Source organism: Papio anubis, unplaced genomic scaffold, assembly GCF_008728515.1.
Source record: "Papio anubis isolate 15944 unplaced genomic scaffold, Panubis1.0 scaffold81, whole genome shotgun sequence".
In the NCBI taxonomy this organism is placed as follows: Eukaryota; Metazoa; Chordata; class Mammalia; order Primates; family Cercopithecidae; genus Papio; species Papio anubis.
The window spans coordinates 155999-300177 of NW_022168322.1; the positions used below are offsets into that span (position 1 = coordinate 155999).

The following is a 144179-nucleotide window of genomic DNA, read 5'->3' on the forward strand; positions in this document are numbered from 1 at the left end:
TATTATGAATAATGCAATGAACACTCATTTACTAGCTTTAGTGTGAACATATATTTTCTGTTTTGCCTGTTTTTTTGTTTGTTTGTTTTTGCAGTTGCAAGATTTAATAGAGTGAAAACAGAGCTCCCATACAAAGGGAAGGGACCCAAAGAGGATAGCCGTTGCCAGCTCGAATGCCTGGATTTATATCCTGATCATTGTCCCTCCCACTGTGCTCTCAGGCGATAGATGATTGGCTATTTGTTTTCCTCCTGTTTTTGCCTAATTAGCATTTTAGTGAGCTCTTTTTACTACCTGATTGGTCTGGTGTGAGCTAAGTTGGAAGCCCCATGCTTAAAGGTAGATGTGGTCACCTTCCCAGCTAGGCTTAGGGATTCTTAGTCGGCCTAGGAAATCCAGCTAGTCCTGTCTCAGTTCCCCTCTCAACAGGAAAACCCAAGTGCTGCTGGGGAGGTTGGCTGACGACCGCTCTAACTGCTTCCTGCCGAATTGGAGCATAGTAGGGGTTGTGCAGTTGAGATTTCCTCAGTAGGGGTGACTCTGATGTCATTAACATCGGAGCATGGGCTAGCAGGCCGGTCCAGGGGTCCGCAGTAGATCTTAGTCATGGACTGCATCTGGGTATCCATTTGAAGAACCATTTGTAGCTTTACAGCTTCGATTCTGGAAGAGAAGAACTGAACAAGAAGGTTAAAGATACAGGGTCCAAAGAGGAGAAACAATATTATAGCCGCTAGAGGTCCTAAGAAGGGGAGAATCCAGGGTATCCATTGGCTGAGGAGGCCCCAGGGTCTGGTGTTTTAAAGCTCCTCTGCTCTACGTTGTATTCAGTCTTGAATCTCTTTAACTTTCTTGGTGACAATTCTGGATTGATTAACGTAATAACAGCATTCTTCCCCTAAAAACAAACAGGTTCCCACTCTTTCGGCAGTTAGTAAAGTCTAAAGCTCTTCGATTTTGAAGGACTACTGCTGCAAGGGAATCAAGTTGATCTTGCAAGGTGACCAGGGAGTTGGCGACCCGTTCCATGTCACCATTTAGTTCTTGAGATAGTTTGTAGTAGAACTGAGCAGAGGTTGTGATACCGCCAATGCCAGTACCTAGTCCGCCTAGCACTCCTGCTCTGATAACAAAAGGAAGAATGGGTACTCTTTTGTTGCAGGGCTCAGGTATGACATAATTGTATAAATCTTGTTCAGTGTAGATAGTCATGGGGGCACTAAGAATGAGAGGAAGCACATAAATTCTGAAGAGCCATTCAAACAATGATAGGCTGAGGTACCACAGACAAAAAATATTCCTGAGGGTAGGCAGACTATTCGTGTGGGAGGAGTTACCCACCTGATGCATTGGGAGTTGGTTGTGTCTATAGTATTGCTAAATTTTACACAGGTGAGGTTTGAGGTATGGGTTATTTCCAGATTGGAAACAAGAGGTCCTACTAAAACGGAAGTGGAGTTTATTTCTGTGCTGAAGTTGTTCCATTGTTCAGGTACAGGGATTGAAATGTATGGCCTGAAGTGCAGGGGGAGGCACATCCAACAGTTAGTAGGGTTTTGGGCTGAGACCTCATGAAGCCCAGTGAGGGTGGTATTAAATAGGCTTATCAGGCGAGTATGGGTACGGAGGGTTTCATGTAGTTTTGAGAGATCTAGTCCTTTGTAGGGGCTAGGCATGCTATGTACCCAGGTCAGTTGGGAGATTACTTCCTTTACGTGTGTTCTTTCTTGCCTGATCTTGAACTCCACCCCCCTCAGACATACCGGTATGGGTGAAGTAAGCCCAACAGACAGTGGCTCCAAGTCCTCCAGGACAACTAGGATTAATCATTTTCCCTGTCCAATAATGAGTATTTGCATGCATGCAAAGAGTGGCAGAGTTACAGCAGTTGCAGGGCATATGGGTGTGGGCGGTGAAGGTGAGGTTTCCCTTAGATAAACTCCTATACGATGGAGCATCAATATTTCCGGGAAACCACATTCTCCATAGAAACTCTTGGTAAGGGGAGCTACTGGTCATACAGCGGCATGGGGGGGTGGTGCAGTGAGAGTGAAAGGGGGTAAGAGAACAGTAAAGAGAAAAATATAAGGGAGGGCCATGGGGATTTGCGATTTTAGTTACTTTCCTCATGCTTGTTGCTTGAAGAGCAGGCGCAGATCCTCTAAAGGTTCACAGGAATAGCTAGTGTTGTCTCCTGGATTTTCAGGTTCCTTTGGCAGTATCCAGGGTTTGACTCAAGTGTGACGTATCCAAGACCCCACTCCAACCAGTTTAACCGCAGTTGGGGTAGATAAAATGACTGGGTACGGTCCTTCCCAGGATGTATCTAGGGATGGGGAATTAGAGGGAGGGGACTTGACTAATACCATGTCACCAGGGTGGAATAATTCTTTTCCCTCCTCTTGGGGACAGGCTCCTTGTAATGTTTTAAGAACTTGATATTTGGCTAAGGAGGTGATGTCTGCAACTAAGTTGGCCGTCTCTCGGTCAAGCACAAAGTCATCGGTTAGGAAGGGCCGTCCACACAGCATTTCGTATGGACTAAGTCCTGCTTTTTGGGGAGAGTTTTGGATTCTTAGTAAGGCTATAAGCAACAGAGCAGGCTATGCAAGGTGGATTTCCTGGGTTAGCTTTTTAGCTTTTTTTAGATGTCGTTTGAGTGTTTCGTTCATCTTCTCAACCTTCCCTGAGGATTGTGACCTCCAGGCGCAGTGTAAGTGATATTGTATACCTAACGCCTGGGATACTCCCTGGGTTACTGTAGCCTTGAAAGCGGAACCATTGCCACTCCGTAAGCCTCGGGGAAGTCCAAATCTGGGAATTATTTCATGAACTAGTGCCTTTATTACCTCTTGGGACTTTTCTGTCCTACAGGGGAAGGCCTCTGCCCAACCAGTGAAAGTATCTACCCAGACTAGTAGATACTGAAATCCCTGAGATTTGGGCATGTGGGTAAAATCTAGTTGCCAGTCTTCTCCTGGGTAATGACCTATTCGTTGTTCTCCTGAAGGAGCTTGGCGATAAGGCAGGGGATTATTTCTTTGGCACACTTCACCGGCCCTGACTATCTGCTTAATAGTTTTGAAAAGGCCTGGTCCAGTAAATAATGATTTGGCCACCTGATGGGTGCTATTGATGCCTAAGTGAAAGGTTTGGTGAAGAGTTTTAAGTAATTTCCATTGGTTAGCTGCAGGTAAAAGTATTTTTCCTTCTTTGGTGGCTAGCCATCCTGAGGGGAGGAAACTATGTCCTCGTGAGCTTCCCCATTCTATTTCTTCTACTGAGTACTGGGGCTTGGTTTCCCAGAGAGGATTACCCCGTACTAGGGGTCCTTCTGTAAGTATTTCTAATGGTCCTTCTGTAAGCATTTCTTTTTTTTTTTTTTTTTTTTTTTTTTTTTTTGAGACGGAGTCTGGCTCTGTCACCCAGGCTGGAGTGCAGTGGCGCAATCTTGGCTCACTGCAAGCTCCGCCTCCCGGGTTCACGCCATTCTCCTGCCTCAGCCTCCCGAGTAGCTGGGACTACAGGCGCCCGCCACTGTGCCCGGCTAATTTTTTCTATTTTTAGTAGAGACGGGGTTTCACCATGGTCTCGATCTCCTGACCTTGTGATCCGCCCGCCTCGGCCTCCCAAAGTGCTGGGATTACAGGCGTGAGCCACCGCGCCCGGCGTAAGCATTTCTAATGGAGGGTCCTGCCTTGCGGCTCTTTTGGCTTCAATATCCGCTTGGCAGTTCCCTTCTATTTCCCTTTCCTTTCTTTTTTGATGACCCAGCAGTGTAAGACTGCCACCTCTTTAGGTTTCTGGACAGCCAATAATAATCCCCTAATGGCTTCCTGATATTTGACAGGTGTTCCCTCGGAAGTTAGGAATTCCCTTTCTCTCCATATTGCCTCATGGGCATGGGGGTAAGCGTACTTATGTACACTTACCTAGTCTGTATATATATTTATTAACCCTTTTTCCTTCTCCTAATTCTAGTGCCCCAGCGAGGGCTATTAGTTCTGCCAGCTGAGCACTAGTTCTTGGAGTGAGGGGATTACTTTCAAGTATTCCATTATCACTGACCACTGCATACCCCACTTTTCAAAGTCCTTTTTCTACAAAGGAACTTACATCAATATATAAGTTGAGGACGGGATCAGTCAAGGGAACCTGTAAAAGGTCCTCCTCAAGTGGCGTAGGTTTGAGCAATTACTTGTTAACAATTATGTTCTATCTTTTCTTCATTGTCTGGAAGAAATGTGGCTGGGTTGTGTTGCAGCACTGGCCCTTCAAGTAATAGAGCCTGATATTTAAGTAAACGGCTGTCTGACAGCCACAAGTCTCCTTTAGCAGTGAGTATACCGGTCACATCATGAGATGTCCACATAGTAAGATCTCTTCCCTGTATCATTTTAACTGCTTCAGATACTAAGACTGCCACTGCCGCCACTACCTGTAAACAATGAGGTCAACCCTTTGCCACTACATCAGTTTCCTTATTCAGGTATGCCACGGGTTGCAAGCTCATCCCTTGGACCTGTGTAAGGACTCCTAGAGCCATTCCTGTTTTTTCTGTGACATATAAAGAAAAGTGTTGCCCCATTGGCAAGCTTAACACTGGGGCTTGGGTTAGGGCCTTCTTTAGGACCTGGAAAGCCGCTTCTGCTTCAGGTGTCCATCTTACTAGATGGGTATTGGCTTTCTGAGTTTCCTTAGTGTATATAATGGTCTGGCTATTTTGCTGTACCTGGGAATCCATATTCAGCAGAAGCCTGTTATGCCAAGGAACCCTCTTAGTTGCTTTAGGGTTTTGGGATGAAGATAAGCCAGTACAGGCTGGATACGTTCCTCACTGACGGCCCTAGTGCCTTTGGATAATTTTAGCCCTAAGTATTTAACATGCTGTGAGCAGAGCTGAGCCTTTGGTTTGGAAACCTTGTAGCCACAGGTGGCGAGGAAATTTAAGAGCCCTTGGGCGGCTTGATGGCACAAGGTTTCTGAACGGGTGGCTAAAAGTAAATCATCCATGTACCGAAGGACAAGAGTGTCCAGGTATGAGAACTGGCTCAAGTCTTGGGCTAATGTCTGGCCAAATAGATGGGGGCTAACCCTGAACCCTTGGCGTAAAACAGTCCAGGTGAGTTGAGACATTGGGTTCAAAGGATCTTCAAAGGCAAACAAGAATTGAGAGTCAGATGTAAAGGGATGCAGAAAAAGGCATCCTTAAGGTCCAGGACTGGAAACCACTCTGCTTCCTCTGGTATTTGGGAAAGCAGAGTATAAGGGTTAGGTACAGCTGGGTATAGAGGGACGATGGCCTCATTGATAATCCTGAGATCTTGCACTAACCTCCACTGTCTGTTGGGTTTCTGTACTCCTAAAATTGGAGTACTGCAGGGGTTATTGCATGGTTTTACTAGGACTTGGGCTTTTAGGTCCTTAACAATTTTTTGGAGTCCTTGTTGGGCCTTGGGTCTAAGGGGTTACTTCCTTTGGTAGGAAAAGGAGGCGGAATCCTTTAGTTTAACTTGAACAGGATGCGCATTCTTTGCTCGTCCATATTGTCCTTCTGTTGCCCAGACTTCAAGCAGGGGACAACAAACGGGTGTTCCTTCTCCTATGTTCAGGTGTATAATGGCCACTGCTTTTGCTAGAATGTCTCTCCCTAACAAGGGAGTGGGGCTTTCAGGCATAATTAGAAAAGTATGTGAAAAGAATAAAGTTCCCCAGTCACAACTTAGTGCCTGGGAGAAGTATCTAGTGACTGGCTGTCCTAGGACCCCTCGGATAGTGACAGATCTGGAGGACAGTTGTCTGGGACAGGACAGTAAGACTGAGAAGACTGCGCCAGTGTCCAGGAGACAGTTAACCTCCTGGCCCTCAATGGTCAAGCATACCTGGGGCTCTGTGAGGGTGATGGCACAGGCTGGCACTTGCTCCGGGCACCCTCAGTCCTGCTGCTGGATCATCTGGTTAATGATTTCTGACTCAGAGGACCTTCATCCCCTGGGGCAGTGAGCCTTCCAGTGATTCCCTTCACATAAGGGTATGGACGAGGGGGCAGCTTATTTCTACTTGGACAATCTTTTTTTAAGTGTCCTTGCAGACCACACTGGAAGCAAGCCCTATTAGGCATTCGATTTGCCCAGCTTTTCCCTTTTCCAGAGCCTCCAAAGTCCGCTTGCCTGAGGGCCATGACTAAAGTGGTGACCTTTTTTTTTAATCCCATTTGTCCCATTCCACCTGCTCCTCCTGTCTCTATTATAAAAAACTGAGGTTGCCAATTTCTGGGCCTAAGGCGACTTTTGAAGTTTTTTTCTAATGTCTGCAGCTGACTGAGTGATAAACCTATCCTTTAAGATTAGTTGACTTTCAATAGAGTCAGGTGACAGAGAGGTATGCTTCCTCAATGCCTCCCTTAGTCTCTCCAGAAAGGCGGTAGAAAACCTCTCCAGAAAACCTTTCCCTGTGTTATAGTGGACATCACTGAATAATTCATAGGCTTCTTCCTAGTTTTCCTGAGTCCTAGCACGCAAGCTAGCAAATGTCTGTGGCACCAATCTCCATGTTCTGAGGCCGTGTCCCAGTGAGGGTCTACACTGGGAACTGCCTGCTGGCCTGTGGGGAATCGTTCTCTTTCCTCTGTTGTCATCCTGTCATTGACCTGACTGAGATACCAGAGATCGCCAAACTCTCGGACAGCAGTTATGGCGGCACTTCTCTCATTTGGGGTTAGTGTCTGATTTAGCAGTAACATTATATCTCTCCATGTCAGATCAAAGGATTGTCCTAACCCTTGTAAAACATCAATAGAGCCATCAGGGTTATCTGCGAATTTACCTAGGTCTATTTTAATTTGCTTTCAGTCTGAGAGAGAAAAAGGTGCATGCACTCTGGATGGGCCGATTTCTCCTCCTCCCACTGCTTGGAGGGGAGCATAATCGGGGAATACTGGCACTCTTTGGTTCACTGTTTACCCCTTTGTCTATCTCCTTTTGGACAGTTTGGGTTGAAGGGGGGTCCTTATTAGTTGGGGAAGGAGTCGGGGGACCCTGGGGCAGGGAGATAGATTCTGAAGGCTTCCTGTAGGGCATAAACCACACTTTTTACATAATTGCGAGTTGTCTCTTAATGAAAATAAAGTTTGTACATGTGGCACTTCACTCCATTTGCCTTCTTTTCTACAAAAGAGGTCTAGCTGTAAGATGGTGTCGTAATGTATACTTCCCTCAGGAGGCCAGGTTTCTCCCCCTTGAAGAGGATATTGTGGCCAGGTGGTACTGCAGAAGAATGTAAGTCGTTTCTTTCTTAAGTGTCTGAGAGTCAAACTGGTCCCAATTCTCCAGAATACATCTTAGGGGCATTTTTGCTTTGGCGGGAACGTTTCCCATCACTTTGGAGGTCCCTTCGTGGTCGCCAAATGTTACCCAGGGTCCTTACTCCCAGAGCTCCCAAGATGGTGGCCGGCCGCTTCTAAGATGGTGGCAAGCCTCATGTTCTCTGACCTGGGGTTCTTGGCTTCACGGATTCCAAGGAATGGAATCTTGGGCCATGCAGTGAGTGTTATAGCTCTATTAGAAGCCATGGAGTCCGGAAGAGAACCGTGGAACCCAGTGACTGGTGTTTAGCTCAATTAGGACGAACCCAGACACTTAGCCGTGCAGGAATAATGGCAAGCCTTTAGCCTGATCGGGAGTGGCAATCGGCGCCTCACTGGATCAGGAGCACAGCGGACACCCTGCCGGATCCGAAGGGATGGAAGTCAGCGGCAGGTCTGCAACGGCAGTAAACAACAGGGGTGGACGGCGAGCCAAAGCTCAGCTCCAGCCGTAACAAACATGGACCAGAAGAATTCAGTTCCAAGATGTAACAGAGTGAAAACAGGGCTCCCATACAAAGGGAGGGGACCCAAAGTGGGTAGCCCTGAACATATATTTTCAATTATCTTGGGCATATGCCTGTAAGGGGAATTGCTAGGCCATATAGTAACTCTACATTTAACCATCTGAAGAACTGCCAAACTTTCCTAAAGTGACTGCACCTTTTAACTTTCCCACCAGTAGTGTATGAAGGTTCCAATTGTTCCACATCCTCACCAGCACTTGTCATTTTCCATCTTTTTGATTGCAGTCATCCTAGTGAACATGAAATGGTAACTCAGTGTGGTTTTGATTTCAATGAATGCAGTATCTTCACTGGAAGAAAAAAAAACTCAGCCTCTGGCACTCGGTATATAACAACTAAAATGGCATCCTTTTCAAAAGGAGGATCAAAAGCAGTTTAGTTTAACTTGATGTGTTAGGATTATTCCTTGAATGTAGTAACATTATATATTCCTGTCACGTGACATGACTTTGCATCCTATGGGAAGAGTCCACGTTCCTTGCCTTGATGACTTTAGGCTTGAGCGTGCGACATGCTGTAAGCCAAAATATTGGAAGATGTGATAATTTGCCACAATTGAGCAGAAACTTACAACTACTCTCAATCTCTCTCTCTCCTACACCCTGTCATAGCCCTGACAGAGGCTGCTCCTTGAGCCTCGGTCCCAGAATGAGAAGACACAAAGAACAGAATTCCAGTCTAGAGCCAAGCAAAGCCAAACCTGTTACCCAGCAGACACTTGGCATTTAAATTAAAATTTTTAGAACTACTTTTAAGTGCATAGGAAAAAATCTTGCCAAGCACAGTGACTGGCACCTAGAATCCTAGTGCTTTGGGAGGCCAAGGCAAGAAGATTGCTTGAGTCCAGGAGATTGAGACCGGACTAGGCAACAGAGTGAGACCCCCTTTCTACAAAGATTTGTTTTAAGTGGGCCAGACGTAGTTGTGCACAACTGTAGTCCTAGCTACTGTAGAAGATGAGACGAGAGGAATCACTTGAGCCCCGGAGTTCAAGGTTATAGCGAGCAATGATGATACTACACTCAAGCCTGGGTGACAGAGCGAGACGCTATCTCTTTAAAAACAAAAAACAAAAAGAAAACCTCAAAAGTTCACCCTAAATTGTTAAAGGTACTGAATAAATCAATTTATACATCAATCATTTTCACTTTTCACTTTGTTAATTTTGTATTATTAGAATGCTTTAAGGAACATATACTACTTTTGTAATTTCTTCACTTTCTTTTTTAAAAAATTACCTATGCTAGGCCAGGCGCAGTGGCTCATGCTTGTAATCCCAGCACTTTGGGAGGCCAAGGTGGGTGGATCATTTCGGATCAGGAGTTCAAGACCAGCCTGGCCAATAGGGTGAAACCCAATCTCTACTAAAAATACAAAAATTAGCTGGGTGTGGTGGCAGGTGCCTGTAATCCCAGCTGCTCAGGAGGCTGAGGCAGGAGAATCGCTTAAACCTGGGTGGGGCAGGTTGCAGGGAGCCAAGATCGTGCCATTGCATTCCAACCTGAGCATCACAGCGAGACTCCATCCCCAAAAAAAAAAAAATTACCTATGCTGGTCTCCACTTAACATAGCTGAGATTAACTTATAATGAATTTTAGAAATTCTTAAATCTTAGGATTAAAAGTAAATTCTTGGCCGGGTGCGGTGGCTCAAGCCTGTAATCCCAGCACTTTGGGAGGCCGAGACGGGCAGATCACGAGGTCAGGAGATCGAGACCATCCTGGCTAACACGATGAAACCCCATCTCTACTAAAAAAATACAAAAAACTAGCCGGGCAAGGTGGCGGGCGCCTGTAGTCCCAGCTACTCCGGAGGCTGAGGCAGGAGAATGGCATAAACCCGGGAGGCAGAACTTGCAGTGAGCCAAGATCTGGCCACTGCACTCCAGCATGGGCAACAGAGTGAGACTCCGTCTCAAAAAAAAAAAAAAAAAAAAAAAGTAAATTCTTACACATCTTAAGAAAAAGAACATCAATAATAATAAAAACATGTTCATTTAGATAAAGAACTTTGTATATATGTGATTACATTTATAGATCTCATTGAAAATACAAGCTTAATAGAAGCATTCTCTTTGAAAACCGGCACAAGGTTGCCCTCTCTCACCACTCATATTCAACATAGTAATGGGAAGTACTCGCCAGGGCAATCAGACGAGAAGGAAATAAAGGGTATTCAAATAGGAAAAGAGGAAGTCAAATTGTCCTGTTTGCAGATGACATGATTGTGTATTTAGAAAACCCCATTGTCTCAGCCCAAAAACTCCTTAAGCTGATAAGCAACTTCAGCAAAGTCTCAGGATACAAAATTAATGTGCAAAACAAGCATTCCTATACACCAATAATAGACAAACAGAGAGCCAAATCATGAGGGAACTCCCATTCACAATTGCTACAAAGAAATTAAAATACCTAGGAATACAACTCACAAGGGACACGAAGGACCTCTTCAAGGAGAACTGCAAACCACTGCTCAAGGAAATAAGAGAGGACACAAATGGAAAAATATTCCATGCTCTTGGATAGGAAGAATCAATATCATGAAAATGGCCATACAACCCAAAGTAATTTATAGATTCATTGCTATTACCATCAAGCTACCATTGACTTTCTTCACAGAATTAGAAAAACTACTTCAAATTTCGTATGGAACCAAAAAAGAACCCACATAGCCAAGACAATCCTAAGGAAAAAGAACAAAGCTGGAGGCATCAAGCTACCTGACTTCAAACTATACAAAAATGCTACGGTAACCAAAACGCCATGGTACTGGTACCAAAACAGATATATAGACCAATGGAACAGAACAGAGACCTCAGAAATAACACCACACATCTACAACCATCTGATCTTCAACAAACCTGACAAAAACAAGCAACGGGGAAAGGATTCCCTATTTAATAAATGGTGCTGGGAAAACTGGCTAGCCATATTGAGAAAACAGAAACTGGACCCCTTCCTTACACCTTATATAAAAATTAACTCAAGATGGACTAATGACTTCAATTGAAAACCTAAAACTGAGAGAAGAGAGACAGACCCTCTCATATTGTTTTATATTGTTTCATACTCAGAAAAGGGGAAAAAAAAGGCAAAACAAAAGGCAGGTAGCCCGGGGCCTAGGAACCAGACCTGAAACCAAGCCTGGGCCTGCCTGACCTAAGCCTGGTAGTTAAAATTCCACCCCTGACCTAGCAACTGATGTTATCTATATATTCCAGACATTGGATGGAAGGACATTGTTCTGTTTCACTCTCACCACCAGTTCTTGCAGCCCCTGTCACATACCCCCTGGCTTGTTCAATCGATCACGACCCTTTCATGCGGACCCCCTTAGAGTTGTGAGCCCTTAAAAGGGACAGAAGTTGGGCACCTGACAAGCTCAGATTTTAAGACGCCAGTCTGCCAACGTTTCCAGCTGATAAAAGCCACTCCCTTCACTATCTCGGTGTGTGAGAGGTTTTGTCTGCGGCTCATCCTGCTACAAAACCATAAAATCTCTAGAAGAAAACCTAGGCAATACCATTCAGCACATAGGCACGGGCAAAGACTTCATGACTAGGTCACCAAAAAGCAATTCCAACAAAAGCCAAAATCGACAAATGGGATCTAATTAAAGAGCTTCTGCACAGCAAAAGAAACGATATATCAACAGAGTGAACAGGCAACCTACAAAATGGGAGAAAATTTTTGCAATGTATCCATCTGACAAAGGGCTAATCTCTGGAATCTATAAGGAACTTAAACAAATTTACAAGAAAAAACCAAACAACCCCATCAAAAAGTGGTGAAGGATATGAATAGACACTTCTTAAAAGAAGATATTTACGCAGCCAACAAACATATGAAAAAATGCTCATCATCACTTGTCATTAGAAAAACGTAAATCAAAACTACAATGTGATACTATCTCATGCCAATTAGAATGGTGCTCATTAAAAAGTCAGGAAACAACAGATCCTGGCAACGCTGTGGAGAAACAGGAACGCTTTTATACTGTTGGTGGGAGTGTAAATTAATTCAACCATTATGGAAGACAGTGTGGCGATTCCTCAAGGATCTAGAACCAGAAATGCCATTTGACCCAGCAATCCCATTACTGGGTATATACCCAAAGGATTATAAATCATTCTACTATAGACACATCCTCGGCCGGGCACAGTGACTAACACCTGTAATCCCAGCACTTTGGGAGGCTGAGGGGGGTGGATCACGAGGTCAGGAGATCGAGACCATCCTGGCTAACATGGTGAAACCCCGTCTCTACTAAAAATACAAAAAAAAAAAAAAAGTTAGCCAAGCATGGTGGCAGGTGCCTGTAGTCCCAGCTACTCGGAAGGCTGAGGCAGGAGAATGGTGTGAACCCGGGAGGCGGGCCTTGCAGTGAGCCGAGACTGTGCCACTGCACTCTAGCCTGGGCAACAGAGCAAGACTCCATCTAAAAAAAAAAAAGACACATGCACACATATGTTTATTGCAGCACTGTTCAAAATAGCAAAGACTTGGAACCAACCCAAATGTACATCAGTGATAGACTGGATAAAGAAAATATGAGACATATATACCACGGAATACTATGCAGTCATAAAAAATTAGTTCGGCTGGGTGTAGTGGCTCATGCCTGTAATTCCAGCACTTTAGAAGGCCAAGGCGGGCAGATCACGAGGTCAAGAGATTGAAACCATCCTGGCCAAAATGGCGAAACCCTGTCTCTACTAAAAATACAAAAATTAGCTGGGCGTGGTGGTGCACTCCCATAGTCCCAGCTACTCAGGAGGCTGAGGCAGTAGAATTGCTTGAACTTCGGAGGTGGAGGTTGCAGTGAGCCAAGATCGCACCATTGCACTCCAGCCTGGGCGACAGAGCCAGACTCCATCTCCAAAAAAAAAAAAGAAAAAAAAAAATGAGTTGATGTGCTTTGTAGGGACATGGATGAAGCTGAAAGCCATCATTCTCAGCAAACTAACACAGGAACAGAAAACCAAACACCACATGTTCTCACTCATAAGTGGAAGTTGAACAACAAGAACACATGGACACAGGGAGGGGAACATCACACATCAGGGCCTGTCTGGGGGTGGGGGACAAGAGGAGGGAGAACATTAGAACAAATACCTAATGCATGTGGGGCTTAAAACCTAGATGACGGGTTGACAGGTGCAGCAAACCACCATGGCACATGTATATCTACATAACAAACCTGTACGTTCAGCACATGTATCCCAGAACTTAAATTAAAAAAAAAAAAAAAGAAAATACAAACTTAAGATTAGGTTAAAAAGTAATACCAATTCTTAGCAACTTCAAAAAACTTTTTAACTATATGAATAACAGCTTCATAACAAACTATTCCCTTAACACCATTATTAATGCAAATTTGCTTAGTGGATTAAACAAACATCTGTGTCACACCTGCCATCCTCTCAAACAGCATCTACCTTCTCTAAAACCCCAATTTGATCTAAGCCATCCCAATTCTCAACTACTCCTCCACACCGCCTGAGATGAAAAACGGCTGGGATTGAATGACTGCCGAAATATATTAAACCAATCTAATTGCAGGGTAACTGCAGGGCTTTCTGTCTGAGGTAGTTTAACTTGGTTCACATATCTACAAATACTATTGTAAACACCCTCCCCAATTATTTTATACACACTGAAGCTGGCACCCCATGATATTACATATGCTAAATTCCTAGAAAAACAAACCTCAAGTAGAAAATATTTCTAAAACATTCACTTTTGTTTAAAAGGAAATTACTTTTCTGTCCTGGTAAAAAGACATAAAATGACAAAAATACAGTAAACATTAAGTGTTAGGTTAAAAAATCATTATCCATGATTTATTTTTAAATACATCTATGTTTTTGCTAAAGTTAAAATAATTACAATGGAACTTTAAGCAATTATTACGGTTCAACTTCATGAAGTATTTGTTTTCTTTTTGTTGAGATGGAGTCTCGCTCAGTCGCCCAGGCTGGAGTGCAGCAGCGTGATCTCAACTCAGCGCCACCTCTGTCTCCCAGGTTCAAGTGATTCTCCTGCCTCAGCCTCCCGAGTAGCTGGGATTACAGGTGCAGACTACCAAGCCCGGCTGATTTTTGTATTTTTAGTAGAGACAGGGTTTCACCATGTTGGTCAGGCAGGTCTCGAACTCCTGACCTCATGATCCACCCGCCTCGGCCTCCCAAAGTGCTGGGATTACAGGAGTGAGCCACCGCGCCTGGCCTAACTCAATGTAGTATTAACTTTTCTTCTCTTCTGATTCTTGTACCAACTGCACCTTTAATTCTTTCTGATCTTTGGCATACTGTTCAAATACTGGTTGAAAAACATATACTCCTCCAGCAATTCCAAGGATAGTGGTAAAAAGCAGGTGTGAAAGTGTCAATCTCCTAAACATTGTTGCAACAAATACAGCACAAGGAAAAGGTGGTTTTGGAAGCCACACTCCAGGTCCAGGAAATCTCTTCAAATCTGTGTACAAAAATGGAAAGCAAAGCCATCACTTAGCACAATGTCCTTTTAAAAGATTTTACGTCACTACTTTGCACTGGAGTGAACAATATTTTTATGTTACTAATTGAAACAAGAATATAAATACATAAAGAGTACAGGAAATGAATTAGGGAAGGGTATAAGACAAAGCTAAAACCTCTTCTATTACATAATGTTCTCAATGGTTTTAAATGCATATATATATTTATTTATTTATTTATTTATTTATTTTTATTTTTTGAGACGGAGTCTCCCTCTGTCGCCCAGGCTGTAGTACAGTGGCGCGATCTCGGCTCACTGCAAGCTCTGCCTCCCGGGTTCACGCCATTCTTCTGCCTCAGCCTCCCGAGTACCTGGGACTACAGGCGCCCGCCACCACACCCAGCTAATTTTTTGTATTTTTAGTAGAGACAGGGTTTCATCGTGTTAGCCAGGATGGTCTCAATCTCCTGACCTCGTGATCCATTCGCCTTGGCCTCCCAAAGTGCTGGGAATACAGGCGAAAGCCACCGCGCCCGGCCTGGTTTTACTTTTAACTAGAGGACAAAAAACAAAAAGAAACTAACAACAACAAAAAAAACAAAAACACAGGAACCACTGAGCACGTTTCCACATCTATACAAGAAGCTAAATCATCCCTACCCTGTCCACCTCGTTCAACGGGCATTTTTTCTGAGAGCAACGAACTTAAAATGTTACACCAACACTGACGTTTACGATTATCATTACTTTTTTTTTCTTTTTCAGTCAGGATAGCCTCGATCTCCTGACCCCGTGATCCGCCCGCCTCGGCCTCCCAAAGTCCTGGGATTACAGGCGTGAGCCACGGCGCCCGGCCTATCATTACCATTTTTAATAACCACTCAGGCACCCCCGACTGTTCTGCGCCCGCTCCACGTCGCTAAACTCGCTACCGCCTGCTCCCCTCCAGAGATGAGACCGGGCTCCTTCTGGCAGTTTTCGGACCCCCAAGCACAGAGACCGCCAAGCCAAAGGCGAGTAGTAATACCTCGGTTCGGAAACAGCGAAAGAAAACCGCACGCGAGGCACCTCTTGGGGTGGTAGAGACAAAGTTGCCAATTCCCAGTTACTTCCGGGCTTGCGAGCGACGGCTGCTCGCAAAAGCCAAACTTAGTGGATGGACTAGCAGCACGCTCCTGCAGCTTTCTTCCGCCTCAGGAAGGTGGCGGCTGGGGATGAGGAGGCCTTCTAAGCAAGTGCGGAATGGAGCGGGGACGCGAAGATGCCAGCCTCACTTTGCGTGGTCTCCAGAACCGCTCCCACGAGAAGATAAAGCTGCGAAAGAGAAAGTCTACCCTGTACTTCAGCACCCAGGAAAAGAACGCCAGGCGCCGCGGGGGTGAGTGAGGGGGTGCTGTCTGGAGAGCTCCTGCCCCATCTGAAAGGAGCCCCCGTATATTTCACTACCAGCCGGTTGCCCGTTGAGCTCTGTGTTGCCAGATCTTAACGAGTTTTGAAATGCTGGAAACACAGATTTTAATATAAATTCTGATTTCTAAATGTTGGCAACTAAATTCAAATTTTAAAAGAATATTCTGTATTTGGCCGACAGACTGTCCATTGTGGTCAAGAGCAGGACTTTGGAGACAGCAGACAGATCCGGGTTTGAATCCTGATAAGTAATTTACAGCTTTATTTGGACGAGGCAGTTTAATTTCTGGGCCTCAATTTGCTTGTCTGTAAAATGGGGCTAATAATACCTATCCCATAGTACTGTGTGGAGGATTAAGTGAGATGCATGTAAAGAAATTAACACAGCGCCTGGCATATATAATAGTAAGCATCAATATATTTTAAAATGTACAGAGGACCATTTTATATTGCACATATACAAAGGGTTGCTTCCCAAATTAGTAATTTATTAGCTGTTTTTTATTAGATACACACGTAGTATGACCTAATTAATTAGCCTAAGGCCTTAGTTAACCCACTCTTTAATATTTTAATTAATATTTTAATATTTAATATTATATTATTTAATATTTAATATTTTAAATATTTATATTATTTTAATATTTTAATATTATCTTTATACAATAAGTTACAAGAAAAGTTGGCTAAGCTAAAAGAGGGACAGTCACCCAGTGATGAGGCTGTGGTCCTTGTATAACCTTCCCTAGGTTGGCTTTGAGAATGGTGTGGAGGGGCCAGAGGTCGCTACTGTGCCTTACAAGGGGCCAACCAGAGCAGCAGATTTTAGGTTCTGCAAGTGGAACTGCCTAACTTTTGTGCCACTACTACCTGTTTTGTTCTGTTTTTCAGATCTTCTTGGAGAGAATATTCATCTGGTCTTGTTCACCATAGCTTTACGAATATTAAACTGTTTTTTAGTGCAAACAAGCTTTGTTCCAGATGAATACTGGCAGTCTCTTGAAGTTGCACATCACATGGTTTTCAAATATCCTTTGTGGTTTCTTGTGTATTCATCTTGGAAATTGTGTTCATTTTCTTTTAGAGTAGTCCCCCCTGCTCTCTTGTCTTCAGGAGATAGTTTCCAAGATCCCTAGTGGATGCCTGAAACTGTAGACAGTACCAAACTCTGTATATATTGTTTTTATGTATGTAAAAAAAATACACACACTTATAAAGTTTATATAAATTAGGTACAGTAAGAGATTAACAGTATTAAAATATAATAAGTTTAACACAATACTATAATAAAAGTTATGTGAACATGGTCTCTCTCTCAAAATATCTTCATATTTTCTGACAGTGGTTGACTGTGGGCAACTGAAACCATGGAAAGTGAAACCACAGATAAGGGGGGACTACTATACATATTTTCAGTTTTCTGTATTTTCCCCAAATAATTTTAACTCATCAAAGTACACCATTACTTTATACTAATCTTTCTCCTGTATCTTTCCTTTATGTTAATATACTTGACACAGCCATTAGCATACATTCCCATAGTTCTTAGCACTTGGAGGATACCGAGAAAGTAAAAAACACATTACTGCCTTGAAGAAGTTAAGAGTTTAGTTGGCCAGTTGAATTTGTAATGCAAATATCCAGTATAAAATGCTGTTTTAAGACTGCCACAAAATAAAATATTGGTTTATAAATGGAAATGAAAATAGATTTGCCAAGTGAAGTTGGGTGCACCTGTAGAGGTCCTCCTGCCTCTACAGGTGCACCCAACTTGAGCCTAAGTTTGAGACCAGCCTGGGCAAGACAGTGAGACCCCATCTTAAAAAAAAAAAAAAAAAAGGAAATAGGTTTCAATATTATTTGACATTTACTCCTTAATGTTACTAATTATGGTTATTTGACTTGGGAATGGACAGAGAGATTGAGGAGTTACACTTATCCCTTAATCTTTGCAAGCATTTACAAGATTCTTCATCTTTTAGGGAAAGATAGTGTTCAGTTGCTGGTAAGTTCAAATAAAAGTAACCAAAATACTTATTAAAAGTAGATCTATTCTACCTTTTTCAAAGCTTAATGTGTATTAACTAAATGCCGTTGGGGCCATGGAATTTGTTTTTAAAAGGCTACTGTTGCTAAAGTCCAGCCATATCTGGGAAGCCCATGATACTACAGACATACTGTGATGTGTAACTCTTTAGTTTGCGCTGAAATACAAAACTGAGCATGAAAATGTCCTGATGTGAGGAATCCTGTTATGATGTGCAGATTTTCAAAATGACTATATTATGTATTATTCGGACATTAGAAGTATACTTCTTTCTTTTTCTGATGGGGGATGGAGTTTCGTTCTTGTTACCCAGGCTGGAGTGCAATGGCGTGATCTTGGCTCACCGCAACCTCCACCTCCCGGGTTCAGGTGAGTCTCCTGCCTCAGCCTCCCGAGTAGCTGGGATAATAGGTGTGTGCCACCACACCCGGCTAATTTTGTATTTTTAGTAGAGACGGGGTTTCTCTGTGTTGGTCAGGCTGGTCTCGAACTCCCGACCTGAGGTGATCTGCCCATGTGTTGGCTCATGCCTGTAATCCCAGCACTTTGGGAGGCCAACGTGGGCAGATCACCTGAGGTTGGGAGTTGGAGACCAGCCTGACCAACACCCAGAAACCCCTTCTCTACTAAAAATACACAATTAACTGGGTGTGGTGGCACGCATGCCTGTAATCCCAGCTACTCCAGAGGCTGAGGCAGGAGAATGGCTTGAACCTGGGAGGCAGAGGTTGCGGTGAGCTGAGATTGCACCATTGCACTCCAGCCTGGGCAACAAAAGCGAAACTCCATCCCCACCCCACCCGCCCAAAAAAAGTATCACTGGAGAGCAGCGTTGTATTTTGTGTTTTTTACCTTGTAAGTGGAAGACCATGTTATATGATTTTATGAAGTCTGTATACATACAAACCCACTCAGGATTTAGTGTTGAAATTAAAACTTTAAAAAATTTAATTTGAGAAAAATTTAGTGATATGCATAATCATTGTGCTATATAATAACTAGGATCAACAGTAAGTAGGATTGTAATTCCTAGGTTATTAATTGCTGGGGTCAGTTGCCAGGAGAGGGTACAAGGGCAGGACTAATGGTGCAAAAGTTTCTCTAGCCTCACTCCCGTGATCTTTTAAGCTATCATCAGATGAGACTCAGAGTTTGGGGTCTCCCCGATTTCTGTCAGTGGGGGTTAATGGCTCAGCATTCCAAAGGCAGTCCAAATCCTGAGGTGTTTTGTGTAGCTTAGAAAGACACAGGTTCTGGGGTATTTGTTTTAAGGTAGGGTTGTACTCTCCCAGTTGCAATACTTGCTTCCCCATTATTGAGAAATTAGGGAAATTAAACCACTGAAACTGATGCTTCAAATGGGAAGATGATAGGGAAGGAGAATTCAGAGTGGTAGCAGAGTTTCTTCCATTAACACAGGTAGAATTTAGGAGCTGCGGCCTGACTTTTCTCCTCTTACAGTTATCTGCTAGTTTATAGATTATGCAAGGTATCCATAAAGTCTGGAATCACAAGAAAATATACATAATCTCATCAATGACATTTTATGTCCCAGGAAGTAGGTCAGATTACGAATGAAGAAGTCTTCAAGATAGAAAAATTCCCTGCTCCTCCAAGACCTATCCACTGCACTCCATCTGTAGCTGACCCACCAGGTCATTTTGTGGTGTAAAGGAAGCCTCCCCTGTCCCGCTCCAGCCCCCCTAAAAGGAACTCATTGTCATATCTAGAACTTGACCATGCAAAGAGATTCGTTAGGATATGATCAGTCATTATTATTTTAAGCAAATTATATACATAATTTTGAAGCTGGAAGAGGTCAGAGAAGTAAAGTAAATAGACCAAGGTCACAGCGTGTTAAAAGCAGAACTAGAGCTAAATCCTAGGTCTATTACTCACAGCCCAGTACTCTTCCCAGATAGCTCCTCTACAAACTGCATAAGGCTTATGCACAGCTGGGCATGGTGGCTCACACTTGTAATCTCAGCACTTTGGGAGGCTGAGGTGGGAGGATTGCTTGAGGCCAGGCGTTTGAGACCAGCCTGGGCAACATAGCAAAACTCTGTTTCTACAAAAAAAATTTTTTAAAGGAGACATGGCTTAGAGCTGCACTGTCCACCATGGTAGCCAGTAGTTTTATGTGGCTGTTGAAGACTTCAAATGTGGCTAGTCCAATTTGAGAAGTGCTAGAAATGTAAAATATGTACTGAATGTCAAAGGCCTAGTACAAAAAATAATAATATTTTTATAATTTTTTAATTGATTAAATGTTCAAATGATAATGCCTTAGATACACTGGGTTAGACAAGATGAAATTAATTTTACCTGTTTTGGGTTTTGGGGTCATTTCTGTTTTTGCTTTTTAATTTGCCAGCTATAGAATTTAAAATTACACATGTGGCTCATGTTATATGTCTTTTGGCCTGTGATGGCTTAGAACATGTGAAAGGAAAGAGGAAGAGGAGGGGAAACCTGAATGGGGAACCACAGTAAGGTTCGTTGGTTTTTGGATTTTTTGAGATGGAGTCTCACACTGTCGCCCAGGCTGGAGTGCAGTGGCACGATCTTGGCTCACTGTAACCGCCACCTCCTGGCTTCAAGTGATTCTCCTGCCTCAGCCTCCCGAGTAGCTGGGATTACAGGTGCCTGCCACCACACCTGGTTAATTTTTGTATTTTTAGTAGAGGTGGGGTTTCACTGTGGCCAGGCTGGACTCAAATGATCCACCTGCCTCTGCCTTCCAAAGTGTTGGAATTACAGGCATGAGCCATCAAGCTTGGCCAACAGTAAGGTCTTTGAATAGTCAGAAGACAACACAAGGGTATTTGGCTCCTGTAGCTTAGGGGAGGAGTCAGGAGCTTCAAGAACAGAAGTATGGAATGAGGAGCTGCCAACATAGGCCTAGTGTTCAAGTTACGCCTGGCATGTTTCTTCTCTTTACCTCACTCCACTGCTTTATTTTACTCTTTAGCAGGTCCTTACTGTAACATGGAAAATTATGGTATCAAAATCTGGAGAGACTGCTAATGACTGGGAGTTCAGAACTCCGCTTATTTTTATGCTAAAGTCTACTTTGTTTTAAATTCAAGATTTCTACTTCTACTTAACCACCCTAGAAAAACTTCTCTTTATTCAGGGTAAAAGTCTCTAGCTCTTAACCTCATAATCATAGATAGTATCCTGTAGATACTTTGTAATTTATTAATATTCATCTTAAAATGTGGATCTCCAAACTGACACAATACTGAAGGCAGAGTAACTAGTTCAGAATATGGTGGGTTCATTAACTTACATTTCTCAGAGCGCAGGAATTCTTTTAGCTGTTTAATAGCTACCTCACACTGTTGGCTCATATTAAGTTTGTAGCCAAATTGACTTTTCATATGAACTGCTTTCAGGGGGCCTGGGAAGTAAGGATGAAGCTTATAGCTCCCTATGCAGAGTAAAAAGAAGGTATGTACATGAGTGCCTTTTCCTGTATTTTACAGGGCACAGTTTATGTGGAACTAAGTACCGTGTACCTTTAACTTTCCAATTTTAGCATTTATTTACACACTGTGGACAAAAAGAACATAAAGCTAAAGTGCTAAAAGCCACTGACAACTCAAAGTAAAGCAGCTCCTATAATGTGGAGTTAATGAAGTTTGATTCAACAAAAATATGAATTAACAGCCGGCGCAGTGGATCACACCTGTAATTCCAGCACTTTTGGAGAGTGAGGTGGGTGGATCACCTGAGGTCAGGAGTTCGAGACTAGCTGGCCAACATGGTGAAACCCCATCTCTACTAAAAATACAAAAATTATCCAGGCGTGGTGGCGGGCACGTGTAATCCCAGCTACTTGGGAGGCTGAGGCAAGAGAATCACTTGAACTCGGGAGGTAGAGGTTGCCATAAGCCAAGATTGCACCATTGCACTCCAGCCTGGGTGACAGAGTGAGACTCTGTCTCACACACACACACACACAAACACACACATACACACAAATACAAATTCACATACAAATTTTTAGAAACACATCTTTTGAACAAACCAAGATTAAATTGTGCTCTACCATCGTGTTATTTTGTTAGTGTTAACTATGACACCTTTTTTTTTTGGAACTCTGAGAGATGCTAGTGCATAGCATTAGCATTTCTAACTTTAGTTGTAATACATTTATTCTTTATTTCAATTTTACACTTAAATTTACTCTTTAATGTCATCTGAATACCATGTTCATATAATTGCAGAATATTTGTGCTTTTTTAAAAGGTAATTTGTTGGTTGGGTGCAATGGCTCATGCCTGTAATCCTAGCACTTTGGGAGGCTGAGGCGGGCAGATCACGAGGTCAGGAGACCAGCCTGTGCAACGTGGTGAAACCTTGTCTCTATTAAAATACAAAAAATTAGCTGGGTGTGTGCCTATAGTCCCAGCTACTCTGGAGGCAGAGGCAGGAGGAGGTGGGAGGTGGAGCTTGCAGTGAATGGAGATCACACCACTGCATTCCACCCTGGGCGACAGAAAAAAATGTAATTTGTTATTCTCTATATTGCAGGATAGAGAAGCCGTGTAACTTAGTAATTAAAGTCAGGCCCACCTGGGTTTATAATGCTGGATTTCATACTAACTAGCTGTGCAGCCTTGTGAAAATTACTTAACCTCTCTGTGCCTCAGTTTCCTCATCTATAAAACAATCCTTTACTCAGAAGATTGTTAGGACTAAATGAGTTGGTACATATAAAGTACTTAGCATGATACATAGTACACAGTGCTGCAAATACTTGAATTTTTAAAAACCTGTTGTTGCTAATGAATATAAATATATTTTTAAAATAGAAACTTAACACAGTGAAATGATTGGCTATTAATATTTACATTAAAATTAGGGCCAGGCACAGTGGCTCATGCTTGTAATCCCAACACTTTGGGAGGCCAAGGTGGGAGTATCACTTGAGGCAAGATTAGCTGAGTGTGGCAGTGCATGTCTGAAGTCCTAGCTGCTCAGTAGACTGAGGCAGGAAAATTGCTTCACCCCAGGATTCAAGGCTGCAGCCTGGGTGACAGAGTGAGACCCTGTCAATCAATCAATCAATGTAATAAAAAATAATTTAAAAATATATGTATAATATATATGTGTGTATATATGTGTATATATGTCATATATACACACAGAATGAGACTGGTAAATATTTTATATTTTATATTTTATATTTATATATAATATATAGTTATATTTATAATATATTTTATATTTATATATAATATGTTTGTCTATATATGTCATATATACACATACAGAGAATGAGACTGGTAAATATTTTATATTTTATATTTATATATAATATATAGTAATATTTATAATATATTTTATATTTATATATAATATGTTTGTCTATATATGTGTATATATGTCATATATACACACATACAGAGAATGAGACTGGTAAATATTTTATATTTTATATTTATATACAATATAGTTATATTTATAATATATTTTATATTTATATATAATATATGTGTGTGTATATATGTCATATATACACACACATGTCATATATACACACACATACAGAGAATGAGATGTAAATATTTTATATTTATATATAATATATAGTTATATTTATAATATATTTTATATTTATATATAATATATGTGTGTCTATATATGTGTATATATGTCATATATACACACACATACAGAGAATGAGACTGGTAAAACTTAAAACTACATTGATTATTTTAATGAGAATATAATTTTTACAGAAAAAGGGATGTAGTTTTGCAAAAGAATAGAAAAATATATTGTCTATTTTTGTACTAATAATGGCTTCCCATAGATAGTTGGATCAGCTTGTTGACTTTTATCATAATTCAGTGTGAACCAACAGATGTTTTTAACATCCTGTTCTTCTTTTTAACTGATGAAGATTTGGATTCCTAGACTTGCCCAAGCACTTCTGTCTGCTGTAGCAGACGTGAGACTTTACTCATTAATGAAGCAACTAGAAAATCAGGAAGTGGCAAGATGGGTGGTAAGTCCTAAATACTTTAGAAGCTGTATGCCAGTTATTTCATTCCTATAGGTATAAAGCACATGGAAACACTGATTCCCAGAACAATTTTAGAAGGTAATTCATACAACTTTATAGAGGTACGTCCATAATTAAGAACAGTAACATGCAAGTGGGGCACCTGCCATAGCTTTCCTTCTGATTAAGCCCTGGACAGGGATGCCCTCAAACCCTTTTAGAGTCTAAACCCTGGGAGACAGCCTTTGGAAGCCCCTTCACTCCTCAAAACTATCCTTGCCTCTCTTTCCATAGAATTGAGTAAGGATAGTTCTAAATTACCAACTACTTCACAAAGCATCTTAACTATGTACAACCCTTGTTCTGTTCCTCTAGCCAGCCTCTGTCTGAGGTGCAGCCCAAGAAATCTTTTTGCACTGAAACTCTTTCACTTCCGAATGAGATGTTGGAAGTATTAGGTTGGTGCAAAAGTAATTGTGGTTTGTGCCACAACAATATTAGGTTGGTGCAATTACTGGACTCATGTAAGGAAGAGAGTATGGTATAGAAGACTATCTTTTGTCATTTAACTTATTTCAAGGTGGAGAGATAGATTCCTGACATCTCCCACTCAGATCTTGAATGGATTTTTCCCATTTAAACAATATCCTGATGAGGGATTGGATTCTGTAGTACTGTTGTTAATTCACTTGGCTCTTTGTAAAGTTAATAAGCTTATATGAACCTGTTTGAAAGTCTTACTACCTTTTTTTATATTGTTTCTATTGGAAAATACATTCTAAATTCCAAGTAACCAATTTAGCAACATATCTCTGAAATATAATTTACTAATAAATTAGAAAGGGAACATTTCTGCAGGTATTCTATTCTTTTGCATTAAAAAGAAAGATTGGTTTAGCAACTAAGTCCTTGCTAATTGATTCAGCGATATGGTTAGCCTCATTATTTTGTGCTTATATTTTATGTGCATTGCTGAAAACTCAACATAAAATGGTAGGCAAAAGTCATGATGGCTTTGAAGTCCTTCCCCCAAAGATACAGCACTAGGGCCGGGCGTGGTGGCTGACGCCTATAATCCCAGCACTTTGGGAGGCCGAGGTGGGCAGATCACAAGGTCAGGAGTTCGAGACCAGCCTGGCCAACATAGTGAAACCCCGTCTCTACTAAAAATACAAAAATTACCCAGGGGTGGTGGTGGACACCTGTAATCCCAGCTGCTCGGGAGGCTGAGGCAGAATTGCTTGAACCCGGGAGGCAGAGGTTGCAGTGAGCCGATATCATGCCACTGCACTCTAGCCTGGGTGACAGAGCAAGATTCCGTCGTGGGAAAAAAAAAAGAAAGAGAAAGATAAAGCACTAGGTTCTTCTAGTTTAGGAAAAACTTTTACTTTCATGAAAATTAGGAACATTTTTTAAAGGCTATGTTTGACCAGATGGGAAGCTAGTGCCACATGCTTAACAATTGCCTCAATAAGTTTCTTTTAACACATTTGTTTTGTAGACTTAATGGTGCTCTGTGTGCATGTTCTTCCAAAAACTGATTCATTAATTTAGTCAATTTCCAAATTAAAATTTAATAATGTCTCCAGATTTTTTTTCCCTGTTTCCTGTTTTGTCTTAATTTTTCATCAGCATTTCAAAACAGGGAAACATTCCAAACAAGTGCAACATTCCAAACAAGGTCAATTTAAAAAGTCACAATACTTGTGTCAGCACTATAAGACAGTTTGAGAAATATTGATTGGAAGAATCTAGTTATGAATTTCAATCTTCTTAAACTCTACCAGAAAAGAATCTGTTTTTTATGTGTTTCATTAATGGAAAGTGGGATTGATTTTAAATCAAATGGAGTGCCATAAAAATGCACCTGAAAGTATAAACTTCTTAACATGAACAAATACAGATCTGCTATTATTTTAAACCTGTGTTTGATACAGGTTTCTAAAAACAATGTTTGGGCATGCCTACTTACTTTTAATATCATCTACCTTTTGATGTCCTTTTCACAATATTTAGACTTGCTTGCTATTTAGAAGATAATATGTACTAAGGTTTTCCATTTCCAACTTCATACATGTTTGCTCTATACTTTTTCTTAGTTTTTTTGCCAGTTGTGCTCCTGGTTCACATGGTATTGCTGTACCAGAACACTTACAAACACCATGGAAACTGTTCTCACTATAATTGCTCTTTTCTACTATCCTTTGGAAGGTTCAAAGTCTATGAACAGGTAAGAAAAATTATTGTTAATAATTATGTACAAAACTCTACTTTTGAAAAATCTTAAATATCAACATATTGTAATGTCTAGTAGACCCCCTAATTTTCATGAGTCATGAGAACCACAATAATATGTTCAGTTGATACATTATAGCAGAGAACAGATAATACTCAAACGGAATAATTAAGGAGAGTTTAACAATAGGAATATTTGCGAAGGTGTAGACAATATTTAGGAAAGCCAATAAGGAAACACCATCGTACCGCCAGCCTAGTTATAGCAGGAAGTCTGTAGTATCTCTAGGCCCCAAAGAGCAAGGAGAAGAAATGGTTACTGGAATTTGTAAAGAGCTATAATTATAAGAGAGGGCCCCAGCAGGGGACAGGCACAACCAGTCTTTAGCAATAATGAGGACACAGCCAGGGGAATAAATAATCCTGACCCAACTCTTCTGCCTCTCAGCCAAAAACAGTCAGAAACCAGAAAGCAAGGTAGCCACTGATGCTGTCCATTCAGGTCAGCTTTCCTGCATGCAGACTAGATAAAGGCTGGAGGAGAAAAGATTTGGAAGGGCAAATAGGAAATACTTGGACTTTATTTGGCTTCCTTTAAACTGGGGAAACAAATACCAAGCAATGGGAACATGAGTGAAGGCACATAACTGTCAGTGGGCTTCATTTACAGTTACAGTATATTCAGGGCAGATTATCCAGAGTAGTTGTAGAGTGTGGTAGGATGCATGTAAGAGGAGAAGAATAAGAGATGAGGCTGGAATGGGACTTTGAATTTGGATTTTATTCTGTAGGTAATAGAGAGCCATTTGAGGCGTTTGAGCAGCATGACATAATCAAATCTGATTTTGAAAAACTTTTGTAGTAACAGTATTTAGGATATACTGAAAGGAAAAAAGACAGAATTTGAGATCTAGTTAAAATTCTAGTATCCATTCTTCCTACACAAAAGGAATAGGAAGTTAAAGGTTAGGAGGATCAAATCAAATAAGATCATTTTGTCTTAGACTCTCTTAACTACAAGAAAAAGCATTCACTCAAGTTATGTATATGATGAGGACTTTATTATAAGACTAAAAGGGAAAATGGGCATCTCAAGCCTTGTGGCCAGGACTGGAAGAAAACTGTAGAATATCTCAGCCACACAAATGAATTGAAATGTTATGCAGAATCCAAGGCAGTTTTGGGGAATGGGCTGTTTTGTTGTGCCTTTATATACCAAATAGCCTATGAATCCTGCCTTAGTCTTCCATCATTTAGGGACTTAGCTAGTCTCTGTCCACTTCTATTCTTGCTAGCAATTACCCAAATTTCTCTGTATCTCATATTCAATTTGAGAGAATCTAATTAGGTCCATTAAATATCATTGTCTCTATCTGGAGATAACTTTATTTCACACTGGCCAGCCTTAGATTGGCTACTTGGGCCCAGGTGCCGTTCCCTAATTGTTAGGAAGTGCAAGGGTCATGTGATACAAAAGGACTGCTATATAAGCATTTTTCCTTGTATAAGTACGACAGATACTATTCTAGACCTGACAATAAAATGACATTTTGCACACTCCTTTAAGAAATGCAAGTATTGGCTGGGCACGGTGGCTCACGCCTGTAATCTCCACACTTTGGGAGGCCAAGACAGGTGGATCACTTGAGGTCAGGAGTTTGAGACCAGCCTGGCCAACATGGTAAAACCCCATCTCTACTAAAAATACAAAAAATTAGCCGGGCACGGGGATTAGCCTGTAATCCCAGCACTTTAGGATACTGAGGCGGGTGGATCACCTGAGGTCAGGAGTTGGAGGCCAGCCTGGCCAACATGGTGAAACCCCGTCTCTACTAAAAATACAAAAAATTAGCCAGGCATGGTGGCGCACACCTGTAATCCCAGCTACTTGGGGTGATGAGGCAGGAGAATCGCTTGCACCCAGGAGGCAGAAGTTGCAGTGAGCCACTGCACTCCAGCCTGGGTGACAGAGTAAGACTCTGTCTCAAAAAAAGAAAAAAAAAGTTCATATAGCTATTCATACCAAAAGGAAAATGTCAAATCACAGTGTAAATAATAGATAACTTCAAGTTAATTTCCCACTTGTCTTATCACACATTTTCCTCTTACAGTGTCAAGTACTCATCCTTGGTGGCACTTGCCTTCATAATTCGTCCCACAGCTGTTATTCCCTGGACACCTTTGCTCTTCAGACATTTCTGTCAAGAACCAAGAAAGCTTGATCTTATTCTACATCATTTTTTACCTGTAGGGTAAGTGTGGCAATAATCCATCCATTAATTTTAGTAGCCTATAAATCACAGATTATGAACAAGATTTTACATCTTTCAGTTAATTATTTTATCTTCTAATGTCAATGAGCACTCTTAGTCCAAGGAAATAGAATATTGCAAAACTTATATATTATATTCTTATATTTATGATCCTGATTATAACTATTTTAATTTGCTTAACTGAGTGCTTTTGTAATTACTTCTAACTTAGCGCTTTCTGATGCTTTATTTACTAAATATTTCTCAAATATATTTTAGAGATACTTGATTCTTTTACATTTGTATAAGGCTTTATAATTCATAATGTGTTTTCACATATTACCTCATAATTTTCATAATACTTCTATCTAGGCAATATATGTTTTTATTTGGTAGTAGAGAAAACAGGAGGCTGGGAGAAATTAAAAATGTGTTAGTCAAAGTCATTGGCCTGGTTGCTATACTGATATTGAAACCCAGGTCTTCTAACTATACTGTGAGCTCCTAGGATCAGACACATCCCAAGTATCTAGTAGACTACCCCAAATAATTATTTATTGAAGGGATGACTGCATTCTGACTCTTACAACAGTGATCTTTTTAATATACAATCATGCACTGCATAACAACATTTTGGTTAGCACTGGACTGCATTTATGACAGTGGTCCCATAAGATTAAATTACCGTATTTTACTATACTTTAGTTTCTCTGTTTGGCTATATATATTTTATATTTATTTATTTATTTGAGACCGAGTCTCGCTCTGTCACCCAGGCTGGAGTGCAATGGCGCAATCTCACTTCAACCGCCTCCCAGGTTCAAGTGATTCTCCTGCCTCAGCCTCCCAAACAGCTGGGATTACAGGCGCCTGCCACCACGCCCAGCTAATTTTTTTATTTTTAGTAGAGTTGGGGTTTCACCATGTTGGCCAGCTACTCTCAAACTCCTGACCTCAGGTGATCCTCCCACCTTGGCCTCCCAAAGTGCTGGAAATACAGGCATGGGCCACCATGCCCAACCTGTTTAGCTATAGTTAAGATACATAGATACATAGCATTATGTTACGATTGCTTACAATATTCAGTATAGTACCATGCTGTATAGGTTTGCAGCCTAGGAGCCATAGGCTATACCATATAGCCTAGATGTCTGTAAGCTGTACCATCTAGGCTTGTGTAAGTGCACTCTATGATGTTTGCACAATGATGAAATTGCCTAATGATGCAGTTCTCACAATATATCCCCATTGTTAAGTAATGCATGACTGTACTAGTGTTCACTAGTCACAAGTATTTTTCGGGTAGCAATCTGAAAGGACTAAATTGTCTTGCGTCTCAGTTGCCACTGTTGTCGTTTCTCAGGTGTATTAATAATATTGCATTAAATGTATTCATTCATTCAGGAAGTATTTAATCCTACTATGTGCCAGGCAGTGTTCCAGATGTAGGAGATGCATCAGTTTAACCAAAAAAAGTACCTGCCTTCATGAAGTTTACATTCTAGTAGGGAGAGACAGACAGCTAAAAAGATAAGAATAAATATATATTTGTCAAGTGATGGCAATACAGGGAAAAATAATTGTGGCATAAGGAGGATGGAATGCCAGTGCTTGGGGTGACAGGGGAGCTGTTATTTTTAAACAGGGTGGTTGGGAAAGACCACCATGTAAGGTGACACTGGAGCCAAAACTTAAAGGAGTTGAGAGAGTGAACCATGTAGTTACTTGATGAGAGAATATTCCAGGTAAAGGGACCAGCCAAGTACTAAGTATGCTGGGCATGTTCAGGGACCAGCAAGGAGACGGATGTGGCTAAAAGAGAGTGAGCTTGGGAGAATGGAATAATGAGGTCAGAGAGATAGCAGGGGCTCAGTTCATTCCGGATTTGACACTGAGGGAGATAGAAAGCCTTGTTAATCTCATCAGCAGCATGATAATAACTTACTCATTTAATAAGCATTTAACCTACTTTGTATCCAGCATTTGATAATTCAGAGGTGAGTAAGATACAGTGTCTGCTCTCAAAGTCAAAGTCTGTGGGGGAAAAAGATAAAACAATACAGATGCTCCTTGACTCGGGATTACATCCTGATAAACTCATTGCAGGTTGAAAATATAAGTCAGGCAAGGCACAGTGGCTCACACCTGTAATCCCAGTGCCTTGGGAGGCCAGGAGTTCAAGAACAGCCTGAGCAACATAATGAGACCCCGTCTCAACAAAAAAAATTTAAAAATTGGCCAAGTATAGGTGGCAGTAGGCACGCCTGTGGTCCTAGCTACTTGGGAGGCTGAGGCAGGAGGATCCCTTCAACCCAGGAGTTCAAGGTTGCAGTGAGCTATGATCATTCCACTCCACTCCAGCCTGGGAAAAACAGTGATAACCTGTCTCTAAACAAAATAAATAAAAAAGAAAATATTCTACATTAAAAATGCACTTAACACATCTAACGTACTGAATATCACAGCTTAGCCTATCATAAACATGCTCAGAACATTTACCTTAGCCTACAGTTGGGCAAAATCATCTAACACAAACCCTATTTCATAATAAAATATTTGAATATCTCATGTAATTCATTGAATACTATACTGAAAGTGAAAAACAGAATGGCTGTGTGCGTACCATTTTAAAGTTGAAAAATCGTAGGTTGAATCATCATCAGTTAGGGATTATAATTCTTACCCAGTGATTTAAAGGGGTCTAGTGGTTGGATACGGTGGCTCACGCCTGTAATCCCAGCACTTTGGGAGACTGAAGCAGGCACATCACCTGAGGTCAGGAGTTCAAGACCAGCCTGGCCAATATGACGAAACCCCGTCTCTACTAAAAATGCAAAAAAATTAGCTGGGCATTGTGGGGTGTGCCTGTAATCCCAGCTACTTGGGAGGCTGAGGCAGGAGAACGCTTGAACCCCAGAGGTAGAGGTTGCAATGAGCCGAGAACGCACCACTGCACTCCAGCCTGTGCAACAGAGCGAGGCTCCATCTCAAAATAGAAATAAAAATTAAAAATGAAGTATTCTAAGTTAGACATAACAAAATTCTGCAGAAGAACAGAAAGTAATCTAATTCTGCTTGCAGAGGGAATATTAGTAGAAGCCTTATAAAGTGGGTGGTGTTTCAAGTAACATCAGGGTGAATATGAATTTGGCATGCATGGAGAATGAGCTCGCTTAAAGCTGAAAAAGCCTAAAGGAACCTTTTCACATAGATCAGATGCTTGCTTTGTTTATTTTGTAGCAAAATATAGAAGAGAACAAATGAGATAATGCACGTGAAAATATTCTGAAGTTTTGCAGTATAGAACAAATGTCAATCACAGTCCTAATTAGTCTTATATTCAAGTCCTTTGATGCATAGAGTTGGCTTCAGACTTGAATGATATAACAACCTTTTACATATTTAGCACTCTTTAAAAATAGTCAGTTGCATCTCCAAACAGTAATAGTGTCTCTAAATATAGAGAAAAATATTGAATTCGTCTTAGGAAAAATTATAATATATGTGGACCAATTTTTGTTTACTTTTTACATGGCCTTGAGAATTTGGGATATCATTTTGTCATTTTGTAAAATCCAAAATACTTCAATTGCCTTCCAGCTGCCACACTATCTCACCAATAATTGACAAGACAGGAATGACTATAGGTCTTACAGCCATTCCCAAAATGAAGAAGACAATATTATAAACAACTTTTTGCTAATAAACTTGACAAATGAACACATTTCTAGAAAAATGCAGCTTACCAAAACTGACAGGAGAAGTAGAAAATCTGAACAGTACTATATGAATTAAAGAAATTTAATTTGTAGTTAAGATCTTCAAAGAAAGATGCATCAGGTTCAAATGGCTTCATTGGCAAATTATTCCATACATTTAAGAAAGAAGAAACATCAGTTCACATGAACTATTCCACAGAACGGAAAAAGAAAAACATTTCCCAGTTCTTCTCATGACAATAGCATATTCTCGATACCAAAATCTAACGAGGACATTACAAGAAAGGTCAATTATAAACCAGTATTTCTCATGACTGTGAATGCAAAAATCCTGAAGAAATATTAGTAAACTGAATCCATACAATATTTAAAAGAATACATGACATCCAAGATTGGGTTTGTTCCAAGAATATAATATTTGATATTTGAAAATCAGTCAGTATGATTCATGACATCAAGAGAATAAAGGAGAAAAATAATACGGCTTTCTTAATAGACACACAGAAAGCATATGATGAAACTAAAGGCCTAGTCATGATTGTCAGGGAGGGGGAAGACAACCCTTAGAAAACAAACTGTGGAAAGCGACTGATTCATACGACAGTTTGTATAAAAACTTTACAGAAAAATCGTGCTTAGTGTGAACATATTAAAACCCTTTCCCTTGAGATTGGGAAAGATACAACGATAGTTATTATCACCACTCCTGTTCAACAGTATCCATCCTACCTAGTGCAATAGGACAAGAAAAGCGAGTTAATGGTAGAAGGGAGGAAATAAAACTCTGTGACTTTGTATCATGATTGTATATGTAGAAAATTCAAAAGAATCTAAAGATAAACTATTAGATAAGTAAACAAATGAAGCATGCTCACTAGATACAGGGTCCATATACAAATATTAATTGCACTTGAATATTAAACCAGTGGGTAAAAGTTTGAAGAATAGTTACACAGTTCTAAAGTATCTTCCACAAGAGACCTATTAATTACAAATGATAATTTTATAGCAGAGAAACTTGGGAGACATACCTTAACTAGGTGACTGAAGTTAACATTGCTAGTAATAGGACAAATCAGTATTGTGAGATGCTTGATCGGAGGCACTGAGAAAACCATCCCTTCACTTTGGTGGTGTTAACTGCCAAAATGCATAACCTGAATCTAATCCTGAGAAAACATCAGATAAACCCAAATTGAGGTACATTACGACCACGCCTGGCCTGTAATAAGTCTTAATATCTAGTAGTGTAGGCCAGGGAGCCACCACACCCGCCCTGTAATAAGTCTTAACATCTAGTAGTGTAGGCCAGGCGCAGTGGCTTACGCCTGTAATCCTAGCACTTTGAGAGGCCAAGGTGGGCGGATCACCTGAGGTCAGGAGTTCGAGACCAGCCTGGCCAACATGGCAAAACCCCATCTCTACTAAAAATACAAAAACTAGCTGGGCATGGTGGCGGGTGCCTATAGTCCCAGCTACTCGGGAGGCTGAGACAGGAGAATCGCTTGAACCCAAGAGGCGGAGGCTCCAGTGAGCCAAGATCGTGCCACTGCACTCCAGCCTGGGCGACAGAGTGAGACTCTGTCTCAGAAAAAAAAAAGGACTTATTACAAAGCTATCGTAGTTAAGACAACTTAGAATTAGAATTAGTGCAAGGTAAAACAAATAGATCAGTGGTACAGAATATGGTCCAGCAGCATACAAACATATGTAGTCACTTTATGAGGAAAGTGATACTGTAGTACAGTAAGGAAGGGATAGTCTTCTTTTTTCTTTTCTGATTTGTTTTTGTTTTGTTTTGTTTTTTTGTTTTTGAGACAGAGTCTTACTCTGTCGCTCAGGCTGGAGTGCAGTGGCGCAATCTTGGCTCACTGCAACCTCCGCTACCTGGGTTCAAGCGATTCTCCTGCCTTATCCTCCTGAGTAGCTGGGATTACAGGCACCTGCCATCACACCTGGCTAATTTTTGTATTTTTTTTTTAGTAGACACGGGGTTTCACCATGTTGGCAAGGCTGGTCTTGAACTCCAACCTTGTGATCCACTCGCCTCAGCCTCCCAAAGTGCTGGGATTACAGGCATGAGCCACTGAGCCTGGCCTGGATAGTCTTTTCAATAAATACATAGTTGGCTATCCATATGGAAAAAAAAAAATCTTGACTCCTACCATCCCAGCATAAGCAAAAATGAAAAACAAAAAAGCAAAAACTCCGAGGGAATTATAGATCTTGATGTAAAGGTAAAACAGTGGTGGTTGTGCAAGATATGACAGAATATCCTCATGATCTTGAGGCAGGCAAAACTTTCCTAAATAGACAATAAGTACTAACTATAAATAAAAAGATAGATACATTTGAATATATTAAAATTAAAGACTTTTGTTCATCAGATTCACCTTTTTTTTTTTTGAGACGGAGTTTCGCTCTGTCACCCAGGCTGGAGTGCAGTGGCCGGATCTCAGCTCACTACAAGCTCCGCCTCCCGGGTTCACGCCATTCTCCTGCCTCAGCCTCCCGAGTAGCTGGGACTACAGGCGCCCGCCACCTTGCCCGGCTAGTTTTTTTGTACTTTTTAGTAGAGACAGGGTTTCACCATATTAACCAGGATGGTCTCGATCTCCTGACCTCGTGATCCGCCCGTCTCGGCCTCCCAAAGTGCTGGGATTACAGGCTTGAGCCACCGCGCCCGGCCCAGATTCACCATTAAGAGTGAAAAAGCATGGCCGGCGTGGTGGCTCACACCTGTAATCCCAACACTAGGAGGCCAAGGCGGGTGGATCATGAGGTCAGGAGATCGAGACCATCCTAGCTAATATGGTGAGACCCTGTCTCTACTAAAAATACAAAAAATTAGCCGGATGTGGTGGCAGACACCTGTAATCCCAGCTACTCAGGACGCTAAGGCAGGGGAATTGCTTGAACCTGGGAGGCGGAGCCTGCAGTGAGCTGAGATCATGCCACTGTGCCACTGCACTCCAGCCTTGGCAACACAGTGAGACTCTGTCTCAAAAAAAAAAAAAAAAAAGAGTGAAAAAGCAAGCTACAGATCAGAAGAAGATGCTGTAATACATGTAACCAACTAAACCCTTACATCCAGATTATATATAAAACTTGTAAAAATCTATAAGAAAAAGATAACTCATAGAAAAATGATTGAAAAGATTTCATCAGGTACTTCAAAAAATATTAAAATGGTCAATAAGTATAAAGAGACTCATCTCATTTGTTATTAGGAAATACAAAGTAAAACCACCATGAAATACTACTATACTATACATCCACCCAAATGGCTAGTATGATGTGGAACTTATATATTCCTGTGGGAATGCAAACTACTAACTACTTTGGAAAACTTTTAAGTATTTACAAAAGCTAAATAAATACATAGTTGCACTTATAACTTAGGACAGGGGTCCTCAGTCCCAAGGCTGTGGACTGGCACCAGTCCATGACCTCTTAGGAACTGGACTGCACAGCAGGAGGTGAGCAAGCAAGCATTACTGCCTGAGCTCCACCTCCTGTCACATTCTTATAGAAGTGTAAACCCTATTGTGAACTGCACATGCAAGGGATCTAGATTGTGCTCCGTATGAGCATCTAATGTCCAGTGATCTCAGGTGGAACAGTTTCATCCAGAAACCATGCCCCACTCCCACCCCCACAACCTGTTCATGGAAAAACTATCTTTCAAGAAACCAGACCCTGGTGCCAAAAAGGTTAGGGACCACTACCTTAGGGCCCACCAATTCCAGTCCTAAGTATATGTCTAACAGAAATGCACATATATGGATACCAAAAGATGTGTAAAAGAATGTTCATTGCAGCACTATTCACAATAGCTGAAAATGGAAGCACAGTGTCCATCAACAGCAGGAATACATACAGTGTGGTATACATAGTTACAATACACAGCATTGTAAATGAATGAACTACAGCATGCAAAAAAACTTGGTTCAATCTCACAAGCATAATGACTAAAGGAATTTGGACATGAGTACATATGGTATGATTCTATTCTTATAAAATTCAAAAAAAGATAAAACTCATCTGTTCTGTCAGAAATTAGGATAGTGGTTATCTTTGGGAAGCGGAAGGGTTACCTTTGGGTTACTTTTGAGGAGGGGGTAGGGACTGACTGATTGGAGGGATAAGGGGGTGCTGCTAATACTCTTTATTCCGCTCTGTATGGCAGTTACACAGTTGTGTTCATATAGTGATGATTCATAGAGCTTTATCCTCATAGCGTATTTTTCTGTATATGTGTTTGTAGTAGGCAGTCACTGAGATGGCCTCCAATGATCTCATCCTTCTGCTGTTTATGTATAATCCCCTCCCCTTGAACATGGGCTAGATTTGTTGACTCAATTCTAATGCGTAGAATACAGCAGAAGGGACTGGATATCATTTACAAGACTGGGTTATGAAAAGATATGGTGGCCGGGCACAGTGGCTTACATCTGTAATCCCAGCATTTTGGGAGGCCAAGGTGGAAGTGTTGCTTGAGCCTCAGAGTTTGAGACCAGTTGGGTAATATAGTGAGACCCCATCTCTACAGCAAATCCAAAAATTATCCAGTCATGGCGGCACACACCTATAGTCCTAGTTACTTGGGAGGCTGAGGTGGGAGGATCACTTGAGCCCGGGAGGTCAAGGCTGCAGTGAGCCATAATCACACACTACTGCACTCCAGCCTGGGTGACAGAGCAAGACCCTGTCTCTAAAAAAAAGAAAATAATAAATAAATAAAAAAGACTATGGTTTCCATCTTGGGTGCCTGTCTCACTCACTCTTGGCTGACTTACCCTGGGTTAAGCCAATTATTATGTCATGAAGCAGCCTTAAGGAGATGGCCATATATTGAGGAACTTAGCCCCATCAGCAACCATGTGAGCAAGTCTGGAAGCTGATCTATCCACCCACAATTGAACCTTCACATGAAACTGTAGCCCCTGCTAAGAGCTTGACTACAATTCATGAGAGACCTCGAGCCAGAGGCACACAGCTAAGCAACACCTAGGTTCTTGATCCCCAGGAACTATGAAATGGTAAATATTCATAGTTTAAGTTAACAAGTTTTGGGGTAATTTGTTACACTGCAGTAGTCTTTCAATAATCTTTATATTAATATATTTTTACGATATTAATTAATTATATAACCTTATTTACTGATCTTTATCAACAGATACCTTTCAAAATGTGTAAATCCATATTCAGTTGGTGAAACTGTAAAGCATTTTTATGGTGGCTTTTGATGCAAGGCACATACAAAGCCATATGCTAATAGTGGATTTTCAGCAAGCTGCAAATGTGAATCACTATTCTATTTTTGTTTTTCAGCTTTGCTACTTTGAGTTTGTCTCTGATGATTGATCGTATTTTTTTTGGCCAAGTAAGTAAAAGTATATTAAGCTAACAGCTATTTTTATTTTTAATCCATTAATACTTTAGAACAGAGGCAAACAATTTTTTTAAATGATATGGGATACACTACAAAAGACTTCTAGGCATATCCTAATAAGCCTTTGGTTCAATTTGTTGTGCTTTCTACATAAAAGAATTAGTATTCCTAGTTAATATTCAGGAGAGTACATTTTAAGGCAGGGAATTATTAAGTGAGCACTGAATGTTACCTGTTGTTGCTGTTTGTCATTATTGTCAGCTTTGTGCTGTAATTCAAATTGTAATGTTTTCAAAGCTTTATCTTAACAGGTAATGTGATATTGTAAAGTACCACACACAGTCCGAAAAATTTGTCTAGTATCCTCCTTATCTCTAACTAGATATAAAACTTGGATGGTACTGGAGGCCATTATTCTAAGTGAAATAACTCAGGAATGGAAAACCAAATATCATATGTTCTTACTTACAAGTGGGAGCTAAGCTATGAGGATGCAGAGACATAAGAATGATAGAATGGACTCTGGGGACGCGGGGTGGGGAAGGGTGGGAGAGGGGTGAAAAATAGAGAGTACATATTGGGTACAGTGTACATTGCTTCGGTGATGAGTGGACCAAAATCCTAGAAATCACCTCTGAAGAACTTATTCATGTAACCAGAAGCCATCTGTGCCCCAAAAACTATTGAAATAAAAAAAAAACTTAGATTGCTAAAATGTAAGTTTGAACCTCACTTTGAATCTCAAAAACCTAGTTTTACAAATTAACAAAGAACACATTAATACTTAAAGAAGAAAAAATAACAAGAAGGATTCCATATAGTCATTAGTCAAAATTATGAGGTCGGGCACGGTGGCTCACGCCTGTAATTGCAGCACTTTGGGAGGCCAAGGCGGGCAGATGGCAAGGTCAGGAGATCAAGACCATACTGGCTAACACAGTGAAACCCCTTCTCTACTAAAAATACAAAAAATTACCCAGGCGTGGTGGCGGGTGCCTGTAATCCCAGCTACTCGGGAGGCTGAGGCAGCAGAATGGTGTGAACCTGGCAGGCAGAGCTTGCAGTGAGCCGAGATCGTGCCACTGCACGAAAAAAAAAAAAAACAAATTATTAATTTAAACTATTTTCTGGTTTTAAGACTTGCCCTGATTTAATGTCAAAATTGTGTCAGTTCCCTAATGCCAAACATTACTACTTGGCACTAACACATTTCTATTTATTTTTCCTTCAACTGTGCCAGTGGACTCTGGTTCAATTTAATTTTTTGAAATTTAACGTGCTGCAGAACTTGGGAACATTTTATGGTTCTCATCCATGGCACTGGTACTTCAGTCAAGGATTTCCAGTTATCTTGGGTACTCACTTACCCTTCTTTATTCATGGCTGCTATCTAGCACCAAAGAGACACCGGATACTTTTGGTGACTGTGCTATGGACACTGCTTGTTTATAGGTAAGATTTTATTTGTTCAAAAGGCTAAAATGTTTTATGTTACCAATAAATCAAATCAAATTCTTCAAAAAGTAAACTTTATTTTTTGGAGGTGCCATTAACTTTTGTTAGTGGGAATTATCTTAGAAGATACAAGTAGTAGTAATTATGGAGGCACTAGAGTGAATACTTTAGATATGTAGTTTGCTTAATAAGGATTACACTCAATTTTTAAGAACTTGGACTAATTTTTTTTGTTTTTTAAAAAAACGGCACAGTTGCTCATGCCTGTAATTTCAATACTTTGGAAGGCCAAGGTGGGAGGATTGCTTGAAGCAAGGAGTTCATGACCAGCCTGAGCAACATAGCAAGACCCTCTCTCTGAAAAAAATGTAAAATTACCAGGGCATGATGGCATGTGCCTGTAGTCCTAGCTATTTGGGAAGCTGAGGCAGAAGGACTGCTTGAGCCCAGGAATTTAAGGTTGCAGTGAGCTATGATTGTGCTACTGCATTTCGGTCTAGGTGACAAAACAAGATCCAGTCTCAGTGAATCAATCATCAGTCAATACCACCAAAATTTTAAATTGAAGGACCACAGAAATACATTCTAAAATAAAAATGATGTATCCTTGTTCCAAATTTGACTAATTTTACTTACTTGGATAGAAATAGAAATCCCGTTTTTAGAATGTAACTGTACTCTGTAATTTCAAATTGACATCATATTTTATGATTAGTTTTACCATCTCATAATCACCTTATAACTAAAAAATGAGACTAATTCCTGAAGCAAGAAATTCAGTCTGAGTACTTAGAAAATAAATAGATCAAGTTAAATATATATTAAATACATTACTTTCTCAATGTATCATATAACATGATAATTAATATTTTTAATATTTCTTTTTATTATAGCATGTTGAGCCACAAAGAATTCAGGTTTATTTATCCAGTTTTACCATTCTGTATGGTGTTCTGTGGTAAGTGCTTTTGTTTGTTATAGAAAATAAATTATATAGAAATAGTCCAAAGACAACACATCCTCATTAAACTATTTTTATTTTTAACTAGGTTAATAAGGAATTACTTAATTACAGATTATCTTACTGCAATATTCCCTGTTTGTAGTCCAAATACCTTTTTTCCTATATCCTCTAAAGTGAGATAAAAACATAAAGATCCTAGCCCAGTGCAGTGGTGTGCACGTATAGTCCCAGCTACTCAGAAGCCTGAGGCAGGAGGTTCGCCTGAGTCCAGGAGTTTGAGACCAGCCTGGGTAGTATGGCAAGTCCGTCTCTCAAAAAACAAACAAACAAAAAACCCACATAAATATCCAATACCCAAAGCAGTTTTTGGTGGTGGTGTTTCTATTTGGTGGTATTGTTTCTCACTAAAACGTAAAGTTAATGTCTGTTTTAGATTAGCTATTTTAAGTTTATGGTTAAACTGTAAGGGTCTTCATTTTCACAAAGGAAAAATGTATTTATTGCTGTTGAAACTAGTTTTTAATGCTTTTACACACAAAACATTTACACCTTTAAAACTCTAAGGCATATGCAATTATTATTATTATTATTTTAGACGGAGTCTCGCTCTGTCGCCCATGCTGGAGTGCAGTGGCACGATCTCAGCTGACTGCAACCTCCACTTCCTGGGTTCAAGCAATTCTCCTGCCTCAGCATCCCTAGTAGCTGGGATTACAGGCATGCAACACCATGCCCAGCTAATTTTTGTATTTTAAGTAGAGACAGGGTTTCACCATGTTAGCCAGGCTGGTCTTGAACTCCTGACCTCAGGTGATGCACCCGCCTCAGCCTCCCAAATGTGCTGGGATTATAGGCGTGAGCGACTGCGCCCAGCCTGGCATATGCAATTTTTTAAGTAATTAACTCCTGATTTTATTTCAGGCCTTTTCTCCATTTTTCCACAGTCTTAACATGTATTTTTTTTTGTCACTTACAAAAATTCTTACATGACTCAATTCAGGAAAATCTGGGTTTTTACATTGGTTGGTTTGGAAAAATTATGAATTGAAACTTTATTAACTTCAAGTTTAATTCGGAATAAATGACTGTTGGCTTCCTTCAAATATTAAGACCTTAAAAAAAAATCACTACATTGGGAGAGAAGAAATGACTAGCCAATTGAACTGGAGGCTGGAAAAAACCTAGGGAGTTACAGTTTTCAAACTTTTTACTTAAAAAAAAAAAAGAAAAACATTGAGTCAAGCAGTGTTTGACCAAGTATACATCAACTCCTACAGATCTGAGATGTATAATCTCTTCGCTTTAAGGAGATAAACATACAAATATAAATCAAACATAAAAATCTGTATTTTTGATACATCTGAAGTTCTGAAACCAAAGCCTCAGTCTGTCATTACTTTACACTCTAACCATATACAAATGCAGGCACATACAGAAATATAGACATCTAACAGCTATTTGGCAAGCCTTAAGAATAGCTGGCCCCATTTGCCAGAGGAAATCTGTTCATAAATCACTATTCAGATGTTAAAATGGTTTCTGTTTTGTTAGGTTTTTTTACAGCCACTTGAGTGTGTGTTATAATTAAGCATTGCCAGAGTACAGAGGCAAATGTTTTTGTGTGCCTGAAGGGGATGGGGAGGTTGGTTAGTAACTTGGTTTGATTTCTGTTTTCATAAACCAGATTTTTCCAGCATTCCTCCTTTGTGTCCTGTTTCTTTACCAAGTATTTACATGAAGATTGAGTTGTCTGAATCCTCATTCCCAGTCTAAAAGATTGAATCTTTAAGTGGCAAGATCCCTGTAACCAGGGCCTATTCCCAGTTTACTGAGATAAAATGATGATGAGGGATAAAGAGATCCCCTTCTAATAGGTGAGAATCACCCCTTCTTCCATCCTCTGTCTACTTAGAGGGATTCCTAAAAGACAGCGACCTAGAAAACCCCTTGATCTCCTCACAGGATGCATTTTTTTCCTCCACCCCCTACCTAAGGTTCTAGAGGGGGTCAAAAAACTGATTCCTAGGAGATTTGCACTTCCCCTAACAGTCAGAGCTCTTTAATGCCAAGAGGTTCCAACAGTAGGATCAATTCTGTCTAGTGATCTCACCTAGACAGAATCTTCGGACATTTAGAACAGTTCTCTTTGGAGCTCTTGATGTTTTAGAGACCTAGTTTGAATCTTTCCTAACTACTTGAAATCTTGAGTTATACCACAAATTTCAGCCATATGCTGCTTTTGTGTGACTTGTTTTAACCTATTTTTATATAAACATGACAACTCTATCAGCCATTGCTGTGTAAAAGGCCTCCTCAAAACTGTAGTGGCTTAAAACTCCATTTATTATTATTTACAGGTCTACATTTCAACTGGGCAGTTCTCATCTCCACTGAGCTCACTTAAACAAACGTCATCAGCTGCAGTTTGGGTAGATACCTCTGTTGACCTAGGCTGGGCTCTCATGTCTGGGGTTCAACTAACTGTAGGCCAAGTCTTCTCAGCTCTTCTGAGTTTTCTCTTCCTCCAATAGGCTAGCTAGGGCTTGTTCACTTGGCGTAGGCCGGGTTCCAAGAGAGGGAGCAAATATGCAAGACCCTTTGAGACAAGCGCTTGGAATTTGCACACTGTCACTTCCACCACATTCTTTTCAGCAAAGCAAGTCACTGGGCCAGGTCAGACTCAAGAGGTGGGGAAATAAATGCCAGCCTCATAGTGGGATGGGACACAGGAAGAAAAATAATTGCAGCTGTTTTTTTCAATCTACAGTAACCTCTCTTGCCTAATTTGAATTTCTCTTAGTCCTATAAAATAGGACTCAACTCTAGAAAATGTAGTTTGTGACTGGCTCTCATCTTTAGTGAATTGTTTAACAATGTGCCTCAGTTTCCTTATTTGTAAAAGAAAGGTGATATTTTAGCAACACTAATTCGGTTCTTAGATTGAATCTCTCACTTGTGCTGATAGAGTTCAGTACCCACTACTGATTCTGAGTTGAGTGTCTGCTTATCTGTTTTTACCACAGTGGTGGCTAATATAGACTTCTCTCTTACTGGGCCACTTTGTTTTTCCATATTCTTATCTTTTTTTTATTTTATTTATTTTTTTTTTTTGAGACAGAGTCTCGCTCTGTTGCCCATGCTGGAGTACAGTGGCACAATCTCGGCTCACTGCAACCTCTGCCTCCTGAGTTCAAGAGATTCTCCTGCCTCAGCCTGCAGAGTAGCTGGAATTACAGGCCCACGCCACCACAGCCAGCTAATTTTTGTATTTTTAGCAGAGATGGGGCTTGACCATGTTGACCAGGCTGGTGTCGAACTCCTGACCTCAGGTGATTCACCTGCCTTGGCCTCCCAAAGTGCTGGGATTACAGGCGTGAGCCACCACACCTGGCCCCATATTCCAGTCTTTTTATCAAAATTGCATATGTACATTATTTCAGAAGACCTTCCACAAGAAATTAAAAAAAAAAAAAGTGTTCCCCTGCTCTCCCTTCTATTTCCTCTCCCCAAAAACAATCACTTACACATTCTTTCAGCTGGTTATATATCTACCTCAGTATCTCTATAACACTTATAATGCCACTTAAAGGTCTTTGTTTTAGGCATTAACTATTGAATTCTATCGAAGATGAAAAGATGGCTTTACTTCCTTAACAAGGTAGCAACATAAAATTCTTCCTGGCCAGCTGCCAGTGGCTGACGCCTGTAATCCTAACACTTTGGGAGGCTGAGGTGGGTGGATCACCTGAGGTCAGGAGTTTGAGACCAGCCTGGCCAACAGGGTGAAACCCTGTCTCTACTAAAAATACAAAAATTAGGCGGGTGTGGTGGCACGCACCTGTAATCCCAGCTACTCGGGAGGCTGAGACAGGAGAATCACTTGAACCCTGGAGGTGAAGGTTGCATTGAGCCAAGATCGGCACCACTGCACTCCCGCCTGGGTGACAGAGCGAGACTGTCTGAAAAAAAAAAAAAAAAAAAAAATTCTTGATACCTTCATCTGTGCCCAGTACCCTCATTATGGTTAATAGTTCAAAGTCTCTCTTTCCCAGCCTCATTCTACTGTATGTCCCACTCCAGAATTGAACCACCTTTTGTTGTTCTCATCTAAACAGTGAAACTAAGCTTTCTCAAAGATTATTTAAAAATAGAAACAATAACTCAGATCTCTAATTGGTAAAATGTGATAGGGATTTTTTTTTCTTAACATTAGGTTTCCTGATAATTCTTGTCAAAACCAGGATGGAAACAGTAATGTACAGTCTCAGATACTCCCATCCTCTCTATTACCATGAACCTTACCTTGGTAAGAAGGAACTTAGTCATTGCTGGAAATTACGGAGTGCCACGCTGGATATCCAAAATTTTAGAAAGTGTGTATATCACGCTAAATAATATGTGATGATTAAGAGATATGGCTTTATAAAGGAACCATCTCATGAAGTATCTTCTTATATGCTCAGGTTTTTAGATTTTATCCTGAAGAGTAGTCAACTGAGACGTAATGGATTGTAAACATTTCTGTAACAGTAATCTGTTGAACATCATCTGATAGGAGCCCAGTGTTTTTTTTTTTTTTATGAAAATAAATGCTGATGGTACAAAAACAATTAGTGTGCCATCCTCAAGTCATCTAGCCCCATTCCCCAGAGGTAACTATTGTTATCACTTTCTTAAGAAGTTCTTCCAGAAATGTTCTGTATACCTACTTTCGGTTATCTTTTTGTAGGCCCAGATAATAGGAGCAAATTAAGTATTTAGGGATGATGTTTAGCACCCAGTTAGCAATGGCTTGTTACTATGTGAAAGGAAGGGACCTGTACTTCAGTCACTGGGGTACATACGAAGTCTTAAATCTTCAGTGATTGGGATTCACATCATTTACGTGGTGGGGATGATCACTTTATGAAGCTAGGTCATTTGAGGGTGGATTATTTCAGTGAGAACTGCATCTCCAAATTTGTGCGTGCCATTAATTAGACTTACTGGACGTCACCTACTGGAATCTTGTTCATTTATTTTAAATATTGATGAAACAGAAGTACTTGTCTATAAGAAAATGGTGGACCTTAGGCTTCTCTTGTGGTTCACTCAGTCTAGCATTGGAACTGGAAAATCTTTCCAACCCTTCCTTTAGCAACTCATTTCTGAAATCCCCTTTGGAAGCTTTCAGTGCCACAAGGTTTAAAAACCCCTCAGAGGCCTTAAATTCAGGACTCTTAATATATATTAACTCTAAAGTTAGGTTCTTTTCTAACATGTGCACAAGTCATTTGATGAGAACTGAAATTATAAAGATATTTTCTTTATATGTTAAATGCTTAGTAATGCTTATAGGATGCTAAACATGTAAATAAAGGCAGTTCTGGCTGGGTGCTGTGGCTCACACCTGTAATCCCAGAACTTTGGGAGTCTGGGGCGGGCAAATCACCTGAATTTGAGACCAGCCTGGCCAACATGGTGAAACCCCATCTCTACTAAAAATACAGAAATTAGCCGGTCATGGCGGCAGACACCTGTAATCGCAGCTACCCGGGAGGCTAAGGCAGGATAATCACTTGAACCCAGGAGATGGAGGTTGCAATGAGCGAGTTTGGCACTACACTCCCGCCTGGGTGACAGAGCGAGACTCTGTCTCAAAAAATAATAATAATATAAAGATAGTTCTATTTTAAATAAGACTTTATCCCCAAACCTCATTTTTAAGTTAGAACCTGAAATATTTTTTTCTTAGAAATAATATTGTGACATGTAGTAAGGCTCCCAGAATATTCCACAAAAGCTCCTCTGATCCATAATACTGTTGAAGACAATTTTGAATGGCAACTGTTTCAGTATCCACTGTCCCCAAGAAAACTAAGCTATCAGCTGACTCTTCCTGGCAGTGTTCAGCTGCTCCTTCTCTTCCCAGCATTTTCTTTATATTACTTCTCTAAGTAATACGGAGATTCAGTTCTCACTAAAATGATCCATCCTAAAATGAGCTAAGCTCAGAGAGTTAAAGCCACCATCATGTAAGGCAAGCATTACCTAATTTAAGAGACGCCCTGTCTCACCAGTACTGAAGATGCTAGAAACACAAGCATGTTATCTTCCAGCATTCTACCCAGAGTGCTATTTTCATAGTCTTGATCACCAAGTATTCTCATTTTGTATCACCCACCTGTATTATTGTATTCCTAGTGCCATAGTTTCTTTTTTTTTTTCTTTTCTTTTTTTTTGAGATGGCATCTTGCTCTGTCACCAGGCTGGAGTGCAGTGGCGTGATCTCAGCTCACTGCAACGTATGCCTCCCGGGTTCAAGTAATTCTCCTGCTTCAGCCTGCCTCAGTTGGGACTACAGGTGCATACCTCAGCCTGCCTCCTGCCTCAGCTGGGACGACAGGCATGCGCCTCCACACCCAGCTAAATTTTGTATTTTTAGTAGAGATGGGGTTTTACCATGTTGGCCAGAATGGTCTCGATCTCTTCACCTCGTGATCTGCCCGCCTTGGCCTCCCAAAGTGCTGAGATTACAGGCATGAGCCACTGCGCCTGACCCAGTGCCACAGTTTCTAATAAAAATTTCCAACATTTAATGAATGAACAAATTATTATTATTCTGAGACAGAGTCTCGCTCTGTCGCCCAGGCTGGAGTGCAGTGGCGCGATATCAGCTCACTGCAAGCTCCGCCTCTCCTGCCCAGCCTCTTGAGTAGCTGGGACTACAGGCGCCCGCCACCACGCCCAGCTAACTTTTTTCTGCATTTTTAGTAAAAAGAGACAGAGTTTTACCCAAAGTGCCGGGATTATAGGCGTGAGCCACCACGCCTGGCCTTGAATGAACAAATTATTAAGTGAATCACTTTACACATGCTCACCTTATAAGTATCTTCAAATAACTGAGAACAAACCGTATCTTCTTGCTGTAGGATGGGCTTGCTGTAGTTTGGATGTTTGTCTCCTAAACTTTGTGTTGAAATTTGATCCCCATTGTTGGAGGTGGGGCTAACGGGAGGTGCTTCAATCATGGGGTTGGAGCCTTCGCGAATGGCTTGGCACCATCCTGGGGTAATACATGAGTCTCCTTATATTAGGTTTCCTGAGAATTCTCCTGAGTGCTGGCTGTTAAAAAAAGAGCCTGGCACCTTCCACTTTCTTGCTTCTGCTCTCTCACCATGTGATCTCTGCACACACGGACTCCCCTGCACCTTCTGCCATGAGTGGAAGCAGCCTGAAGCCCTCACCAGTAGATGCTGGTGCCATGCTTGTACAACCTGCAGGACCATGAGCCAAGTAAACATCTTTTCTTTATAAATTGGCCAGCCTCAGGTATTCCATTATAGCAGTACAGACAAAGACAAGGCTTTAATGTAGCTTTTTGTATTTGAGCCTACTAAAGCAGGTGGTGTTTTAGCCTACCACCCAAGTCAAGTGCTTCAGCTTATATTTGGGGATCTGCTGGATCTGACTGGGGTTATTACAGATGGTTGAACTTTTAGAATCCTATTTTATTTATTTATTTTGAGACAGAGTTTCGCTCTGTTGCCCAGGCTGGAGTGCAGTGGCACGATCTCAGCTCACTGCAATCTCTGACACCATGCCCGGCTAATTTTTATATGAGATGGGGTTTCACCATGTTGGCCAGGTTGGTCTTGAACTCCTGACCTCGTGATCTGCCTGCCTTGGCCTCCCAAAGTACTGGGATTACAGATGTGAGCTACTGCACCTGGCCCTATTTTATTCATTTTTATTTTTCATAGTCAGGGTGTCACCCAAGCTAGAGTGCAGTGGCGTGGTCATAGCTCACTGTCCCCTCAAACTCATGAGCACAGATGAACCTCCTGCCTCAGCCTTCCCAGTAGCTGGAACTACAGGTGCACACTATCACGCCTGGCTAATTTTTTTTTTATTTTTGTAGAGATGGAGTCTCACTATGTTGCCTAGGCTGGTCTTGAACTCCTGGCCTCAAGCAATCCTCTCATCTCAGCTATTTTATTTCAAATAAAGCTAATCCAATTATCATTCCTTTTAGTAGGTTCCTCATTTTACCATTTCAAACATCTTATAAATGTAGATTTAAGTGATAGGCTTAGTTTTCTTACTCTTGCTACATTTTTCACCACACAACTTTTCAGATTATTACTTAATCAGAACTATTTCAAGTAGATTAAAAAGTACTAGGTGACATGGATATGTGATATTCCAACTCATGAGTTATGAACCGTGTATGTCATTAACATATTTATAGGAGGAACAAAATAAAATACACTACCTTGGCCTCATTGAGTATTGTACTAACATTTTGGGCAAACCAAGGTTTGGATGAAGAATACCCAAGTTCAAAAAGAACTATTATCTAGTTCTATAAAAAGAATATATGTAAATTATGAACAAAATGTCATGCTTACTAATAAGCTTAATCTTTTCCAGTGGAAAGGCTTGTTCTTGGTATTCTCAGTAGATCCTAATATGTCCATTAACAGTGGCTGTTGCTGAAGAAAAGGACTATCAGAGGGGAGAGAGACTTTTACTTATCCTTTTATACCCTTCTATTCATTCAACTTGGTTTTTGCTTTGGTTTTTTGTTGTTTTGCCCCACAGAATAATCACTTTCATAAATCAAAAAAGAAAAATTGTTCAGCATCTTCAAGTTGCCTGACTGTAGTGGGAAAAAAAAGTAAGACATAGCACTCAGATACTTATGGAAAATCTCCCAGGTGCCCAATGGCTTATTTTCCTAAGAGGACACATTATTGAAACTCATATTACACACTAAAATACCAATTATTAGTGCTTGGGAGATTAAAGAGGTAGGTAAATGGAATAATTAAAAGTCCTATTTATTTAGCAACTACTATGTACCAGGGCAGGCACTGGACATTTTTTTCTAACACTTGAAAAAGGTACTATTATCCAAATGATCAGCAAAGTAAAACAACTTGTGCTAGAACTGGAATTCAAATCTGGACCTCCTAGACTCCATGACCATAATCTTCCTACTATACCTCAATACCTTTTACTAGAAAAAGTCAAGACCTAGATGACAATAGTAGTGAATGGTCAGAGATGTGACTTACTGCTTATGTCTTATTTGTCGTAACAGTATTACAGTTTATGTTATTTCCATTAAAAATTACAGATGTATTTGCAGTTAACATAACGAAAGATTGTCAGTGTTAAGGTTCAATATGTCTATCTTCATATAGGATACTCACTAACCCACCTGAAAACATGGAAGAAACCAGCTCTGAGTTTCCTGTTTTTATCAAATTTCTTCCTCGCCCTTTATACTGGTTTAGTTCATCAACGAGGTACTCTTGATGTTATGAGTCATATTCAAAAAGTTTGTTACAACAATCCCAATAAATCTTCAGCTTCAATATTTATAATGATGCCTTGCCACTCTACTCCTTATTACAGGTAATAACAGATGTTCCACTATATGCTGTTAAGAAACTGAAACTGACTACTTTAAAATTCCCTTTCAGATTCCTGGATTTGAATTAATTGGTCATTGATCAAATGATAAATTTTAAACTCCCACTCATATTTATTCACTGATGGATTTTAAAAACCACTTGAACTGTGTCAAAGAAAACCTTTTAAATAAACTTTATTATTCTTTAAAAACAATTTACTTACACTTAATTCTGATTTAAATCAGTATAAAACAATTTGTAGGTATTTGATAGTCTTCTTAGTAAAGAAACTTATGTATTACTTACCTTATTACAGATCTCTGTGATACATCTTTACACAATCTGAATTAAACTTAAAACATAAGATTTTAGTCCAGATCTACTACTGGACTATTGCCCTCATCTTAAACTAGAATTTTTTTTTTTTTTTTTAGACAGAGTTTCACTCTTGTTGCCCAGGCTGGAGTGCAATGGCACAATCTTGGCTCACTGCAACCTCTGCCTCCTGGGTTCAAGTGATTCTCCTGCCTCAGCCTCCTGAGTAGCTGGGATTACAGGCATGTGCCACCATGCCCAGCTAATTTTGTATTTTTAGTAGAGATGGGGTTTCTCCATGTTGGTCAGGCTGATCTCGAACTCCTGACCTTGGGTGATCCGCCCACCTCAGCCTCCCAAAACTGCTGGGATTACAGGCATAAGCCACCATGCCCAGCTTTAAACTAGATTTTTAATCTCTTTGGACATCAGTTGTCTCACCTATAAAAATTAGGGAATGCAACTAGATGATATTCTAATGCTTGAATTAAGTGTTTCTGGGAAATAAACTAAAATTGCCTCAACTATATATGGCCTTTAGAAGGACATCCGTTTGGTCCTGTGCTTGTATTTCAGGAAGCTGTATTAGTTACCAATTAACCAATAATGGTACAGGGGCAAAGGAGCCAGATTTCCTATGGAAAATTATATACCAGGCTGGGCCTGGTGGCTCACGCCTGTAATCCTAGCACTTTGTGAGGCTGAGGCGGGCAGATTGCCTGAGCTCAGGAGTTTGAGACTAGCCTGGGCTACATGGTGAACCCCTGACTACTAAAATACAAAAGAAATTAGCCAGGTGTTGTCGTGCATGCCTGTAGTCCTAGCTACTCGGGAGACTGAGGCAGGAGAATCGCTTGAATCCGGGAGGCGGAGGTTGCAGTGAGCTGAGGTTGTGCCACTGCACTCCAGCCTGGGCGACAAAGCGAGACTATGCCTAATAAATAAATAAATAAATAAATAAATAAATAAATAAATAAAATCTGTAACTATTTAACTCAGTCTGGCTTTAAACAATCTGGAGTTAATGTCTCATATGCACGTTCAATTAATTTAATCACTGTGGTTATCATTTTAGGAGAATTTAACACTTGGAATACTCCTACTTAACTAATCATTAATGCCAGTCATTAATATACAGTTTAGAAATTGAGATCCTAGCAAAAACCACAGGCTAAATGAAAGACATCAGGTATCCTTTCAACGTAAGGATTCCCTACTATATGTGTACGTGGCTAAAACAGGGACATTCATTCTCTGTGCTCACATTAGGGGTAATACTGCAGAGAACAGGAATCCTAAAGGTACCAAGATGTTCTTTATACATACTTGTAGTCAGCTGATGTCTTAGGCTTTGTACAGTTCACCAAGTTCTCCACACCTTTTCAAAGCACACAACAGAGGAAAAAGTCTGATGCCTATTTTGCATCAGACTTAGAAGTAGAGAGCAACATATGTCCATTGATTAACATCCAAACAAGTAATGGTTTTATTGTGGCAAAGAAAGACTACAGTAGGCCGGCAGCTTTTATATAAGGCAGGCAGCTTTTTCTGAGGAATTTCTGCTTCCCTTCGAAACAAGACCTTCATTTCCAATAAATAAACCACTATTAGGTCTTGTGTACATTTAGTTTGTATGCATTTCATAAATAAAATAAACCTCCTGCATAATTATTAACTTCATTTCTAACTGGAAATTTTAAATGTTTGTTATCAGTGAGGTTTAATTTTTCCTAAGGCAGTTATAAACATGGCTTTTTTCATGACCTAAGTAACTGGCTTAAATTGTCATAACTGGGCTGGGCGCGGTGGCTCAAGCCTGTAATCCCAACACTTTGGGAGGCCGAGACGGGTGGATCACGAGGTTGGGAGATCGAGACCATCCTGGCTAACACGGTGAAACCCCGTCTCTACTAAAAAAATACAAAAAACTAGCCGGGCGAGGTGGCGGGCGCCTGTAGTCCCAGCTACTCGGGAGGCTGAGGCAGGAGAATGGCGTGAACCCGGGAGGCGGAGCTTGCAGTGAGCTGAGATCCGGCCACTGCACTCCAGCCTAGGCGACAGAGCGAGACTCCGTCTCAAAATTAAAAAAAAAAAAAAAAATTGTCATAACTGGTATTAGAAATGAATCCATGTTTTTTATACTCTAATCTTTTTTTTTTCTTTTTTGAGACAGAGTCTTGCTCTGTCGCCCACTGGAGTGCAGTGACGTGTGATCTCACTGAAACCTCCGTCTTCTGGGTTCAAGTATTGTCCTGCCTCAGCCTCCTGAGTAGCTGGAACTACAGGCACATGTCACCATGCCCAGCTAATTTTTGTACTTTGAGTAGACACAGGGTTTCACCATGTTGGCCAGGCTGGTCTTGAACTTCTGACCTCCAGTGATCCACCTACCTTGGCCTCCCAAAGTTCTGGGGTTACAGGCATGAGCCACTGAGCCCGACCTACTCTAGTCTTTGTATGCCACGATAAAACCATTACTTATTTGGATGTTAATCAATGGACGTATGTTGCTCTCTACTTCTAAATCTTATATAAATATATAAGAAAAACACACACACACACACTTCAAACTTGCCATGTGGCTGGGTGCGGTGGCTCACACCTGTAATCCCAGCACTTTGGGAGGCCGAGGCGGTGGATCACCTGAGGGTCAGGAGTTCAGGACCGGCCTGGCCAACATGGTGAAACCCCATCTCTCCTAAAAAATACAAAAAATCAGCCAGGCGTGGTGGCGGGCACCTGTAATCCCAGCTACTCAGGAGGCTGAGACAGGAGAATTGCTTGAACCTGGGAGGTGGAGGTTGCAGTGAGCCGAGATTGCGCCATTGCACTCTAGCCTGGGTGACGAGAGCGAAACTCTGTCTCCAAAAAAAACAAAACTTGCCATGTAAGCATGTGATCCATCCCCTATCAGAGCAGAAAGGGAAGAGAGAAAGAATCCAGTTTCCTACTTTATCAAATACGCCTATGGAGAATTTCTTTACTATTAACAAGTAAACTTACCTGGTCCTGAAGACCATTTATGCTTCTGGAACAGAATACCAATGCTACAGAATGTTGAGTCCCCCTACTGACCTACTTCTCTCCTTGAAATGGAGTTCTATGAGCTAGTTTGGGCTTGTAGATTATACTGCTGCTGATGCATAGGTACATGGTATGAGAATCATGTTTTTTATTTTTGAGAAAATAAGTTAAAGGCTTGCTTCTTAACTGCAACAGTTTATGGATTCAGATTTCACATTTTGCTAAGTATAAATGACTTATCTTAAGATTAATGAAAACTTTCATGTTTTACTTGTATTTATTTATGGTAACTTTTCTTTTCATAGCCATGTTCACTGCCCACTACCCATGAGATTTCTCCAGTGCCCCCCAGACCTGACTGGAAAAAGTCAGTATCTTGATGAAGCAGATGTATTTTACCTAAATCCCTTAAACTGGTTACATAGAGAGTTTCATGACGATGCATCACTGCCTACTCACTTGATCACCTTCAGCATTTTGGAAGAGGTAAGTAAACATGAAAAAGAGGAAATCTCAGTATTTTAATTGTATCCCAGGTTTAGGAAACCCTCAGGTAAACAGATAATACAACCTTTTTTTATGGTCTGTTGCAACCCACATTTCATAATTAGTCTTTTCTCTAGTCAAAATAAGCCCCAGTTCTGTAACTATCAAGGTATTTTACTTCCTATAAGTTAATTCTGTTATTAAGCAAAAAGTTGTAGAGAACAATTAGAATAGGCAATTCTAAAATTGACTGAAACAGTACTCAGCAAAACGTAGCCTTTATTTAATTAAACATTTATTTGCTTCTAGGAAATAAGTGCTTTCCTAATTTCAAGCAATTATAACAGAACTGCTGTTTTCTTCCACACTCACTTGCCGGAGGGTCGAATTGGAAGTCATGTATATGTCTATGAACGGAAGTTAAAAGGGAAATTCAACACGAAGATGAATTCTGAACTTTCTGAGATAAACTAACATTGCTGGGTGGAAATATTCAGATGCTGCTTAAATACTTCAGTCAACACTGGGTAAGATTCATGGAACTTAGAAAAAAACTATATGAACTGCTTTACCAAATATCACTACTGAGGAAATGTATAAAATACCACATAGTATAAAATCACATGTTAATACAATGCCAGATTTTCAATAAAGACCTTTAGTTTTCCTCATGGTGTAGTTTTATTGTTTCTTCGACAATATTCGGATGTGCAAAAAATTTCACAAGAAAACAAGTCAGCAAGCTCTTAAGAGGGCAGCAAATTCTTCACAAGTCAGCAGGCTCTTGAACCCACAAAAAGACAAGAAGTGAGTGTAAGATTATAAAATGTTAATGATGAAATTCCAGCACAATGTACTTTTCTCAAGCTCTGCTGCAAATTTAACACAAACATCAGTGTTAATTACACTTTGTCATGTATGATTGACCTTGCTTTAAGCTCTCACACTGAAAGGAAGTCTCTTTTCATGCACAAAATCTGTTGCATGCCTGGCTTCCTTAATAAAACTACGGTTGAACATTTCCAGTGTCAAAAAAAATTCAGCGAAGCTAAACTACAGGAAAATGCAGGTTAGTAGGCTTTTAACTAATGCTTCTGAGTAATAATATAAAGTTATCAAGCTGATACTTAGAAACAAAAAAAGACATTGTCATCTTGATAATTTCATTAGTTTCAATACCAAACATTGTACAAAGCATATGTTTCTCTTACAGTTGTCTAATTTAACTCAATTGTGAATCAGTATTTAGGATCAAAAGGTAATTGCCCCAATTCTATTTCAAGATTTGCCATTTGTCTTCTATTAGTGCGACCGTATTTATGCCATTTACCTTCCCTTTTATAAGGCTGTGGCTGAAGGTGCTTCTGTTCTTGTTTTCGATGCCTGGAGTTTTCAATATTTACCATACGTTGCTTTTTATCAGGTCGACTGAAAGCAGTAAACACATTTTTCATCTATGTTAGAGTTCAATGTATTTAAATTTTAAACAATTTTAAATGTTTTCTCCATTAATCTATTATCTGAACACTCTGAAAAAAGATATTAAATATCTGAATTATAATCCTAGTATATCCATATAAAAATAAAGGAGTCTGAATTAGTTTTTTTGTCCTCTAGAAAGAAAAAATAGACAATAACTCTACTGGCAAAAAGGGGAAACACTCAAAAGATAACAAAGAAAAGAAATGTGACAATAAAATAATGAGATGTGTTTCCACTATTTTTCCTCCTTTCCTATAAAAATCAATCCCTCCCCGTTGGCTTTATCACTCAGCAGAAATACATACACATCTCTCACAAACCAAGCAAAACAAAAGTCTCAACTTTTTCTCTTACAGCAAAAGCTCACAACACCTACACCGCTTTCCTCAATGTCTATGATCAGGCTTCCGTCACTACTTCACTGGAAGTCCATACTGCCATCCCCTGGCCGCCCAGTTTCCAAGCCAGGAAAACATTTTCCACACATCAACTTTTTAAAAAGCATGACACATTTATTCCTTTTACTTGAGATGGCCTTTGGATTTTCATGATACCACTCCCCACTCTTGTCCTTAGCCTTCCCTACAACCCCGTAGATGCTGGTCTTCTCCCAGGAGTCTGATACACAGCCTCGGCAAGAGATGACCATAGAACTGCCAACTAACCCTCTCCACTTGAATGTTAGTAGTTACCTCCAAACACAATTCTCATCTCCAATTACCCTTGCCCCAAACCTTGAATTCCCTATCTCAATGGTACTACTATCCAACAGATGACCCAACCCAGAAATCTAGAAGTCACAGTTACTTTCTCCTCCTTCACAAGAAATGTCAATGTTACTGTTTTCCAAATGTTTTCTCCTTTCCTCTCCTACTACTACTGTCCCAGTTTAGATGCTCATCAGCTCATGTCTGTATTGTGCTGACCACCTTCTAGCATCACACCTTTCCCATCAATCTTCTAGGCTGCTGCCTATACACTAGTCCCGCCTTATCCACGGCTTACTTTCTGTGATTGAGGTTTTGGTTACCTGTGGTCAACTGTGGTCTGAAAATGTTAAATAGAAAATTTCAGAAATAATTCGTAAGTTTTAGGCAGGGCGCAGTGGCTCACGACTGTAATCCCAGCACTTTGGGAGGCGGAGATATGCAGATCACTTGAGGTCAGGAGTTCAAGAACAGCCTGGCTAACATGGTGAAACCCCGTCTCTACTAAAAATATGAAAATTAGCCAGGTGTGGTGGCAGACGCCTGTAGTCCCAGCTACTCGGGAGGCTAAGGCAGGAGAATCACCTGAACCCAGGAGACAGAGGTTGCAGTGAGCTGAGATCGTGTCACTGCACTCCAGCCTGGCTGACAAAGCAAGACTCCATCTCAAATAATTAAAAAAAGAAATAATTCATAAGTTTTCAATTATATGCCTGTTCTGAGTAATGTGATGAAATAATGCAGTTCTGCTCCATCCCACATGGGGTGCGAATCATCCTTTTGTCATGTATCTACGCTACCCACCCATTAATCACCTAGTAGCAGTCTGTTAATCAGATACACTGTTATCGTACCACAGTGCTTGTGTTCAAGTATCCCTAAGATAAGGATTATTAAGGATGATTAAGTAACTTAATAATGACCCCAAAATACAATAGTGATGCTTGCATTTGGATATGCCAAAGAGAAGCTATAAAGCACTTCCTTTAAGTGAAAGGGTGAAGGTTCTCAATAAGAGAAACAAAAGTATGCTGAGATTGGTAAGATCTATGGTAAGAACAAACCTATGTGTGAGACTGTAAAGAAGGAAAAAGAAATTCATGCATATTATATCTAGAATTATGTTCTATCCTTGGTTTCAAGCATCCAGTGGGGGTCTTGGAACATATATCCTGAAGATAAGGGGGGACTACTGTAATCTAAAATACAATATAATCTTATCCCACCACCTTGAAAATTCTTCAGAGGTTCTTCATGTCCTACAGGACAAAACCTTTAGCATAAAATGGGTCCCTTCGTGGTCTGCATCTCTTATCCTCCAGCACTACCTTGCTTCCTTAAAGTAGTGTATCTTCACATCCAAAGAACCTTCCTTTTAAGTGAAATTCCCTTCCCTGTCTGCATAGCAAATTCTCATTTCTCCTTCAAAAGCTACCTTAACAACTAAGTTCAGTTAAAAGGCCACCTCACTCAAGAAGCCTTTCCAAACATCTCCAGACAGCCTGAGGCCACCATGCCCCCATACCTTAATTTCATTTATTTACTTAGCTTGTGAGCTCCTTTGAAGCAAAAATTTTTCACTTGTCTCCTCAAGGAAGCCTCACCTTTGTTCATTATAGGACTAGATACCTGCTTAATGACTAAAGACACCAGAATCAGTCTCATTATTTTATAGACACATTATATTTATTCAGAAAGGTAAGTATTTCATAGGTAAAAAGTGAAGCTAACATTTTAAGATTGGGTAAGTTTCATGTTACAGAATATAAAGATGAAAATGGATAAAAAATTATTATGAGGTACACACATTAGAATTTGACTTGCTCAGTTGCCTCTTTGATTGTGCCTCTACCTTTATCAAAGATAATTATGTGATTAAGTATTAAGTATCATAACTAAGCTGCTATGTGGAATGGACAAGTGAAAATAGGTGGGGCATTCAAATTATTATATATGAGCTCTTCTGACTTCAGAGTAAAATTTGTGTTGCTCACTCCTAGCTTCCGAAAGTGAATAAATACATAAAAGATTAAAGGAAAATAATTTCACTTAAGGTGATCTTTTCATTATAAACTATACTGAAAAGAAACAAAGTTGGCCAAAATAGGATTTTATATATTCTTAACTGATTTTTAGGATAAAAATTAAACCATTTGCTCAAATCAAAGTGATTACATTATAATGAAATGTTCCATTTGTAACAGCTAATAATTTTTAGACTCCACCTTTCAATTTATTCTGAATTCTCTCAGTGGCAATAAAGCACAACTCTTAGAAACAGTAACCTTCCAAGAAACTCATCAAATCATAAAAATGCTATCCAATCTACAAATGTTACAAACTACTGTAATGACATGGTTTTATGTAAACCGACCTGGGTCCATATGGAGGGGAAAAAGTGTGACCAAAGAAGTGTCTATATATATATTCATCCAACTTCTCAAATACTCCATCATTATCTACTTGATATTCCTTCATGTTTCTAAGATAATCTTTAACATCATTAACAAAGTCAGTGAAGAGCTTCTGATCATGTATAAAGACACCATTTAGGAAAAACTTATTGATGAACTGATTAAGTTCGTTCCAGTGACAGAAAGTATCCAGTTCTTTTAATATGTACCTTTGAATTATCGGTCTAAATTCATCCATCCTTATAGGATTCACCACTGTGTTAAAAAGGCTCATGGACTCTTGTTGAGCACAATCAAATACACCAGAACAAGCCTTTCTGAAAGAATGAGAATTGTCTCTACAATCATGCCCAGGACTGCATTTCTTTGAATTTGTATTTTTCCTGAATTCTTTAAAGTGAACTGGCTTTTCTTTCCTTCCATCATTTTGCATAGTAGGGCCTCTATTATGATGGTTTTCTGTAGGTGCCTTATACTGTGGATGTAAATAGTCACTAAAAACTGTTCTTGCTTTTTCAGCTGCTTCTTTTGTAGCACCAAATCTTTTATTACCCTTTTCATCAAAGATATTCTTGGTGGTATCTTTAAAATGTCTGAAAGTGGATTTAACTGAGTCTGAGAATTTTTTCAGATTTTCCTTCACAGCTTCTTTAGCCTGCTTAATTTTCTCTTTGTGATGCCTCACAAACTCCTTGGTAGAATTCTTCATGGCATCAAATGTTTCCTTAACTGAACCCAAAAATGTTTCCTTTGACTTATTTTTAGCCCTGTGGTTTCCTCTGCCCCCTTTCTTTTTTCCATCCGTTTCTTGTTTTCCACTTTGATCTTTCGCCTCAACATACAATCTTTCCCACAAATCAGAACGCTGCTGTTCGAAGGTTAGCTTCCGTTCCAGCTCAGTGAGTCTTTCCCGTAAGACTGCTATTTCCTTTTTTTCAGTGTATACATTGGGAGAATCTGACTTGCCATGTAACTGACTACCACTTAACTGCTGGAGTTCCCCCCTTAAAGCCGTAGTTACTAGTCGTTCTCTCTCCAGTTCCCCCTTTAGCATCTTTGCTTCTGCCAACAGAGTCTCTCTTTGACAAAGAAAGCTGTGTTTTTTCTGCTTTTCCTCTTCCAAATGCTGCTTAAGTTTCTGATTTTCTCTAACTAATTCAGTACTTGTCCCTTTATCTTCCAATATTCTAATCTGTTCTCTTAGTTTGTTTAACTCTTCCTGTAATGAGGATAAGGCCTTTTCTTCCTTCTCCAGAGATATTCTTAAATACTGATTTTCTGTAGCAAGGTTCGTTTTCTGAGTTTCAAAGGACATCTTCTCTGCTTCAGTAAGTGTCCAACACCTTGCAAGATTTTCTTTCAATGACTACGTTTTTTTTGAAAGAGAAGAAATAAAATGTCAAGAGCTTTAAAAGCTGAATTTAAATCTTTTAAGATATAATAACGCATAAGCTTTTGTGTCTTGTCTTCTACAGAGACCACCCCGCCCCAGGTAGTATTTTCAATAGTATAAACACTGGGAAATACAACGTTCATATGCAAGAAAGCACAGAGCAGAGAGCTACATCAAACTGAGAACTACAGCATGGTGGAAGAATTTTCTTTTTTTTGAGACGGAGTCTCGCTCTGTCGCCCAGGCTAGCGTGCAGTGGTGCAATCTCGGCTCACTGCAACCTCTGCCTCTTGAGTTCAAGCAGCGACTCTCCGGCCTCCCAAAGTGCTGGCATTATAGGCATGAGCCACCGCGCATGTCTGGAAGAACTTAAAAGACAGAAAGTTAGCTACAGCTTGCAGGACTAAAGGTTTTTCTGAATTGGGAAGAGAGATTACCTTTTACAAAAGGTAAAATTATTGGCCGGGCGCAGTGGCTCACACCTGTAATCCCAGCACTTTGGGAGGCTGAGGTGGACAGATCATTAGATCAAGAGATCGAGACCATCCTGGCCAACACGGTGAAACCCCATCTCTACTAAAAACACAAAAATTAGCTGGGCATGGTGGCATGCGCCTGTAGTCCCAGACACTCGGGAGGCTGAGGCAGGGGAATCGCCTGAACCTGGGAGGCAAATGTTGCCAGTGAGCCAAGATCGCACCACTGCACCCCAGCCTGGTGACAGAGCGAGACTCCATCTCAAAAAAATAATAAAATAAAATAAAAAATAAAAGTAAAATTACATCAAGAGCTGACTTATGGCTTCAAAAATTGTTTGTACTCAGTGTACACTTCAAAGAATGAAATTCTAATAATCTTAGTCCTATTTGAAACATTTTGGTCCTATGCAATTAACATTTCTAAGTAAGTACAGATAAGCCATAAATTCTATAAGCATGTTAGAGGACAGACTGAATCTTGAACATTTATAACTAACTTATCCAATTTTATGTAAACTTTTGAAGTGACTGTCACCCAGATTACAGCAGTTCTGTAATCTGTATAATTAATATAACTCTGAAGATTAATCTATAAATTACTATAACTGAAAGTCAGCACCTGTGGTAGAAATCATGGTCAATTCGGCTTATAGAATTTTTCTGCTTCGATAAGGGTATCCTTGACTGATTTGAATTTTCTTTCAAACATATGCATTAGTAACAAAATTTAACCAAAAACAGTCAAAACTTAAACAATGTGGTTCAACAAGTTCTTACAGCATTATCCATCCAGTTAAAAATATCTTATGTATAAATCTGCAAAATGATACTTAAATTTGGCTTAATGTATCACAAACGTTATGGTTAGACCAGTCAATTACCTGGGTTCAGAAACAAGCAAAAAAAAAACAAAAAACAAAAAAAAAACAGTCCTTTAAGAGAATGACACTATTTTATACTTGAAAAATAACTATCTGAAATGACTGCTTCACTTTCTGGCTCATTAATCTTCAGAGAACAAATAAAGATTTAAAATTTAATCACAGTAATTTCATCTGCTCTACCTGTATGAGAGAAAAGAAGTTTCTTCTACCCAAAAGCAGTGGACTGTGGAGTAGAAGAGACCGATACACTGGTGTGGCATACTCTTGAAATGCACAAGCACAGGAAGCCACAGGATGAAAGAAGAGTACAGCATTCCTCATGCAGTAAATATGATGTTGATATAAGTGATTGAAAAGCAGATCCTGACCAGGTCTTCCAAAGAGGTTCAACATCTACCTGATCCACACTTAACAGCTAGAAACAAGAGATCTGCAAAAACTGACTCACTAGGTAGGCACAGTGGCTCAATCCTTTAATCCCAGCATTTTGAGGCCAAGGCGGGAGGATCACTTGAACCCAGAAGTTCCAGAATAGCCTGGGCAACATAGTGAGACTCCATCTCTATGAAAAATTTAATAACAAAGTTGGACATGGTGGCATGTGCTTGTGGTCCCAGCTACTTGAGGCTAAGCCAGGAGGATTGCTTGAGCCCAGGAAGTTGAGGTAGCAGTAAGCCATGATCGCACCACTGCCCTCCAGCTTGGGCAACAAGAATGAGACTCTGCCTCTTAAAACAAACAAACAAAAAAAAACAGGCTAAGTGCAGTGGCTCATGCCTGTAATCCCAGCACATTGGGAGGCTGAGGCAGGCAGATTACCTGAGGTCAGGAGTTCAAAACCAGCCTGGCCAACATGATGAAACCCCATCTCTACTGAAAATGCAAAAAATGAGCCAGGCATAGTGGAGGAAGCCTGTAATCCCAGCTATTTGGGAGACTGAGGCAGGAGAATCACTTGAACCCAGGAAGCAGAAGTTCCAGTGAGCTGAGATCACCCCACTGCATTCCAGCCTGGGCCACACAGCGAGGCTCCATCTCAAAAAAACAAACAAACAAACAAATCCAAACCCAAACCAACTACAAATTCTCTCTAGAGATTTATGCGTGGTGAGTTTTCCAAAAGCCAATGTTATCCTATGGAACCAGAAAACATTGTGGTGAAGAAAATGGCATCTTCTGCCGGGCACGGTGGCTCAAGCCTGTAATCCCAGCACTTTGGGAGGCCGAGACGGGTGGATCACGAGGTCAGAAGATCGAGACCATCCTGGCGAACACGGTGAAACCCCGTCTCTACTAAAAAATACAAAAAACTAGCCGGGCGAGATGGCGGGCGCCTGTAGTCCCAGTTACTTGGGAGGCTGAGGCAGGAGAATGGCGTAAACCCGGGAGGCGGAGCTTGCAGTGAGCTGAGATCCGGCCACTGCACTCCAGCCCGGGCGACAGAGCGAGACTCTGTCTCAAAAAAAAAAAAAAAAAAAAAGAAAATGGCATCTTCTAATAAAGGTAGGAAAAACTGAACTATTTATAATTAACTTCATAAGTACCTCCCTGTGTCTACAGCCATACCACCCTGAATGCGCCCAATCTCCTCTGATGGCAGAAGCTAGGCAGGGTCTGGCCTGGTTAGTACTTGGATGGGAGAAGTACCTCCCTGAAAGATACAATTTAGTTACAAAGTAGTATTTTTGTCTTTTCAAGAAATATAACCTGTAAGGGAAACATACATAAATTAAGTGTGAGAATTGGGGGTGGAAAAATGGAGGAAAAAAACAATAAATAGCTTACTTTTCTTCCTTTTCCTTTTTTTTTTTTTTTTTTTTGAGACATGGTCTTCCTCTATGGCCCAGGCTAGAGTGCAAGAGCGTGATCTCAGCTCACTGTAACCTCTGCCTCCCAGGTTCAAACAATTCTTGTGCCTAACTAAGCCTCCAAAAATCTGGGATTACAGGTATGTGCCACCACAACCGGCTAATTTTTGTATTTTTAGTAGAGACAAAGTTTCACCATGTTGGCCAGGATGGTCTTGAACTCCTGGGCTCAGACAATCCACCCACCTCGGCCTCCCAAAGTCACCAACTTTGGGAATTTGGGAAGTTGTCACCACGCCCAGACACAGCTTACTTTTCTACCCTGAGTTTCTCTCTACATCCTTCCTAGGGAAAACTAGATAGGAAACCAGCCATTTTGCTGATCCTCATAAACTTCCAGGGGTGTTGGGGAATGACACAACGGACAGTACAGTCTTGTGAGACAAAATCTAGATGAGTTATAGGCAGAAAAACATAACATGCTCTCCCTTCCATCAGAATAAAAAAAAAAAAAACACAATGAAAAGGAATGGCTATGTCCCCTGATCAAGAGAAGATCTTAGAGAGGCTATAAAACCACAACTCTCCTCTTTCCCTTCTGCCAACTGAAAATGTCTGCTTCACTCTGAAAATAATGCTAATAAAAATATCTATATACACATATAAAATGTCACTTTTAAAAGATGTTAACTATAAAATAGCAGCTAGGGATAAGAGTTCTTAAGTCAAATCCCTGGAATCAAATTAGCTCTCCAAAACAAAACAAAACAAAAAAAGGCCGTGGCCGGGCACAATGGCTCACACCTGTAATCCCAGCACTTTAGGAGGCTGAGGTGGGTAGACTGAGGTCAGGAGTTCGAGACCAGCCTGGCTAACATAGCGAAACCCCGTCTCTACTAAAAATACAATAAAACTAGCCAGGCGTAGTGGCGCACACCTGTAATCCCAGCTACTTGGGAGGCCGAGGCACAAGAATCGCTTGAACCCCGAGGTGGAAGTTGCAGTGACCTGAGGCTGCACCACTGCACTCTAGCCTGGGCAACAGAGCAAGACTCCATCTCAAATAAATAAACAAACAAACAAACAAAAACAAATTAGCTCTGCCAGTTGCTACCTTGGGAAAGTCCCTTAACCTTTCTAAACCTCTTTCCCACCTATGAAAGTTAATAACTGCTTAATTCCCATGTTTTGAGAATAAGAGAAATACTCTATATGGTGCACTCATGACTGACTAGGACACTGTAAGTACCCGTATTCAATTCAACAATGATCTGCATTATTTCTGATTTACTAATCTGCACTACTAAGCACAATAAGCTCTAAGTAATAAGCACAATAATTACTAACAATTATTTTAAATATTTGTTAGTGGTACATACCTTATAATCAATGAAAGATTCTTGTTCCTGTTGACACTGGGAAAGATAATCCTTCATATCATTCAATTCATCTTCATGTATCTTTCTGACTAACTGTTGACGCTTCTGAATCTGAATTGTGCCTAAAATAAATATTTTTATTAAGGGTATGTAACATAATTATTATCATTCAATGTTTTATTTATTTTTAAACATTGGTAATCTGCATATAAGCTATGTAATCTTTTTTTTTTTTTTTTTGAGACAGAGTCTCGCTACGTCGCCCAGGCTGGTATGGTCTCAGCTCACTGCAACCTCTGCCTCCTGGGGTTCAAGCAATTCTCGTGCCTCAGCTTCTCGAGTAGCTGGGACTACAGGCAAGCGCCACCATGCCCAGCTAATTTTTTGTAGAGACAGGGTTTTGCCATGTTGGCCAGGCTGGTCTCAAACTCCTGGCCTCAAGTGATCCACTCACCTTGGCTTCTCAAAGTGCTGGGATTACATGTGTGAGCCACTGTGCCTGGCCATAACCTATGTGATCTTAATTTCAGAGTATCATCAGCATTTCACCATTCTTTAAAAATTCTGATTACATAAAGAATAAGTAACTAAGGCTGGGCACGGTGGCTCACGCCTGTAATCCCAGCACTTTGGGAGCCAAGGCAGGTGGATCATTTGAGGTCAGGAGTTCAAGACGAGCCTGGACAACATGGTGAAACCCCGTCTCTACTAAAAATTAAAAAAATTTTTTTAAGATAAGTAAGTGAAAGCCCATGATCATTCATCAGATGATGGTGAACATTTACGTAATATAAGTAAGGCCACGTAGGCCAGTTTTTAAAAACATTTATTTACATATACCCAGGAACATTTAAGCAGTTCACTATCTTTTGTATTAAAACACACAGGCCCGCCCATATGGCTCTAACCAAGAGAACAATTTATGTAATGTTCTTATCTTACTATATTGAAGGCACTCAGCTTTGTTGTTTTGGGGGTTATCTTTAAGTACAAAAAGTGTTTCAGCCTCCTTTATACAGAGAAATGAACAAACCTTGGTGTTTTTTCACAGGTCATGAAGTCAATAAGGAAAAATGAAAACCTTTTTTTTTTTTTTTTTTTAATATTTTGCCTAAAGGATACAACAAAGCCCAAAAAGTACAGCACAGAAAATAACTGGCTAATGGTGACTGTGCACCATTCTCAAAGCCAAATTTGTTAAGAATTCTGCAATGGTTAAATCTGTACTGGAGTAGCACTGTCCTTCTACCAACAGTGATAAAAGAATCGGACAGGCGTGGTAGCTCACGCCTGTAATCCCAGCACTTTGGGAGGCCAAAGCAGATGGATCACCTGAGGTCAGGAGTTCAAGACCAGCCTGACCAACATGGAGAAACCCTGTCTCTACTAAAAATACAAAATTAGCCAGGGCATGGTGGCACATGCCTGTAATCCCAGCCACTTGGGAGGCTGAGGCAGGAGAATCGCTTGAACCCGGGAGGCAGAGGTTGCGGTGAGCTGAGATCATGCCACTGCACTCCAGCCTGGGCAACAAGAGCAAAACTCTGTCTCAAAAAAAGAATCTTAAACCAACTAGGATTCTTCATATTTTCACCCTAAAAATCAAAATGTTACTTTACTGAGACATGCTGTTCACATGCTTCATGTATGGGGGGAAAAAACCACGAAATCAAAAATAAGGCAAAATGCAGTTAGCTACCTTAACATTACATCTAAGTATAGATACTACAGAATTTTACAAAGAAAGGATGCAATGATCGCTATTTCTTCCCTTACTGATATAAAAATTATTTTAAATGTCTTCAATACATCTTGAAAAATACTAAAAACAACTTTTGCCAATTTACAGATAACGGTTACATATTCTAGCTATGGTATTCTGTGTTAGAATTCATTTCCTCTCTTTAGATTTCCCAATTTATAGAAGCATGGCAAGCTTGTTTCAAAACTACTCAGAAGAATCCCCGATTTTTTCACATGTTGAAGGAAATTTATCTATAGTTCCCAGAGTAACAGAAAACTTCTGCAATTTCTGTTTCAAACTGCTAAGAAGATTAATTCCTTTGCCCACTGGAAAATAATCTAAAACTGTGTTGGGGTCTGAATTCAAGATAGTATAATATAGCACATGCTTGATTACTGTCTTAATGTGGCCTTTTACAGTATTACTGACTAATCACTTGGGGGTTTTTCCTGCACCTTCGGCTGCCTAAAGTGTTATCCTCAAGATACAATCTTTGGCCTAGTCATGTCTACAAATGCTGCCTATTGTACCATGTTGCACCACTGTCAGATTTTGCTATCACTCCTATTAAGAATTCCAATCTACAGATCTAGTCTTAACTTCTCATCAGAGCTTCTAATCAACACATCCAGCTGCGTAGGGGGCCTCTTTGTAGGGTGGGGGGGGAAAAAAAAAATCAAACCTCAACACCTGCCCCAAACCAAACCAAACTGTGCTTACCATCTATTTATCATCTGGCAAAACTTCCCCAGTAACCCCAACTCCAAAAGTGAAGCAGCTAGCACATTTCCTACAATTTAATAAACTGCCATTATTTTCCATTATTCCTTCAATGTCCCTTATTCCATTCTCACTGTTATTCTAATCGTCAAGGTCCTCCTCACCAAATATCCAGATTACAGAACTCCTAACAACTATTTTACATTTTCCCATACCACTTTTTCCACACCAGCAAAACGTTCTGGCACTCTTTTTCTCTAAACTGATAGCAGGTTACTCAATAAATCAAACTTTCCTATCGATTCCAAGATGTTTTACAATATACAGTTGACCCTTGAGCAACGTGAGTTTGAACTACATGGCAGGATGCAAAATCCAATGGCAGGATGCAAACCCCAGGTATATGGAGAGGTGACTTTTCGTGTATGTGAGGTCCGCCGTCAAGGGACTTTAGTTTGTATGGATTTTGGTATGGGTGCCTCCTGGAACCCATCCCTCATGGACATCAAGGGATGACTATAACAGCACCCCACCCACTCCATTATTTCTAAATACCTACTCTGCTATAGTCCAGGCAGTCTTTTCACTGCTCCCAAACCCAAGATTACTTCTTCCTCAGGTTATCAGATTGTCTATTGCTGGAATGTTCTACCTTCCTTGAGTCTATCATAAACTTACTATGATTAGACACAATTTAAATCTTACCACCTCTATTTCTTCACCAGTCCCTGATATGCAGTAGGAGCTCAACGAATATTTGCTGAATGAATTTAATGTTAAATGAAAAAAACAAAAAGAAAAAACAAAAAAACAAGGTGACTCCGAGAATAGCCCCAAATGCAGAAGTCTGTCTGTTACATACACTTACACTCAAGACCTTGGCCATGCCTCTTAGACCTATAGTCTTGCCTGGGTTTCTTTTCTTTGGGTTTCTTTTCCTTGGCCATGTCTATTGTGTTGAAGGACATTCAGAGTCCATTCAAGGGCACATCACTTTTGACTACAGCACAGAAGAATCTTGGAGTACAAATCTCCTATTTAAAAAAATATTTTAAAAAATCTTCTCCTGTTCAAATCATTTCTCCTTGAGGAGCAATTGTATCACCAGCCAATAAACGTCGGTTGAAATAAATGAATTGAACTATTTAAAAAAAAAAAAAATCTTACCACCTCTGGGATAATTCAGTAAGTGTATGCTTCGAGCTGTAATTCATTCTGTGCTCTATAACTTAGCATCTAGATATCTTGTTATATAATAGTCTGCCGAAGAGCCAGGTAGTCTATCAATACTTCAAGCAACTCAAGGAGAAAACTAAATCAATTGAACTCCATTGATGATTTGGAATGTTGATAGTCACAAGTAAATGTAAGAAGAAAGACTGCTTCATTCATGAAACTTTTTAATAAAACTTCTGAAAGCATTTTCAGATGGAGTACACTGGAGTATACTGCTTTACTATCCTTAGTCGTGCTAGCTTTCTCTTCCCTGCAGTGTAAATCTGCCAATTCAAATTTGTATGGCACCAAGGCTGACAAATGCAGAATGATTCAATTAGTAGTATGGTATTGTTAAATTATTATAAAGCAGGCCAGGCACAGTGGCTCATGCCTATAATCCCAGCACTTTGGGAGGCTGAGGCAGGCAGATCACTTGAGGTCAGGAGTTCAAGATCAACCTGGCCAACAGGGCAAAACCTCATCTCTACTACAAATACAAAAATTAGCCAGGTGTGCTGGTGGGCACCTATAATCACAGCTACTCGGGAGGCTGAGACAGGAAAGTCGTTTGAACCTGGGAGACGGAGGTTGCAGTGAGCCAAGATTGCACTGCTGCATTCCAGCCTGGGCAACAGAGCAAGACTCTGTCTCAAAAAAAATAAAATAAAATTATAAAGTGAATGAATGACTATGGGATGCAATGACTGACTTCATGGTGAATGGGAAATTCAAAATGGCTCTGAAATCAACTCCAAAGAATGCTGAGATCAGTGCTAAAATTTAAAAATGTGATGTCTTGCTAGGTGCGGTGGCTCATACCTGTAATCCCAGCCCTTTGGGAGGCCAAGGTGGGCAGATCACCTGAGGCCGGGAGGTCGAGACCAGCCTGACCAACATGGAGAAACCCCATCTCTACTAAAAATACAAAATTAGCTGGGCATGGTGGCAGATGTCTGTAATCCTAGATACTCAGGAGGCTGAGGCAGGAGAATCACTTGAACCTGGGAGGCGAAGGTTGCAGTGAGCCGAGATCATGCACTGCACTCCAGCCTGGGCATCAAGAGCAAAACTCCGTCTCAAAAAAAAAGTGATGTCTTTTAAGTAGTGATTTGGAAAAGTCATTTAGGTTAGGTCTTGTATGTTAATTAAACTAATCTCATTACCATAAGGCCTACTTCATAATGTATTATCCAGGCTTTTCATATTCCGAAAAGGCTAATATGAAGTAAAGGACAATGTTTTATTAATTAACTATTAAGGTAAATTTTACTAATAACCAAAATCCTACATAACAGAGAAGTAACTTCTCATTTTGAAAGCACTCCTGTAAAATGATCTTTCTACAAAATATTCAAAGGTCATGTAAATAGTGAAGTTTTAATTTGGATTAACACTTTAAATCACTATCCAATTTTTTTGAAGAAAAAAAGATTAAGATAAGATCTTCTCCTTTGTTACTCTCATGTTTACCTGTGGAGGGAAAATCATACTCAAATACATATTGATTAATTTGTTTCGGCTAGTCTATAAAGGTAAATATATATTTCCAATCAAATCTTATTACAACAAATTTCAAGAAAGGATACAAATAATAGTATCTCAGTATTAAATTCAAGCAGGCATCCATCAGAAATCTAAATACATATTTTTATTAATATAAATACAAGAAACACATCTTGCAAGCTCTGACTTTAAACAGGTATTGTCATCATTAAGTCTATTCTAACATTACACTATGTTGAATAATAAACCTTTTCCACAAATCCACATAGGATACATGTAATTCTTCAATCTTTGCATAAGAAATACATTTTTCCAAGGAACTAGCAAAATGAAAGTTAGACTGTGGATTATGCAGGCAAAAAAAACCTAAAAGTAGTTAATATAAAGCAAGCTAAAATTCGGGAATTTGACAAGATCTAAGACGTTTCCTTCTAAATTGTCTCTACCCCAAATTCCAATACAACAAAGAGTCAAAGTTCAGGTTTCAAATACTCCAGTCACTGTACAAATACATACCTTAAATAAGAGATTCAGGCCAGGCATGGTGGCTCATGCCTGTAATCCCAGCACTTTGGGAGGCTGAGGCAGGTGGAGCACCTTAAGTCAAGAGTTCAAGACTGGCCGGGCACGGTGGCTCACGCCTGTAATCCCAGCACTTTCGGAGGCCAAGGCAGGTGCATCACAAGATCAGGAGATTGAGACCAGCCTGGCCAAGATGGTGAAACCCCGTCTCTACTAAAAACGCAAAACAATTAGCCAGGCATGGTGGCGGGCACCTGTAATCCCAGCTACTCAGGAGGTTGAGGCAGGAGAATTGCTTGAACCCAGAGGTGGAAGCTGCAGTGAGCCGAGGTCGCACCACTGGACTCCAGCCTGGGCGACAGAGCGAGACTCTGTCTCAAAAAAACAAACAAAAAAAAGTTTGAGACCAGCCTGGCCAACATGGCAAAACCTCATCTCTACTACAAATACAAAACAATTAGCCAGGCATGGTAGCAGGCGCCTGTTACCCCAGCTACTCGGGAGGTTGAGGTAGGAGAATTGCTAGAACCCTAGGGGTGGAGTTTGCAGTGAGCCAAGATCATGCCACTGTACTGCAGCCTGGGCGACAGAGTGGGACTCCGTCTCCCCAAAAAAAAAAAGAGAGAGGTTCAATGGGTGAGGCTCCTAAATGAGAAAGTAAAGTAACACCAATGGAATACCTTCCTCTTCTCACCCAAAAGGCATTTAAAGGCTTTGAATTGATAAGATGATCAACATATATAAATAGTATCAATCATAATAAAGAGCAAAGTATAACAATAAAGATGAAAACCTCTCAATTCATGTGAATCACAGAAACAACAATGAAAGTTATAAAGTATGATACTTACATGAAACCTCAAAGTAGAAATAATGAACACTTACTATTTCTACATTTCAAATATAACCATTTCAACTGTGATTTAAATAATCTTCCTAAAAAACTCACACTTCAACTTAGTTTAACTATGATTCTAAATGTAAATGATTTCCCTCATGGTGAGCATTTCAGATTTTTAATCTTCCATCTTTTAACTTTAAAAGAGTCACAAATATATGTGGTTATTATCTTTACATTTATTAATAACTACTACCTTATTTAAATAAAAAGATTTGTGAGATAGGCAGCACCCACTTCCCGAATGAGAAAACTGAGGCTCAAACAGGCTTCAAGTTTTCAAGGCCATATATTTAATAATGGCACTGAAAACATATCCCGGGATTCCTCACTCCTAAGTGCCTCTACACTATCCCATCAGGTTACACATTTTTGAATACTTACCATAGAAATGTCCAAATCCCATGCTGATTGCAATCACCAAAGCAAGTATAACACACTTATTGAGACCACTACTGAACTGACGTTTACTCAACTCCTTAGAAGGTTCGGTTTCTTGTTCAGCAACTAGCCGGTCTTCAGATTCTGAAGTAGAAACAGTCTTCTTCCTAGCACGGCGTCGTCTAAAGGCAGGGCTGGGCTGGTTACTGGTTTCATCACTACTTGATTCATCGTCACTAGGCTGAGATGAAAATACTATTAAGAAAAAAGTTGACATTTAGCTATTCAAAATATTGGAAATGCTTTCCCAGTAAAAATTATTTAGAATAATCAATGCCATCCCTTACATGCCTTTTTACACGAGACAGCCAAAAACAAAAACCAAACAACATAAACAAAAACACAGGTTTTCAACTCATCTACATAAAGCCAAAACATAAAGCATTTCAAATGTGATACACAAGAATCTGTTCATCATATTCATTTGTGCATTGAGAGCCTATCTCTGGTTTTTTTTTAACCCTCCTCGCCTTATAGTTTACACTATTAGAATAATCCTTCATTCTCATAGCCTCAAGTTTCACGGTTGGCCAGGAGCGGTGGCTCACGCCTGTAATCCCAGCACTTTGGGAGGCCGAGGCGGGCAGATCACCTGAGGTCAGGAGTTCAAGATCAGTCTGGCCAACATGGCGAAACCCCTTCTCTACTAAAAATACAAAAATTAACCGGGTGTGGTAGTGCACCTATAGTCCCAGCTACTTGGGAGGCTGAGGCAGGAGAATCACTTGAACCCGGGAGGTGGAGGTTGCAGTGAGCCAAGATCCTGTCACTGTACTCCAGACTGGGAGACACAGCATAACTCTGTCTCAAAAGAAACAAAATTTCATTGCTATTACAGGTATAAACAAGTATTATTTCTGGAAAGAGAAAACAATACTCTCTGTCTCTTCATTCAGTTTCAAAGAGGTAACTGAAGTGCAACTGTTTAAGGAACACAGGAAAGTACACAAGCATTTCTTGTGACTTATAAAGTAAAGTAACTACCAAGTTTCCTTGGGTGTATCTGGTCTCTAGTTTCATTTCTAACCTGATTAGCCCACGATCAAGGTTCAAAGCACTCTATTTTAACATAGGTTTCCAGAAGTCAGATGAGTCCTTCCCTTCGACTGCCACTCTTACTAGAAGGTTATTAATTTTACCCTCTAGTAAATATGTCAGCATGAGGAAGTGACACAACAGCTATCTCCGATATTAAGGACTATTCTGATGCTGCTCCTATATGAAAATAATAGTAGAGAAAAGCAAACTGGTGGGAAAAATCTGCACAAGAAATCCTAAGTCCAGGAAACAAATTCCCTGGAAAAATCACCTTCAGTTTTTTCCGAATGCATTAATTTCTTAACACGGTTCCATATATCAACAAACTGTATGTTGACACAGAAGCTTCGATTACTCAGAAAAATTTCCACAAGCTACTTAGAGGAAAAGCACTAAAAGGAAGGATAAAATATGAACTTGAATATAAAGAGCTCTAAAACAACAAACATTCATGCTCCAGAAAAGCAAAAACAGTTTGTCAGAAGACAGGATATCCATGCCACAGGAAAGCTGGTGATTTAGGTTAGGCAATATTTTTCAGAGATGGATCACGGAGGATTCAGTTCACTTTCACACTTACAACAATAAACACAAAGACAGAAGGCACTACTGAAATGAATGAATATTCCTAATATTTAGTGATACAGATGCCACTGAGAGATCTTTTTGGTCATGACCCTTATGCCCATCATGTATATCTGGTTATTCTTGATCACTAGTTTTTCAAAGATGCCGTCGCCTCAGGTGTGAGGTTATATTTCTTGGACAAAGAGAAAGAAAGGAAGACTTAAACAAAGCATTACATAATACAAAGGCATTCATGATCATGGTTAGAGTATTTAAGTCAGGTTTTCTGACATAAAATTAAGATAGGTAAATGTAGAAACAAACCATCTGTAAAACTTCTTTAAATAAATGTTCAATTCTACATTAACATTGCCTTCATTACATATTCTAACAAAACAGCCTAACCCATATTAATATATTCATGTCCTTATCTAATGCTTCCAACTTTTTTAACCCGTACATATAATAGCTAAAATATTTTGATTTTTAACTTCTTTTAAAAAAGCTTAATTTGGCCCATAGATGCAAGCAATGCAAAGGCATGCAATAAGCTTGGCCAGTGCCTTTACAAGAGATTCTGAACACCTGTTTAGAGTATCACAGATGACAACAGGTATCTTTAAAGCACTCGGTAAATAGTAAATGTGACTAGGCACACTCAGCTCTAGAGAAGCTGGTCAGAGTTAGTCACACCACCTTGGAAAGTGAGTTGGCTAGGAACATGGTGTTTCAGCTGATCATCCCATCCCCATATGCACTCAGGAATCTTCCACAGCTTCTCCCACCACCTTTCTTTTGTGAATAAACAGGAAAAAAAGATGCATAAAGCTATATTATAAAGACTAAAAAGAAAAAAAGAATTAAAAATACTTAATTATCACTTAACATTGCTATCGTACTAAATTAAAATATAATAATCATGCCTTCTTAAAAACATACACAATACAAACTCTACACTACCAACTTTGCTTTTTGTCAGGAAAGAGAGTTCGTATAGAGGAAGCAGGTAGCGTTCTTAACCCAACAAAACCTACACTGCCACAAGAATGTAAGTCAGGAGAAGAAAAAACTGAAGTTGAAATCTTTAAGGATGAAGAAAGGGAAAGGAAAAAACAATTAAGTAATGGCTATAGCACAAAATTAACAAACCAAAAGGGAAAAACAAAAACTCTTTTTTTTTTTTTTTTTGAGACAGAGTCTCCCTCTATTGCCCAGGCTGGAGTGCAATGGTGCAATCTTGGCTCACTGCAACCTTCACCTCCTGGGTTCAAGAGATTCTCCTGCCTCAGCCTCCAGAGTAGTTGGGATTACAGGCCCGCGTTACCACAGGCAGTTAGTCCCAAGTAGCTGGAATTATAGGCACCTGGCTAATTTTTGTATTTTTAGTAGAGAAGGGTTTTCACCATGTTGGTCAGGCTGGTCTCAAACTCCTTACCTCAGGTGATCTGCCTGCCTCAGCCTCCCAAAGTGCAGGGATTACAGGCGTGAGCCAACGTGCACGGCCCCAAAACAAAAACTCCTGCCAACTGGTTTATATGTAGTGTTTTCAGTATAGTCCAAAATTTCGTCTTTAAACATTTGGTTTATTGAAACAATATCTTTAGGAGGAATAACAATGGGTAAAAAGATAATTAATCAAATATTCCTCTTAACTCAGTCTACAAAAATCTCAAGAAGTCAGAATTCAGAAAGAAGACAAAAGAAGAAGGAGCTTAGAAGTATGCAACTTCCTGAAAAAAGTTAACTATATATAATCTCTTTCTTTTTTTGAGATGGTGCTGGGATTACAGGCATGAGCCACCATGCCCGGCAACAGTATGTAATTTCTTTTATGTCTATGTCAGTTTCTTATATATCTGACCATTCTGTAATACTCCAGCTTCAATTTGACTTTTCTGGGCCATGAACATTATGGAATTAAACCAGAGGCAAGAAAGGAAGGGGGCAAAAAAAAAAAAAAAACTACCTGAATACAACACAAATTCCAGAGTTTAAAAAAATAATAAAATTTGATGACCAACAAGGATTCTAAAATCAATTACGATATCCCTCCCTAAATAAATATACTATGAATGCTATTCTAACAAAGGCTGAATTTTCCTCTGACCACCAAGAATGTCACCTGAATATTCAAATAGCTGGATAAAGTGTTTTCAAGTTCATGTTTATAGGCAAACCACTGATATACTAGCTGAAAATAACTTCTCATTAAATGAGATAGCCAAGAATCTCTATTTTTTTTTTATTTTTGAGACAGGGTCCTGCTCTGTCACCCAGGTTGGAGCGCAGTGGCGCAATCTCAGCTCACTGCAGCCTCAACCTCCCAGGCTCAAGCAATCCTCACATCTCAGCCTCCCAAGTGGCTGGGAACACAGGCGCATGCCATCATGCCTGGCTTTTTATTATTTGTAGAGATGAGGTCTCGCAATGCTGCCCAGGCTGGTCTCAAACTCCTGGGCTCAGGTAATCCACCTGTCTCGGCCTCACAAAGTGCTGGAATTACTGGTGTGAGCCACTATGCCCAGCCAAGAATCTCTACTTGACATTTTATTAGCTAAACTGGAATGACAGAAATTATATTGTCTGATTCTGGTTGGCAAATGTAAATATTAAAGAATGGTAAAATCTAAAAAAATTACCTAAAATAGATACTACACGTTTCCTGTTTTTCTGTCAAACTAGGAAATTTTTACAATCACTAGCAGTGTTTCAAGTTGTCTCTGCCATCACTCACCCTTAGTTATAATTGTGGGTTAGTAACTGATATTTCCAGGAACTTTATATTTACATACTTATATCACATTAAAAGATGTTATACACACTGCTAAAACTGAGCTGAAGCATAGTGGAAAGAAATCAAGCAACTCACACTTTAATCTCTGAATGAGTCTGTCTGTACAACGGGTATTGATTGCACTAAAAATTTGACTTAACACTAGTGACATTTTCATCACAGAATCTAAAACAAAAGCTCTGAAGGTCAGGAGCTTTGGGAGACTAGCTGTATTGACAGCACCTTGAACACTGTCTGGCATATGGTAGGTACTCAATAAATGTTTGTTGCATGATTAATAATTGAATATATTTGAAGAAACTTTAATAAGAATTTTTCTTTCACTATTTCTATAATACAAAATGTATACTACTGCAAGCAAAAATATTAACATCCCCAATTTCCCAATCTAAAAAGCACCAAATGAATTTTGAAGCATTTGTGATTTTAACAGATCTCACTGAAGCAATTTTGCCTTCTATTTAATGGCAAAAGATGGTTACTGTTATAGCAAAAGATTGCTATGCTCCAGAACAGTCTAGGAAAACACTAGGTATTAATAGATTTCACACACAAAATAGTCTTGAGTTTTACACAAACATATTCAAAACTAGAGACTAAATTATTAGGGGTAGAAAAAAAGCCCTTATATAAAATGTGGTCGTACATGTCTTTATGTCTCTTATCAGTGTATTCTTACCAGTTTCTGGCTGACAGAAAGTATACTGGCTGCTAGAGGAAGAGCCCATGTTAAAGTCCTCTGAACTCTGTGCTTCTTCAACAATGACAACTTCTTGATTTCCAATTTCTTCTAACTTAGGTGGCTCAAGGGTGACAATATCAGAATCATCACTGGCAGTTCCAATATAGATACCGTCTTCAGGTATCTTTTCTTCCTCTGCCTGAAGAACCATAATTTTAGAGATGGTAAATCAACAATGATTTAAGGGCCTTATATTTTCGTAGAATACAACAGTGCTAAGTATTATAGTAATCTGAGTTAAAATAAAAGATACGATTCCTCCCATTAGTAAAGAATTACACAATAGTAGGCTCATCATATAGCTTGAGAACACTATCAGATCCCTTGACAACTCTCAGAATTAGATCAGACCACCGCGTTCTCCTAGTGGGCTGCAGAAGCTGAGAAGCCCACCTTTGCTCCTCAATAACCACAGAAAAAAGAGTTCATTTCTCTCACGAGTTCCATGGGTCTATTCGAGCACAACTCTGTAGCGTGGGAGCCCAAAAAAGACTCACTAAACTTTCTGGGTTATGTATGTAATAAACTTCAACAGCAGTATCTTGTACTGAATGTGTCTGAAGGTGTCCCCAAAAATTCCTAGGCTGGAATGTAATCGCCAATGTGATAGTACTAAGAAGTGGGACGTTTAGGAGGTGACTGAGTTATAAGGGATCTCCCCTGGGAATATGATCAAGGTCTTTATAAAACAGGCTTCATGCAGCATCCAGCCTTTTTTCACTCATCTCCTCTTAGAGATGTAGCAACAAGACGCCATTTGGAAACAAGACAGCATGCCATCAGCAGACACTGAGGTTGTCCACGCTTTGATCTTAAACTTCCCAGCCTCTGTAACTGTGAGAAATAAATTTCTGTTCTTTATAAATCATCCAGTCTCAGGTATTTTGTCAGATCAGTACAAACAGACTAAAACACCATGTAAAATGATCATCTAGCTATCTAGTTCTATATAGAAGTCAGGTAAAACCCCAAAGGACAAGTCTTAGGTTGTTACCAAATTTTAAAACGAACCATCGTTTTAGATGTGAAACCTAACAGCTTAATTGTTCAATATAATTCAAGAATGCAATCTACTTCCAAAGAGAATTATATTAGAGGTGAAAAGATAGATCTTTAACACAATACCAAGAAATTACTTTGCTTAGATGTCTTCTAAGACATCTAACTTAGAAGTCAAAATTGCTTATAATTCAAAATAGGAATAGAATGCATAAATAGAGTTAGAGGCTTTAATTAGTACTCTAAGGATACTATTTAACATATATCCATAGAGTAAAATACAAGTTTACCTCAATTGTTGAGCTGGTTTCCTCCAAAGCTGGATAAGCAGTTTCTTCCATAAGCACTGCGCCATTTTCGCTGCTTTCTGATACAAAGTAAAGATCAATATAATTATTTCTTAATTTAAAACTCTCTATAGACTTTCTGCAGTCAACATATAATCTGGGTAGATAAAAATATCTTCCTGCCGGGCGCAGTTGCTCATGCCTGTAATCCCAGCTCTTTGGGAGGCCAAGACGGGCAGATCACGAGGTCAGGAGATCAAGACCATCCTGGCTAACACGGTGAAACCCCATCTCTACTAAAGACACAAAAAATTAGCCAGGCGTGGTGGCGGGTGCCTGTAGTCCCAGCTACTCAGGAGGCTGAGGCAGGAGAATGGCATGAACCCGGGAGGCGGAGCTCGCAGTGAGCCGAGATCGCACCACTGCACTCCAGCCTGGGTGACAGAGCGAGACTCTGCCTTCAAAAAAAAAAAAAATTTCTTCCTAATATGTTAGAGTAGATTTAATGAAATGTCACATACAATTATAGAAGTCACTCCACTGTTGCTAATAAATTTTATTTGAAATTATCAGGTGATAATTTAGATAAGAAAATGCAATTATTTAAGCTTTTTTTTTTTTTTCTTTTTTTGAGACAGAGTCTGGGAACTCTGTTGCCCAGGCTGGAGCGCAGTAGCATTATCTTGGCTCACTGCAAACTCTGCCTCCTGGGTTCAAGTGATTCTCCTGCCTCAGCCTCCTCAGCAACTGGGATTACAGGCATATGCCATGGCTAAATTTTGTATTTTTAGTAGAGATGGGGTTTCGCCATGTTGCCCAGGCTGGTCTCGAACTCCAGACCTCAAGCTATCTGCCCACCTTGGTCTCCCAAAGTGCTGGAATTACAGGCATGAGACACCGTGCCCAGCCACAAGACTTATTAAGAACTCAAATCAAAACTACCTTGACTAAGTAAATAAAACCTCTACCTTACATTGCCAAATTACTTGATCCAGTGTGTTTCTTAATACCTAATATTAAAAAATCTATCATTAGATACGTAGTGATACATTTCCTGCATTCTTAAAAGTTTATTCAAAGTTCCTAAAGACCATTCGAATGGCTGTCAATGCCTGCTACCGTAAGAATAAAAACCATGGCTTCAAACTATTATTTATAAAAGTATATATGTATATGTACGTGTGTGTGTGTGTGTGTGTGTGTGTGTGTGTGTGTGTGTCTAAATGCTTTACAAGAAAACATAAACTATAAAAAGCAAGGACTCAGGCTGGGTGCAGTGACTCATACCTGTAACCCTAGCACTTTTGGGAGGCCAAGGCTGGAGGACTGCTTGAGCCTACAAGTTCAAGACCAGTCTGGGCAACACAGCAAGACCCTGTCTCTACAAAAATAAAAATTAAAAAATTATTTGGGCATGGGGGTATGTGCCTATAGTCCTAGCTGCTCAGAAGGCTGAGGCAGGAGGATTACTTGAGCCTAGGAGTTGAGGCTGCACTGAGCCATGATCATGCCACTGCATTCCAGCCTGGGCAACAGAGTGTGACCACGTCTCAAAAAAAAGTTGGAGAGAGGGGAGTCCAGGCACAGTGGCTCATGATGTAATCAAAGCACTTTGGTAGGCCCACATGGGAGAATTACTTAAAGCCAGGAGTTCAAAACCAGCCTGGGCAATATAGTGAGACCATTTCTACCAGCAATTTTTTTAAAAAAGAAAGAACTCAAAACACAGAAAAACGAAATGTCACTACAGAAGAAGTATTTTATAAGAATCTCCTCAAAGAAAATATGTACAAACAGAATGATGACCTCACAATATATTTTTAATGAAAAAGAGCATAAAGGTCGGGCACAGTGGCTCACACCTGTAATCCCAGCACTTTGGGAGGCCAATGCAGGTGGATCGCCTGAGGTCAGGAGTTCGAGACCAGCCTGGCTAACATGGTGAAACCCCATTTCTACTAAAAATACAAAAAATTAGCCGGCTGTGGTGGTGCACGCCTGTAATCCCAGCTACTCAAGAGGCTGAGGCAGGAGAATCACTTGAACCCGGGAGGTGGAGGTTGCAGTGAGCCGAGATCACGGCATTGCACTGCAGCTTGGGCAACAAGAGTGAAACTCTGTCTCAAAAAAAAAAAAAGAGCATAAAATATTAAGAAAAGTTAAAAATAATATATCAATTTATGAGCAAAGTATACCAAATATCAACAGTAATTACTTCAAGATAAAAGAATTATAGGCCATTTTAAATTTCTTTTGCTTACTATTATTTTTTCCCTATCGTGAACATGCATTTCTTCTGTAATTTAAGTCCTGTAAAGAACGGGAGGGGGGGGAATTATTTTTCAGCATTATATAGCCCCAAAAGAAAATGTATTAATTTGGAGGTACGATTCTGCCACAGTACTGGGCTGGGGTACTGGGGCCGGGCGCAGTGACTCATGCCTGTAATCCCAGCACTTTGGCAGGCTGAGGCGGGCAGACCACAAGGTCAGGAGTTCAAGAGCAGCCTGACCAACATAGTGAAACTCCATCTCTGTTAAAAATACAAAAAAATTAGGCCAGGCACAGTGGCTCATGCCTGTAATCCCAGCACTTTGGGAGGTTGAGGCAGACTGATCAGGAGGTCAGGAGTTCAAAACCAAACTGGCCAACATGGTGAAACCCCATCTCTACTAAAAATACAAAAAAAAAAAAAAACCCTAACTGGGCGTGATGGCAGGCACCCGTAATCCAAGCTACTCGGGACTCTGAGGCTTGAACCTGGGAGGCAGAGGTTGCAGTGAGCTGAGATCATTGCGCCACTGCACTCCAGCCTGGGTGATAGTGTGAGGCTCTGTCTCAAACAAAAAAGAAACTTTTATTTAACATATTCAAATAAATGCATTTCTTGGAAGAAACTGTCCATAGCTTTCAGATTCTCAAAAGGATCTCTGACACACAAAAGCTGAGAATCACTTTTCAAATGAGAGTAGTAATCAACATGTAGGCTTAAAAAAGTTAACAGGTATAATCTCTTCTATTTCTGGACTTGACACATCCACTTTTTTCTCCTGAGGGGAAATGTTCTGTAGGCATTTTACTGTAATACTAAAAAGTTAATGAGGTAATTTAAATATGAACATAAGTGTATGCAGCAATTGTTCAGGAGTCCTATTTCTCTATATCAATAATGTGTGCATCAAATCCCACAGGAAGTATACATAATACAGATGCAATACAGTAGTCAAATTCCATTTTATCAAATTGGAACCAGAGTACAGGCATATCTCAGATATACTGCAAGTTCAGTTTCAAACCAATGCAATAAAGCAAGTCACATGAATTTTTTGGTTTCCCTGTCCATGTAAAAGTTAGGTTTACACTATACTGTAGTCTATTAAGTGTGCAATCACATCATGTCTAAAAAACTGTACATACCTTCACTTAAAAATACATTATTGCTAAAAAGTGCTAGTGATCATCTGAGCCTTCAGTGAATCTTAATACTGTTGCTGGTGGAGGCTCTTACTTCAAAGGTGATGGCTGCTGACTGACCACTGTGGTAGCTGCTGAAGGCTAGAGTAGCTAGGGCAATTTCTTTTTTTTTTTTTTTTTTGAGACAGAGTCTCGCTCTGTTGCCCAGGCTGGAGTGCAGTGGCGTGATCTCCGCTCACTGCAAGCTCCGCCTCCCGGGTTCACACCATTCTCCTGCCTCAACCTCCCAAGCAGCTGGGACGACAGGTGCCCGCCACCACGCCCGGCTAATTTTGTTTTTGTATTTTTAGTAGAGACGGGGTTTCACCATGTTAGCCAGGATGGTCTCGACTGCAATTTCTTAAAGTATAACAACACTGAAGTTTCCCACATGGATTGACTCTTCTCTTATGAAAGATTTCTCCGTAGCATGCAATGCTGTTTGATAGCACTCTGTCCACAGTAGAACAACTTTCAAACTTGGAGTGAATCTTCTCAAACCCTGCCACTGCTTTATTAACTAAGTTTGTGTAATATTCTAAATCCTTTGTTGTCATTTCAACAATATTCACAGCATCTTCACCAAGAGCAGATTGCATCTCAAGAAACGACTTTCTTTGCTCATCCATAAGAAGCAACTCCTCATCTGTTCAAGTTTATCATGAGATTACAGCAATTGGATCACATTTTCAGGATCCACTTTTTTTTTTTTTTTGAGCCGAAGTCTCGCTCTGTTGCCCAGGCTACAGTGCAGTGGCGTGATCTCGGCTCCCTGCAAGCTCCGCCTCCCAGGTTCACGTCACTCTACTGCCTCAGCCTCCCGAGTAGCTGGGACTACAGGCGCCCGCCACCACGCCCGGCTAATTGTTTGTATTTTTAGTAGAGATGGGATTTCATCCAGTTAGCCAGGATGGTCTCCATCTCTTGACCTCATGATCTGCCCACCTCGGCCTCCCAAAGTGCTGGGATTACAGGCACGAGCCACCACACCCGGCCAGGATCCACTTCTAATTCCAATTCTCTTGCTACTTCTACCACATCTGCAGTTCCTTCTTCCATTAAAGTCTTGAACCACTTTTAAGTCATGACGGTTAAAATCAACTTCTTCCAAACTCCTGTGAATGTTGATCTTTTCACCTTTTCCCACAAATCACAATTGTTCTTAATGGCATCTAGAATGGTGAATCCTTTCCTGAAGATTTTCAATTTACACACATTGCCCAGATCCATCAGAGCAATCACTATCTACAGCAGCTACAGCCTTACAAAATTCATTTATTAAATAATACAAGCTAAATGTCAAAATTAGTCTTTGATCCATGGACTACAGATTGGATGTTGTGTTAGCAGGAAACAAAGCAACATGAATCTCCTTGTACATCTCCATCAGAGCCCTTGGGTGACTGACCACGTATTACTATACAACGTCTAGTATTTTGAAAGGAATATTTTTGTTCTGAGCAGCAGGTCTCAACACTCAGCTTAAAATCTTCAGTAAACCATGTTGTAAACACATGGCTGTCACCTAGGCTTTGTTGTTCCATTTACAGAGCACAGGCAGAGTAGATGCAGCATATTTTTTAAAGGCCCTAGGATTTCTCAAGGCATGGTAAGTGAACACTAGCTTCAACTTAAAGTCACCAACTACATTTGTCTCTAACAAGAAAGTGAGCTTGTTCATTAAAGCCTAGAAACAGATACCAACTTCTCTCTAGTTAGGAAAGTCCTAGATGGCATCTTCTTCCAATAGAAGGCTGTTTCATCTACACTGAAAATCTGCTGGTTGGGGTAGCCACCTTCATCCATTATGTCAGTTAGATCTCTTGGATAACTTGATGCACCTTCTACATCAGCACTTGCTACTTCACCTTGTACTTTTATGTTATGGACATAGCTTCTTTCCTTAAACCTCATGAATCAACATCAGCTAGCTTCAGCCTTTCTTTCTAAAGCTTCTTAACCATTCTCAGCCTTCACAGACTTGAGAGAGTTAGGAAGGACCTAGTTCTGGATTAAGTTGTGACTTAAGGGAATTTTGTGGCTGGTTCAATCTTCTACCAAGACCACTAAAACTTTCTCCATGTCAACAATAAGGTTATATGGTTTCCCTATCATTCATGTGTTCATTAAGGACTTTTAATTTCCTTCAAGAGCTTTTCCTTTGCAATCACAACTTGGCTAACTATCTAGTCCAAGAGACTTAGCTTTCAACTTAGCTTTCAACATGCCTTCCGCCTTCCTCAAATAAGCTTAATCATTTCTAGCTTTTGATTTGAAGTGAGAGACACTCAACTCTTCCTTTCACCTGAACACCTGGAGGCCACTGTAGGTTATTAATTGGCCTGATTTCAATATCGTTGTGTCTCCAGGAACAGGGAGGCTCAAGGAGAGGAAGAGAGATGGGGGAACAGCAAGTCAGTAGAGCAGTCAGAACACACACATTTATTAAGTTCACTGCCTTTCATAGGCACGGTTCATGGTGTCCCAAAGGAATTATAATAGTAACATCAAAGATCACTGATCACAGATCACCGTAACAGATATAATAATAATGAGAATGTTTGAAATATGACAATTACAGGCCAGGCACAGTTGCTCACGCCTGTAATCCCAGCACTTTGGGAAGTTGACACGGGTGGATCACCTGAGGTCAGGAGTTCAAGACCAGGCTAACCAACACGAAGAAACCCCGTCTCTATTAAAAACACAAAATTAGCTGTGCACAGTGGCACATGCCTGCAATTCCAGCTGAGAGGCTGAGGCAGGAGGATCACTTGAACCCAAGAGGTGGAGGTTGCAGTGAGCCGAGATCATACCATTGCACTCCAGCATGGGAAACAAGAGTGAAACTCCGTCAATTCAATTCAATTCAATTCAATTCAATAAAATAAAAATAAATGAAATATTATAATTATAAAAATGTGACAGACATGAAGTGAGCATACGCTATTGGAAAAATGGCATTAACAGACTTGCTCAACACAGGGTTGCCACAAACTTCAATCTGTAAAAAATGCAGTATCTGCGAAGTACAATAAAGCAAAGCAGAATAAAATGAGAGGTATGTCTGTAACTCCATAACATGATAACTGGAAAAGAGATTAGTAAATCTCTTGTGATAAATGAATAATTTTTTTCTTAACTTTAATAATGACAAGTAAATACAAACTACCAAGCAAATGATAAGTAATAGAAACTACCAAACAAATTCACGTTAAACCATGAAACACTTTTTTTTGGTCACCGGTTACCTCCGTGGCAACAAAGTGTATCTGAAAGCCCAAAAACATACTACAGCTGCAAATAAACCCGTGGGGCAGGCTGTTGGCTCTGGGTTCTGTGGGCCTTCATTAAATCCACACTGAAGTTTTTTTTTTTTTTTTTTTTTGAGATGGAGTCTAGCTCTGTCGCCCACGCTGCAGTGCAGTGGCGCAATCTCGGCTCACTGCAACCTCCGCCTCCCAGGTTCAAGCGATTCTCCTGCCTCAGCCTTTGGAGTAGCTATGATTACAGGTGCCCGCCACCACACCCGGCTAATTTTTTGTATTTTCAGTACAGACAGGGTTTCACCATGTTGGCCAGGCTGGTTGAACTCCTGACCTCAAATGATCTGTCCACCTCAGCCTCCCAAGGTGCTGGGATTACAGGTGTGAGCCACCATGCCCGGCCTATACTGTAAGTTCTAATCCTCCAATGACCACTTAGATTAGCCAGAAAGGCCACCCACCTGGAAAGAAGGCGAGACTCATAATATCATTCATATACTCTACTAAAAAAAAAAAAAAAAATCAGAATTTGTGAACAACTTACCTCCCTGCTCTATCTGCAATGCTTGAAGTTCCTCTTGCTCTAAAGATGAACATTCTGGGGTGGGCTCACAGCTGTCAGCGGCTGTCACAGAATTTAACAGTTCTATATCTGACCCCTAGGGAAAAGTGATAATCTTTCAGTTATTTGCCTATTAGCTCCTCAAAGCTAGATTTGACTACATGTAAATGCTTCTTCCATTATTAAAAGTCTCAGATGCTGCCATACTCCAAGGGAACAATATCTAATCAGACAAGCTTTTGTTCAATTTAACCCACAAAGGCTCATGGCAGGAAAATGGCAGAATGGAGTCTCAGGTTTAAATTCTAAGTCAGGTCAGCCCAAAAGCGGAATGCTCTATTTTATGAGCTCAAGCAATAAATTTGAATCCCAGAGAATAAAGGTCTAAATTTAGTTATTTCTGTAGTAATTTGTTTCGGCTTAACATTTATGGAACTACTCTAGACAAGGCACTTTGTTAGGTGTTGTAGGGTATAAAAAATTCAAATTCACAGCTGGGCAAGGTGGCAGGCGCCTGTAATCCCAGCTACTCAGGAGGGTGAGGCAAGAGAATCGCTTGAACCCAGGAGGCAGAGATTGCAGTGAGCCAAGATTGTATCATTGCACTCCAGCCTGGGCAACAAGAGCAAAACTCCATCTCAAAAAAAAAAAAAAAAAAAAAAAAAAATCAAAAATTCAAACTTACAACGTATTCAGAGAAACAGCCATATGCAAATAAGTACTTATTATGGCAATATAAACTAAAACTGTTTAAAGCTTTAATGACATGGATTAAATAAACCTATAGGGCTAATGAATACTCTCCTTATACAATTTTAGACTATCTTTTTATTCTGAGGTTATCTTTCCTACTTTGATGTCAGACTGTCTCTTCATTAATAATAGCGGATCATACAATTTTTCTTTGTGTCTTAATTAGCAAAACAAAGTTAACGACCAAGGTGATTCTTTCCCTATGTCCCCACTATAGTCTGCTGACACACACAATTGAAAGGTCTGCATTCTCTTGATATACATAACTCAAGACAGCAAAAATTAAAAGAATTCATGACAAAGCAGCATTTAAGATGAGCCCTAAAGAGAATTCTGGATGCAACACTCTGAGGTTGTCTACAGTGGCAGGAGAATGGTAGAGGCTAAAGCAAAGTTAGAGTTGGATTAGTAACTGCTGGGGAAACCAATTCTGGCCCAAATCAGAACGGTGGTAATGGGAAAGGAAAAGGAACACATGTAAGAGACATTAGCAAGAAAGAGTAGATCCTGGAAAGCAGATATAGAAGAGAGATAAAAGTACAAATGTGATTTACTCTGGGACATAATGTCCAGTACAGAACACCCCAATGACATACTTGACTAAGTGCCAGAGAGGTCTGCTGTGATACTCCACCCTGCAGACTCACAGGTAAGACTCCCATAGCTGCCTTGCTCCTGTATTGTTAATTATCCTTGAAGGAGAAGTTGCTGTGGGAGTTGATCTAATCCTTTGAAGAAAACAAGTTAAAAATAGAAAAGTCACTGAAGATTTTAAAAAGAAAAATGATCTCAATCTCAAATGATACAGATGTTTTTAAATTTTGAAACTTTAACGCAGAAAAGGCAAACTTGTTTCTTCTGTTAATGTTTTCTAAACATAACTACCTGAACCTTAACTGAGAGTAAAAAAAACAATTTTTTTAAAATTAATTTTTAATTAAATTTTTAATTTAATTTTTAATAAAAAATTTTAATTCCGTCTCAAATTTTAAAAAAAAATGTTTTTTTTTTTGAGCCAGAGTTTTGCTCTTGTTGCCCAGGCTGCAGTGCAATGGCACGATCTCTGTTCACCACAACCTCTGCCTCCCGGGTTCAAGCAATTCTCCTGCCTCAGCCTCCTGAGTAGCTGGGATTACAGGCATGTGCCACCAAGCCCGGCTAATTTGATATTTTTAGTAGAGACGGGAGTCTCTCTATGTTGGTCAGGCTGGTCTCGAACTCCCGACCTGAGGTGATTCGCCTTCTCCTTGGCCTCCCAAAGTGCTGGGATTACAAGCGTGAGCCACCACACTCGGCCTAAAACTTTTATTAAGAAAACAAGTGAGGCTTACAATACCCTAAAAACAAATGGGAAAATTATAGATAAGTCCATTAAAACCTAGAGTAAGTATATTTCTGTTTATCAGTATACTGTCATTTTTCTTTTCCTTTTTTTTTGAGACAGAGTCTGGCTCTGTCGCCCAGGCTGGAGGGCAGTGGCGCAATCTCGGCTCACTGCAAGCTCCGCCTCCTGGGTTCACGCCATTCTTCAGCCTCCCGAGTAGCTGGGACTACAGGTGCCCGCCACTACGCCCACCACCACACCCGGCTAATATTTTGGGTTTTTTTTGTTTTTCTTTTTTTCTGAGACGGAGTCTCACTCTGTCATCCAGGCTGGAGTGCACTGCCGCAGTCTTGGCTCACCGCAACTTCCGCCTCCCAGGTTCAAGCGATTCTCCTGCCTCAGCCTCTGGAGTAGCTGGGACTACAGGCGCCCGCCACCAGGCCCGGCTTATTTTTTGTATTGTTAGTAGAGACGGGGTTTCACGGTGTTAGCCAGGATGGTCTCAATTTCCTGACCTCGTGATCCACCTGCCTCGGCCTCCCAAAAGTGCTGGGATTACAGGCGTGAGCCACCGCACCTGGCCAATTTTTTGTATTTTTAGTAGAGACGGGGCTTCATAGTGTTAGCCAGGATGGTCTCGATCTCCTGACCTCGTAATCCGCCCACCTCGGCCTCCCAAAGTGCTGGGATTACAGGCGTGAGTCACCGCGCCTGGCCAGTATACTGTCATTTTTCTTTTTTTTGAGATGGAGTCTCGCTCTGTCGCCCGGGCTGGAGTGCAGTGGCCAGATCTCAGCTCGCTGTAAGCTCCGCCTCCCGGGTTCATGCCATTCTCCTGCCTCAGCCTGCCGAGTAGCTGGGATTACAGGCACCCGCCACCTCGCCTGGCTAATTTTTTGTATTTTTAGTAGAGACAGGGTTTCACTGTGTTAGCCAGGATGGTCTCGATCTCCTCACCTCATGATCCGCCTGTCTCGGCCTCCCAAAGTGCTGGGATTACAGGCTTGAGCCACCGCGCCCGGCCTTACTGTCATTTTTCTATAGTGAACATACATTACTGGCATGAGAACATAAAATGTACAAGTTATGTATACTTGTTGTACATAGATCAATCTTCTATTATAAAATTCATTTTGTGGCGGGCGCGGTGGCTCACGCCTGTAATCCCATCACTTTGGGAGGCCGAGGCGGGTGGATCACGAGGTCAGGAGATCCAGACCATCCTGGCTAACATGGTGAAACCCCATCTCTACTAAAAATACAAAAAAATTAGCGGGGCGCGGTGGCTCACACCTGTAGTCCCCGCTACTCAGGAGGCTGAGGCAGGAGAATGGCTCCAACCCAGGAGGCGGAGATTGCAGTAAGCCGAGATGGCGCCACTGCACTCCAGCCTGAGCAATGGAGTGAGACTCCATCTAAAAAAAAAAAAGAAAAAATTATATGAAAATGAAAGTAAAGCACAAGGCCTGACCAATAATAAACCCTCAGTAAGTATTTGCCTAATGTCTCAAAGCTATGTACAATAATGTAGAAGATGCTGGCTCATAAAGAGTTCTCAGCAGTGAAGTTTAATACGAGAGGGAAAATGTCCATTGGAACTTTTTGCTTAAATGTAGAAAAAGACTGATCTTCAAAGAACACCATTTATATCACTGGTAACATTAATATTACAAATTACCTTATAAGAAAGTATTAAATATCATACCTCATGACTGATGACAGTCCAACCACAAGATGAATCACTGTCACTGGAATTTTCAGACATCTTTCAGGTCTACAAATACAAAAACATATTGACTTATGGGACACATTTTTTAAAATTCTATAGGAAGCACTATATGTGACACTAAGTTTGAAAAGTGGTTTACTGTCTTCCAGGTGAAACAGAGACAAGCCACCCATAAATTTACCATACAGAACATGACAGGACTACATACCTATATGAACAGATATAAGGAAACTTCTAAGACAAGGAGACCCTCCTAGACTAGAACCGTCTAGACAGTCATATTGTTGAAATGAAGAAGAAAGTTATGACTAAAAGAAAATGTAGCATTTGGCCAGACAGAGGTAAAAGAAAAGGAGAATTGTGAATGGGGAGCAGGCAGCAACAGTAAAGGATTCTATTTTCAATGATCAGTAAGGTGTGAAAAACATGACTGCAGAAACTGAGAAGCAGAGGGAAACTGAAAAGCTCCTATGCCAAGAAAAAGGAAGTCTGTATGTTGGCAACATGAAGCAATTTACATTTTTCAAACAGAGAAGAAACATGATCAAACTGTTTTGAGACCGAGTCTCGCACTGTTGCCTGGGCTGGAGTGCAGTGGCGCGATCTTGGCTCGCTGCAACCTCTGCCTCCTGGATTCAAGCAATTCTCCTGCCTCAGCCTCCCGAGTAGCTGGGACTACAGCGCGCGCCACCATGCCCAGATAATTTTTGTATTTTTAGCAGAAATGGGGTTTCACTATGTTGGCCAGGCTGGTCTTGAACTCCTGACCTCATGATCCGCCCTCCTCGGCCTCCCGAAGTGCTGGGATTACAGGCATGAGCCACCCTGCCCGGCAATCAAACTGTTTTTATGAAAATAACTGTGTCAGCAATACTTCAGTTGGATTAAAGTTGGGGCGGTGGTGGGGAAGACACCAGAGGTTGGTTAGAAACATCTGGTCACTGGCAACAACCTGGACTCAAGCCCTTAAACATAGGGAAGCAACTAAACAACCCTAGACCTGTGGGATGCAAGGAAGCAACATAATATTCCATGAAAAAGCTGAGCATCTAAACTTAATCAGTGTTGATGAGGGAAAGGGTTTAGAAGATAGTGGGAAAGGTTTAGAAGAGCTCTGAGAAGACATGAAAGATTATTATTTTTATCATGATTTGGATGCAAGGTCTCACTCTGTCACTCAGGCTGGCGTACAGTAGTATGAACACAGCTCAAAGCTGCTGAGACAGGAAAATAGGGTCTGGAGGCAGGGTACATCAGGCCAATTCACACTTCAGCTATGACAGGAAATATCCTCTCCATAGGGCATACACCAAGGAAATGACTTTGTAACTTTACTTCACCTCTCCATTTACATAGGGTGTACACCAAGTAACCAGTGGAAACCTCTAGAGGGTATTTAAGCCCCCACAAATTCTATAACAGCGCCCTTGAGCCCCTACGCTAGGGCCCGCCACCACACTGTCGAGCGTACTTTCATCTGACTTCATTCTTTCCTTGCTTTGTCTGTATGTTTTGTCCAGTTCTTTGTTCAGGATGCCAAGAACCTGGACACCCTCCACCAGTAACACAGCCTTGAATTCCCAGGCTCAAGTAGATGCTCCCACCTCAGTCTCCCAAGTAGCTAGGACTATGCAGATATGTGCCACCCTGCCCAGCTAATTTCCTTAAGAGTCGGGGACTTGCTAGGTTGGTAGGCTGGTCTCGAACTCCTGGGCTCAAGTGATCCACCCATCTCAGCTTCACAAAGTGCTGGGATTACAGGCGTGAGCCACTGCACCCAGCCTAAAGATTATTTTATTAAAGGACTGAATAACCAACTGTAGAAGGGCGAAAGTGTAGGATAGCTCCCAGGTTTCCGGTTTAAGTGACTGGGTAACTGGAAAAATTCTATATGAAATCAGAAGTAGGTGAGGGCTTTGTGATAAGAAAACTGGCTGAAGCCACTGGGAGCGCTGGCTCATGCCTCTAATCCCAGCACTTTGGGAGGCCGAGGCGGGCGGATCACGAGGTCAGGAGATGGAGACCATCCTGGCTAACACAGTGAAACCCCGTCTCTACTAAAAATACAAAAAATTAGCCGGGCGTGGTGGTAGGTGCCTGTAGTCCCAGCTACTGGGGAGGCTGAGGGAGGAGAATGGCGTGAACCTGGGAGGCAGAGCTTGCAGTGAGCCGAGATCGTGCCACTGCACTCCAGCCTGGGCAACAGAGCGAGACACCGTCTCAAAAAAAAAAAAAAAAAACAGAAAGAAAGAAAACTGCCTGAAGCCTAAAAAGCATTCTTTCTCAACTGTGTGAAAGCTTCCCTCCTTCCCTTTGCCTGATCCCATCTTCTAACAAACAGATTTCAAAAAAAAGTAAAATATATTACTGACTTGGGAGAACTTACCATACTTGAATTTCTCAAATCAAAAAGCCCACTTCAATCAGGCCCCCGTTTAATGCTTTGTTTACTTCCTTGAGGGAAAGATAACATTGAAACCAGCCAGTTATCCCACAGAACTTTTATGGTTTCTTTGAACAAATACAGAAATTGATCCTCTCAGTCTTAAAACTTGAGAAAGCTCTATTTGTGTTATCTAAGCTCCTTTCTTAGGAAACAAACCATAAGGCCTCCTAGATAGGATCAAGAAGCTGAAGCTTACTTAACAGATGACAATGAGAAGCCAGACCCTGCATGATTGCTTAACTGACCACCTGCTGCCTGTTGACAAACTTCTTTCTCACCCCTCTCTAATTCCTGTTTGCCCACACATGGTTACATTTCTTCTCTGCTATATAAACCTCTAATTTCAGTCAGTCAGAGATGGATTTGAGACTGATCTCCCATCTCCTTGGCTGCAGCACCCAATTAAAGCCTTCTTCTCTGGCAATACTCATCTCTGTGATTGGCTTCCTGAGCGGCAAGCAGCAGGACCTAGACCAAACCCCTGATATTTTGGTAACACCAACCAGCCCAAATGAGAAAAAAAGATTTCCCGCTGGCCCTAACACCACCATGACAATTTAGATAAGCAAAATTAACAGGCTTCCTAAAGAACCCTATTAATTCAGCTGTTCTCAAAATGTTGGGCGCATACTACAATCAAAGCAAGAAAAAAAATAATAACTTTTTAAGCCCTGTCCTAGACACAATGAATATGAAAGCCCCCTGGCAGTTTGAACCTCCCCATTATAGCTAGAGATCTTAAAATGTTAATCTCATTATGTCATTCCTTTAAAATGTTAAGATTTTCTTCAAGATAATGCCCCAAGCCTTGAATATCAAGTCTTTTATCTCTAGCTTTCATCTCTTTTAATTCATTCCCTCTTTGCCCAACCTTCTCAGTTCCCCTCAAAATGCTTGGCTTTGTCTTTACTCCAGGGCTTTATATATTCTGATCAGTTGCCCGTCCCTTTACCAGCATCCAAACTCCTGTGCTTATCTCAGCTAATGGTTCACTTCCTTTGAGAGCCATCCCTTGACCCCATCCCTAAGACTCTATTATTTTCTGCATCTAGCACTTAATACAGAACATTGTGCTGTAATTGCTTGTTTACCAGCCTATAATGTATTCCCAACACATACTGAGTGAATGCTAAATACATATTAAGCAATCAATAAACAAGAAAGGTAACCACGTCTGGGGGATAGTGCAGTTAATTGTTCTTTACAGAACTCAAAATTAGGCTGGGTGCAGCGGCTCACACCTGTAATCCCAGCACTTTGGGAGACAGAGGCGGGCAGATCACGAGGTCAGGAGTTTGAGACTAACCTGGCCATATAGTGAAACACCATATCTACTAAAAACACAAAAATTAGTCGGGCATGCTGATGCGCACCTGTAGTTTCAGCTACTAGGGAGCCTGAATCAGAAGAATCGCTTGAAACCAGGAGGAGGAGGCTGCAGTGAGCCAAGATCATGCCACTGCACTCCAGCCTGGGCAACAGAGTGAGACTACACCTCCAAAAAAAAAAGAACTCAAAATTCTGGAGAAGTCCATGAGCCTCTCCCATTATTCTGACCATTGGTAAATGTATAAACCCTCCCCTCATTTTAAGAGCTTTACTAATAATTTAGACATAAGAAGAATATAGGACAGCTACAAAGGCTAAGAAATCATACAGTTATAAAACAAAGAATATTTTGTGAAGACAATAAACTTGAAGTTCTGTTTAGGCTCAGGCTTCCTTTTATTCCTCAGAGTAGTTTATTTTAACTCGATCTCCAGTCATATATTTCCAATTGCTTTTGATGTCCACTTGCAGGTCTCTCAAAGTGTTTAACACACAACAGCTACAATACTGAAATCATCTTCTTGCTGCTCCTCCTATTTCTGCTAACTCACAGAATTGCAGTAGCCAAAAACAATATGGCCATTATAAGCAAGAGTCACCACACATTCAGGTCAAAAACCTTAGACTTATGTCGACAAAAAGAGTCAAACCCTGTAAAATATTTGAAGAGATTTATTCTAGGATAGATTTATGCTGGAATAGAGAAGTTTAATTCTAAAAAGGGTGGTCAGCGGAAGCTTCATTGCTAAAGTATATGTGAGCAAAGATTTGAATGAGTGAGGCGCCATTATATACAGTTAACTGGAGGAAGAGCATTTAAGACCAAATGAATAGTAGGTATAAAGTTGGGATCAAAGCTCTACCTTTGAGAAACAGCAAGGAGGCCTGTGTGGATCACCTAGCAGGTGAGAGGAAGACAAGATTAAACACAAGATAATAGGGTGGGCAAGGGGACAGATTGAGTAGGGCTTACAGATCCTAAGATTCCTTTTAAAAAGCATTTTAGCTTTTTACTCTGAGCGAAAACTAAAAGTTACAGACGGGTTTTGAGAAAAGGAATAAAAGATCACTCTGGCTACCTATTGGGACAGAATTGTCGGGGAGCAAAGGCAGAAGCAAGAAGTTCATTTGCGTAGCTACTGTGATAATCCAATTCCAGCACTTTAGGAGGCCGAGGTGGGCGGATCACTTGAGGTTAGGAGTTCACGACCAGCCTGGCCAACATGGTGAAACCCTGTCTCTACTAAAAATACAAAAATTGGCCAGGTGGTATGGTGGATGCCTGTAGTCCCAGCTACTCGGGAGGCTGAGGCAGGAGAATTGCCCGAACCCAGGAGGCGGAGGTTGCAGTGAGCCGCGACCACGCCACTGCACTCTAGCCTAGGAGACAGAACAAGACTCTCATCTTGGAAAAAAAGAAAAAGGAAGAAAAGAAAATCAGTAAATTGATTTAGAGCATTTTAAATCTGAGACTGTTATTATCACATCCAAGAGGAAACATCAAGTAGGTGTCCGGAGACTGAATTCAGGGAAGAGTTATAGACTAAGTAAGTCATTTTAAAACACTTTGGTGGAGGCTGTCAAAATCTATAAGAATAACCAAACAACAATATCAATTTTACCTCATAAAATATAACTGGAGTGAGTATTACCTGATATGACAGTGCCCCTCATCATTCCTGAGTAGCTACATTTTACTATGAAAAAGGTAAGGTTTCCATCACCATATCTTCTAGAACTAGACAAGATAGAGAAGAATGGGAGCATTATTCTCCCACACGTCTACAATTCCGAAGTGAGGCAACCAACAGGATATAGGCAAAGGCCCCAAAGTGCAGCTGTACTGTCACGTGACCAAAGATAAGAGTCATTTTGGAGTGCTTTTAAGAACGTATTTCTAAAATGCTTTTCAAAAGGTCTGGGTCTTTTACCTCCGCCAAAGGATACGAAAATGTCTGCTTTAAAATACATCACTTGAGAAAGGGAAGAGGATACAAGATCCCAACTAATGAAAACTTTTTTTTTTTTGAGACAGAGTCTCACTCTGTCTTCAGGCTACAGTGCAGTGGCGTGATCTCGGCTCACTGCAACCTCTACTTCCCAGGTTCAAGAGATTATCCTGCCTCAGCCTCCCAAGTAGCTGGGATTACAGGCACGCACCACCATGCCCAGTTAATTTTTGTACTTTTAGTAGAGATGGATTTCACCATGTTGGCCAGGATGGTCTCGATCTCTTGACCTCGTGATCTGCCTGCCTCAGCCTCCTAAAGTGCTGGGATTACAGGTGTGAACCACTGTGCCAGGCATGAAAACTTTCTGAAAGTCTACTTTTTGTCTAATAAACCTATGGAAATATTTCAAATGAGCCTATCCTCATGTGGAACATGAAACTGCATTTATTCATTCAACATATGATTATTGAGTACCTACTATGTGCCATGAACTCTTCTAAGTCCTGAAGACACAGGACTGAAAGAAAGAAAACAAAAACAAAAGAAAAACCTCCCGTGAAGAAAAGTACTTTTTAAAGACAGAGTGAGCCAGCTGGTGCCCAGTGCCATGGAGAAAAAAGTGAGGGCACAGTAGGGGTGGGGATGGTGCAAGAACTGGAATGTTAAATAGGATGGTTAGGGAAGGCCTCCTTGAGGTGCTGAAAACAGTTGTGAAGAATGAATGAGTAGTTTTCCATCTTTTTTGTGCCTGAACACAACTGAGATTTAGTTATATGGAATGAAACACCTAGAGATAAGCTAAATATTAAAAAGACCAACTGTTAGGCCGGGCATAGTAGCTCATGCCTCTAATCCCAGCACTTTGGGAGGCCGAGGCAGGTGGATCACCTGAGGTCAGGAGTTCGAGACCAGCTTGACCAACATCGTGAAACCCTGTCTCTACTAAATACAAAAAATCACTCGGGAGTGGTGGCACGCACGTGTAATCCCAGCTACTTGGGTGGCTGAGGCAGGAGAATCACCTGAACCCGGGAGGTGGAGGTTTCAGTGAACCAAGATTGAGCCATTGTACTCCAGCCTATGCAACAAGAGCAAGAAACTCTGTCCCAAAAAAAAAAAAAAAAAAAAAAAAAAAAAGAAAAAAAAAAAAGGCTGAGCATAGTGGCACATGCCTGTAATCCCAGCATTTTGGGAGGCCGAGGCAGGTGGATCACCTGAGGTCGGGAGCTCGAGACCAGCCTAGACAACATGGTGAAACCCCGTCTCTACTACAAATACAAAAAAAAAAAAAAAAAAAATTAGCCGGGCCTGGTGGTGGGCACCTATAGTCTCAACTACTCAGGAGGCTGAGGCAGAAGAAGCGCTTGAACCCAGTGAGCCAAGATTGTGCCACTGCACTCCAGCCTGGGTGACACAGCAAGACTTCCGTCAATCAAACTGAATTAATATCTAAAAAATCAAAATGAAACTGATAAAACAGATCCTTAAGAAGCAGATGTCTGTAACTCATGAGAAATAGGTGGAGCCTTCAGAGAGTAATTCAAATTATCTAGGTAAAAGGGACTGGAAAGTGAAGACATTCCAAAAGGTAGAGAAAGTAGAAAGCCCAACAGCACAGACAACTGACGTTCTAAGAACTCCATGAAAAGCCACAGGTCGGGCCCGGTGGCTTATGCCTGTAATTCCAATACTTTGGGAGGCAGAGCTGGGCAAATTGCTTGAACTCACAAGTTTGAGACCAGCCTGGGAAACATGGTGAAGCCCCATCTCTATTAAAAATACAACAAATGAGCCAGGCATGGTAGCTCACACCTGTAATCCCAGCACTTTGGGAGGATCACTTGAGACCAGCCTGGCGTCTCTACTAAAAATACAAAGCTAGGCATGGTGGCAGGAGCCTGTAATCCCAGCTACTTGGGAGGCTGAGGCACGAGAACTGCTTGAACCCAGAAAGCGGAGGTTGCAGTGAGCCGAGGTAACACCACCGCACTCCAGCCTGGACAACAAAGCGAGACTCTGTCTCAAAACAAACAAACAAAAAGGCTGGACGTTGAGTCACACCTATAATCCCAGCTGAAGTGGGTGGATCATGAGGTCAGGAGTTCAAGATCAGCCTGACCAACATGGTGAAACCCCATCTCTACTAAAATACAAAAGTTAGCCAGGCGTGGTAGTACGTGCCTGTAATCCCAGCTACTTGGGAGGCTGAGGCAGGAGAATCACTTGAGGCTGGGAGGCAGGGGTTGCAGTGAGCCGAGATCACACCACTGCACTAAGTTCTGGGTTACAGAGCCAGATTCCATCTCAAAAATAAATAAATAAGGCCAGGAGCACTCCAGTGAAACTCCATCTCAAAAAACAACTAAAACAACTATAGATATTGCTAAATTGCTCTCCCAAAGGTAGTACAAAGTTGCTGCCAACAACATATGAAAGTACCTATTTCTCCACAATCCCACCAACAGAGTAACAACCATCTTTAATTTCTGCTCATCTCATGAGCAAAATAATGAATTCCTTAATCTGCACTTCCCAGAAGACTTCAGTGGGGCTGTGCATCTTGTGTTGACTGGCTATCCTCATCTCCTTTTCTGTGAAGCATCTATATTCATGTGTTCACTTTCCTATCAGATTATCATTACTGATTTGTAGTTCTTTTCAAGTTGGGTCACGAATTAATGTTCTAGCATGCTTCAAACATTTTTAAAGTATCTTCTACTATGTTTCAAATTTTATACAGTCAATGTAGAGGCTGGAAAACAGGGTGTCCTTTATAGTATCTAGATTTCGTATCTTGTTTTAGAAAGCTTTTCCTGCTCCCGAGATTATAAAATTATTCTCCTATATTTTCTACTAATACTTCCAGAGTTTTTGGCTTTTACATTTAGCTGTTTAATTCATGCATTTAGATTTTTTTTTCTTTTGGTGTGAAGTGAAAATTAAACCAAATATTGAATATTCCATACTTTTTCTATAATTTGAAATGCCACCTTTTGTCATATAAAGTCCCACACATTTATTAATCCATTTCTGTGTTCTCCATTCTGTTCCACTGATCTATTTTCTATTCCTGAACCACTACAACGCTGTTTTAATTACTGTGGTATGCAACAGCTTTCTATAGTGCCATTTTTCAAACTTCCCTGTCCCTCCCTAAAAACACACTACTGCCAGGTGCAGTGGCTTATGCCTGTAATCCCAGCACTTTGGGAGACCGAGGCAGGCGAATCACCTGAGGTCAGGAGTTCAAGACTAGCCTGGCCAACATGGCAAAACTCTGTCTCTACTAAAAATACAAAAATTAGCCAGGTGTGGTGGTGCATGCCTGTAATCCCAGCTACTCGGGAGGCTGAGGCAGGAGAATGGCGTGAACCCGGGAGGCGGAGCTTACAGTGAGCCTAGATCACGCCCCTGCACTCCAGCCTGGGCGACAGAGCAAGACTCCGTCTAAAAAAGAAAAAAAAAGAAAAAAAAAAGATCCATTTGAGTATTAAAAACAATAGCTACTTCCTATTGTCAAACTAGACTGATGACCTTTCTTACACTTATAGAAGTGAGATTAAAACAAATCAAAACCAAAATTAAAAGCTCAATCACAGAAGTACACTCCAGTTTCGGGACATTCAATGCAACAGAGTGCAAAGTCACAGTCAGGAGAGGAGCCGCGTTTCCTTCAGTCTGGAAAAAGCCACCAAGTTCTACCAAGAAACCAAATGAATACCCCACTTGACTTTTTTTCTTCATCAAACTTCCCAGTCAAAAAGTATTTATCCCATCATCACACTTCAAATATATAAGTGCTTCATGTAAATGCACTTATGCAGTACAATAACACTTCACCTGAGTAGGTAACTCCGTGACTTACAAAGCAATTTCATTTTCGTATCTGATTTCATCATCACAAATACCCCCATAAAGGCAGCTTGCTATTATTTACAAATTCCAAATGAAAATGAACAGAAAATTATAAATAATCACTTGCTCAACATCATTAAAAAGTCTCTGATTTCCAACCCAATGCTCTTTTTACATTTCAACACGCTGGCAATATGAACCAGAAGTAAGATTTTGTAAGATTTTAAAAGAATAGTGATTTAGATAAGTACTGAAAAAAAAAAAAAAAAAAAAAAAGATTTCAGGCTTCCTGTGATGACAGAAAAAAAAAAACTTAACTCACACTTCTTATTTTCTAATACTTCCTCAGGTAATTCAAGAGCTTTCCACACATTAAATGCCCTTTGGGGAAAAAAATCCCTTTATTCATCACTTAATTGTAATCCTTCCCATATTATAGGGCTGAATTTAATCTTAGAACTCAAATTGAGAGAAAATACGGCCAAGTTTATCTGGTACAATACATTGCAAACGACCTTTGAAACCAAGTGTTTTAGCCTAGTTAAAATTATGGAACTGTCAGGAAGGAAATGTGTGAAAATGTAATCCTTTATCACTGACAATACTGCAACTTCCTCATCTTCACCACAAAGAAACAAACATAATTCAGCCTCCAACAGTTCTGCATTGTTAGATGAGTCTGCATTTTTTGTTTAAAGTACCTTGGGCTTAACAGGCCTTGCTGCTGTGTTCATGTTCTTAACATGTTCAAAAACGACTACTTCCATGATTTTAGCAGTTCATATACACCTAATTTTTTAAAGTCTTTCTTTATCTTGAATAAGAATATAATTATACAACCCATACAACAACACACTGTGGAAGGAGTTAGTAAATCAGACACGTTAATCAATTTGGAATTTTTCTTATGCCCTGTGAATAGACCCAAAGCCTAATAACATATTGAGCCAACTCAGTACACAGAATATACAAAATTATAAGATAAAAAAATATTGAAAAGAAACTGACATTTGCAGTAGGCAAGCTCCAAAGAAGGCAACGTAAGAAAATAAAGTATGAACACCGTAACCTGAAAAACAACAGTGTTAAAAGTGTTTTTTCTAAAACACTTGAATAGATTTTTTTTTAATCAAGTGTCAACTGACACTTGGCGTTAAGGTAAACCCCCTTAATTTTTAAGAGGCAGATAGTAGCAAAAAAAATGTACTGTATATTAATATGGAAAAACAATGTAGCCCTTTACAACAGAAAACAAAATGTGGACTAACGATTGATTACACTATTTACCAGTCCATATCCAATATAACCATAACAAAAAATAAAACAAAAACAGACATAAGCCAAAATATCAAACATATAAAACATGGTACTCAAAGTGATTCAATGTTAACAAGTTTAAGATTGTCCAGCCTTAAGTGAAGAAAAGCTAAGCACTTTTGCCTCTGATTTCACTGTACAAGGTGAAAAGAAACCAGATCAAAAGATGGGATGCATAGGCCAGACATGGAGTTCTCATGCCTGTATCCAACCCTGGGAGACTAAGGCAGGAAAATCGCTTGAACCCAGGAGTTCAGAGACCAGCCTGGGCAACATAGCAAGACCCTGCTTCTATATAACATTTTAAAATTAGGGCCGGGCGCGGTGGCTCACACCTGTAATCCCAGCACTTTGGGAGGCCCAGGCAAGTGGATCACAAGTTCAGGAGATCGAGACCATCCTGGCCATCATGGTGAAATCCAACCTCTACTAAAAATACAAAAATTAGCCAGGCATGGTGGTGTGTGCCTGTAATCTCAGCTACTCGGGACGCTGACGCCAAGAGAATTGCTTGAACCTGGGAGGTGGAGGTTACAGTGAGCTGAGATCACGCCTGGGTGACAGAGTGAGACTCCATCTCAAAGAAAAAAAAAGAAAAAACTTAAAAAATTAGGCTGGGTACAGTGGCTCACACCTGTAATCCCAGCACTTTGGGAGGCCAAGGTGGACAGATCACTTGAGGCCAGGACTTCACAACCAGCCTGGCCAACATGGCAAAATCCAGTCTCTACTAAAAATACAAAAATTAGGTCGGGGCAGTGGTTCACACCTGTAATCCCAGCACTTTGGGAGGCCGAGGCGGGTGGACCACCAGAGGTCGGGAGTTCGAGACCAGCCTGACCAACATGGAAAAACTCTGTCTCTACTAAAAATACAAAATTAGCCGGGCGTGGTGGCGCATGCCTGTAATCCCAGCTACTCAGGAAACTGAGACGGAAGAATCACTTGAACCCAGGGGGCGGAGGTTGCGGTGAGCTAAGATCTTGCCACAGCACTCCAGCCTAGGCAACAAGAGCGAAACTCCATCTCAAAAAAAAAAAAAAATTAGAGGGGCATGGTGTCACATGTCTGTAATCCCAGCTACTCGGAGGCTACGGCACAAGAATCATGCTTGAACCCAGCTTGAATCACACTGTAATCCCAGCTACTAGGAGGCAGAGGTTGCAGTGAGCCAAGGCTGAGCTACCATATAATAGAGCAGGATTCTGTCTCAAAAAAAATACATTAAACAGACCTAGGCCTGGTGACATGTGCCTGTGGCCCCAGCTATTTGGGAGGCTGGGTTGGGAGGATCACTTGAGCCCAGAAGACTGCAGTAACTCGTGTCCAGGCCACTGCACTCCAGACTAGGTGACAGAGCAAGACATCTTCTCCAAAAAATAAAATGAGATCTACAAATGCTACTCATTGTCAGATCTGTTATTTTCTTCCAGTCCAACTAATTCATTTATTGTCCCTACTCTCCAAATAATTTACGCTTAAATTAATATAGTCTGCAGATGTAACAACAGGGACTTTGCCTGTGTTTTTTACTGTTACTGCTTATTTGGATTTTTTGAGATAGTCTCATTCTGTCACCCAGGCTAGAGTGCAGTGGCATGATCTTGGCTCACTGCAACTTCTGCCTCCCAGGTTCAAGCGATTCTACTGCCTCAGCCTCCCAAATAGCTGGGATTACAGGCACCTGCCACCACGCCCGGCTAATTTTTGTATTTTTAGTCAAGATGGGGTTTTAGCCGGGCGCGGTGGCTCACGCCTGTAATCCCAGCACTTTGGGAGGGTGAGGCGGGCGGATCACGAGGTCAGGAGATCGAGATCATAGTGAAACCCTGTCTCTACTAAAAATACAAAAAATTGGCTGGGCGCGGTGGCTCAAGCCTGCAATCCCAGCACTTTGGGAGGCCGAGATGGGCGGATCACGAGGTCAGGAGATCGAGACCATCCTGGCTAACACGGTGAAACCCCGTCTCTACTAAAAACATAAAAAATGAGCCGGGCGTGGTGGCGGCGCCTCTGGTCCCAGCTACTCGGGAGGCTGAGGCAGGAGAATGGCGGGAACCCGGGAGGCGGAGCTTGCAGTGAGCTGAGATCCGGCCACTGCACTCCAGCCTGGGCGACAGAGCGAGACTCCGTCTCAAAAAAAAAAAAAAAAAAGACGGGTTTTTGCCATGTTGGCCAGGCTGGTCTTGAAGTCCTGACCTCAAGTGATCTGCCTGCCTTGGCTTCCCAAAGTCCTGGGATTACAGGCATAAACCACCGCAGTAGGCCCTTATTTTCTTTTTAAAGTAATGTTCACAGAGTCCATAACTGGAATTGCTGCCTTTTTTTTTTTTTTTTTTGCATAAGGGGGGTGCTTTCCACTAGAAAGTGAAAAAAATGATATACAAACTCTCAAAGTGCTGTTAATACTTGCATCCTTTTTTAAAAGTTTTTTCTACAGAAAACTTGAAAAGTACAGGAAAGTACAAGAAAAATCATTTCTAGTTTCACTATCTACACTTTCATAAGTGTGAATAGCCTTTATTTCTTTTCTGGTTTTTTTTTTTTTGGTTTTTGGTTTTTTGTTTTTTTTTTGAGATAGTCTCACTGTGTCACCCAGATTGGAGTGCAGTGGCCAGATCTTGGCTCACTGCAACCTCCACCTCCGGGTTCAAGTAATTCTCCTGCCTCAGCCTCCCAAGTAGCTGGGATTACAGGCGCACGCCACCACGCCCAGCTAATTCTTGTATTTTTAGTAGAGACAGGTTTTCACCTTGTTGTCCAGGCTGGTCTCGAACTCCTGACCTCAGGTGATCCACCTGTATGGGCCTCCCAAAGTGCTGGGATTACAGGCATGAGCCACCGTTCTGGGCCCTTTAAGTCATTTCTAAAAGAATTATGTTCACTTTTTGTTCCATGGTTTACAAAATTGCAATTACACTATTTTCTAAATGGTTTTCATATAAGAACAAGTATTTCCCACACCTTTAAATTGTATTTGGGCTGATTTTTAATACTTTTTTGATTGAAATTCCGTCCTTAGCGTAAAAGGTTAAAAATTATGAATTAAGGCTGGGCGCGGGGGTTCACGCCTGTAATCCCAGCACTTTGGGAGGCCGAAGCCGGCGGATCACGAGGTCAGGAGTTCGAGACCAGCCTGGCCAACATGGTGAGACCCCCGTCTCTACTAAAAATACAAAAATTAGCCAGGCGTGGTGGCGGGCACCTGTAATCCCAGATACTCGGGAGGCTGAGGCAGGAGAATCGCTTGAAACCGGAAGGCAGAGGTTGCAGTGAGCCGAGATCGCGCCACTGCACTCCAGCCTGGGCAACAAGAGCGAAAGCCCGTCTCAAAAAAAAAAAAAAATTATGCATAAAAATAATACCCTCACCATCTCCATCTTCCGCTATATGACCTGAGCTCAGAAAACAACAGTAAACCATTCACATTGGGTGTGTGTGATAAATACCCAGAGACGTGTGGGGCCCAATAAGATTCTAATCTTAAAAGATACGATGCGTTAATTGCGACATTTCAAGCACTAACCTGTAGACTGGAGGAGACAAATCTAAAATTCATAGTACTATAGTTAGCTATTCTAGCTACAAGAATTCCCCACTGTGTTTTTCAATAAAAGTAGAGCAGAACAGTACACATCTCATCACTCAACAAAATACCTTACTTGGAGCTCCCAATAGTGCTAAACATAACGCGTACAAGGCACTGCATAAGGCAGCTGCTAATGAGGACAAATCGGTTAGGAAGACCAAAGCTAAAGGAGGCCAGTGAGTTGGAGAAGGGTATGGAGAGGTATTTGATCATCATCAGGCTGGCGTGCCAGCGGAAGTAGCCGGGCATTATTTAATATTTAATCTTTCTATTCCTGACATCACGGGGGCTCAAACGTCATCAAAAGACAGGCTGGCATTAAACCCGGCAGGGTGACGCACATAACATCTTACCATATGGATTTTCATCAGTCCAGACCGACCAGCACCTCAGAGCCTGCCCAGTGAAGGAAGGAGGGTGCCCCAGGCCGTCCGCTCTCCCACTGTTGGCGCGCAGCTCAGTATAGCACACGGGGTTTGGAGGCTGCAAGACCACCGGACCGGATGCCCCAGGGGCCAGCTCGGGCCTCCGGGACTGTGGACTCGCGCACGGCCCGAGGAGGTCGCCCGTGCGGCCGCTGACGCCAGGCGTCAAGTCCCCGCCCGAGCAGCCCCAGCCTAGGAGGCGGACCACGCCACTGCTCCTCTACGGAGCCGAAGGTGTCGGCCAGGGACTCAGACAGTCGGCACAAACCCCCTCCCGGGGTCTAAGCCCTCCTAGTACAGTACCTGAAGGGGCAACGCCACCTCCGCCCAATTGTGCTGGCTGCCCCAGTGGCGGCGGTCACAGCTCGGGCGCCAATGACGCCTCTTATAAAAACAACAACCTGCTCGCAGGCGTCTGCAGCCCACAGGCGGTGACCGGCTGGGGGCCGCAGTGCATGCCGTGACGCGTAGTCCCGTTTGCGCCTCCTGCCAGGCACCGGTGAAGAGAAGAACTACCACTCCCGAAGAGGAGCGCAGGGCGCCGCCGGGCGGCTGCAGGAAGCTGGGCCGGGCGGCCGCAGATCCCCACAACATCCGGGAGCCGGCGACCACTTCCAGTTGCTATGGATACGAGTTGCAACCTCCAGAAAGGATTCGTGGTTTCACCGGGAAAACAACTCCCCGGATTAAACGGATAGGTTTACACATACTGATCCACCCAGCTATTCATCTTCTATTTGCTGCTTTAATTGGGTTGCGGTTAAAACGCCACGTCCCTAGGCGTTCACCGGCTTTCTTGCCATCTACTGCATGCAAACTGACTTTGCCGAAAAAATTAACAAAGAAAATAGCGAAAATGACAGACCGCGACTGGGTGAGTTTAGGCAGAGGGATAGATGTTTGGGAATGTTGGTATTCGTTGGTATAATTTGAGGCACCACCTACTCCTACCAATCCCAACCCCACAACCCCGAAAAACACTTTACAAGGCAGCTACTGAGCTTTTTCATTTACACATGTAAATGTACGTTTCCTTAAATCCGAATAGCCTCTAAAGGTGTAAAGACCATCGGGATTGTATGCACTCATACCCTACTGCAAACTGTTAGTGATGGTTTTGAACAAGAAAAACGTACTTTGTTAATTGTATACTTAAATTGTACTTTGTCAAAGAAGGGAGTTGTTTTAAAAAAGGATATGGTGACCGGGCGCGGGGCTCACGCCTGCAATCCCAGTAATTTGGGAGGCCGAGGCGGGTGGATCACCTGAGGTCAGGAGTTCGAGACCAGCCGGACCTACATGATGAAACTCCGTCTCTACTAAATACAAAAAATTAGCCGGGAGAGATGGCGCGCGCCTGTAATCCTAGCTACTTGGGAGGCTGAGGCAGGAGAATCGCTTGAACCTGGGAGGCAGAGGTTGCAGTGAGATGAGACTGCGCCACTGAACTGCAGCCAGGGCAACAAGAGCGAAAGATATCTTACATTTATATTCACTCTTTACAGAAGCAATGAAAAGTTTAGGTTTCATTCTCTGTCCCCTAATTGTGGTAAAAGTAAATCAATAAATGAAAAAATAAATAATAAACGTAAACATTAGCAAGGAAGATGGTGGGCCTGAGCAGAGACAAAAGAGTGCCTCAAAATTAGACCTTTTTTATTTTTGCTTTTCTATTAACTATATTTAACATCAACAGTGACATCAAAAAAATCTTAATTTTATAGTTACAGCTTCTGCGATGGGCATTATTAACTAATGACTTGTTTTCATTTATCTTTTTAAGTATATATTTATCTATACCGAAGGACTTCAAAAAGTCAAGGTGGTCTGGCTTTCTCTAACTTTAACTGAAAATTAAATTACTAAGAAAGCTAATACCAGCTACTGGTAGATTTTTATACCTTTCAAGCCACTTTCACAGGCCAATTTTAAGATGTAATTTCTTCTGTAAAATTATTTACAATTTTAACCTTTTTATCATTTAATAAAAGTTGTTGACATATGTGGCAGATAATTTAAACTCATCCTTTTATCATTCTTTGTATTGGCTGTTTGTTTCGTTCTTAATTGTAGTCAATTTGAACTCCACATTTTAAGAATATCAGGTTTGAAGAAGGTGAAACCCAAATAAGAAAACTGCAGTGGTTGTCTATGATGTAAAGTATAAAGCAATGGGCCTTTTGTTTCAGAATCTATAAACATTTGTGAATTATCCTGGAAATCTAAAAAAATTTTAATTTAGGATTTAACTTTTCCAGATTTTGCGGTACTAATTATGCCAACAAAGTTTATCAGCTAATTTGTCTTCTGTTTTGACTAGATTTCATTTTCTGCATTATGTTTTGAGCCAAAGCTGATTGGAATTCTAGAACCAGTAGTTAAGGAAGGTCATTTGATGACAAAAAGAGTTCTCAGCTGGGCGCTGTGGCTCACGCCTATAATCCCAGCATTTAGGACCCAGTATTTTGGGAGGCCGATGCAGGCGAATCACCTGAGGACAGGAGTTCGAGACCAGCCTGACCAACATGCAGAAACCCCATCTCTACTAAACATACAAAATTAGCTGGGTGTGGTGACGCATGCCTATAATCCCAGCTACCTGGGAGGCTGAGGCAAGAGAATCACTTGAACCGGGGAGGTGGAGGTTGCAGTGAGCCAAGATCATGCCATTGCACTCCAGCCTAGGCAACAAGAGTGAAACTCCATCTCAAAAAAAAAAAAGAGTTCTCAGTGACTGAAGGAGATAGTATTAATAACAACAACAAATCTACAAGTTGCCCTGGGCAACCTGCTTAGGTGCCCATAAAAGTAAATTACAGTGGTACTTTTCCCCACAAGTCACAGGGCCGCCACCTTCTACCTATAAAGCTTTCCCCTGTGCTGAGGAAACCTAGAAAATTGGAGAAAAGCTGATCAGTTGAGATACCATCAAAATTTTATGATTCTTATGATTTACTATTATCCAGTATCTGTGTTGTTAATATTTAAAACAAATTAATAAGCAGTATCAAAAAGAATAAACAGCAAGATCTGATGAGAATAACATTGATGACGCTTAGTGAACCTGAGTTCTATTTCCAGCTTTGCCAACTACAAACGTATGAGTATTAAGTGAATATTAGCAAACCATATTTGCTAATATAAGGTGTTATTAACCTGTAAATTTCAGAACTGATTCTGGAAGATCATACATTGAGGTAAACCTGCAAAAAAGAAAATAATAAAATCTGGTGAGGCCTGGTGGCTCATGACTGTAGTCCCAGCACTTTGGAAAGCCGAGGCAGGCAGATCATCTGAGGTCAGGAGTTCAAGAACAGCCTGACCAACATGGTGAAACCCCATTTCTACTAAAAACACAAAAATTAGCCAGGTGTGTTGGCAGGCACCTGTAGTCCCAGCTACTCTGGAGGCTGAGGCAGGGGAATCACTTGAACCTGGGACACAGAGGTTACAATGAGCTGAGACTACACCACTGCACTCCAGCCTAGACGACAGAGCAAAACTCCATCTCAAAAAATAAAATAAAATAGTGATAAAAATTGATTTCATTTGGCCAGGCGCGGTGGCTCACACCTGTAATCCCAACATTTTGGGAAGCCGAGGCAGGTGGATCACTTGGTCAGGAGTCCAAGACCAGCCTGGCCATCATGGTGAACCCCCATCTCTACTAAAAATACAAAAATTAGGCTGGGAGGTAGTTCACACTTGTAATTCCAGCACTTTGGGAGGCTGAGGCGGGCGGATCACCTGAGGTTGGGAGTTCAAGACCAGGCTGACTAACATGGAGAAACCCCATCTCTACTAAAAATACAAAATTAGCTGGGCATGGTGGTACATGCCTGTAATCCCAGCTACTTGGGAGGCTGAGGCAGGAGAATTGCTTGAACCCGGGAGGCGGAGGTTGCAGTGAGCCAAGATTGCACCATTGCAGTCCAGCCTGGATGACAGAGCGAGACTCTGTCTCAAAAAAGAAACACACAAAACAAAACAAACAAATCTGCTCCATCTCCATGCTACCACCTACTATATATTGTCATCATTACTCACATGGACTATTGCAGCTCCTCACCACATTCACACAGGCCCTAACAACAGCCAAAGTAATTTTACTAGAATTATATTACATCATGTCACACCTCTCCTTAAAACCCTTCAATAGCTTTCCATTGCTTTTACAATAAAGGTTCAGATTTTAAACACAGTCAACAAAACCCTGAGAGATCTGACCCCTGGCTCTCTATTCTGATCTCATGACATTTTCACCCTAATTTATTTGACTTGCCATACTTTGTCCCCACCTCTATCTTTTACTTCCTTGCTTTATAGTCAATCTTAGATTGAATGGTACTTCATTGGCATGGCTTTCCCTAACCCCCAGCACTAGATTAGAACCCCCATTGTGTCTCCATTAATATGTTGTATTTTTTTTCTTCATAGCAGTTATCACAATTGTAATTATTCAGTTAGCTGTGTAATTAGTTGCTTAATGGCTGCCCACATACCCAGGCTAACCCTGGATGTTTATCTTTTTCCTTTTTCACTCTAAAATAAAGCTGTACTTCCTCTTCTAACTATGACTTTTCAGATTTTCCCTATGATTTACAGACTTTTCAATAAATTCTCATAGTTGTAGTACAGAATGTTTAAAAAGCTACCTTATGCATATTTTTGACAAGTTCACTCTGTGTACAGGTGTATGTGATTTTAAGGGTAGTCTTCAATGTCAAGAGAAGAGACCACCAAACAGGCTTTGTGTGAGCAATAAAGCTTTTTAATCACCTGGGTGCAGGCGGGCTGAGTCCGCGATCGGAGATAGGGGTGGGGCCGTTTTATAGGATTTGGGTTGGTAATGGAAAATTACAGACAAAGGGGGTTATTCTCTGGCGGGCAGGGGTGGGGGTCACAAGGTGCTCAGTGGGGGAGGTTCTGAGCCAGGAGAGTGAATGTCACAAGGTAATGTCATCAGTTAAGGCAGGAACCGGCCATTTTCACTTCTTTTGTGATTCTTCACTTGCTTCGGGCCATTTTCACTTCTTTTGTGGTTCTTCACTTGCTTCAGGCCATGTGGATGTATACGTGCAGGTCACAGGGGATATGATGGCTTAGCTTGGACTCAGAGGCCTGACATTCAATCCCCTCAAGAGAACAGAATTTCTAAAAAAGGGAAGTGGGTGGGACTGAATTTTATTTTATTTTTTTCAGAACTTTAAAATGGAGAATGATTTTATATGTTTGTTTTTTAGGACAAGAAAAGTACTTCACTTTCAAATTTAGACACAGAAATGAAATCTGAACAACTGCCTCCTTGTGTGAACCCTGGCAATCCTGTGTTTTCATGTATGTTGGATCCGAAGACACTCCAGACAGCCACCTCACTATCAAAACCTCAGATGATTATGTATAAAACCAATTCAAGTCATTATGGTGAATTTCTACCTATGCCACAGTTTTTCCCCTGCAAATATACTCCAAAGGAGCAAGTATTTTCAAGCCATATCAGAGCAACTGGATTTTATCAAAATAACACTCTAAATACTGCACCTGACAGAACCAGAACTCTTGATTTTCCTAATATTCAACACACTCTATGAAAATACATTTCTTTGTATATTGAAAAGAAAATATACTCGGGAAAAATGAGTGTTAAATCTAAGGGTAGAATACCTAATTGAGATAAAAAGTTTATAATCAATTTTTAAAATAAGTTAAATAAAGTATTTCAACTGATAACTGAATGACAATGACTTTTTAAATGAAAATATGTTCAAAATAGCAAAATAAAAGGTAGCAAGTGTTAGTCCATGTAATCCAAAAGCTTCAAAAGCCTTTCATATTTTATTTACTTATCTATTGAGTCTACTTATCAAGACAGAGGAACACGGGAGCTGTAAGGAAAAAAATGATTTAAGGAAGATTCTGACCAACAATTTCACACTTTGGTTTTTTTTTTTGTTTTTTTTTGTTTTTTTTTGAGATGGAGTCTCACTCTATTGCCCAGGGTGAAGGGCAATGGCGCGATCTTGGCTCACTGCAACCTCCGCCTCCCAGGTTCAAGCGATTCTTCTGCCTCAGCCTCCCGAGTAGCTGGGATTACAGGCACTCGCCACCATGCCCAGCTAATTTTTTGTATTTTTAGTAGAGATGGGGTTTCACCCTGTTAGCTAGGATGGTCTCAATCTCCTGACCTGGTGATCTGCCCACCTCGGCCTCCCAAAGTGCTGAGATTACAGGCGTGAGCCACTGTGCCTGGCCAACACACTTTTATTTTTTATTTTTGGAGACAGGGTTTCACCTTGTCACCCAAGCTGGTATGCAGTGTCATGATCATGGTTCATTGCAACCTTGGACTCCTGGGCTCAAACCATCCCCCACCTCAGCCTCTACTAGCTGGGACTACAGGCAGGAACAACATGCCCCCGGCTAATTTATAGGGGGGGTGGTGTGTGTGTGTAGATGGAGTTTCGCTGTGTTGCCCAGGCTGACCTCAAACTCCTGTCCTTAAGCTGTCATCCTGCCTTGGCCTCCTGAAGTGTTGGGATTACAGGAGTGAGCCATGCTGCCCAGCCAATTTCCCACTTTTAACATAATGTTAGTTCCCACTGCTAGGCTGGTGGAAGAGATAACTTGTAATTTATTGATTCATTCAGCAAATATTTTTTGAACCCTGACTGATGACAGACTGTACTATGCAAATAGAGGTACAGAAATAAAAGACAGTGATTTTTATTGTTTTAATTAACAATATTGGCCATGTGGTGGCTCACACCTGTAATCCCAGCACATTGAGAGGCCGGGGCAGGTGGATCACCTGAGGTCAGGAGTTCAAGACCAGCCTGGCGAACATGGTGAAACCCCATCTCAACTAAGATACAAAAAAATCAGCTGAGCATGGTGGCGGGTGCCTGTAATCCCAGCTACTTTGGGAGGCTGAGGCAGGAGAATCGCTTGAACCCGGGAGGTAGAGGTTGCAGTAAGCCGAGATCACGCCATTGGACTCCAGCCTGTGCAACAAGAGCGAAACTCTGTCTCAAAAAAAAAAAAAATATTTTGGGAGAATGAGATTAGCAAATTAATATGTGATAATTTTTGTAATGTAAAGTAGGCAGTATGCACAGGCCTTTCAGACATAGACAGAATTGCTCAAATTGAGACCAGAGAGATCAGGAGAAGTGACCTAGAGAAGATAAAGCTAAATCAAAGGAAGGTTATTCTAGGGAGAAGAAACTATGGATAAAAGTACAAAGATATGAGACAATGTGGTATATTTTTATAAATGCAATTAATTTTATATATCTTTAACATAGTGTGAGCAGTGGTAGGTGACAGGCTATACAATTCTTTAAAATCTCTGATTCTACTGCACACACAGATTTATTTCAGCTGCCATCTGTTTAAACCATATGTTGATAATTGGGTCTGAATATCTTTCTGGAAAAAAAAATCATTGTTATTTTCCCCTGTTGGTTTTATTTCAGGATATTACCATCAATTAGAAAGAATAAATTTGTGAGTCATTAGGGGATTATAAAAGTTGAATCTTCTAATCATAGAAGTTGCTTGATGTAAGGAAACAGCTCAAACTCTGCAGACTCATCAATTTCTTCCAATTACCCCCAAAACTGATAATTTGGTAATGGCACAATCAAGAAAAATTAATTTTTTTCACTTCCTCAAAACATCAAATAGTGAGGCACTGCACAAGATGTCCAAGTGAATTACGCAATAACGTTTTAGTTTATTAGCCTGTTTTTGCAGTATAAACCATACAAACAATTTTCCCCCTTCACTGTAGGTGCCCAATTCATGGCAAGTGAATTTACCTTTTTATATGTAGAATCTAACCTAAAATTCCTACCTATGGCAGTGGTGCACCGTTGGGTCACTTTTGTTGTTGCTAAAATTCTCAGGATTGGCTGGGCGCTGTGGCTTACGTCTGTAATCCCAGCATTTTGGGCGGGTGGATCACTTGAGGTCAGGAGGTCGAGACCAGCCTAGCCAACATGACGAAACCCAGTCTCTACTAAAAATACAAAAAATTAGCCAGGTATGGTGGCGTGTACCTATAGTCCCAGCTACTTGGGAGGCTGCGGCAGGAGAATCGCTTTAACCCAGGAGGCAGAGGTTGCAGTGAGCCAAGATCATACCACTGCACTGCAGCCTGGGCAACAGAGTGAGATTCTGTCTCAAAAAAAAAAAAAAAAAAAAAAATTCTTAGGATACTCCAGGCACAGTGGCTCACACTTAAAATCCCAGCACTTTTGGGAGGCCAAGGTGGGTGGATTACAGGAAGCCAGGAGTTCGAGACAAACCTGGGCAACATGGTGAGACCACATCTCTATTAAAAATACAAAAACTTAGCCAGGCATGGTGGTGCATGCCTGTAATCCCAGCTACACCAGAGCCCGAGGCAGGAGAATCTCTTCAACCTGGGAAGTGGAGGTTGCAGTGAGCTGAGATCACGCCACTGCACTCCAACCTGGGTGACAGAGGGAGACTTCATCTAAAATAATAATAAAATTGTCAGGATAAATAGCTGAAAATCAAGCATGTCATCTGGAATTTCATTATATACATAGTCATTCAGTGCCTATTAAAGTCCCAGGACTGGCTGGGCATGGTGGCTCATGCCTGTAATCCCAATACTTTGGGAGGCTGAGGCAGGCGGATCACCTGAGGTCAGGAGTTCCAGACCAGCCTGGACCAACATGGAGAAACCCCGTCTCTACTAAAAATACCAAAAAAAATTAGGTGGGCGTGGTGATGCATGCCTGTAATCCAAGCTATTCGGGAGGCTGAGGCAGGAGAATCTCTTGAACCCGGGAGGTGGAGGTTGCAGTGAGCCGATATCATGCCATTGCACTACAGCCTGGGCAACAAGAGGCAAATTCCGTCTCAAAAAAATAATAATAATAATAATAAGGTCCCAGGACTATACTAGGCACTAGAAGCTAGTCCTAATGGAGCTTAGATTCTAATGAATCCCAGCAGGAGGAAACAGACCAAAAAGCATGTATAAATATATATTTTTATATATTTATAAATAAAAATACACATTAATATATACATAAATAACATATATGAATATATATTTACATAGTTACCTATGTTCTATACCTAGTGGTAAGTATTATGGGAAAAAACATAAAATAGAGTTAGGAGGAAAGCGAGTACTTCAGCAAGGAATTACTTTAGGTAGGTTGGAAAGGGAAGGCTTCTGATAAGGTGATGTCTGACCACACCCTCTGAAGGAGGTGAAGAGAATATCTGAGGACAGTCAAGTTGATGTAGGGCAATTGAATATACAAGTTGAATTCAAGAGAGAAGTCCAAGTTGAAGATAATCAATTTGAACCACACGTTATTTAAAACGATTAAATCAGACAAGACTACAAAGTGTAGGTAAACAGACCTGAGGACTATGCTTTAGGGAAAACCACCATTTAGAGGTCAAGGCAAAGAACAAGAAGAAACAAATGAGATCAAGAAGGAGTGACTAGTGAAGAAAGGAAATTAGAAGACTGTGAGGCCTGGAAGCCAAGCTGGTTTCAAGGAGAGGAACTGGCCCAGCAGTGTGAAATTATCTTGGGAAATAGCATATGAATTGAGAACTGACCTTTGATGAGGCAAAGCAGAGGTCATGGATGACTTCAAACAAAAGTATTTCAACAAGGCCAGGCGGGAAGGCTCACACCTGTAATCCCGGCACTTTGGAAGGCTGAGGTGGGCAGGTGGCCTGAGGTCAGGCGTTTGAGACCAACCTGGCCAACATGGTGAAAACCTGTCTCTACTAAAAATACAAAAATTAGCTGGGCGTGATGGCGGACACCTGTAATTCCAGCTGGGCGTGATGGCGGACACCTGTAATTCCAGCTACTTGGGAGGCTGAGGCAGGAGAATCGCTTGAACCTAGGAGGCAGAGTTTGCAGTGAGCCAAATCACGACATTGCACTCCAGCCAGGGTGACGAGCGAAACTCTGCCTCAAAAATAAATAAATAAATAAGTATTCCTCTCTACAACAAGAAGCGGTAGAGAGGAAAACTTTATTGGAATAAGAAAGAGCCGAAGAACTCAAAACTAATTTTAAGTAATTTTGCTGCACACTGAACAGATAAATGGGGCAATAGCTAGATGTTGAGCCAAAGGTTTCTTGTCGTTTTTTTAAAGATAGGATATAATATAGCATATTTTCTACTCTTTTTGAGTCAGCGTCTCCCTCTGTCACCCAGGCTGGAGTACAATGACACAATCACAGCTCACTGTAACCTCAACCTCAACCTTGACTTCCCCAGCTCAAGCGATTTTCCAACCTCAGCCTCCCAAGTAGCTAGGACTACAGTCATGCACCACCATGCCTGGCTAACTTTTTTTCTATTTTTTGTAGAGATGGGGGTCTCACTATGTTGCTTAGGTTAGTCTTGGACTCCTGGGCTCAAATTATCCTCCCACCTCCTCCCAAGTGCTGGGATTATAGGCGTGACCCACCACCTCCCGAAGTGTTGGGATTATGGGTGTAAACCACCGTGCTGACCAGAGTATTTGTATTCTGATGAGAACACATTTTGAGAACTGCTGACCTACAGCAATCAGATGTAGATAGCTGAAGATAGATGTAGATAGCTGAAGATAGATGTAGATAGCTGAAGATACTAGAGAGTAATGTTAGTCCTTAATATGCACTAAAAAGCTAAAGCAAAGCCAGGGCGGTGGCTCATACCTGCAATGTCAGCACTTTGGGAGGCCAAGGCAGGTGGATCACTTAAGATCAGGAGTGTGAAACCAGCCTGGCCAATTGGTAAAACATTGTCTCTATTAAAAAATACAAAAATAGGCCAGGCACGGTGTCTCACGCCTGTAATCCCAGCACTTTGGGAGGCCAAGGCAGGCAAATCACCTGAGGTCAGGAGTTTTGAGACCAGCCTGGCCAACATGGTGAAAAGCTGTCTCTACTAAAAATACCAAAATTAGCCAGGCTTGGTGGCACATGCCTGTAATCTCAGCTACTCGGGAGGCTGAGGCAGGAGAATCACTTGAACCCAGAAGGCGGAGGTTGCAGTAAGCCTAGATCATGCCACTGCACTCTAGTCTGAGTGACAAAGCAAGACTCCATCACACACACACAAAACAGACTATTAGTTCATGGGGACACCACCCTCTTGAAAAGACTAAAGCTGTTAATACAGAAGTGAGTTAGTTATTGCAGGACTGGGTTAGTTATAAAAGACAGGAGTTCAGCCCCCTTTTCCTTTCCTCTCTTTCTTGCATGCTGTCTTACTATGTGATACCTTCTGCCACGTTATCATATAGCAAGAAGGGCTTCACCAGATGCATGTAGTCCCTCGATCTTGACCTCCCAGCCTCTAGAACCATGAACCAAATAAATCTCTGTCCGTTATAAATTACCTAGTCTGTGGTATTCTGATACAGCAGTGGAAAATGAAGTAAGGCACCTACTTTTTCCCTAGATGGTATGTGCAAAATCCTTTGCCCTTATTTCCCACATGGATGAAATTTGTTGGAAAGCACCTGGCTTGCTAGTGATTAAGAGGTCTCTCCTTGACCAAACTCTAGATAGGCTCCTGTAAACCACTTTTTTGACTAGGCCCCATCCTGGCACCTTGCTCTTCGTCCAGGCTGGAGTACAGTGGCATGATCTCAGCTCACTGCAACCTCTGTCTCCAAGGTTCAAGGGTTCTCCTGCCTCACCCTCCTGAGTAGCTGGGATTATAGGCACGCGACACCACGCCAGGCTAAGTTTTATATTTTCAGTAGAGACAGGGTTTCACCATGTTGGTCAAGCTGGTCTCCATCTCCTGACTTCATGATCCACCTGCCTTAGCCTCCCAAACTGCTGGGATTACAGGCGTGAGACACTGTGCCCGGCTGTACCTTGCTTTTTTTTTTTTTTTTTGAGATGGAGTTTTGTTCTTGTTGCCCAGGCTGGAGTGCAATGGCGCATTCTCGGCTCACCACAACCTTCACCTCCCGGGTTCAAGCAATTCTCCAGGCTCAGCCTCCTGAGTAGCTGGGATTACAGGCATGTGCCACCACAACTGGCTAATTTTGTATTGTTAGTAGAGATGGGGTTTCTCCATGTTGGTCAGGCTGATCTTGAACTCCCGACCTCAGGTGATCCACCCACCTCGGCCTCCCAAAGTGCTGGGATTACAGGCGTGAGCCATCATGCCCAGCCATGTACCTTGCTCCTAAGAGCCCAGTCATGGCAAGAGTCCTGCCAAGTTCCTTTAGCCAGAATCCCCACCATCAATATCTGATCACCCTTGATATTTGACCAGATTCCTCATTCCCTACAACCGCCCCCACCCGCCGCCGGTAATACCTGATCAACCTGGCCTGTCTTCAGCAAGAATCCTATTAGGTCAATCTAACCAAAATTCCTCTATCCCTAATGTTTTCTCTTAGTAATTTTTCATCCACTGACCACCTTCATTACCCAACCTACTCCTTGGCTATAAATCCCTACTTGTCCATGTCATATTTGGAACTGAGCCTAGTTCTTTTTCATTTTTTATTCTCAGACCTCACAGAAATGAAAAGAACTCAGCCTCGTTCCATGCTGAGGTCTCTTTTTCCTTATTATAACAGTTACTGAGTAAAAGCATTGTTTTTTCAGTTTAACTACTGTTCAACTCTGATTTTCATCTGCACTAGGGAACCAAGACAGAATAGGTTTATATAACACTAAACTATTAGACAATATCTCTATATTAGGACTAATATTTTGACCTCTGTCAGCAAAGAGCTAACATGTGGAAAAGAAAGATCATCCCAAACCTGGTCTAGGACAGAACCTTTTGCTTGATATAATTCATAACCTCTTTCTGGGATGTGTTAAATAAAATATATGGAAGGCCACTGATTTGGACTGAACCTCTTGCACTAGTGTAACTCCCCAATGGATTCACCTTGCCTGCTGCCTAGACAGGGCCAATTTATCAAGACAGGGGAACTGCAATAGAGACAGAGTAATTCACACAGAGCCAGCTGTGCAGGAGACCAGCATTTTATTATTAATCAAATCAGACTGCCCAAGCATTTGGGAATCAAGAGTTTTTAAGGACAACTTGGTGGGGGAGGGGAAACCAGTGAGCCAGGAGTGCTGATTGGTTAAGCAGGAGATGAAATCAAAAGAAATTGAAGCTGTCCTCTTACACTGAGTCAGTTCCTGGGTGGGGGTCACAAGATCAGATGAGCCAGTTGATTGATCTGGGTGGTGCCAGCTGATCCAGCAAGTGCAGGGTCTGCAAAATATCTCAAGCACTGATCTTAGGAGCAGTTTAGTGAGGGTCAGAATCTTGTAACTTCCAACGGCATGACTCCTAAACCATAATTTCTAATCTTGTGGCTAATTTCTTAGTCCTACAAAGGCAGTCTAATCCCCAGGCAGGAAGGAAAAGGTTTTGGGAAAAGGTTGTTACCATCTTTGTTTTAAACTATAATCTATAAATGAAGTTCCTCCCAAAGTTAGTTCAGCCTATGCACAGGAAGGAACAAGGACAGCTTAAAGGTTAGAACCAAGATGGAGTCTGTTAGGTTAGCTCTCTTTCACTGTCTCAGTCATTGTCCTGCCTCAGCCTCCCGAGTAGCTGGGATTACAGGTGATTGCCACCATGTCCAGCTAATTTTTCTATTTTTAGAAGATATAGGATTGGCCAGGCTGCTCTTGAACTCCTGACCTCAGGTGATCCGCCCGTCTCAGCCTCCCAAAGTGCTAGGATTATAGGTGTGAGCCACCGAGCCTGGCCCAAAATTTGGTTACTTATCTGATCTCCTGATAAATCATGAGAGAGATGATAGCCAAATCCCCAAACAGGCCCCTTTTAGCTGGCAGGATAGGCAAGTCCCCACTGTTTTAACTCTTGCAAGGAAAGTGATCTGAAGTTACCAGACATCAACCAACCCACTTTTCGTATTATGCTGTTTCTTGTTCCTGCTTGAGCTACCATGTAAATACCAATTGTTTTTGTTACCCCTAAAGGGGTGCTGCCTAGACAGAGCCAATTTATTAAGACACGAAAATGCAATAAAGAGTAATTCATACAGAACCAGCTGTGCGGGAGACCAGAGTTTTGTTTTTGTTTTTTTGTTTTTTTGAGACAGTCTCGCTCCGTCGCCCAGGCTGGAGTGTAGTGGCCCGATCTCGGCTCACTGCAACCTCTGCCTCCTGGGTTCAAGCAATTCTCTGCCTCAGCCTCCTGCCACCACACCCAACTAATTTTTTTTGTTTTTTCAGTAGATATGGGGTTTCACCGTCTTGGCCAGGCTGGACTTGAACTCCTGACCTCGTGATCCACTTGCCTCAGCCTCCCAAAGTGCTGGGATTAGAGGCGTTAGCCACCGCGCCTAACCAGGGAGCGGTTTTGAAAGACAACTTGGTGGGTGAGGGGAAGCCAGTGAGCCAGAAGTGCTCATTGGTTAGAGATGAAATTATAGAGAGTTGGAGCTGTTTTCTTGTGCTGAGTTAAGTTAGTTCCTTGGTGGGCGCCACAAGATTAGATGAGTCAGCTTATTGATTTGGGTGGTGCCAGCTGATTCATTAAGTGCGGGGTCTGCAAAATATCTCAAGCACTGATCTTAGGAGCAGTTTAGGAAGGGTCAGAATTTTGTAGCCTCCAGCAGTATGACTTTTTTTTTTTTTTTTTTGAGATGGAGTTTCGCTCTTGTTGTCCAGGCTGGAGTGTAATGGTGCGATCTCAGCTCACCACAACCTCTGCCTCCCAGGTTCAAGCGATTCTCCTGCCTCAGCCTCCCGAGTAGGGGATTACAGGCAAGCACCACCACGCCCAGCTAATTTTGTATTTTTAGTAGAGACGGGGTTTGTCCATGTTGGGGTCAGGCTGGTCTCGAACTCCCGACCTCAGGTGATCCACCCGACTCGGCCTCCCAGTGCTGGGATTACAGGCGTGAGCCACCGTGCCCAGCCTCCAGCAGTATGACTTCTAAACCATAATTTTTTTGGAGATGGAGTTTCACTCTTGTTGCCCAGGCCGGACAGCAATTGCCCAATCTCCGCTTACTGCAGCCTTCACCTCCCAGGTTTAAGTGATTCTCCTGCCTCAGCCTCCCAAGTAGCTGTGAATTACAAGCACCTGCCACCATGCCCGGCTAATTTTTGTATTTTTAGTAGAGACGGGGTTTCACCATGTTGGCCAGACTGCTCTCTAACTCCTGACCTTAGGTGACCCACCTGCCTCAGCGTCCCAAAGTGCTAATTTTTAACCTTGTGGCTAATGTTAGTCCTACAAAGGCAATTTAGTCCCCAGGCAAGAAGGAGGTCGGCTTTGGGAAAGGGCTATCACTGACTTTGTTTAAACTATAAACTAAGTTTTTTAAAGTTAGTCCTACACCCAGGAATGAACAAGGACAGTTTGGAGGTTAAAAGCAAGATAAATTCAGTTAAGTTAAATCTCTTTCACTGTCTTAATCATAATTTTGCAAAGGTCATTTTATTCTGCTACTTCTAGTAATGTCTCTTCTAAATCTTTACATAAGATGCTGCTTGATTCATGAGTCACTGATAAAGGCCAATTAGATCTTTAAACTAAATTTGTTAGGCCAGCACGGGGGCTCATGCCTGTAATTCCAGCACTTTGGGAGGCCGAGGCGGGCAGATCACTTGAGGTCAGGAGTTTGAAACCAGCCTGGCCAACATGGTAAAACCCAGTCTCTACTAAAAATACAAAATTAGCTGGATGTGGTAGCACGCACCTGTAATCCCAGCTACTTGGAAGGTTGAGGCAGGAGAATTGCTTGAACCCAGGAGACAGAGGTTGCAGTGAGCCAAGATTGCACTGCACTAAAACCTGGGTTACAGAGCCAGACTCCATCTCAAAAATAAATAAATAAGGCCGGGTGCAGTGGCTCACGCCTGTAATCACTGCACTTTGGGAGGCTGAGGCGGGTGGATCACCTGAGGTCAGGAGTTGGAGATCAACCTGGCCAACATGATGAAACTCTGTCTCTACTAAAAATACAAAAAATTAATCAGGCATGGTGGCGCCTGTAATCCGTTACTTGGGAGGCCTGAGGCAGGAGAATCACTTGAACCCGGGAGGCAGAGGTTGCAGTGAGCTGAGACTGGGCCACTGCACTCCAGCCTGGGCAACAAGAGTGAAACATCATCTCATTAAAAAAAAAAAAAAAAGGCCGGGTGCGGAGGTAGCTTACACACCTGTAATCCCAGCACTTTGGGAGGCCAAGGCAGGCGGATCACAAAGTCATAAGATTAAGACCATACTGGGTAACATGGTGAAACCCCGTCTCTACTGAAAATACAAAAAAATTAGCCAGGCATGGTGGCGGGCACCTGTAGTCCCAGCTACACGGGAGGCTGAGGCAGGAGAATCGCCTGAACCCGGGAGGTGGAGCTTGCAGTGAACCGAGATCATACCACTGCACTCCAGCCTGGGCTACAGAGCGATACTCTGCCTCAAAAAAAAAAAGACAAAAAAAAAGTTGGATGTGGTTGCGGGCACCTGTAATCTCAGCTACTAGGGAGGCTGAGGAAGGAGAATCACTTGAATTTGGGAGGAGGAGGTTGCAGTGAGCCGAGATTGTGCCACTGCACTCCAGCCTGGGCAACAGAGGGAGGCTCCATCTCAAAAACAAAACAAAACAAAACAAAACAAAAAAAACCTTTAAAATTTAATTAGAGAATTACAATAACTACATACAAAAGGGAAGCTGTGCTATTGTGCTTAACACCTGCATAATCCCAGTGATACAACACAAATGGTGGTGCAATCCAATATCAATACCATAATATTCCAGATTAATATCTTACACTTTGCTGTCTTTTTTTCCCCCTTGTCTACTTGGAAGTACTAGAGAATGATTTCGCTCAAAAATTTATCTTCACCAGATAATGTTATGAAATATGATCGGTTTTCAGTTGCACAGCCTATAACTGAAGTTGAAGATAAGTTTTCTAAACAATTATTTTATACTAGGCTGAACTAGTCTAATCTTGAACAACGAGCATTAGACACGTATTAAACAAAAAATAAGGTTCTGTGCATTTGGAAACTAACGGAAAACCTGTCAACATTTATTATACCAAAGTCAACCATTCAGTCAATTAAATCATATATTAATACAAACAAAAGTTATTTATAAACAATCTTTTATTTTAAAATTCTACCTTGTTAAAAATTAATCAGTAAGTGTCCTGGTAACTATACCAAAATATATTTTGTTACAAGGGCAAGCTTAATTCAGTAACACAAAAATGTATACGTATGTATTAATATGAAGAAATAAGGAATCAAAATAGGTTCTTATTTAGATTTATTCAAAAATGGTTCAAGTCACTTTATTTTCTATAGATTTATAATATTTTGCCCTCTACAGAACTAGAGTACTAAACAGAAAGCAATCCTGTACAATTGGCCATAATATGTACAAAGATTTCTAATGCCTCCAGGTCTTTTTAAAAAACTTATAACAATACTTAGTTACTTCTAATAGTCATTAAGATTTTAGTTCTGTTCCTTGAATTACATTCCGAATCTTCTCAGCATCAATTTGTACAATTTTGTTGGATGGATCAATCTTAAGTGCCGCTTCATAATCCTGTAGGCCTGTGTTTATATAGCAATGATGATTAATACAATAAATATTTTATTAGTACTTCTTTTATCTAGATGATAGTTGTTTAAAGTAAAAATAGCCACTAGTAGCATGGTTCAGGACAAGTACCAAGTTTTAAATTGGATTCCCATCTTTACACACATAGTAGTATCTCTATAAGATTGCAGAAATTTTTCAGTGATTTAGGGAATTATTTTATTCAATGTTCTGTAAGCAACAGTTATTTTAAATTCATGCACAAATAAACTAACAACTTAGACTCATTATGACATAAATGAGAGGCGGAGGCAGGAGAATTGCTTGAACCCAGGAGGTGGAGGTTGCCGTGAGCCAAGATGGCGACACTGTACTCCAGCCTGGGCTACAGAACGAGACTCCGTCTCAAAATAAATAAATAAATAAATAAATATTTTTTGTAGACTGAAACCATACTTTATTCATTGACTAGAACATAGTATAAGCTGTCTTTTCTTTTCTTTTTTTTTTTTTTTTTGGAGACTGTCTCACTCTGTCTCCCAGGCTGGAGTGCAGTGCCACGATCTCGGCTCACTGCAAGCTCCGCCTCCCGGGTTAATGCCATTCTCCTGCCTCAGCCTCCCGAGTAGCTGGGACTACAGGGGCCCGCCACCTCGCCAGCTAGTTTTTTGTATTTTAGTGGAGACGGCTGTTGCCCAGGCTGTTCTCAAACTCCTGAACTCAGGCAATCCGCCTGCTTCAGCCTCCCAAAGTGCTAGGATTACAGGTGTGAGCCACTGCGCCCGGCCGGTAGTATAAGCTGCTTTCTGTAGCTACTGTATGTACAGAATTCATTTGAGAAAAAAATGGTTAAAAATGAAAGCATTGTCTACTGCTTGTTAAAAATATGTAACTGGATCTCAATCTTCACCCAAAAACGCAATGGAAAAAAAATATTTATTTCAGAATAAGGAAACTTGAGTTCTAGTTCCTAAAATGCTATTGATTTGTTATGCCAGCTCAGGCAATTCACTGAACTTCTCCAAGCCTCAACTTTCTTATCTTTAAAAGAAGGGGTCTTTGTAGCTCAAAACAATCTACGATACCATAATTTCTTTTTTTTTTTTTTTTTTTTGAGACGGAGTCTTGCTCTGTCGCCCAGGCTGGAGTAAAGTGGCCGGACCTCAGCTCACTGCAAGCTCCGCCTCCCGGGCTCACGCCATTCTCCTGCCTCAGCCTCCCGAGTAGCTGGGACTACAGGCGCCCGCCACCTTGCCCAGCTAGTTTTTTGTATTTTTTAGTAGAGACGGGGTTTCACCGGGTTAGCCAGGATGGTCTCGATCTCCTGACCTTGTGATCCGCCCGTCTCGGCCTCCCAAAAAGCTGGGATTACAGGCTTGAGCCACCGCGCCCGGCCAACGATACCATAATTTCTGAAGAACTTCTCATTCCTGTCTTGGTCATCTTTATCCTCCTGAAATTGAATAAGACATTTAAAAAAGGTTGGGGCATATAAACCCAATGTGGATGCCTTGGTTAGAAAAAAATCTCCTACAAATAGCAGAACCAACTTTAAAAATGAAAACAGAATAATAAAAATGTATAGCCTGGAGCCCTGGCAAGACATCATCAAGAGGTGGCCTTTAGGCCTTGAGTGAATGGAAGCTGAACAGGCTTCTCCTTAGGGAGGTATGGGAGGAGAAGCCTTGAAGATAAACTTTGGCTACTACAAAATTTTGCCTTTGGTACAGCATGAGTAACTGCAAATAACTGCAACTATATATATATAGTTTTCGGGGGTTTTTTGTTTTTTGTTTTTGCTTTTGAGACGGAGTTTCACTCCTGTTGCCCAGGCTGGAATGCAATGGCACAATCTCGGCTCACTGCAACCTCTGCCTCCCAGGTTCAGGTGATTCCCCTGCCTCAGCCTCCCAAGTAGCTGGGATTACAGGCATGTGCCACCACACCCAGCTAATTTTGTATTTTTGGTAGAGATGGGGTTTCACTATGTTAGTCTCCCAAAGTTCTGGGATTACAGGTGTGAGCTACCACACCTGGCCACCTAAATCTATTTGAAATAAAATAAAATAAATGGTATGTTTTCTGTATACATGGAGCTAAATTATAGACCTTAATACAATCTAACAAATATAAGCAATATGCATGCACTATGGTAGATCGTTATTTCTGAGCTTAGGTGTGTGTGTATACATACATACAGACACACAAATACATACATACATACAGGGTATGACCAAGGAAGCTCTTTGAGATAAATATCCATGATATCTCAAATCATTTATATATTTTATCATGTTTTTTGTTTGTTTGGTTGGTTGGTTGGTTTTGAGACGGAGTCTTGCTCTGTCACCCAGGCTGGAGTGCAGTGGCACGATCTTGCCTCACTGCAAGCTCTGCCTCCCGGGTTCGCTCCATTCTCCCGCCTCAGCCTCCTGAGTAGCTGGGACTACAGGCACCTGCCACCATGCCTGGCTAATTTTGTTTTTTTATTTTTAGTAGAGACGGGGTTTCACCATGTTAGCCAGGATGGTCTCGATCTCCTGACCTTGTGATTCACCTGCTTCAGCCTCTCAAAGTGCTGAGATCACAGGCATGAGCCACCCCGCCTGGCCTATCATGTATTTTTTTTTTTTTTTTTGTAAGAGACAAGGTCTCACTATATTGCCCAGGCTGGTCTCAAACTCCTGGCCTCAAGCCACCCTTCATTACAGGGGTGAAGCACCACACCCAACATTTATCACATATGTTTCTATGAAGTGTTGTCTGGTAACATAGTCTTTTTATTGTATTTTACTTTTTATTTTTTTTGAGACGGAGTCTTGCCCAGGCTGGAGTGCAGTGGCCGGATCTCAGCTCACTGCAAGCTCCGCCTCCCGGGTTTACGCCATTCTCCTGCCTCAGCCTCCTGAGTAGCTGGGACTACAGATGCCCGCCACCTCGCCCGGCTAGTTTTTTGTATTTTTTAGTAGAGACCGGGTTTCACCGTGTTAGCCAGGATGGTCTCGATCTCCTGACCTCGTGATTCGCCCATCTCAGCCTCCCAAAGTGCTGGAATTACAGGCTTGAGCCACCGCGCCCAGCAGCCTTTTTTTTTTTTTTTTTGAGAAGGAGTTTCGCTGTTATTGCCCAGGCTGGAGGGCAATGGCGCAATTTCAGCTCACCACAACCTCCGCCTCCCGGGTTCAAGCGATTCTCCTGCCTCAGCCTCCCAAGTAGCTGGGATTATAGGCATGAGCCACTACGCCCAGCTAATTTTGTATTTTTAGTAGAGGGTTTCTCCATGTTGGTCAGGCTGTTCTCAAACTCCTGACCTCAGGTAATCCGCCCGCCTCTGCCTCCCAAAGTGATGGGATTACAGGCGTGAGCCACTGCACCCAGTCAATATAGCATTTTTCTAGACTGAAACTTGTTGTTCACACTTATTTTAATTCCCTTCTACAATGAATTTTTAAAATATAATTCAGAAATAATGTATTGTCAGATATGCTGCAGACATTACTAAGAATAAATTAAATGCTAAAAATATTTAAAAATGGAGTCCTTCAAAGTCATGATCTTAAATAATTCCAATGACATTTTTTTCAGAGTATAATTTTGGACTTTTACACCATTTCTATCAATTCCTTACCTTCTACATACAATTCTAGTTGACAGAATGCTGTTCCACGTCGTACATGTGCCTTCATTCTTGCATTAGCATTGTCTGTAACAGGTGGCATCAGTAACTCCAGTGCCTTACAAAATATATATAATTATTATATGAAAGTTATAATTTCTTAATTTAAACAAGCAAAAGGCTGGGCATGGTGGCTCACACCTGTAATCCCAACACTTTGTGAGGCCGAGGTGGGTGGATCACCTGAGGTTAGGATTTTGAGACCAGCCTGGCCAACATGGCCAAACTCTGTCTCCACTTAAAAAAAATACAAAAATTATCTGGGTGTGGTGGTGCGCACCTGTAGTCCTAGCTACTTGGGAGGTTGAGGCGGGAGAATTGCTTGAACCCAGGAGGCGGAGGTTTCAGTGAGCTGAGATCGTGACCACTGCACTCCAGCCCAGGCAACAAAAGTAAGACTCCATCTCAAAAAAAAAAAAGGCCTCCAGTCCTCACCTAAATTTTTAGCTTAGCTGCTACAGGAATTTACCAAATATATATATATACACACACACACACATACACACACACACAAATATATATATATAAAAGAAATAATTATTATCAGGTCTTCCAGAAGAGATATGTTGAACTACTTAAGGAATTTTTCAGTTGCTCCTGTATGGGATTCATACCCCTCCAAGGTTATTGTCAGGCTTATCATTTCACATCTCCACAGCTTTATTTTTACTAGGAGGAATTATTAAAAAGGATTTGTGGGCTTTTGTATTCGGATTGTACTCAGCTTATTCATTCATTCAATAAATATTTGTTTGCATTTTGAGAGTCAAAGAAAAACTGGATCATAAAAGTAGTATGATATCAAAGTGTGAGGATATTGGTTGTGTCCTCCATATCCTCAATCTCAAGAAGCTACCTAAGAGATTTTGCACATGATATTCCCTTAAAACAAGTTATCTTGACATGGAAAAAAGAAAAAGCTGTAGAAGTTCAAGACATTCACATGAAATACTAGTAATGGAAAGTAGAATATACTAAGTTACCCTGTAAATGAGAAAATGACTGTAGTGATATCTGGGCTGGGCATGGTGACTCACACCTGTAATCCCAGCACTTTGGGAAGCCAAGGCAGAATGATTACTTGAGCCCAGGAGCCTGAGGTTGCAGTGAGCCACTGCACTCTCGCCTGGGCAACAGGCTATCTCTTAAAAAATTAAAAACTTAAAAAAATTTTGCTGGGTGTGGTGGCTCATGCCTGTAATCCCAGCACTTTGGGAGGCTGAAGTGAGTGGATTACCTGAAGTCAGGAGTTTGAGACCAGCCTAGCCAGCATGGTGAAACCCTGTCTCTACTAAAAATACAAAAATTAGGCCAGGCATGGTGGCTCAAGCCTGTAATCCCAGCACTTTGGGAGGCCGAGGCGGGCAGATCACCTGAGGTCGGGAGTTTGAGACCAGCCTCACCAACATGGAGAAACCCATCTCTACTAAAAATACAGTATTAGCCCGGCATGGAGACACATGCCTGTAATCCCAGCTACTCAGGAGGCTGAGGCAGGAGAATTGCTTGAACCCAGGAGGCAGAGGTTGTTGTGAGCTGAGATCACGATTGCACTGCAGCTTGGGCAACAAGAGCAAAACTCCGTCTCAAAAAAAAAAAAAAAAAAAAAACCGAAACAAAACAAAATACAAAAATTAGCCAGGTGTGGTGGTGTGCAGCTATAATCCTACCTACTTGGGAGGCTGAGGCAGGAGAATCTCTTGAACCTGGGAGGAAGAGGTTGCAGTGAGCAGATGTCATGCCAATGTACTACAGCCTGGGCGACAGAGAGAGACATCGTCTCAAAAAAAAAAACCTTAAAATTTTTTTAACAAAGGGATATCCTTTTACTGCACACGTGGTAGAAATAACAAGGGAAAACCAAGTGTTCTTCCTTCTACCATGCACTGAGTCTGCAAAAAAAATTTTTTTTTTTTTGAGATAGAGTCTCACTCTGTCACCTAGGCTGGAGTGCAATGGCATGATCTCAGCTCACTGCAACCTCTGCCTCCTGGGTTGAAGTGATTCTCCTGCCTCAACCTCTCCTATAGCCTGGGACTACAGACCCATCCCCACACCTGGCTAAATTTTGTGTTTTTAGTAGAGACGGGGTTTCACCATGTTGGGCAGGCTGGTCTTGACCTCTGGTGATCTGCTTGCCTCGGTCTCCCAAAGTGCTGAGATTACAGGCGTAAGCCACCGTGCCCGGCCGAGTCTGCAAAACTTTAATAAGAAAAAGGGTGGGCCAGGTGAGGTGGCTCACACCTTTAATCCTAGCACCTTGCAAAGGTGACGCAGGAGGACTGCTTGAGCCCAGGAGTTGGAGAACAGCCTGGGCAACATGGCCAAACCCCATCTCTACAAAAAATACAAAAATTAGCTATGTGTGGTGATGTATGCCTGTAGTCCCAGCTACTTGGGAGGCTGTGGTGGGAGGATCACTTGAGATTGGAAGGTCGAGACTGCAGTGATCGGTGATCACACCTCTGTACTCCAGCCTGGGTGACAGAGCCAGATTCTATCTCAAAAAAAAAAAAAAAAAAAAAAAGGAGGAGGAAGAAAGAAAAGAGAGGGAAGGAGAGAGGGAGAGAGGGAGGGAGGGAAGGAAGGGAGGAAGGAAAGAAGGAGAGATGAAGAAAGAAACAAAAAGGAAAGAAAGGGAGGGAAGGAGGAAGGCATGGAGGGAGGAAGGGAGGAAGGAAGGAGGGAGAGAGGGAGGAAGGAAGGAGGGAGGAAGGGAGGGAGGGAGGAAGGAAGGAAGGAAGGAAGGAAGGAAGGAAGGAAGGAAGGAAGGAAGGAAGGAAGGAAGGAAGGAGAAGGAAAGGGGAAAGGAAAGGGGTAAACACAACTGACCACCATTTACTAATTTCCGGCTGGGTACAATGGCTCACGCCTGTAATTCCAGCACTTTGGGAGGCCAAGGTTGTAGCAGCCCTTGAACCCAGGAGTTCAAGACCAACCTGAGCAACATAGGGAGACCTCGTCTCTATTAAAAAAAAAAAAAAATAGCTGGGTGTGGTGGTTGTATGCCTATAATCCCAGCTACTTGGGAAGCTGAGATGGGAGGATCGCTTGAGATTAGGAGGTCAAGGCTGCAGCAGTGAGTTGTCATCTTACTACTGCACTCCAGCCTGGGTGACAGAGCAAGACCCGGTCTAAAAAACAAAAAACACATTTACTAATATCCTTGTGAACTTGAAGGGCAATACAGTAACCCTGGAGTTTTTTTGTTTGTTTGTTTTTTGTTTTTTTTGATGGAGTCTCTCTCTCCAGGCTAGAGTGCAGTGGCACAATCTCAGCTCACTGCAATCTCCACCTCCCGGGTTCAAGCGACTCCCCTGCCTCAGCCTCCCGAGTAGCTGGGACGACAGGCACACACCACCACACCCAGCTAATTTTTTGTATTTTAGTAGAAATGGGGTTTCACCATGTTGGCCAGGATGGTCTCAATCTCCTGACCTCATGATCCACCCACCTTGGCCTCCCAAAGTGCTGGGATTATAGGTGTGAGCCACCAGGCCTGGCCAGTAACAGCTGATTTTTAATCTAACTAACTATTCATAGAAGTCACAAAAAAACACCAGATCCTTGTCCATTAGTAAAAAATCAGTTTAAAAAACAAAAGATTCAATAAGAAAGACAATTTTTAAAATCTTTGCATTTCAATTATTTCAATTGAACAGAAAAAGATAATCATTTAAACCAATTAATAGAAGGATATATTTAAAGCACCATATATCATAGATAGATATCCATACCTTAGAGGAATCTTCAATAGCCTTGTGTAAGTTTTTCAGTTTTAGGTGGCAAGCAGCCCGGTTCAAATACAAGAGTGGCATTTTATTATTTAGTCTTATGGCTAAATTATATGCATTGATAGCTGCCAAATAGTTTTCTGTTGCAAACAATTTGCTAATGAGACAAAAACAGAGAAGAAAAACAATTTAACATTGAAAGAGAAACACAGAAATAATATCTAATTGTATTTGACAAAGAGGATGGCTTACCTCTTTTTGCATTCTCTTTAGGGTAAACATTGTTGGCTGCACTGAATCCATCTCTTTTCACATATACCAGCCTGTCATTTGAATGGAATGGACCGCACTCCCACTTCCAAGGGTAGACATTAGTAATTTAAGCCAGTAGGCATATTTTCATTATTTTTGCTACAGTAATTGACTCAGGGATGGGCTTGTGTGACCTATATTGTTCTATTGAGACTGAAGCCTGTGGGATGGTTTCAGAGTTGGAGAAGGAAAAGTTGGGCATACTTCTCCCCCTGCTGGATATAAACGAAGAAGCCACATATCCCACATTGTTGCTGACCATTTTTAACACTATGGGATGAGCTGGCATTAGAATAAAGCTGATATTATGGAAATATGAAAGGAATAAAAAGGCAGAAAGAAACAGCCCTTCATGATACAGTTAAGCTGCTAGATCAACCTTTACTTGAAATAAAAAACACCTTTAGCTGTTTAGTTATATAAGACAATAAATTCCTTTCAATATAAAGCCAATTTGAATTGGGTTTTTCGGGTACTTGCAATGGATATACTCTTTCAGTTCAAATGTTCCAAAATTTTCTTCAAATAAAGAGATGTACACAGTTAAAGGATCTCTTCAAAATGCAAAGTTTCTTTGTTTTTTGTTTGTTTTTTGAGACAGAGTTTCACTCTTGTTGCCTAGGCTGGAGTGCAATGGTACAATCTTGGCTCGCTGCAATCTCCACCTCCCGGGTTCAAACGATTCTCTTGCCTCAGTCTCCTGAGTAGCTGGGATTACAGGCATGCACCGCCACACCTGGCTAATTTTGTATTTTTAGTAGAGATAGGGTTTCTCCATCTTGGTCAGACTGGTCTTGAACTCCTGACCTCAGGTGATCTGCCTGCCTCGGCCTCCCAAAGTGCTGGGATTACAGGCGTGAGCCGCCGCACCCGGCCTCTTTTTTATGTATAATTTCCACTTACAAAAATTTGAAAAAGTACATCAACAGGAAAATGGAAAATACTTTGCTGAAAATAAAAAATGTCATATAAATATAACTTTGTATTCATGTTCATTCCGTTATACTGCATACTTTGCTGCTCTAGAATATTAAACATGTCAAAAGTAAACCTACAAAAGCAGCCAGTAAACTGAATAAAAGGTAAGATTACACCATTGTCACATCTAACTTGAGCTAAACTCAAGCTGAAAATAACTTGTACAAACTAGAAGAGCTAATTCTATGGGTAGTTTACATTTCTGAAATGCCTCATATCAGCGACGTTTCTGATTGCAAGTAACAGAACCACAACTCAAGTGGGCTTAAACAAGTAAGGAAATAAATTATCTCACATTTTTGAAGTCCATGGGATTAAGGCCCTTATAAAGAAGATTAAAAAAACAAAAATAAAAAGTCCAGAGGAGGCCGGGCGCGGTGGCTCAAGCCTGTAATCCCAGCACTTTGGGAGGCCGAGATGGGTGGATCACGAGGTCAGGAGATCGAGACCATCCTGGCTAACACAATGAAACCCCGTCTCTACTAAAAAATACAAAAAACTAGCCGGGCGAGGTGGCGGGCGCCTGTAGTCCCAGCTACTTGGGAGGCTGAGGCAGGAGAATGGCGGGAACCCGAGAAGCGGAGCTTGCAGCGAGCTGAGATCCGGCCACTGCACTCCAGCCTGGGTGACAGAGCGAGACTCGGCCTCAAAAAAATAAATAAATAAATAAAATAAATAAATAAAAAGTCCAGAGGAAAGAAGCTCCAAGCCCAATCAGCAGCTCAAAGGTGTTATCAAGGCCGCAGGCTCCTTCCATCTGTCCATTCTACTGCACTCAGCAGGAACCACAATCAGGCTGATTTTCCTCATGGACATAATAGCCCAAGGTGCCACATACAGGCATAATACTCATTGGAAGAAAAGGTAACAGTATTTTCTGATATATGTTCCCTAAGAGAAAGAAAATCTTTTCCAGAAAACTCCCAGTTTACTTCCTTTCACCTCTCATTGACCAAAAGTACATACCCTTAAAACAAAAACACAAATAAAAACCAGTCTTTGTCTCCCTCAAACTCTCTTTTCCTTTATCCTTGCCTCCCTCCCTGCCTGCCCCCTGCCCTGCCGCCATCTCTCTCTCTCTCTCCTCCTACCCCTACCTCCCCAATTTGACTCCTCACTAAACTCCTCACTAAACTCCTCACTGCTGTTTAGAATGGTTTTAAAAATTCAAAAACATGTCCATCTTTCCATGTTAAAAAATAGATAAATACATTTTTACAGAGTATACATAATACATGGATTATTCTTACAGTATTCTCTCATAAGTGCTAGGATTTCTGAAACCAATTTCCTCCTACTTAGGTACATTTAGGGGGTCTTGTTTTCCAATACTTTTGCTTTTTTTTTTTTTTTTTTTTTTTTTGAGACGGAGTCTCGCTCTGTCACCCAGGCTGGAGTGCAGTGGCCGGATCTCAGCTCACTGCAAGCTCCGCCTCCCGGGTTCACGCCATTCTCCTGCCTCAGCCTCCCGAGTAGCTGGGACTACAGGCGCCCGCCACCTCGCCCGGCTAGTTTTTTGTATTTTTTAGTAGAGACGGGGTTTCACCGGGTTCGCCAGGATGGTCTCGATCTCCTGACCTTGTGATCCGCCCGTCTCGGCCTCCCAAAGTGCTGGGATTACAGGCTTGAGCCACCGCGCCTGGCCTACTTTTGCTTTTATAAAGAACATTATAATAAGTATTTTTGTATCTATATCTTTTTTCTTTTTAAAAGCAGGAATGCAACTAAAGCAATAATAATCTGTTGAAGTCAATGAGAATTTATCCCTGGACTTGGAATAGGGTCACTGTCCTAAGTCACATGGGCAAGGGCTGCACACCTCAACAAAATACGAGCTCATCTAATAAGGATGAAGGGAGAGAATAAATGTTGGCTAGGTAATCTACAGTGTCTACACCGAACCTTATTTTTTAAACTGTGGTAAAATATATATAACAAAATTCACCATTTTAACCATTCTTAAATGTAAAATTCAGTGGCATTAACTACATTTACATTGTGCAACGATCATCACCATCCATATTCAGAACTTTTTCATCTTTTCAAATTGAGACTCCATACCCAGGAGTTAGAGAATAACCCTCCATTCCCCATCCTCTCTAGTCATTCACAACCACCATTTGACTTTCTGTCTCTATGAGTTTGACCACTCTAAGTATCTCACAAAAGTGAAATCATATGTTTGTCCTTTTGTGACTGGCCTATTTCACTTAGCATAATGTCTTCAAGGTTCATCCATGTTGTAGCATGTCACAGGACTTTCTCTCTTTTCAAAGCTGAAATAACACTGCATTGTTATGGATATAACACATTTTATTTATCCATTTATCCCTCAATGGACACTTGGGTTGCTTATATGTTTTGATATTGTGAATGTTATTGTTATGAACATGGTTGTATAAATATCTGTTTGTGTTCCTGCTTTTAATTCTTTTGGGTATACACCAAGAAGTGGAATTACTGGATCATATACTAATTCTATTTTAGGCCAGGCATGGTGGCTCACGCTTATAATCCCAGAACTTTGTGAGGCCAAGGTGAGCAGATGGCGTGGGCTTATGAGTTTGAGACCCTCCTAGGCAACATGGCAAAACCCTGGCTCTACAAAAAATATAAAAATTAGCTGGGCACAGTGGCTTGTGCCTGTGGTCCCAGCTACTTGGGAGGCTTAGGTGGGAGGATGGCTTGAACCTGAAGGGTAGAGGTTGCAGTGAGCCAAGTTCACACCACTACACTCCAGCCTGGGCTATAGAGCCAGACCTTATCTCAGAAAAAGGAAAAAAAAAATCTATTTTTACTATTATTTTTTATTTATTTATTTATTTTTTTAGACGGAATTTAGCTCTTGTTGCCCAGGCTAGAATATAATGGCACGATCTTGGCTCACAGCAACCTCCGCCTCCCGGGTTAAAGCGATTCTCCTGCCTCAGCCTCCCAAGTAGCTGGGATTACAGGCATGCACCACCATGCCTGGCTAATTTTGTATTTTTAGTAGAGACAGGGTTTCTTCATGTTGGTCAGGCTGATCTTGAACTCCTGACCTCAGGCGATGCACATGCCTCGGCCTCCCAAAAGTGCTGGGATTACAGGCGTAAGCCATTGCGCCCGGCCCTATTTTTATTTTTTTGAGGTACCACAATACTGTTTCCCATAGCAGCTGAATCATTCTATACCTCTACCAACAGTGCACAGGATTCTAATTTCTCCGCATCCTCACTAACACTTGTTATTTTCTGGGTTTTTTTTTTTTTCTGAGTAGCCGTCCTAATGGGTGTGAAGTGGCATTTCATAGTGGTTTTGATAGACCTTTCCCAAATGGTTAGTGATGTTAAACATCTTTTCATATTTACTAGCCATTTGTCTCTCTTCTTTGGAGAAAAACCTGTTTAAGTTCTTTGCCCATTATTATTATTATTATTATTATTTAATTTATTTATTATTATTATACTTTAAGTTGTAGGGTACATGTGCATAACGTGCAGGTTTGTTACATATGTATACTTGTGCCATGTTGGTGTGCTGCACCCAGCCCATTATTATTATTTTTAAAAATTATTATTATTTTTTTGAGCAGAGTCTCTCTCCGTTGCCCAGGCTGGAGTTCAGTGGTGCCATCTCAGCTCACTGCAACCTCTACCTCCCAGGTTTAAGTGATTCTCACGCCTCTGAGACTCAGATTAGCTGGGATTACAGGTGTGAGCCACCACTCCCGACTAGTTTTTGTATTTTTAGTAGAGACAGGGTTTCACCATGATGGCCAACCTGGTCTCGAACTCCTGGCCTCAGGTGATCCACCCACCTTGGCCTGCCAAAAAGCTGGGATTACAGGCGTGAGCCACTTCACCTGGCCTCTTTGCCCATTTTTAAATTAGGTTATTTGTTTTGTTGTTGAGTAGTAGTTCATATATATTCTGGATCTGCAAATATTTTCTCTATTCTGTGGGTTGCCTTTTTACTCTATTTATAGTGTCTTCAATGCACAAAAGTGTTTAATTTTGATGTGGTCCAACTTAACCATTTTTTCTTTTGTTGCCTATGGTTTTGGTGTCATATCCAGGAAACGTTACCAAATCCAATGTAAGGAAGCACCCTGTGTTCTCTTCTAAGAGTTTTATAGTTTAGTCCTTACATTTAGGTCTTTGATTTTGAGTTCTTTTTGTACATGGTGTTAGGAAAGGGCCCAATTCTTTTCCTTACTCTTTTTTTTTTTTTGATGGAGTCTTGCTCTGTCGCCCAGGCTGGAGTGCAGTGGCTCAGTCTCGGCACACTGCAACCTCCACCTCCTGGGTTCAAGCGATTCTCCTGCCTCCGCCTCTGAGTAGGTGGGATTATGGGCGCCCACCACCACACCCAGCTAATTTTTTTTTTTTTTTTTGAGACGGAGTTTCGCTCTTGTTGCCCAGGCTGGAGTGCAATGGCACGATCTCAGCTCACCGCAACCTCTGCCACCCGGGTTGAGGCAATTCTCCTGCCTCAGCCTCCTGATTAGCTGGGAATACAGGCACCTGCCACCACGCCCCGCTAATTTTTATAGTTTTGGTAGAGATGTGGTTGCGCCATGTTGGCCAGGCTGGTCTCAAAATCCTGACCTCAGGTGATTCACCCACCTTGGGCTCCCAAAGTGCTAGGATTACATAGGAGTGAGCCACTGTGACCGGCCAATTGTTATATTTTTAGTAGAGATGGGGTTTCACCATGTTGGCCACGCTGGTCTCAAAATCCTGACCTCAAGTAATCCGCCCACCTTGGCCTCTCAAAGTGCTGGGATTACAGGCATGAGCCACCATGCCTGGCCAGAAATTTTCTTTTTATTTTCAGATGGAGTCTCACTGTGTTGCCCAGGCTGGAGTGCAGTGGCACAATTTCAGCTCACCGCAACCTCAACCTCCCAGGTTCAATCAATTATCCTGCCTCAGCCTCCCGAGTAGCTGGGATTACAGGCATGCGCCACCACACCCAGCTAATTTTGTACTTTCAGTAGAGACGGGGTTTCTACTTGTTGTTCAGTCTGGTCTCGAACTCCTGACCTCAGGTGATCCGCCTGCCTTGGCCTCCCAAAGTGCTGGGATTACAGGCGTGAGCCACCACGCCCGGCCCTATTACCTTGTTCTTATCCATGTTATTGTACTTCCCACACAGTGTTTTAAGTATTTGTGTATGTCTCTCTCCTCCTGATTTCTGTTGTTCAGTGCCTATAGTCTGGCAAATAGCAAGCAATCAATAATTGCTTATTTAATGGCTGAATAAATGAATAGGAAGGAAGAAAGGAAGAAGAGAAAGAGGAGGAAAGATTATATATGGTATTACTCTTAGGAGTTAGAAGAGCCAACCTGTCAGTTCCAGGCTTCTAACCTTCAGAAAAATTGCCAACTCTAGCTAAATGCCACAAAACAATTCCTGGTGTTGTAACAGACAAGAGAAAAGACCAAGAAAAAGGAGAAAGAAAAGAAAAATACAGATATTGTGGTAGACAGATAATGCCCCCCGCCCCCCAAAAAAAGATGTCCATATTCTAATCCCAGAACCTACGAATGTTACCTAACGTGGCAAAAAGGACCTTGCAGATGTGATTAAGTTAAAGAGTTCGATGGAGAGAGTACCCTGGATGATGTAGGTGGGATTTATATAAACACAAGAGGCCTTAAAAAAGAAAGAAGGAGGCGGGAGAGTCAGGAAACGAGAAGAGATCATGGAAGCAGAGCTCAGAAGAATGCAATCAGTGGCTGGGGAGCCACAATCCAAGGAATGCAAATAGCTTAGAAGCTGGAAATTTAAGAAAATAGCTTTTCTCCTAGAGCCTTCAAAAGGAATGCAACTGATACCTAATTTTAGCCCAGTAAAACTCATTTTGGACTTCTGAACTACAGAACTATAGATAATAAATTTGTGTTGTTTTAAGCCACAAACTTTGTGGTAGTTTGTTATAGAAGCAATAGGAAAATAAACACAGAAGCGTATATGATGAAATATAATAAATAATATCTGTAGCTGCCTCAAAATACGAACACAAACTGCCACTCAGAATATACCAGAATTTACTGTTTTTGATCAGTATGTTAAAATATTCATGGCCGGGTGCAGTGGCTCACGCCTGTAATCCCAGCACTTTGGGAGGCTGAGGTAGGCGGATCACCTGAGGTCAGGAGTTTGAGACCTGCCTGGCCAACATGGTGAAACCCCGTCTCTACTAAAAATACAAAAATTAGTTGGGCGTGGTGGCAGGCGCCTGTAATCCCAGCTACTCAGGAGGCTGAGGCAGGAGAATCGCTTGAACCTGGGAGATGGAGGTTGCATTGAGCCGAGATTATGCCATCACACTCCAGCCTGGGGGACAAGAGCGAGACTTGGTCTCAAAAAAAAAAAAAAAAAAAAAAAAATCCATATACAAATGAATGAATAAAATGACTGCCCAGATATAAGATAATTTCTGGGATAATATGGTAATCTTCTTTGTGTTTGAGCCACTGACCTGAAAGGCAGTAAAATGGTCCTCTTTTAAAAATGGATTTGAATAGGTCCCACACCGGGGCTCATGCCTGTAATCCCAGCACTTTGGGAGATCGAGGTGGATGAATCACTAGAGGTCAGGAGTTCGAGACCAGCTTGACCAACATGGTGAAACCCCGTCTCTACTAAAAATACAAAAAATATTAGCTGGGTGTGGTGGTGGATGCCTGTAATCCAAGAGTAAAACCATAGACTTGGGAGGCTGAGGCAGAAGAACTGCTTGAATCTGGGGGATAGAGGTTGCAGTGAGCTGAGATTGCACCACTACACTCCAGCTTGGGTGACAGAATGAGACTCTATCTCAAAAAAAAAATAAAATAAATAAAATAAATGGATAAGAATAATCAAAACAGCTCTAGCTTTGCAAAAAGTCTGTTTTTATGGGAGACATCAGGAAGGACTTATGTCAAATGTAAAAGGGATTTAAAAGGAATTTTAATAAGCATTCCAAAAGATGTAATTTTTTTTCATTTTTATGACATTTAAATAAAAAAATAAAATTAGAGCCTCATTGTCTTGTTATCTGACTTTTTAAATATGGAGGCCCTGTCTACCTTATTTGCTTATTTGGATTATCTTTCTGCAACAACACACAAACAGACAAAATATCTAGAGAATGTGATAACTACTTTTTTTGTTCAAAGACAGGGTCTCACTCTGTTGCCCAGACTGGAATGCACTGGCCAATCATAGCTCACTACCGCCATGAACTCCTGAGCTTAAGGGATCCTCCTGCCTCAGCCTTCCGAGTAGCTGGGACTACAGGTGCTCACCATAACGCCAGGCTAATGTTTTATTTTGTTTGTTTTTTTGTAGAGACAAAATCTCACTTTGTTGCCCAGGCTGGTCTCGAACTTCTGGCTTCAAGTGATCATCCCACCTCGGCTTCCCAAAGGGCTGGGATTATAGGCATGAGCCACCATACTCGTCCTGTGATAACTACTAATGTCTTCATACATGATAAAGCTCATGATAAGAGTTCAAACAACTTACTTTCCTTTATCCTTCAACCATTCGGGGTTCTTTTCTTCTTCTTTTAAATCGCAAAGTTCAGGAATGTCAGCATTCATTGCTCTTCGTGCCTCAGCTTGTTTGTGTAGCCACTAGAATGAGAAAGAAGTCCTATGAAGAATAAAAAGGTCTTTTTTTTTTTTTGAGACGGAGTCTCGCGCTGTGTCACCCAGGCTGGAGTGCAGTGGCGCGTTCTCGGCTCACTGCAAGCTCCGCCTCCCAGGTTCAGGCCATTCTCCTGCCTCAGCCTCCGAGTAGCTGGGACTACAGGCGCCCGCCACCACGCCCGGCTAGTTTTTTTGTATTTTTAGTAGAGACGGGGTTTCACCGTGTTAGCCAGGATGGTCTCGATCTCCTGACCTCGTGATCCGCCCGCCTCGGCCTCCCAAAGTGCTGGGATTACAGGCTTGAGCCACCGCGCCCGGCCTAAAAAGGTCTTTTTTTTAAATTAACATTTCCTTTTAGATTTTCCATCTTCCTCCAGTGGATGGAAATATTATTTGTTATGCACTGAATGTTTGTGTCTTCCCCACTTCTCCTCCAAATTGATACACTGAAGCCTTAACCATCAATGTGAATCAGTATTTGGAAGTGGGGCCTCTGAGAGGTAATTAGGTTTAGGTCATGAGAGGAGAGCCTCCAGAATGAGTTTACTATCCTTATAAGAAGAGAAAGAGATCAGAGCTCCCTCACCCACTATGAGGACCCAGTGAGAAAGTGGTTGTCTACAGGTTCTGATGAGGGCTCCTACCAAGAACCATGCTGGCACCCTGATCTTAGATTTCCCAGCCTCCAGAACTATGAGAAATGACTCTTCATTGTTTAAGCCACCCAGTCTATGGTATTTTATTTATAGCAGCCAGAGCAGATTAACATACTATTTGATAATGGTAACTTTTTTTTTTTTTTTTTGTCTTGCTCTGTCACCCAGGCTGGAGTGCAAGTGGCACAATCTTGGCTCACTGCAACCTCCACCTCCCAGGTTCAAGTGATTCTCCTGCCTTAGCCTCCCGAGTAGCTGGGATTACAGGCGTGTGCCACCATGACCAGCTAATGTTTGTATTTCTAGTAGAGACGAGGTTTCACTATTTTGGCCAGGCTGGTATTGAACACGTGACCTCATGACCACCCACCTCGGCCTCCCAAAGTGCTGGGATTACAGGCATGAGCCACCCCACCTGGCCGACGATGGTGATGTTAATCTTGCAATATTTATACATTGTTAAACTTTTTTTTTTTTTTTTTTTTGAGACATAGTCTCACTCAGTTGCCCAGGCTGGAGTACAGTGGCACGATCTCGGTTCACTGTACCCTCCACCTCCCGGGTGCAAGCGATTCTTCTGCCTCAGCCTCCTGAGTAGCTGGGACCACAGGCATGCACCACCACGCCCAGCTAATTTTTTGTATTTTTAGTAGAGACGGGGTTTCACCATATTGGCCAGGCTGGTCTTGAACTCCTGACCTTGTGATCCACCCGCCTTGGCCTCCCAAAGTGCTGGGCTTACAGGCTTGAGCCACCATGACCGGCCTTAAACTTTTTTTAAACCTCATTAGCTGGTTGGAATATAATAGATAGAAGTTTCTAGCCAAATTTCTTGTTTTCTGGGAGTTCATGTGATATTATTATTATTATTTTTTTTTTTCCTGAGATGGAGTCACACTCTGTCCTCCAGGGCTGGAGTGCAGTGGCATGATCTCAGCTCACCGTAACCTCCGCCTCCTGGATTCAAGCAATTCTCCTGTCTCAGTCTACTGAATAGCTAGGATTACAGGCATGTGCCAGCACGCCTGGCTAATTTTTGTATTTTTAGTAAAGATGGGGTTTCACCATATTGGCCAGGCTGGTCTCGAACTCTTGCCCTTGTGATCTGCCCACCTCGGCCTCCCAAAGTGCTGGTATTACAGGCGTGAGCCACCATGCCCAGCCCATGTGATTATTATTTTGCCTTTCTTCGTTACAGTATTTTCATTTTTCTATACTGAAAAATATACAGAAGGTCACTTGAGCCCAAGAGTTCAAGGCTACAGTGAGCCATGATTGCCCCACTGTACTCCAGTCTGGGCAGCAGAGCAAGACCCCAACTATAAAAAAATAAAAAGGGGTGTGTGTGTGTATGTGTATAAACACAATTTAAAAATAATTCTAACTGTATAATTATAGAAATGTTACAAATACAGAAAATACATTGTTTAATGATACAAAAAAATTAATATTTATATTGTCATTGACTTTTTTTTTTTTTGAGACGGAGTTTCGCTCTTTCACCCAGGCTGGAGTGAAATGGTGCAATCTTGGCTCATTGCAACTTCCACCCCCTGGGTTCAAGTGATTCTACTGCCTCAGCCTCCCGAGTAGTTGGCAGATGCCTGCCACCACACCAGGCTAATTTTTGTATTTTTAGTAGCCATGGGGTTTCACCATGTTGGCCAGGCTGGTCTCAAACTCCTGACCTCAGGTGATCCACCCACCTCGGCCTCCCAAAGTGCTAGGATTACAGGCGTGAGCCACCATGCCCGGCTTGTCATTATGTCTTAAGGATCTTCTTATATCTACAATTTTTCAATTGAAAGATGTGTCAATTCAGACTTTCAGTTAAAAAATGCAGTTCTTGGCCGGATGCGGTGGCTCAAGTGCTGGGATTACAGGCATGAGCCACCGCATCCAGCCAAAACAATGTAGTTCTTAGTGCTAATATAACTAAATATACAACATTTGAAATCCAGGGCTTAGGAATTTATACATGGATGGAAGATATTAATTCCAAAATGTCACATTACAAATACCTGTTATTAGAAATAATTAGTTGTAATGATATATTAATAATTTCCAAATATCTTCTTTCCAAACACATACTGATCCAGAGTTTATATGTCTATTAACATTATAGAAAATGATGTATTTGATAAAATAAATGGCAAGTACAGTAGTGTATCTCTTGGAATAAATAATACTGTACTATATATATATACATATATATATATATATGTAAGTTTTTCATTGTTTTGTGATGAAGTCTCACTCTATCACCCAAGCTGGGGTGCAGTGGCAAGATCTCAGTTCAGGGCAACCCCTGACTCCCCGGTTCAAGCAATTCTTCTGCCTCAGCCTCCCAAGTGGCTGGAATTACAGGTATGCAACACCACCACGTCTGGCTAAGTTTTTGTATTTTTAGTACAGATGGGGTTTCCCCATGTTAGTCAGGTTGGTCTCGAACTCCTGACCTCAAGTGATCCACCCATCTTGACCTCCCAAAGTGCTGGGATTACAGGTGTGAGCCACTGTGCCCGGCCTACTGTACATATATTAAATCAGTGTTCTCTTATCACTATTCTGGAGCCAAAAAAAATCTGCAAAATATATTTTCTCATAAGGAAATTCTAAAATATATTCATGACATTATTTATTTAGTGTAATAAATACTTAAGAAACGCAGAACCAGTACTAATTTCAGTAGATGAAATAAAAATAAAGTATTTTCATTTGTGGTAATTGTAACTACAGTAAGTATATCTACCTCCTCCTCTTCTGCTACTTGTGATTCACGAAGAGCTGTTGGGAATACTCGAGGGGTAAAGTTGATTTTAATACTGCCAACAGAGCGAGGAGCAGGAATACTGTCTTCCTTTAACTTCTCAGTAAATATATTTTCTGAATTTCTCCCTTCAAAAACAATGGTAGCAAGCAAGTCACTTATTTCTCATTTTCTAGTTAACCATCAACTGACTTTTAATTACACATCAAAGCTAACCCCCAAGTCCTAAACAAATAAATCAAATATATTTTCTGCAAGAAAAAAATGCAAAGTTTAGCACTGATAATACGGCAGCCAATGACCTACCTGCTCTTTATCAATGGCCTCAGCTACTTTTCTGGGGTTCTCTTTGTAAAACCAGTGTTTAATTCACATCAACTCTAAGGGAAGATACTTTAGGTAACTCAACATCAACTCTAGAGAAGGGCACATAGGCAAAACCATCACTGCCAATACCACCTCTATCTCCTTACACTCTATAGCAATATCTCCTATATACATTATCTCCTATATGCTTTCTTACAAAAGTGTAAGAAGTTTTAGCCATCAAAGAAAACGAATGAGAATTGGTGGCAAGGATGGGCACAGCGGCTCATGTCTGTAATCCCAGCACTCTGGGAGGCCAAGGCGGGCCAATCACCTGAGGTCAGGAGTTCAAGACCAGCCTGACCAACAGAGTGAAACCCTGTCTCTACTAAAAATATAAAAATTAATCAGGCCTGTGGCGTGCACCTGTAATCCCAGCTACCTGGGAGGCTGAGGCAGGAGATTTGCTTGAACCTAGCAGGCAGAGGTTGCAGTTAGCCGAGATCGCGTGTTGGAGACTCCATCTCCAACAAACAAGCAACAAAAACTTGGAAAGGGTCTTGGCTAGACATTTCAAAGGACTGGGGCAAGGAGGGAAAAAGCCCTCTTAGACTCAAACATGAAAGCCAAATAATGTGATAACAGAGGTGATCCCATCTGCCAGGATGGCCTTGTGGAACACAGTTGTTGAGTACTGTTGCATAACAAAGTATTACATTAAAGAGAACTAAATTTTTATCTTTATTTGATCTGCACATTTGGGGCTTTATTTTACAATGCTTGGCTTGAACCTACCTAATACAAGGTCCCAATAATTTTATATCCAAGTTAACTGCTGCTCACTCATAAAGGCAAAAGACATTTCTAGGTATGTAAGAACTCAGCCAACACTACCTAGTCATCTTTTCTGAATACATTACTCAAAGAAATGTTCCAGAACACAGAGAAATAACATTAAGAACCCAGGAGTGGGGAACTTGAGAGCAAAATGAAAAAGAATGGGTTTTCTAAAGCAGTGGAGAACACACCAAAAATGTTGTAAATAGTATCCTTTTTTTTTTTTTTTTTTAGAGACAGGGTTATTACTCTCACGTAGGCTGGAGTGCAGTGATGCAATCACAGCACACTGCAGCCTTGAACCCCTTGGCTCAAGCAATCCTCCCATCTCAGCCTCTCAAGAGCTGGGACTACAGGTGTACACCACCATGCATGGCTAATTTTTTGTTTGTATGCTTTTTTGTAGAGATGGGGTCTTGTTTTGTTGCCCAGGCTGGTCTTGAACTCCTGGGCTCAAGCAGTCCTCCCATTTTGGCCTCTCAAAGTGCTGAGATTACAGGTGTGAGCTACCACACCCAGCCTGTAAATAATAGTTTTAAATAGTAATACAAAAGAAGGAAAATAGGTCTTGGCGCCACGGCTCACACCTGTAATCCTAGCACTTTGGGAGGCTGAGGCAGGTGGATCACTTGAGGTCAGGAGTTGGAGACCAGCTTGGCCAATATGGTGAAACCTCATCTCTACTAAAAATACAAAAAGTTAGTCAGGCGTAGTGGCGGGTACCTGTAATCCCAGCTACTTGGGAAGCTGAGGAGAATCACTTGAACCTGGGAGGCAGAGGCTGCAGTGAGCCAAAGATTGGCGCCACTGCACCTGGTAGCCTGGACAACAGAGCAAGCCCCTGCACCAAAAAAAAAAAAAAAAAAAAAAAAAAAGATAAAAGAAAAGAAAAGAAAAAAAAGAAGGAAAATAGAATAGAAAGTGAAAACGAAGTATACTTCATTTTACTTCAGATTACTAATAATACTAATGATTAATATGATATAGAACATGCAGGAAATCATCACTATTATCCCATGAGAAGAACTAAAAAAACTATTTTGCTACAGAAAAACAAATCTTTATGCGCTTATGAAAAATATTAAAGTGACCACTAGTTACAGTAAAAATAAGATATATAATTTCCAAACTCGTGTATCTAATTTACAAACTCTTCTATTTGCTATTTGCAAATTGCAAAACATAAAAAAGAAATTTGCTGTTTGTAGCAACACAGGTTAAAACTTTTACTACAAAGTTTTACATGCAATTTTATGAAAAGGTAAACTGTTATGAACACATACAAATTCTTAATAAAAAATAAATAAAAGGTTCAATATATAGTTCAGTTTCAAAAGTAAGTAAAGGAAAGGCCTCATCACCGAATTTAAAGCCAGGGTCATCTCAAAAGTGAACACAAAGCTGTTTGGAAAGATTTTAGATGCAAATAGATTAATATCAATGGCTGGAGAATGGAAATTTAATGCTGATATAGGTACAGAGGTAGGAAGGTGTAAATGAAACTAGAATCATAGAAGGGTGGCTCCTCCCGGCTTCAAGCGATTCTCCTGCCTCAGCCTCTCGAGTAGCTGGGATTACAGATGTGCACCACTATGCCCGGCTAGTTTTTTTGTATTTTTAGTAGACACGGGTTTCACCATGTTGGCCAGGCTGGTCTCGAACTCCTGACCTCATGATCCACCCGCCTCGGCCTCCCAAAGTGCTGGGTGCCACCGTGCCCAGTGGGTGTCACTCTTAGTGAAAAGGATGCTTAGACGATCTCTGCTCACTAGTCTTAGAAAGTAAAGCTTGGAAAAAATGTCTCTTGTAAGAAATTGAAGCTCCAGGTATTCCTCATCAACAAGTCTTTTGTAAAAAAGAATATATGATATTTCCTCAAACATACACACAAAGAAGTTTTTGCAGAAGATTAGTGGTCAGGTAAAAAAGCACAATTCGCAAGAGGAAACAATCCAGTATGAGGAACAATCAGCAGACACAACAAATCAGACGACTGGCTCCCTAAGATTTTGAAATAGCACAACAATCTGAAAGAGATTAATCATTTTAAACATACCTACTTAAAGACAGTAAAGACAGGCTAGCATCAATAATGAAAACTAAGAAGCTAGTGACAAAGAACAGAGAGGTGTGAAAAAAGACAGAACTTTCAAAATGAAAAATATTGTCACTGAAATTAAAAACATCTTGGACAAGTTTAAAATAAAATTAGTCATGGTTAAAGAAAATTTATACACTAGAAGATAGATCTGAGGATATTAGACAGAACATAGCTGAGGAAGATAAAGAGAATACAAGAAAGTTGGCCAGGTGAGGTGACTCACGCCTATAATCCCAGCATTTTGGGAGGCCAAGACAGGTGGATCGCTTGAGGTCAGGAGTTCAAGATCAGCATGGCCAAAATGGTGAAACCCCGTGTTTACTAAAAATACAAAAATTAGCCTGGTGTGGTGGTGCACATCTGTAGTCCCAGCTACTAAGGAGGCTGAGGCAGGAGAATTGCTTGAACCCAGGAGGCAGAGGTTACAGTGAGCTGAGATTGTACCAGCCTGGATGACAGAGCAAGATTCCATCTCAAAAAAAAGAAAAACATCT

General features: G+C 41.2%; 4 protein-coding genes across 20 annotated transcripts; 2 read left to right on the plus strand and 2 right to left on the minus strand.

Annotated features, from left to right (window-relative positions):
• Positions 1–13705: 13705 nt before the first annotated feature.
• On the minus strand, positions 13706–103567 carry LOC116268511 (cell cycle progression protein 1). Of its 15 annotated transcripts, XR_004181834.1 has the most exons (13): positions 103411–103505; positions 88171–88239; positions 85738–85869; positions 84371–84485; positions 77111–77187; positions 75759–75960; positions 72982–73077; positions 70624–70875; positions 63635–63756; positions 57652–59057; positions 54419–54516; positions 15235–15683; positions 13706–14366 (listed from the first exon to the last, which is right to left on the minus strand). XR_004181834.1 is itself a non-coding variant. In XM_031662620.1 (12 exons), exons 3-12 carry the CDS (start codon positions 85801–85803, stop codon positions 14134–14136), a joined length of 2418 nt encoding a protein of 805 aa, XP_031518480.1. In that variant the 5' UTR covers positions 85804–85869; positions 88171–88239; positions 103411–103505; the 3' UTR covers positions 13706–14133. The 15 variants fall into 15 exon arrangements, 14 of the variants coding, with proteins under 14 accessions (XP_031518480.1, XP_031518472.1, XP_031518473.1 ...); XM_031662620.1 differs by lacking the exon at positions 15235–15683 and having other exon boundaries at positions 57901–59057; XM_031662612.1 differs by lacking the exon at positions 15235–15683.
• On the plus strand, positions 15567–53756 carry LOC116268599 (GPI mannosyltransferase 3). Of its 3 annotated transcripts, none has more exons than XM_031662625.1 (12): positions 15567–15747; positions 16671–16806; positions 17667–17784; positions 23741–23845; positions 25942–26072; positions 28189–28329; positions 37383–37434; positions 38684–38895; positions 39792–39856; positions 49051–49264; positions 52908–53088; positions 53398–53756. In XM_031662625.1, the coding sequence occupies exons 1-12, from the start codon at positions 15612–15614 to the stop codon at positions 53560–53562; spliced, it is 1656 nt and encodes a 551-aa protein (XP_031518485.1). In that variant the 5' UTR covers positions 15567–15611; the 3' UTR covers positions 53563–53756. The 3 variants fall into 3 exon arrangements, with proteins under 3 accessions (XP_031518485.1, XP_031518486.1, XP_031518487.1); XM_031662626.1 differs by having other exon boundaries at positions 38729–38895; positions 53398–53690; XM_031662627.1 differs by lacking the exon at positions 23741–23845 and having other exon boundaries at positions 53398–53690.
• A 125-nt stretch (positions 103568–103692) lies between the features above and the next one.
• Positions 103693–108837, plus strand: LOC116273521 (uncharacterized protein C15orf65). The gene is made up of 2 exons (XM_031662628.1): positions 103693–103981; positions 108351–108837. The coding sequence occupies exons 1-2, from the start codon at positions 103964–103966 to the stop codon at positions 108696–108698; spliced, it is 366 nt and encodes a 121-aa protein (XP_031518488.1). The 5' UTR covers positions 103693–103963; the 3' UTR covers positions 108699–108837.
• Positions 108838–120394: 11557 nt separating this feature from the next.
• LOC116273522 (dynein assembly factor 4, axonemal-like) lies at positions 120395–140668 on the minus strand. The gene is made up of 5 exons (XM_031662629.1): positions 140424–140668; positions 136891–137000; positions 128104–128257; positions 124319–124424; positions 120395–120704 (listed from the first exon to the last, which is right to left on the minus strand). Exons 2-5 carry the CDS (start codon positions 136965–136967, stop codon positions 120595–120597), a joined length of 447 nt encoding a protein of 148 aa, XP_031518489.1. The 5' UTR covers positions 136968–137000; positions 140424–140668; the 3' UTR covers positions 120395–120594.
• Between the last annotated feature and the right edge of the window lie 3511 nt (positions 140669–144179).

Coding starts and splice junctions, on each gene's coding strand:
- LOC116268599 (XM_031662625.1), top strand. CDS start 15,612: ATGGAGCGGGGACGCGAAGATGCCAGCCTCACTTTGCGTGGTCTCCAG. Junction 17,785..23,740: donor AAGATAGTGTTCAGTTGCTG/GTAAGTTCAAAT, acceptor TAACTGATGAAG/ATTTGGATTCCTAGACTTGC. Junction 53,089..53,397: donor CCTTCAGCATTTTGGAAGAG/GTAAGTAAACAT, acceptor ATTTGCTTCTAG/GAAATAAGTGCTTTCCTAAT.
- LOC116268511 (XM_031662612.1), bottom strand. CDS start 85,803: ATGGGAGTCTTACCTGTGAGTCTGCAGGGTGGAGTATCACAGCAGACC. Junction 84,486..85,737: donor CCTCTCTGGCACTTAGTCAA/GTATGTCATTGG, acceptor ACTTTTCCCTAG/GGGTCAGATATAGAACTGTT. Junction 77,188..84,370: donor ATTGCAGATAGAGCAGGGAG/GTAAGTTGTTCA, acceptor ACTTTGTATCAG/AAAGCAGCGAAAATGGCGCA.
- LOC116273522 (XM_031662629.1), bottom strand. CDS start 136,967: ATGAATGCTGACATTCCTGAACTTTGCGATTTAAAAGAAGAAGAAAAG. Junction 128,258..136,890: donor TGGTTGAAGGATAAAGGAAA/GTAAGTTGTTTG, acceptor TTGTCTCATTAG/CAAATTGTTTGCAACAGAAA. Junction 120,705..124,318: donor ACTAGAATTGTATGTAGAAG/GTAAGGAATTGA, acceptor ATATAAACACAG/GCCTACAGGATTATGAAGCG.